The sequence below is a fragment of the Hibiscus syriacus genome, unplaced genomic scaffold, assembly GCF_006381635.1.
Source record: "Hibiscus syriacus cultivar Baekdansim isolate YM2019G1 unplaced genomic scaffold, ASM638163v2 tig00110221_pilon, whole genome shotgun sequence".
NCBI lineage: Eukaryota > Viridiplantae > Streptophyta > Magnoliopsida > Malvales > Malvaceae > Hibiscus > Hibiscus syriacus.
Genome location: NW_024062635.1, coordinates 2,932,849 through 3,077,027, shown reverse-complemented (window position 1 = coordinate 3,077,027; position 144,179 = coordinate 2,932,849). Strand labels below are relative to the sequence as shown.

Sequence of the window (144,179 nt, the reverse complement as noted above, 5' to 3'; positions counted from 1 at the left end):
AAAGCTTTGTCTGAAAATCCTTGTCCTCTGTTTCCTTTGACTTGCTATCAAATTCATTTGGAGAAGATCCAAAAGGAGATTTGCTGCTGTTTTCAAACATATTGTTCATTCCCTCCGTCTTATCATTCCTAGAAGAAGCTTCATATGCACCTTGCTTCTTTGTTTTTCCAGAAGCTGGCTTTTCTGGTTTATATCGAATGTCTTCTGTGGAGAGCATAGGAGCACAGCCTTCTGGTGTAGTTTCATCCTGAACAGCTTCTATCACCTGTTTCACATCAGTACATATGGTCTTTTCCAAGGGTTTTTCTTTCTTTACTAACATCAGTGAGTTGACATTCTTGTTCTTTAAAGAGGCAAGCCATTTCATGCGCCCCTCCTTACTGAGTGGTGGAACATTGTCTCCACAAAATGGAGGGAAGTCTCTCACAACAGTGGCTCCTCCCTGTGAATAATGCTTTCTTCCTAAAGTCTTCCTCAGACTGCTTTGATCAGGATAGGATTTCACACCACCTTTTGGAAAAATCTCCTTTTTTGAATTAGCAACATTCCCCTGAGGCAAATCCTTCTGCAAACCAGAAATTTCTTTTACTGAGTTTTCTGACACAAAAACTACCTTCCTCATTACTGCTTGCTCACCTCGAGCAGCCAGCCACCCACACCCTGGTGGAAAATCACGAATTGCATAAGCTCTACCATGCTTATACTTGGTAGAAGGGGCAGAGTGACCACTTTCAGTTCGCCTACTTTCCAAGAATCCCACAGGCTGACTACTACTTTCAACCATTGACGTTTATTATGCAGCAGGGTATTGGAAACAACCACCTCAACTCAGATCATAAAATGCACAAAAAAAACCCTAGATAAAACAACATAAATAACGTTATACTGCAATGAAGTCAAAGATCAAACAAAAACATAATCTAATTTCGTAACCATGAACATCGTAAAACTTAAAAAAACGTAAATAAAACTCATGGACGAGAGACCATTAGTTTCCAAAATCAACAGAAAGGTTAGTATCAACAATCAAATATCCAAACCACTAAAGAACCTAAAGCAATGCCCCGATACTAAAGATCATGCCAACTGAAACGTAGGAGAAAAAAGAAGAAAAAAACAAGCAGTAATTTCATGAAAAGGAAAACTCAAACTCCGTATTCAACCAAATAGTGTAATGATGCGTTCATAAATCTATATTCTTCCAAGTTCTTCAGCAACTGATTACAATAACAAAATATTTCTATATTTAAAGCTTTCCAGTAAACCAAACGGGACAAATAAACTCATATTCAACATGCATCAAAACTGGAAAAATAAATGAAAATCGGGGGGGGGGGGGATCTACTATAGAATGCAAAAAAAAAAACTTCACAACATTAACATTTAAAAAACACTAAAGGATTCTTAAATCTGGATCGAAATGATAGAAACCTAAAAAAGAGAGGAAAGAAAGAGAAGTTTACTCAGAAATCTTTGAGGAAGACGAAAGAGAAAAAATGGAACGGACGGGTACTGGGGAGAATAAGCGTGCAGTAGAATGAAATCAACGGTGAAGTTGAAAACTGAAAATGGAAGTTACTTTTTTTTTTAGCAAGTAGTGGAGAAGTGAAGGGACACATCGGAGATGTGTGCTTTCATTTACCCTTTTGCATATGAGTGAGCCAGAAGAAGAAAAGCTCCCGTATGCATAATGACTGGATTAGCTCCCGCCTCTATCCTTGTTTAAGACAATTAATGCTGCCTTTTATTATTATTTCTTTTCCAAAATGCTGGCATTAATACTGATTTGTTTAATTTTTATAATACGAAAATGAGGCCAAAATTAATATATCAGACTTTTACAAGCGTGTCATACTTATATTTATACAATAAATTTGTATACCAATTTTTGTCCGAATTTAAAAAATATTATTAATTATTATTATTAATTATTATCTACCACTATCCACTATTATAACATTAAAATAATTAAATCTACCCATTATCTACCATTACTCATTATAATAATCTACTTTAACCTACCACTACCCATTATTATAACATTAAAATAATCCAACCTACTCCACTATACTCATGATATCTCATCATTATCCACACAAAAAAACCCATAAAATCACATGCAGTAATCGGTGAGGAGAGAAAAACAAAACAAAAAAAAAAACATTCGAACGAAATAAATCAATGGTTCTCGAAAAATATTTTCTTCGGCGATAAGAATTTCCAATCGAGGATCCGAACGGTGAAAACTTGCGTAAGGCCAACACGAACAACATACTAAAAAATCAGGATGATCGGACGGTGGATGGTGACGAATTAAAGTAAAGATAGTCGAATGAATTTTTCCTGTTTTACATCGATCAGAGCATACCCAGGCGATTTGGACCTCTGATCTGGGCTCCTCTCATCCAGGCGAAGCTGCTAGTGTATTTAGTTCATCGACAGTGACGACGATGACTGACCGACAATGACCACAGAAAGCACATAGCCTAGAGGTGATTGTCTGTGGAGTGAAATGAAAAGTTGGCTTTTGGTTCTTAAATTGTCTGTTTAAAATAGAATAAGCTGACGTCACATAAGATTTTGGGTAAACTTTCCCCTTCAGTCCTTCACAGCCTCGCTTGGCTTAATGGCTTCAATTTTTTGCCCTTTTATAAATATACTAGTATATATTTTGCTCTCACTCAAACCAACAAAGTTGCAGCAGAAGGCTTTCTGCAGTAGAATGGACTTCTTTCGCCGGAGATCAACGCTTCCTTCTGGATTTATTTCATTCATTTTCTTATTTATGTTTTTATTTATTGGTTAAACAAGCAGCAGCTTCCTTATCATAATTCAAGAATCTGAATAGAATTATCCTCGTGGACACAATCAGACCTTAGCTACGAGGTTAAGTTCATAGAGTGAGTAACATATTCCAATTTCATATCCGGAGTCTGGTCATAATTTCTCAAATAAGTAACTCTCACGTTACTCGTGAGGCGTTTTATCGAATTTGGACGAACATTGATGGGATTTCCTTTTTGCACAAGTCGAGCTCTAATGGATAAAAAACTTAGGTATACTTATTGCATATAGAGGATTACATATTGGAGTTTAGGCTCAGAGAAGTACGATTATAATCTAGGGGCATGTATTGACCACACATCTTATGACAGTCGACCGACCAGTCTACCTAGAAGGACTTGACTCAACCTAAGGCTTTGATACCATTAAATGTAACACTCTTAGACCGATACGGGTAGCCCGATCTGATCCAAGGTGTCACATTGGGGTCACCGGAGCGACCCACAATAACAATCTAGGAAAATTTAAAAAAATTATAACATGTAAAATCATAAAACAATTTATAAATCAAATAAAAGTTAATAAAAACCATTCATATATTACAAACATAATTAAAATCATACAAGTTCCAGACTCAATATAAAAAATCAAATGTGATCTACATGTCCCTAATTACACATTATATTGTACTCTACAAGTAAACCGAAGGAACTCCCATTCTGATGTCGATAGATGCACTGGATCGATTCTTTTAACTTAAAATGGTGAGTAAAAGAGTGAGCTTTGGGAAGCTCAACAATACATAACTACTAGATGATGCTAAAGGACATGCAGATAAGTGGCAAGCATAAAATTTCATTATTAATTCAGGCATCTACAGGTTTTCGTGATGAGTTAAGGTTCCACTGATATTTCTTCAAGTAAAAGACAGGAAGTTTACCGTTCAGAGGAAACGTTCAGAGGACCAGGTTCAAGAGATTGAAAACATACATCTAGTGCGTTCCTTGAAAACCATAATAAAACGTAATCATAGTTTAAAAATAGTAGTAGTTTATTTCAACAAAATAGTTAAAAATCACTATAGTACCCTCCCCCGAACACTCCATATGAAATACCTAAGAACATGCATCCATAAAGACTTACCCTATATCCCTAGGATCTAGGAATCTCATATGGGATATCAGAACATAAAGGAATTACCTTCTAGTTGAACCTCAAAGTCTACAGACACCTACATAGACAATACCCCACTATAAATCAGTTTAACAATAACAAGTAATATCAGAGATCAGAAGCCAGATATATCATATATTAGAAAATAGAAATCGAGTTTTTTATTTAAAACACAAAGTTACCCTTCAACCTTACACCAAATGTAGTACCCCAATACATGTATCTATAAGGACTTACCATAGACCTTAAGATATAGGAGTCCACTATGGAAGATCATAAAAGAAAAGAATTACTAGCTAGCTAAACCTCAGAGTCTCCAGACACCTACCCATATAATACCCAATAAAACAGATCAGATAGCAGACAGTAATATCAGAAATCAGGAGCCAATTGTACCTTGTGTCAGAAACCAGATATCAGAAATCGTACTTTATATAAATCAGAGAAAACATTCTTGTCCATAGGGAACACACTAGAGGATCTATGTATTTTTTGAAGGCACTTCGAAGTTGACTTTTACCTTTTTGATACTTAAATGATTGATATTTTAACCATGGGTACTCAGATTTTGAAATTGAAATTAAACACAAATCCTGACTTAAATTAAGTTGGGTTTTCTAAATTAAACTTATGATTACTTTACTTTAATAATTACATTAGAAATTTAATATATTTAAGTCTTTAATAAAATTAATTGAAACTTTATGATTTGGTCCTTAAAAATAATGTTTTTACAATTCCTATCAATTAAGAACTCTGGTTGAAAGTAAAATTTGACACGATATAAATTGAATTTTGGTGACATTAATTTTGTGTTTTAACATGATTTATGAAAGCATTTTAAGAAAAGTTGAAATACCCATGTGCTCGTATTTATTTGATTGGCTTAGTTAGAAAGCATAATTTAGGCTGATTGTCCACTATGATGTATGTTTTAAATTATGAGTGCTTCAGCTGATTTGTGCATGATGAATAAATGTATATATGAAATGAGCTTTTGCATGTTTCTACTTTGACCACTCCAGTGACTAATGTAACATCTGATATCTACTATGTATGTTTTAAATTGAATGCTTCAGCTGATGTGTACATGATGAATAAATGTATAAATGCTTCATTCCAGTAGCCAAGCAATCGTTCCTTCTTTTTCCCCCAAAAAACTGCAGATTTCAGAATGAACATACTTCAACCATCACATATGTGTCAAAACTCACATGTATCATGCTTCATAACATCAATTTAACATTTCAACATGCTCTGATCATCAAAATTCTGATTATACTATTTTAGTTGCATTTTAGTAACTCCTATAGTCATGTCTTACATTTTAGGCTTCTTACCTATTCTAACAAGTTAAACATACCAAATTCATGCTATATGACATGTCCAAATCAAACGAAACACCAAACATCAAAATTTGGCCAATCAAGGTCTAGAACAAGCTTGACTCTTCCTATAGGAAAAAAATCACTCACCATTCATCAATTGTAAAGCACACTCATTATGATTCATCATTGCAGAGCTACAAGTTAGTTAATCCACAGTCTTATCAACCGTTAATAGCCACAGAAAACATATCCAAACCAGGACACAAGTTTTATGGCGAAGTTTCAGGTTCAGAGTTACAGCAGGGCAAGGAAAGTTAGCAGAAAATAAGAGCACTGAGAAAGCACTAATATTTTAAAACTCCTTTTAACATCAAAGAAGAAGATGCTGAAAGAAAAGACATTCCTAATCTCCACTTGCACAGCCTTTGCATCCACAATGAACGCATTCAATAACCTTTTCTTCCCTCAAGTGCTTCGGAACACGGCAAACACAAGTTGTTGCAAAGTTGTGATCCCTTGGTTGAATGCAACGTAAGCAACACAAACGTTCATATCCTGGCTGCAATAAATAAGACTCAAAAAACAATTAAAAAAACTGCTACAACAAAAAGAAATTTAAAACTCAAAAAGACCAAGCACATGAGAGAAGGAAGAAAATACAACTGTCTGATATGTGAATGTATGTAATGTACATATATATGTCCATCTATATCTAAGCACACATTCAACACATTAAATGATCTCTGAGATGTTTCAAATAGAAAAACCAACCTCTGATGTGAAATAATTGATCAAATAGTCAAACACAAGAAGTCTATAAAACATTAGATGGATCTGCTTAACAGTATTAGAAAATTGCCATAGTATTTGATTATGAAACCCAAAACCAATTTGTCTAATTATCTATGACCCCATCGGTTCCAGAAAAACAATGAAATGCTATATTCCTAGAACATATGTTAATATTTGTTGGTTTGCTCAACAATACAAATACATTCACATACAATATACATGCAATTCCCATATAACAAGTAGACGAGCAGGGACAAAGCGACAAACCTTCTTCCATTTTGCAATAAGATTGCGGTCAGCATATCCTTGGTCCAAACAGAACTCGTACAATTCCTTAGATATTTCCTTCCGGCGGTGGTAAAGGTCGAAAATATAGCGGCTCTTTTGATGGGCAATTTTGAAAATGGGCCACAATGTCTCACATTTTCTCTTGCCATCGTGAGGATCATTCTCAGCTATCCAATCAGTTAACAAATTAGTTCATAACAATGATAAAATAAGAGTTTCAATAATCAAAGTAGAACACATAGATGATGCAGAAAAAATCTACCTTCTCTCATCTTTGCTTGTAGCTCACGAAGCGTCGGCTCAATCAATTCCCATCCTTCTGGATATTTTACACGGTTTGTCTTCACCTTCGGCATTGTTCTACCTATGAACACCACAAAAGCTTAATTAATTTTCAGAGCGACAGGATATTACTGACAATTTCGAAATTCCTACGGTTTTACACAAGGAATTAAAGTTCACACCGGAATCGGGTAAAATCCTAGTTTAGTTTTCCTACAAGAATTCTATTGAATGGGTAAACAAAAAGGAGAGAGTCAGAGGACTACTCACTTACGGATCTTGGTATGCGAGGAAGATGGAATGGGCAATCGTGTATTGAGATTTCAATCGAACCCTAAATAGATTGTTGATGGGCGGTATTTTTGCTTCGATTTTGCAGGGGATTAGGATTGACAAAACTGCGAGCCCGACGCGAAATAAAGAGGGGGGATCCGGAGAAGTTCCACGCGCGCAGCAATTGCACGTAAATAGAAACGGTGTGGCCTGGGCCTGAAGATAATATATTATAATACGATAACAATAGGTTCAATGGCCCAACAATATAAGAAGTTAGAGAGTGTTTGTTTGGCTCTCAATGAAATTATTCAGCGCTGAATGTTGAATCATTCAGCGCTGAATGTTGAACTATTCAACATTCAGCGCGTTTGTTTCGCACTTCTGAAATGATTCAGTGCTGACTGATTCAGCAAAACAGTGATGAATGATTCAGCACAGAATTACATTCTGAATTCTTCAGAGTCATTATCAAACAACATATCACATTCAGAGCTAATTCATATAGAGTCTCTGAATCATTCAGCGCTTAATCATTCTGAAGTAAACAAACAACCCCTTAGTGTTGTGTGGCATTTTCATGCATAAACTTTTTAATCACATTAATTATTTGTAGTTATAAATCCAACTTACATAATAATCAATCTATTAAAAAATTTCTAATTTTATTCTAACACTAATGAAAGATATAGTTATGGACGGGCTGAATGTGTGATACTCTGTATCATAAGGAATTTATCTCGCACCACAGTTCGATATGTAAGCCTTTGATTTTATTATGGATCTCATTATTTAGAGCCTTTTATTCAGAGCTTGCATGCATGTCCTCAACCATTCGGCGAACCTCTTGTCATACAGTCTGCTCAAGAATCTTTCTTAAGGAAGCTTTCCTTGCTTGCGCTTGAACAATCAAAGCGAGAGAGAAGGATAACCAACATTAGGATCTTGGGGCAAGAAGTTCCACAGACTCATCATTTTTAGTTTGGGAGGAGAGTCGTTGGCCGGTGTTAAATAATTTGCCTCCGTAAGAGGTAGAATGGAGACAAGAGAGGATGAAATGATTTCATCTAGGTTTTCATTATTTCTCACCGTCTTGGTCGAATTTTTTTTATAGTGATCTTTTGAACTGGTACTGAGTGTAAGCTCATTATGAGGACATGAGTGATGGCAGGTTAGATAGATATGATCAGTTGTTGCAGGCGTTTTCTCGAGCTGCAATTTGTAGTTTCGGATCCTACGTTCTTCATATCAGGAGAGAAACCTTACATAGAACAAAGCTTTTCTCCCAAATTCCCTTAATTTTTCCATTCCCTATTTCACCTTTAGCCTGTACTGTTCTTCTAAACTCAAACATGAAATTTATAAAAGAAATTCATTCACATAATTGATTATCTATTTCTAGCAATACCAACTAATAGACAATAAACAAATCACAAATGAAAGAATTTGCAACTTTTCGCATTGCGTTGGGCATTATTATTTGCAACTTTTCGCATTGCGTTGGGCCGTATTCGTTGCCATTAAAGAAAAGCTCCTAAACATTAAAATATTCAAGGGATTTAAATATCAATTGTTGAAACTCGTTCAGGAAAGCATAATATTAATTACCAATAAAAGGTAATACAAAATGAATAAAATTCTTAGCTTGCTTTGAAATCTATGTATTTTCAAATGCAAGTTACCCACTTAATAGTTATAATAGAAAATACCTCGGATCAATCTGAATGACAATATTAGTAGGTGTCGCGGGCGTCTTTTGGGTGGGTCTGGAATTGGGCGGGTCTAGAATTGGGCTTCGACTTAAAAAAATGTGTTAAAGTCGCCACTGATCATTTTAAAAACATTTAGGTGGATCGGACACCATCTTACCTGATTTGTGTTTTACTAGAAATGTGTCGGGCTCGTGAGTCGGTTACAGTCAATGAATGATTAGCACCCTTGTACTGCCCTTTCGGTACCAATTAATTTGTCGATTGTCTTAATTGCTAAAATTTAAAAAATTGAAATTAAAATTTAGAAACCCGACTTAAATTGCTTACCTTTGATTGGTTGGAATTCCTCTAAAAAGTAAAAAATGTTAGATAAAAAAATAATAAAAAATACTAAATAAATCAAAGGGAAAAAATAAAATAAAAACATAAAAATTAAAAATAAATCAAAGAAAAAAAATATTAAATAAATTAAAGGGGAAAATAAATTAAAAATTAAAAAAGTTAAATTTTAAAAGAAATAAAATAAAAACAATATGAAGTAAAAAAATCATAATAATTTAAAAAAAAATAAAAAAAATAAAAATTGAATGGATCAAATTGAAACAAATTGAAATTAATGGATTAAATTGGTACTAAAAATGAGATGCAAGAGAAAAATAAAGAGTTAGAGGGGTTAAATTGCAAAAAAAATTAATTATAAATAGGGACCGAATTGAATAAATTGAATATTCAGAGGCCAAATTGAACACAGTGACCAAAATGAATTACACTACAAAGATGGAGGGACTGCGAAAAAAATTTGACTACTGGTTAATTGCACACAAGTCCCTCATCTACAAATAGCCTAAAACCCCAAAAAAATCATTTTTACCCATTCTTCAAAAAAAAATTTCAAGCCTCCAAAAAATCCTCTCAACTATCCCCGGCCAAGTGGCCGGCCACCGCCCGATGGCCACTCGCAGCTCCGGCCGCCGAAAAAATCAAAACCCCCAAAATACTCTCCTTAACACCTTTAAACCAAAATCGAACCCCCAAATCCCCTAAAAACCTTCAAATGTCGTAGATCTACCCTTAAAGTTTCGATCTTTACCTCTTTCGACGATGGTTTTCAAAACCCGACGACCGTTCCTCCCTCTGAGCCACAACCTACGCTTCTCCTTCCCCTTTTTTTTCGAGTGGTTGCATTTGTTATTGTTGGTTTTCTCTGTTTTTTGTGTGTTGTTGCTTGGTTTTTCTTTGGTGTTTGGCTTTTTGTTGTATTCCACTTGTTCGGTCGAATTTTGTTGTGGTTTTATTGGTTGTGGTTTTGGCTCCGTTGATTATGTGTTTGGTTGCCCAATGATTGTTGTTTGTGGTTCTTCGATATGTGATTACGTGGTTCGATTGGTGATCATTTTGTCGTGGTTTGGTAAGGGTATTTATACCCCTCCATTGGTGGCCATTTCTGATGATATCAGGATCATTCCCGGTTATCTTGTTATGGGTTGACCAAAAACCCCGGGATGGTGTAGTCTCGAGTTCTTCGGCCGGACATTTCGGTCGGTTTCCATTGTGGGCGGTGGCGCTGAGACTAAAGTAGTGAAACCCTAAATTTTAGGCTCATCGGGTCGGGTTTAGTGACCTGCTGGGTCAGGCAGGTCTGAACCTTGATTTGGGTAGCCCATACTCTTGTTGGACCTGGAGTTGGACCTGAAAAGGAAAAAATAAATAAATAAATAAATAATAAATAAATAATTAAAAAAACAAATATATATTATATAATTTCTAAAATGTTTTCAAAACTTCAAAAACATTTTCAAAACTATATATTATATATATTTAAAAAAATGTTTTCAAAAACTATATATTATATATATTTTAAAAATGTTTTCAAAAACTATATATTGTATATATTTTCAAAATGTTTTTTAAAAACTACATATTATATAAGTTTTCAAAATGTCTTAAAAACTATATATTATATATAAATATATATATATATATATATTCAAAAATCGATTTTTAAAAAACCAAAAGAAAAAAAAGAAAAAAGAAAACTTTCAAAAACTATATGATAATATTATATATAAAAATCTCCGGACGAAAATGAGTGTCTACAATAGGTTAACATTCAGTTCAGACGATTATCATTTTTAGCAATAAAGGACGAGTTTGAAATATATAAACATTCAGATGACCATTTTGTAAGTTTTAATAATTGTGAGACTCAACAAAATAGAACTCTATAGCCAGAAGATCATTTTACAACTTTTAATAATTAGGGACTCAATAAAGTAATACTCTATGTTCAATGGACCATTTGTGTAATTTTCCCTTTTCACTTCTAAATCCATTTAATCATTACTGAAGAGTCAATTCTATTTCAATCATTAAATAAAAATAAAAATTAATATAACATTTTCATCATATACTATACTTTTTATATATTAAAATTATTAAAATTGAGTAATATATTAATTTTTTTTTAAAGATATATACTTATATTCAATATCAATATTAAGATAGGTAAAATATGACTCGACTTGAAATAAATCAAATTTTTTTATTTTAGATAATATATATATATATATATATAAAAGAGAAACAGAAAACTGCTACAAAACCTATACAAAATAATAATTTTATTCTTAACACTCTATGCTATGTTGTGAGTCCAGTTTCAGTCTATCTATACCCTTGCAGCCCTTGCCAAGTAATTTCACGGAACAATCTCCTTAATACACTTGAGGATCTGCGGGGCCCCCATTTTTAAAGACATTATTAAAACATCTTATGTTCCTTTCTTCTTAAATAAATTAGACAAAAATATTTCACACAATTTAAAGAAGAGAAAATAATCTCAGTGACCAAAAATGCCTTATAATATACGATTTTAACCAACTTTTTTTGGATTTGCCAAAATGACCAACTAAATCGCAATGCGATCGATAATTCGCAACGCGGTCTCCGGTATCGCAAATCAGTTTCCAGATTCGCAACGCGATTCTGACTATCGCATTGTGATTTCCCAAATTCGCGTTGCGATTTTCCTAATTCGCAACGCGATTACGTAAATCGCAACGCGATTACGTAAATCGCAACGCGATTACGTAACGTAAATCGCAACGCGATTACGTAAATCGCAACGCGGATACGTATTCGCGTTGCGATTTAGTAAATCGCAACGAGATTCTGACTATCGCAATACTGAATTTCAAATTCGCAACTCGATTTCTGAATTCGCAACAGGTTTTAATTTCGCAAAACAAATGTTTTGGGTATATAACTACGCAGCAGCAGCAACTCATAACCTAAATCCCTAAATCGCAACTCATTCCATCTCCATCTATCACTCTCTCCGACGACATCCGTTCCTATATCCAACGACATCCTTCCCCATCCGGCAACAGGTTTTAGTTTCGCAGCTCATTTGTTTAGTATTAATTTACAATAATGAAATCATCTAATGTTGATCATGTTTGGATAGATTTGTGTTTTGGAGGGTCATGGGAGAATGTTCATGGTGTTTTACAATATATGCCTTTACCCATGAATCTTCAACTAAAACTATCATTAGAAAAGTTAACTTATGAAACTCTAATGTTACGTGTTGCAAATAAATTGAATTTAGAGCCCCTAAGTGGATTTAGGCTATCTTATCAGAGAAATGTTAAAGTTTATTTGTTAACCGACAATGAAGATGTTGAACGATTCATTGCTTACATTAGTGTTTCAAGTGATGATGTTACATTGTATGTTGTTAAACCTAGAAGTAGTGAAGTTGGGTCAGTAGCGGGTATTAATCAACTAAGTTTTTCAACCCCAGTTTATGATGCTCAAAATTTAATGGTTCCACCACAATTTCATCACTAAGCAAATATTGTTTCACCACATTTCCAATACCAAACACAATCTCAAAACCCACAACCTTTCCCTAATCCAAATCTCAATAAACTTTCAGCACCAAATTTCGGATTTCGTATTGACCAGTTAGACGATGATGAGCCAACAGAAAAAATTGTGAGTACTAGTCAGTATTCGAAATTTGATCTTGGTCAATACCCGGACTTTGATCTTGGTCAATACTCAGATTTTGATGATTTTTCAGAAGAAGAAACAGACCCTGCGTGTAATGATTTTGATATTGGTCAATACCCGAATTTTGATGATGAAACAGCCGTTGCCGAGGAAGATGTTGTTGATGATAATGAGGAGGAAGTTACGACTGTAAATGAACATGTTGAACATCCATTCTGTAATTCATATAACACTAAAGAAGAAAAAGAAGAAGAAGAAATCCCCAAAGAAAAGTCCCCGAAGAAAATACAACGGGAGTATAACTGGAATATGCCAGAATTACTTCAGATACCGGAAGAAGAGTTGGTAAAGATAGCAGTTGATTGTTACACAAAAATTATTCGTATCAAGAAAGATGATTGTTTTGATACAAAGGAAGACTTGAAGATAGCTTTGTATATGAAATGTGTGGAAGATGGCTATCAACTAAAAGTTAACAAATCAAGCAAAGATCGTTTCGAAACAAGGTGTATGATTGACAAAAACTGTATGTGGCGTATGATTACAAAGAGGATAAAAGATTGCGAAATGTTTCAAGTTAGAACTTTTATTGATAAACATACATGTTCAAGAACCCAAGTTTTTCCTCACCATAGACAGGCAAACAAAAAGGTGTTGGGTGGTTTTCTGGCTGAGTTAATGTTTTTGAATGGTAGGGTATATCGGGGATGTGAAATTATAACTGACATGAATGCTCGGTTCAAGATTAGTATCTCATATTCTCAAGCTTGGAGAGCCAAATGTTATGCCTTGGAATTGTTGAGGGGATCGCCATAAGCATCGTTTGCCCAACTGCCGGCTTATTGCACAATTTAAAGCTGAAAAATCCTGAGTCAGTAACTCATATCAAAACAGATAGAGATGGACGCTTTGAGTTGTTGTTTATCACCATTGGTGCTGCAGTTAGTAAATTAATATAATTTTGTTGACTCATTTTTGTTAGTTACATGCATTTCACATTTAAATGATTATATTTCTTGTGTATATGATTTTGTAGATTTGTTCATTTATTAATTGCATGCGCCCAGTTATTATAGTTGACGGAGCACATTTAAAAGGTCGATACCTTGGAGTAAACTTATTAGCTGTAGCCATGGATGCTAACAATGGGATACTGCCAATAGCTTACGAGGTTGGCAAATCTGAAACCTCTGATTCATGGACATGGTTTATGGGGCATCTTAGGGATTGCATAGGTCCTATTAGCAATCTGACAATCATATCCGATAGGGCAAACTCAGTTGACAACGCTGTTATAAGGTGTTTCCCAGATGCTTTTCATGGACTTTGTGGTGTTCATTTGTATAAAAATCTAAAATCAAGGTCTGCTGGTATAAAAAATCACAAATGGACATACTGGAAGGCTGTAAAAGCTTATCGGGAAGTGGATTTTAATAAGCATATAAAATGTTTAAGACGTGTTTTGCCTCAGTGTGCTCAAACACTAGAAGATGTCGGGTTTGAAAGATGGTCAAGAGTACATCAACTTGGAGTAAGATATAGTTTCATGACGTCTAATAGTGCAGAATCAATCAACGCTCTAAGTCGTGAAATTACCCATTACTATGTTAATGGAGTTTTTTCAAGCCTTTATTCAACAGTGGTACTACAAGAAAAGAAACCATGCAGGTATTATTTCTTTAAATTCGTAACTTATCATATATTTTACTAAGTATTATTTATTTAAATTTACAGGAACATTGGAACATCGTGTTACACCATGGACAGAAAAAAAGATAACGAAACGTGTTGTGAAGTCAACGTCATGGATAGTTGAACCATGTTCAAACACTTTGTTTGAAGTACTGGATAATAACTTAAATGGGCTTGTCGATCTAAATGCAAAGACGAGTAGTTGTATGAAATGGCAAACATCTGGTTATCCGTGTGGCTATGTTATAAAAGTTTCTCTTCATCTAAACCAAGATGATTCAAGCGCATACGCTATGGATTGCTACACTACAGAAGTATATCGACAGACTTATGGCGAGATTGTCTACCCTATTCCACATCCTTCTGAGTGGGACATACCAGATGACTTACAAATAATTTTGCCACCAACTATGGACAGAAGGCTACCTGGCCGACCAAAAAGTCACGATCGTATACCGTCTAAGGGTGAAGAGAAGAAGATATCGACATGTAGTCGGTGCAAGGAAAGTGGTCATACAAGGTTGACATGTGGATCACCAGTGCCATCACAATCATCTTTTCTTCTACCAAAATATGGATCCTCATCAAAATCCAAAGCTCATATGGTGTCAAGCAAAAGGCAATCAAAATCACAATCATCTTTAAAATCCCAATCACAACCGGCTTCACCTTTTGGGACTGTTAACTTAGGTGATTTTTAAATGCAAACGTTGTATTATGTGGATTTTATGTGTGAACTTTTAACATTTTCAGTTAGGCATGTATTAGTAACTTGAGTTTTAAAATTGCTATGATTTGTTCAGTTGTTATCACTTATTAGGCATTCATTTGACTATCGCAACACGGAAATGACGTTCACAATCATCTTAATGTCTATCGCAACGCGGAAATTACTATCGCAACGAGAGAATCGCAATGCGAAATGAAAATCGCAATGCGGAAATGACTATCGCAATGCGAAATGAAAATCGCAACGAGAGAATCGCAATGCGAAATGAAAATCGCAACGAGCAAATCGCAAAGCGAAATGAAAATCGCAACGCGAATTTAGTTTCACGTTGCGATTTTAGTTTCGCGTTGCGATTTTGTCGTTGCAATTTTCATTTCGCATTGCGATTCTCTCGTTGCGATTTTCATTTCGCATTGCGATAGTCATTTTTGCCTTCAATATAATGCAGATTGAAATCAACAAAATCAACCATTACATTTCAATCAATTAAACAAGCACAAATAAGAATTATGTTCACATCAATTAAATAAATCAACTTTTACAAATCAATTAAACAATCAAAAAATAAGCAATAATTCTTATTTCCTCATCTACTATTGAATCAACTTTTGCAGCCATACATCATTTTCACGCAGCTCACTTCTGAGATTAACCTACAGAAACCAAACATTTGCTCAAACAACACTTTCTACACATCTAAAACCTACAAACAGCAAATTATTGAATTCTAGGTACTTAACCAAACATTTTCAAACCAAAAGCCTATAAACTTACCAATTGTTTATGGACATTTTTATAACGCGGATGCAGGTAGGCAGCGTCTCGTATATATCGATCTAGCCATATAATGCCGAAACCACAAGCCTACTGCAGCTCTATCTCTATCGGTGGGAGGTAGATACTTTATACTTCCTGTGATCAAACGCTCCAACGCCAAACATACGAGAGGACCTCAATCCCATCTGGCTCCTTCTGTTTGTTGTGGTGCGGTCTCGTCTCTGCTAATTGTAATATTGAGCTTCTTTGGCTTCTTGTTTCCAGAACGAGTCCAATAATTTATCGCATCCAAGAATTTAGCCAAATGAGAGCTCCATCCCTTAATAATATCTCTTAAATCAGACAATGATATGTAATTTATCATGCTGTTATATACTATTGCCTTAAGGGATGGGAGCTGAAGCCCGACGAGAAGCCAATGTTTACGTTCCAAAATAGGGATAAACACCTACAATCATAAGTAATAATTCATTCATTTGCGCACTTATTTATGAATACCTTTAAACTCAATCTAAAATAAATACTAACCTTATCGACCTCCCACCATGCAGGATAAAGTTTAGCTTGTCCATTGCCCAACGCAAATGATTCATCTCGTTGATTCTTCAAGTGAACAGCGTTAAAAGACGTCGGCATAATTGTATATTGTGTATTTCTTTTATTTTTCTTAAGTTTCCTAATTATTAGAAGACGTGACACCCACGCATCGATATGCAGTTTTACAAAAAAAGACATATATTAGTGACTTACATAAATTTTTTTAAAAAATAATCAAATTGAAATATAAGAAAAATATAAGACTTACCCCTCCATCGAAATAACCATTGTCTTCGACCCCTAATAATACGCCCCACCAAGACCGATCAAGCAACAAATAGATATCATCGTTGAGCTTGCATATGTCAGTGAAACACCCTTGGCACCGCTCATGTAGATAAAAAATCAACTACGATCTTAGCCCAAAGGGTGTTATCCAGAATTGTGTCCGATAGTTGTCTCCTCTCCACTTCAGATACCAGAATGGTACTGGCTGGTAACTCATACGAGAGCCAACTCTCATCCATCATGTCCGACACGTCAGAGGGTTTCTCAAGAATCTTACATATGACGCCATGTGAATCGGGCTCTTGAATGGTGGGAGGGACCTCTTCAACGATGACAGTGGCCTCTTGAACGGTGGGAGGGGACTCTCGAGGAATGATAGAGGCCTCTTCAACGATAGGAGTGGACTCTTGAGGGATGACAGGCGAGTTGGGCTTCTTCTTGCGGTGTCTTCGCACTATTGGGGTATACAGAGACTTAATAGCACGTGCACGCCGTCTGATGTGTGAACTCCGTCATGCAAGAAAAACCCGACGTAAAGCATCCACCTTATCGGGCCGCTAAATAATTAAATACAAAAATCAGTAAATAAAAAGACATGATATTTAAACAGTGAAAACAAAGACAAATATGTTTCAAACTTGCATTGTATTCACCCAAGTCATTATTCTATCATAGTTCACAAAATGCATCAGATAATAAAGACAAATATGTTTCAAACTTGCAACACTGTCAAGTTAGTATTTGTCGTTGCGATTCTCTCGTTGCGATTCATTTCGCGTTGCGATAGTCATTTTTCACGTTGAGATTTTAAGTTTCGTGTTGCGAAAGTAAACTATTTCTTCTTCTGCAAATTGAAACTTGAATGGATTGCTTTACTTCAACCAAAAGACAAAACAAAGACAATTACTAACTTCAGAGTATTAAAGAATACACAGTTTAGCAGAATTGGCAGCAATCGAACAAATTTACTTTCAACCAAAAGACAAAACAAAGACAAATACTAACTTCACAGTGTTAAAGAATACACAGTTTAGCAGAATTGGCAGCAACTGAACAAATTTACTTTCAACCAAAAGACAAAACAAAGACAAATACTAACTTCACAGTGTTAAAGAATAAACAGTGTAGCAGAATTGGAAGCAACCGAATAAATTTACTTCAACCAAAAGACAAAACAAAAGACAAATACTAACTTCACAGTGTTAAAGAATACACAGTTTAGTAGAATTGGCAGCAACCGAACAAATTTACTTTCAACCAAAAGACAAAACAAAGACAAATACTAACTTCACAGTGTTAAAGAATATACAGTTTAGCAGAATTGGCAGCAACCGAATAAATTTACTTCAACCAAAAGACAAAACAAAATACAAATACTAACTTCACAGTGTTAAAGAATAAACAGTTTAGCAGTATTGGCAGCAACCGAATAAATTTACTAAGCAATCTAAGTGAAATGGTTAATCTAAGTGAAATTACGAGTAAATTTATCATCAAGTTAAATATAAAAAATCTTAAACTTACCTCGTTGTGTAGAGTATGAACCTCATTCTGCAATGATACTACCATCTCACGTAGAGCGGAAACCTCACCACGTAAAGTAGACACCTCCACACGCCATGCACCATCGTTATCGCGTAGAGTACCGATCTCCTCACGCAAGGCATTGACCTCATTACGTAACTCCCTTGACTCATCCTGTGGAGGTGGAGGTGGAGAACAGGGAGATAGAAGTCGTGGCATCTTTGCCGGTCGCCTATCATGATGTGATGGTAGAGAAGAGGCTCGATGATATGACGGGATAAGTGATGGCTCTCGTTGTAGAGGTGTATAGTCGGGTCGATCAGGTGATGGCTCTTGAAGTGGAGGAAGTGGAGGCTGCTCATCATTCGTGCCATCAAAAAAATGCTGACTAGCTTGCCACCAATCAGTGGCAAGCTCAGCTTCCGTGGGTGTCAGTCTCTGTAATGGAGTTTTGGCCTCCTAAAAATATAAAAACTCAAACAAAGTTAAACGTCTACTATTAATAACTTGTTTATATATGATAGTATTTGAGTTAACTTACATTATTTATTGTCGCATATGGTATTAAGTCTTCCCAATCCAACAGACGTTTCCTCTTCCAGGAAATAGCCCTAGGAATATCATTTGAAGTTTTTAATGCATATGTCCGCATGCTGGGGAAAGCCTCGAATATCCAAATCTACAAACAATATAATAACAAACATTAGTAATTGTTAAATAATTAATTATAATTTTGAAAACATTATATAGAAATTCTTACCTTAAAGGCCCAAACAAAGCCTGGCAAAGTGTATTTCGATCCATCGCCATGCAAACTTTTGCGGTCATCAAAGGCAGACGACAACTTAGTCCAGGTAGCTTTCCATATATACGAACCCCACGGAAACAGATTCCATGCATTTAGGTCCTCTACCAATAATATTAGCTCCTGAGGAATAGGTTGTTTGGCCTCTCTGCCTAAAAAGCCGGCATACAAAAGTACTAGAAGACATACTCGGACAACATCGACGTCATTCATCCGAGTAAAACCATCTTTCTTATTAAACAATTTCTTCAGGTCTTCGACGTGTAAGTTCGGCTTCTCTATTGACTCATCAGGAAAAACCCGGGATAACCATGATGGGCGGGTGATATGACGAGTGTACCGGCCTACATCATCGTGTCCGAATCGTAGACCAGTGATTAAGCAGAACTCCTTCCGCCCAAAACAAGTATACGCCGGTGGAAAATGAAACCATATCTCTTCCTCACCACGTTGTATACTGTCGGGTAGATCGCTAATCATGGTCTGAAGCCACAAATGGGTCAAATTAGCATCTCCACTCAGATGCTGTACTCTCAGCCATGGCCTGAAGCAGGTTTCCTCAAACAATTTTCTTTGTGCAGGTGAAAGCTTCGAAGCAATTGTAGTGGCTAGGCTAACTTTATTCCTTAATGTCAATGAAGCCGAAAAAATTTTCTACAAAAACAATAAACATACCAAGTTAGATATACCAAAAACTACACTGTGAAGATATACCAAAAACAATAAACATAAAGAGTAGTAGTTTATTCTTGAAACTAAAATTTGCAACACTGTTTTGTCTTTTGGTTGAAATGAAAATCGCAACGAGAGAATGAAAATCGCAACGCGGAAATGACTATCGCAACGCGAAATGAAAATCGCAACGAGAGAATCGCAACGCGAAATTAAAATCGCAACGCGAAATAAAAATCGGAATACGATTTTGGTTTCGCGTTGCGATTATCTCGTTGCGATTTTCATTTCGCGTTGCGATTCTCTCGTTGCGATTTTCATTTCTCTTGTTGCGATAGTCATTTTCGTGTTGCGATTTTCATTTTCATGTTGCGATTTTAAGTTTAGAAACTATTCTTCTTCTGCAAATTGAAACTTTAATGGATTGTATTACTTCAACCAAAAGACAAAACAAAGACAAATACTAACTTCACAGGGTTAAAGACTAAACAGTTTAGCAGTATTGGCAGCAATCAAATGAATTTAATAAGAAATCTAAGTGAAATGGTTAATCTATTATTGAAATTACCAGTAAACTTATCATCAATTTCAATATGAAAAATCTAAAATAATGTAAAATTTTCAAAATAAAAATAATTAAAAAAACTAACCCTCGGAGGTTGATTTTCCATTTCTGAATGATTGTGAGGGATTTCTGACCGTGAATGGTTGTGAGGGATTTCGCCGGAGATGGGGACGGAAATCTTCGGAGATGGGGACGGATTTTTCCGTAGAGAGTGAGAGATGGAGATGGGACTGAGTTGTGATTTTAGGTTTTAGGTTATGAGTTGCGATTACGGGATATACTGTGGACGGTTCAGTGTTCCGATAATTAATGTTCGTGTTTGGAATTTGAAAATAAAATACGCGTAGCGATTCTAATGGCGCTTTAAAAATCGCGTTGCGATTTACGGATACGCGTTGCGATTTTACGTATTGTCGTTGCGATTTACGTATTCTCATTGCAATTTACAGATACGCGTTGCGATTTACGTATTCTCGTTGCGATTTACGGATACGCGTTGCGATTTTACGTATTGTCGTTGCGATTTACGGATACGCGTTGCGATTTTACAGATACTCTTTGCCATAGTCAGAATCGCGTTGCGATTTATATGTTCGCGTTGCGATTCTGGAAAATCGCAATGCGAATTTGTACTATCGCATTGTGATTCTTCATAATCGCGTTGCGATTCTGGGAACTGATTTGCGATTCTGGAGATCGCGTTGCAATTTTTATTTCGCATTGCGATTTTGTTGGTCATTTTGGCAAATCCAAAAAAAGTTGGTTAAAATCGTATATTATAAGGCATTTTTGGTCACTGAGGCGATTTTCTCTTTAAAGAATATCTAAATGTACCATTGTCCCTTAAACTATACTATTTGTACCGAGTTGCTCACTAAAGTATTTTTCAGGAAGTTTTGCTCTCTGAAGTTTCAATCATTACCTCATTGATCCCAAACCGTTAACTCCGTTAAAAATACATGAGTAAATTACATATTTAGTCACTCAATTATTCATGCGATTCTATTTTGGTCACAAAACTATTTTTCTTTTCAAAATCATCACTAAATTTAGGTTTTTGTTCCGTTTTGATCACTCAATTCTATTCGATTTATTTTTAAGTTTATAATATATAAGAATTCATTTATATCACAAATATTTTTACTCAAAACATAATTTTAATTTATAATAATAAATAATATTATAACTTAAGTAACAAATAACATACTAAATTGTTCAAACTTGAAATTTTAATAAAAAAATATCAAATGTTTAAGTATTCGTTCACATCCTCAGACTCATTTTAATCAAATCATTGTAAGCTTCTCTTTCGTTTTTCTTTTTGAGGCTAAAATTAGAAAGTGAAATTTATCAATTTTTTTTGTTGGAATCGCTAGGATTCACTTAAATATGTCAAATCACAACTTGGTATATTCCAGGACATGGCATTTGATAAAGTTCAGGAACTGATTCTCAGTTTCAACGTTTCACATTTTGTTGCAGAGAGAATTACCATTGCAGCTTCAAATCCACTGAAAACGGTCGGTGCTGCTGCTGGCTTAGGACTTATGGTAATTAAAAAGCATTGTTCTATGGTATTTTTTTTAATATTTTGGCCAGTTTATGCATTCATAGGTTGTACATGCAAGAGAGAAATCAAATATACCCACCCATATCCTCTTTTTGTATATGATGAAAATGATGCTTCCATGTAAGTTTAAGTGCACCAGCAGAAGGTAGTACAATTTTGAAATTCGTAGTGAAACTTGGAATAATTTGTCGTAATAAGGTTGGAGATGTTCTCCTAACTTATTATGTTCCATTCCATATTGCTTGATATTTCTGCTTTCACAAACTTCTATTTCATTTTAATGATCTTTCGACGTTGATATTTCTTTTATTAAAATTTGAAGTTTGAACAATTTAATATGTTCTTCATTATTTATGTCATAATATTGTTTATTATTATAAATTAAAATTATGTTTTGAGTAAAAAAATGTGATATAAAGAAATTCTTATATATTATAAATTTAAAAATAAATCGAATTGAATTGAATGATCAAAACGGAACAAAAACTTAATTTCAGTGATGATTTTGAAAAGAAAAATAGTTTGGAGACCAAAATAGAACCACATGAATAATTGAGTGACTAAATATGTAATTTACCCATGTGTTTTTTAACGGAGTTAACGGTTTGGGACAAATGAGGTAACGATTTTAAACTTCAGGAGATAAAACATCCTGAAAAATACTTTAGAGGACAACTTGGTACAAATGGTATAATTTAGGGGGCAATGGTGCATTTAATGCAACACTCATAGCCCATATACATTTTGAAATATGAGCTAAAGTAATTACATCAACTTGACAAACATTCACTAAACATAAATACTTAAAAAATTTGTTTCATTTTAAACGTTCCTATTTAAATTTATAAAATTGTTTTCTTAATCAATAAAGTCATAAACTAGAACATGATTTTTTTCTCAATCCCAAATTTTAAAATGTAATCAAAATATTTTAGGGTTTCACTTGATGAGACACCCTTTTATTTTAAGACTATTGAAAATAACCTCTTATTCTTTAAGACAATCACTTCCCTTAATCTCAAAATAAACGGATATTCTCTTAGTCAAATTATTTTGATTCGGGTCAAGTAATGCTTATGAGGTTTCATATATTTTTCATGCAACTTAATTAAAATATAACCTAAACCGATATGCACCCAAATTATATTTTTACATACATAGCATGCATAAAAATAACATAATTAATATATATATAATATTATTTAATATAGTATATTTCACTTAGTAAGCAAAAGATTAATAATATATCATATATGTATAAATTTAAAATTCATAAATAGTAACATGAGAAAAATTCTATGTTTTCATATATATATATATATATATATATATATATATATATATATATATTAATAACTTAGAATAAAAAATAATTATATTACCTCTATAAAGTATAAAGCACACACACATATATATGGTATATATAAAAAATAATAGTTAAGAATAATAAAATAAATATATTTATACAAAATAAATATTTCATATATATATATATATATATAATAAAAACAATGAAAAGTATAGGGATTAAAACACATTTGAACCATTTGAAATGAGCATCAAATCATAACATGACAAAGGAGTAAGGACTAAGCATGCTAATAAACCATATCATTCATAACAGTATCTAAAATAAGCAAGAATTAAAATGAACAATCCAAAAATAACATATCCAATGTACAAACAAGCATAAATTCGAAATAACTAAGCTTAAGGATTAAAATACAACACGTGCAACACTTAGGGAACAAAATCAGAAACTTAAAAGATTTAATTAGGGACTAAAACACAATTTTACAAACCCATAGGCCCCCTCGAATGATTTACCCATGAGAGAATGTCTGAAAACCCTAAGACCTTAAAACGATGCCGATTTGGAATCCCCTTATATACCCTATTAAGACAATTTTTGAACCCTAGCCTTCATTTCTTTCCCTAAGTCGTTTCCCCCTTCTCCCAAAACTTTCTCTATTTTTCATTTTCCTCCTCTCAACCGAGAGAGAATGAGGTTTTTCCTCCGGCCACCTTCTCTGGTGGCCCCGATAAGGACCAGTTTGGCCCCCTAATCACCTATATTCAAACCCCTAAACTACCTAACATCGAACCCAACTCAAAACTTCCCTCAAATAAACTCGAACCCGAAAGAAAACAGAAAGGTTTAGAAACCTTACAACTCCGACGAAACAAGGAAGATCGATTTCGGTGGTGAGATTTTCCCCTTTTCGTTTCTTTTTTCTCCATTCTTCCTTTTTTTTGTTCTTGAAAAAATGAACCCATTTTCCCTTTTTTCTTTGATCTTTCCCCCAAGACCCAAATGGTTTCTCCCTGTCTCGTTTGTTCCTTTTATTTTTCTTTTCTCCTCATCTTTGCGTGTTTGGTGGGTCTAGAACCATAGGGAAATGATTTCTCTCCTTATTGATTTGTTACATGCTTTTATTTTCTCTTTTTTCATATTTAGTGAAGTTTAGCAGAGGGATGATGACTCAGTTAGTGGAGATCCTGGATTTTCTGGGATCGATTGCTTGCTTACTATTCTCTTCTCTTATTTTCTAATTTTTTTGGGTTTGCTTATGATTGAACAGGGACGACTTAATCGGTGCGATTGAAGGCTTGGCTTTCCGGCAGTGGGGTTTCAGCTGGTAGTGGACAAAGTGAGTGGCGGTGATACTTTGAGTCTAGGCAATTGAGCTAGCGATAATAGAATAAGGGTTAGGGTTTGGAAACCCTAATTTCCTTGGGTTAATTGGGCCTTCATTGGTTGGGCTCGAGTCTATTATAATTAGGGTTTAGGTCTCGATTAGGCCTTCTAATTTGTATTTGGGCCCACTTTGGGTTTGTTGTAAAGGCCTGTAAAAGAAATAAAAATAAAAATAAAAAAACAAATAATAATAATAATAATTGATAATAATAATATTAATGGAATGTCCGGGCAAAAAAGGGTTCAACAATACGATAAATTCCACTAAATTTCAATATCCTCTGGTGTAATGACGGGCGAAGGATTCGATCGATAATTTTGAAGCATCGATACATGGAACACATTATGAATCTTATCCATTTCCGGAGATAATTCTAACTGGTATGCTACCAGACCAACTCTTTTTATAATCTCGTATGAACCGATGAATCTCAGACTCAACTTTCCTTTGCGCCGAATCTTATAACCTTTTTCCAGGGTGATACTTTAAGAAATACCTTATCACCCTCTTGAAATTCGATCTCATTTCTTTTCAAATCAGCATAAGATTTCTATCTGTCAGTAGATATCTTGAGATTATCTTCAAATATTCCCACTTTGTCTTCCACTTCTTTGATCAAATCCGGGCCAATTATATCTCGATCTTTTAGTTCAAAAATTTCAATATAGAGCTTCGAAATGAGCTATCTTGATACTCGACTGACAACTGTTATTATAAGCGAACTCTTCCAAAGAAAAATACTTTTCCCATTATCCTTTGAAATTAATAACACACGCCCTTAGCATGTATTCAAGTATCTGATTGGTTTGCTTAGATTAACCAACTATCTAAGGATGAGAAGTTGTGTTGAAGTTTATTCAAGTTCCCAAGGCTTCATGCAGAGACTTCCAAAATCTCGAAGTAAACCAGGGGTCTCTGTCAAAAGCTATCGAGATATGTACTCCATGAATTCGTACTATCTCTCTAATATATTATTCATCATACTTGTCCATCGAGTAATCTTCTTGAACTAGAATAAAGTGTTATGCCTTAGTTAATCTATCCACAATCGGCCAGATCGAGTCTTTCTTACTAGGTTTCAAAGGTAAACTTGTCACAAAATCCAAAGTAACTCGTTCCCATTTCCACTATGGAATGGAAATAGGTTGAAGCAACCCATATTGAACCTGATGTTCTGCTGACATGTCAAACATTTAGATACAAACTCAATTATAGCCCTTTTCATATCTGCCCACCAATATTGACTTTTCAAATCTTGATACATTGTATTTCCTCCTGGATGCATAGTCAAATGACTATAATGGGCTTCAAAAAGAATATATTTCTTCAATTCTTCATCATCGGGTATTCTCCATCAGACTTGATTTCAAAGTCTTTCTTTTCACTTTTCTTCACATGTTCGATCCTTTCTATACACTTTTTATCTTGGCCTTAAAAATCTTTAATTCAATCTAACAATGCAGATCTTAACCTCAATTCTACAATAAGTGCACCGTCATTCTTCATTTATAATCGAGCATCCAAAGCTTGTAAAGCAGAAAATGTCTTTCGGCTAAGTGCGTTAGCTACCACATTAGCCTTTCTAGGGTGATAATAAATAATCACAGCATAATCTTTTAAAAGCTCAATCCATCTTCTTTGACTTAGATTCAATTCTTTCTGAGTAAGCAAATACTTCAAACTTTTATGATCTGTATAAATATAACATCGCTTACCATATAAATAGTGGCACCAAATTTTTAAAGCAAACACCACAACTGCTAGCTCTAAATCATGAGTCAGATAATTCTGTTCGTGTGTCTTTAACTGTCTTGAAGCATAAGCTACCACTTTACCTTATTGTATCAAAACACGTCCCAAACCATTATGAGACTTATCACTGTAAATCACATAATCTTTGTCTGATTATGGCTATATCAAAAATGGAACTTCTGTCAAAATCTTCTTATGCATATCAAAGCTTTCTTAACATTTTTCAATCCAAACAAATGACACATCTTTCCTGATTAGTTTGCTAAGTGGAGAGGCAATCGTCGAGAAATTCTTCATGAATCTCCGATAATAGACAGCTAATCCCAAGTAACTTCAAACTTCAAAAACATTATTCAGGATTTTCCATCCCATAATTGCTTGTACTTTCTTGGGATCTACTCTGATTCCCTCTGCTGAAATCACGTGGCCAAGAAAAGGAACTTTCAATAGCCTTAATTCATATTTTGATAACTTGACATAAATTTTTTTATCCCGCAACGTCTGAAGTACAGTGCGAAGATGCTCGTCTTGCTCCTTTTAGGTCTTAGAATACACCGAATTATCATCAATAAACACGATCATGAACTGATCCAAATATGGCTAAAATAGTCGATTCATCAAATCCAGAAATGTTGCTGGAGAATTGGTCAATTCAAATGGCATAACCATAAACTCATAGTGATCATATCGGGTTCTAAAAGTCATATTTGGATTATCTTCTTCTTTAATCTTCAATTGATGATACCCTGATCGAAGATCAATCTTTAAAAACACTGAAGCACCCTTAAGTTGATCAAATAGATCATCAATCCTCAGAAGGGGGTACTTGTTCTTTATTGTCACTTTATTCCTGACGATAGTCTATACATAACCGCATCGATCCATCTTTCTTTTTAACAAAGAGCATCAATGCACCCCACGGAGACACACTCGATCTAATAAAACTTCGATCAAGTAGCTCATATAGTTATGTCTTTAACTCTCTGAGCTCGGTCAGAGCCATTCTATAAGGAGCCATTGAAATAGACGTTATACCCAGAAAAATATCAATCTTAAACTCCACCTCTCGATCAGGAGATAATCTGGGTAACTCATCAGGAAATAAATCTGGAAATTCTCGATCTGTCAGAATATCCTCCAATCGAACTTTAGATGTTCGGGTGTCAATCACATTTGCCAGAAAAGCTATGTAACCTTTTTCCATCAACTTCGTTGCCTTCACTATTGATATCACATTGGGCAAAGATCTTGTTTTTTCTCCGATCACTATTATTTTGGAGCCTTCAACATCTTTTCTAAAAAATCACTTCATGCGACAATCCACCCAACCATAATGCCAAGATAACCAATCTATGGCCAACATAATCTTAAACTCATCAAACGAAAACTCTATAAGATTCGCTGGAAATATAACCCCTTGAATATTTACTGGACAATTTCTATTGATCCGCTTAGCTCTGGCACTATGGCCCAGTGGATTTGTAGCTATCATATCACTATCAATGGGTTCTAACGGAATATTTTTATTTTTGATTAATTTCAAACTAACATAGGAATGCGTAGAACCTGGATTAACTAAGACAAATATAGGCTTATCATAAAGATATAAAGCACCTTCTATAATATTTGGGTCATTACGATCCTCATTAGTCTTGATATTATAAATCCTAGTTGGGGTATGCGTATCGGACTGAGAGACTGTCTCAAAATATCCCCTCATATACTTCTGTCTCGACCACCTCTCTGAGACACAGCCACTGATATCTCTTTCTGAACAGATCTCTCTCCTGCAAATGGGCAGTCTCTAATGAAATTACCAGTGTCTCCACATCGGAAACAAGCTCCTAAACCTGCTCTACATGTGCCAAGGTGATATTTTCCACTCTGTTGACATAATGGGAATTGTCCCTGTGACTAAGCTGATCTACCAGCTCTCGTAGCTGCTATTTGTGTCTTTCGGCCTTTTTCCTTTACTTCAGATCCTTTGCAACCAGAAGCACCATATTCCGACTTACTCTGGTACTAATATCCTAAACCTCGACCCCTTTTAGATTGAGATGAGGACGATCCTCCCGATCTCTTGTAGTGATGCCTCTGATCAATCATAAATTTCTCATCTTGAACCATTTCTAAATCCTTTGTTTTATTCATCACTTCCTGAAAACTGGTCAGATTTGTTGTCAGCAGAAGTTCCTTTAATCCGAGGTGAAGGCCTCGAATAAACTTCTGGCATACATCTTTCTCGGTGGGGACCAACAGTACATAATTCCGACATAACATGGCTCGGTTTGGGCCGAGAATCGACTAAAGCTACAACTATGATACCAATAAATGTAACACCCATATCTCATATACGTCTCAAAATACAAGCTAAATATGTCACATCAACTTGACAAACATTTACTAAACATAAATGCTTCAAAAATTTTGTTTCGTTTTAAATGTTCATATTTAAATTTATAAAATTGTATTCTTAATCAATAAAGTCATAAACTAATATTTAAACATCGAAAACAAATATATTTTTAGACACATTTAAAATATAATAATATAAATAGTGGTTCATTCATAAATAGGGATATAACTAGTCTAATCAAAATAAAATGGTCCTAGTTATTATTACATACAATTTAGAATAAAATTGATAAAGCAAACTAATAACATAAATATACATGCTACTAATAGTCAAAAGTAACATCAAAGATGTCTTACTGATATTGATAATGTAGACGTTCTCCAAAAAGATGCTCGAGAGACTCCTCACTGCACGTCCGTATCTCTATCAGAACCAACTCATGAAAATCATCACACGCTAAGTATAACTTAGCGAGGTAGTAATAAAATAAGGTGAGATAAAACATGAAAATATCATATATATATATGTCGTAACCGTCTTTCGGTTGGGCCCCGAAATTGGGCTTCGACTTGAAAAATGTGATTGGAGTCGCCACTGATTATTTATTTAAAAAAATAAATAGGTTAATCGGATACCTTATATCTTACCTGATCTGCGTCTTACCAAAGACATATCGGATTCGGGAGTCGGTTACGGTCAAGGAAGGATTAGCACCCTTGAACCGCCCTTTCGGTACTACGTAATTTCCAGTTGTTTTTAATTAAGAAAATCGAAAGTTAAAATTTAAAGGTAACATATGATCCAAAATTACTTACCTCCGATCAATTTGAAAGAGTACCCTTAAAAAGTCGAGAAACGCGTTAAAGGAAAAAGGAAATAAGAGTAAATGAAATAAAGAAAATAGAAGGAAAAAAATAAAAAAAAATGATGAAAAACTAAAAGAGGAATAAAAAACATATAATTATTAAGTGCAAAATAATAATAATGATAATAAGTAGTAAAATAAAAAACGCAATCACACCAAAAAAGTAAAAAAAGAAAGTCAAGGTTTGGTGAAGTATAACTGTCGGGAAGGAAAAAGACGATAAGGGGTGGGACCGTAGTTAATAAATGAGTGTGATGTATCCCTATAATATATTAAGAATGATTAAACAAAAAACATTATGATATAAAATATATATATATAATAAATATTATAACGAAAAAAAAAATAATTTAATAAAGTAAAATAATAATAATGTAATATATATAATACATGAAAACAAAAAAATAAAGAAGTATAAATATAAAAATATAATTAAATGTATATATGCATATGTTTAAAAAAAGTAAAAATAAAAATAAAATACAATAAAAAATATATATAATGATAATAATAGTAGCAAAAGAGAAAAATATATTTATATACGTTAATAGTAAAATAATAATAAATATAATAGTTATAAATGTATATATATATAATAACTTTAAAAAACATTAAAATAATATTAGAATAAGAATAATTAATATATATATATATATATACTTAATAATACGATTTATCAAAAAGAAATAAATAAAAATATGAAAATAATACATAAAGGACCGTTCATCGGCAGCAAACCTTTCCTTCGTTTTAAATATCCTAGTATTTTTCCAAAACGGCCTCGGGGTTGTGTAGATCTAAAAGAAAAAGTTTCAAACGACAACCCCTTTTCCTCGGCCAAAACTGTTTTTTTTTTCAAGCACAAAGAAGAATAAAGAAGAATAACAACACATGCAAGTGAAGAAAAGAATGCGAAAGGTAAAAGCTTTCACCTTTTATTGCTCCTGAATTGTTTACAATAGCTTCAAAATAATCTATTTGCTCGTATTTTTTCTGGTAATTTCGTATGCCAATCGTGTCTTACAATAGTGAGCTACAATGGCTATTTATAGTGCTTGTGGATCCTATCTTTAGGAGTTTAAAACATAGCAAAATTCTATCCTATTTTAGGAGTTGAATCCTAGCAGAATTCTATCCTATTTTTGAGAGTTTGAATTATAGTAGGACGAAAAAGGTGTGTTGACAGCTGCCCCTCTTTGCCCATAGTCGTGTAACGGGGATAGGGCAAAGATTGAAAGACACACTTTTTGTTCGGTGGAGTTGAAAATTTACTCTGATGTTTTAATAACTTCCTGTCGAATTGAGTTACGGATGACTCCTCCGTCCTGAAGTCGAGTTCATCTGGAAGCTTCTGAGCACTATATCCTTCGTCGTGAAGTTGGAATCGAACTCAAAGCTTTTGGCAAGTGGCCTTTGAATCGTCTTCTGGATCAAGATACTTCGTCGTGAAGGTGAAACTTGACCTGAAGACTTCAGTGTTGATGCGTTACAGATGACTCATTCGTCGTGAAGTTGGGTCAATCTGTTTGTGAAATTGGAATCGTACAGGGCCCCTTCGTCATGAAGTTGAGCCTGAGAATTAGATATCCTTCGCCATGAAGTTGAAATCCAAATATTGTTCCGAGTCCAATATCCTCCGCTGTGAAGTTGAAATTGGTTCTGGAACCGGGAAATTGTTTGTTGACAGTCAGCCGCCCCTTCGCTGTGAAGTTGAGCTTGTGCTATCTCGAGTCTAATATCCTTCGCTGTGAAGTTGAAATTGACTCTGAACGAAATCTTGTTGACAATCAGCCGTCCCTTTGTTGTGAAGTTGAACTTGTGTTGTCTCGAGTTCAATATCCTTCGTTGCGAAGTTGAAATTGGCTCTGAAATTTGAAAAATGTTTGTTGACAACCAGCCGTCCCTTCGTTGTGAAGTTGAACTTGTGTTGTCTCGAGTGGAACGATATCCTCCGTCGTGGAGTTGAAATCGCGGATGAAACTGAAAAGTTGTTCGTTGACAACCAGCCGTCCCTTCGTTGTGAAGGTTAACTTGTGTTGTCTCAGGTAGCACGATATCCTCCGTCGTGGAGTTGAAATCGGCTATGGAATTGGGAAATTATTTGTTGACAACCAGCCGTCCCTTCGCTGTGAAGTTGAACTTGTGTTGTCTCGAGTCCAATATCCTTCGCTGTGAAGTTGAGATTGGCTCCGAAATTGCTTGTCGACAGTCAGCCGCCCCTTCGCTGTGAAGTTGAGCTTGTGCTGTCTTGGGTCCAATATCCTTCGCTGTGAAGTTGAAATTAGCCCTGAAACTGGGAAATTATTGTTGACAACCAGCCGTCCCGTCGTTGTGAAGTTGAACTTGTGTTGTCTCGAGTCCAATATCCTTCGCTGTGAAGTCAAAATTGACTCTAGCTAAAACCTGAAAAAGTTATGCATATATGTGATGAGATGGATGCAATGCTCTTAGGTATGCCTAAAATGCATATGCAACATATGTTATTTTGGGGCTCAGGAGAGAAATCACGATCTCTGGTTGTTTTCCTGGAATCTTGGTTCTGGAATCTTCAAGTTCTGATCCATGGTCTCAAATTCTTCAAATGTTCAAATCTGATGTGCACAATCTATTTTTTGATTTGAGAAATGCTATTCCAAGTATGTGCCTGAGCTGAGTGTAACGGTTCAGATGATGCTTCAAGAGAAATTGTCTCAAAAGAGACAGAACTCGTTTCAAGGGAAACGATCTCAAAGATATTTGTTGTTTCAAGAGAAACGGTCTTAAGGGAGACAAAATTTTGTTTTAAGAAAAACTGTCTCAAGAGAGACAAAACTTAGTTCCAAAAGAAATTGTCTCACGGGGAGATGAAATTATTTCCAAGGAAAACATATTCAAAGATGATGCTTCAAGAGAAAACTGTCTCAAGGGAGACAAAATTTTGTTTCAAGAGAAACTGTCTCAAAAGAGACGAAATTCATTTCAAGGGAAATGTTTTCAATGTTTATGTTTCAAGAGAAACTATCTCAAGAGAGACGAAATTCATTTCAAGGGAAATGTTTTCAATGTTTATGTTTCAAGAGAAACTGTCTCAAGGGAGACAAAATTTTGTTTCGAGGGAAACTATCTCAAGAGAGACAAAATTCATTTCAAGGGAAATGTTTTCAATGTTTATGTTTCAAGAGAAACTGTCTCAAGGGAGACAAAATTTTGTTTCAAGGGAAACTATCTCAAGAGAGACAAAATTCATTTCAAGGGAAATGTTTCCAATGTTTATGTTTCAAGAGAAACTGTCTCAATGGAGACAGAATTTTGTTTCAAGGGAAACTATCTCAAGAGAGACAAAACTCATTTCAAGGGAAATGTTTTCAATGTTTATGTTTCAAGAGAAACTGTCTCAAGGGAGAAAAAATTTTGTTTAAAGGGAAACTGTCTCAAGAGAGACAAAGTTTGTTTCAAGGGAAACTGTCTCAAGAGAGATAATGGTGAGCACGATTCCCTTCGTCGTGAAGTTGAAATCGTGGGTGGCCCCTTCGTCGTGAAGTTGAGCTAGGAATTGGATATCCTTCGTCGTGAAGTTGAAATCCAACTTGAAAATGCGAACTGGATCGGTTCTGAATTATCTCTCGAACTCGTCTGAAGTTGATTCTAAGATCTGTCTATCTTTCAATATGTCAAATTGGTTGAAGTGTAGCTTCTTGCTGCTGAGTTAAGCAACCAACATCAATCTTTAAAGGTGCTTTTGAATCGAGTATCCTTCATCTTGAAGTCGAAACTTGACTCTAAAAGCTACAAAAATTATGTATGTGGCAAAAAAATGATGCTCTAAAATGTATGCATAAGATGCATATAACATGAATTGGTTATATTTTATATCTGATAATTCGCATTAGGATGTTGAATCCCCAAAGATGCCCAAAAAAATGCCCCAATATTTCATGTTGAATCTTCAAAGATGCCCCAAATGTTCCTCATTTCTTGCTTCAGCATTGATTCTGAGCATGAGTTTTGTGTCTAAGAGTCACATGCCATTTACCAAGATTCACTCTAGAGAGACTGTCTTGTTTAAAAAAAATGTTTTTCTTTATCTTTTAATATCAATTAAAAGAGTTTCAAAAAATGTTTAATCCCAAGTTTTAAAAATATTGCCTCTTTCACGGTTTTACAATTGAGACGAATCATAAAACTAGAGTTCATTGGATATCAAAGAATTAATTACAATGTTAATCCTTCAATAAATTATAGCTATTTGACAAGTGTCAAGATCAAAGCTATATTTGAGAGATGGTCAAGTAAGGAAAGGATAAAAAGTCTCAGGTCATTGTGTTTGGTCAAAGGTTTGGCATTTGATGCTCAAAGGTTTGGTATTTTATGCTCAAAGGATTGATGGGGTAGCTTGCATGCTTCTCTACTGGAAGTGTTCTCTGACTCCCAACCTTCGTTGTCACACTCGGATTGTGCGATGCCTTATCAAGGAATTTGTGTGATCGCCTCAGTTGCACAATTTTTATATTTGATCCGCCTTTTCAGGTTTTCAACTTGAATCCTCCTTTGGTTTCAAGAAGTTATTCAGGATTTACGTCTTGAACCCCCCTTTGTTATTTTTCTCTACCATACATTAATTACATTGTTTTTCTGCAAACAAAGATTAATCCTGATGGGCGGGATGAAATCTGAAGATAGTCTCTTCTGTTTAGAAATCCATGTATGATTAGAAGGGACTTTTAAGGCACGTAATGTAGGCCAGGGTTCGTGGTTATGAAAGAAAAGGATAAATAGGCCCAAACAAGTGTTTCAGGGTATTAAACCAATGATCAATTCATTCTGATGCCATCAATCTTGTCTTGCTCAAAATGTCTATTTCTCTTGATGCTCTATGATCTTTGAGTGAAGGGATTCAGTGATTCGGGAATGATTATGCTTGATCAATCTCATTGAAGCTTGATGCACCATTTGTCTTTAGGGAATTTTGCATGTGCTTTTTGTCCCCTTTTTTATTTTTGTCCTTTCTTTTTTGTTCTTGTTTTTTCCTTTTTTGCTTCTTTTCTTTTTTCATTTTGCCCTTTTTGTTCTGATTGAATCATCGCACTTGGCATTTGGTTCACCTTTCGGTATCTCATCTGAATCAATGTCTTCACTCATGTGAGCAGATTTTCTCCACCTTGCCCCCCAGTGTGAAGGGTGATCCTTGGTTAGGGTTGAATCAGAAGAAAAAAATACTATAAGCTCAAAAGGGGACGCAAGGGATATATATTTTCTCCTGTTGTGAAGGGATAAAGAAAGAAAGCCGTTCATCATTTCATACATGTAAGTCTTCACAGAAGAGGTATCCCCAGGGGGATAGATTTTCAGGATTAATTCTATTCACATGAAAACAGTGCAATTAATGCATGATAGAATTATTTCGAATGAATTGTTTTTTCTGCTCCTTGCTCCCATCATGTCTCAATGTTCAGGCTCCCGGTGAGATGCCCCAAATTGTATCTTGGAAGAATGCTCATGTTCAAATGAACAACTCAATGCCTTGGGTTTTAATGGTAAAAAAGGTTAATTTTGAGTCTAAAAAGACAGTTGTGTGATCTTATTGACTCAAAGAAAGGTATGGGTGTATCAAAAAGATAAAGGTAATGTTCAAGAATTTTAAATGGAGGTAATGTCAAAATTTGGGTTTTTGGAAATGACCACGAGTTGTTTTGGGCAAAGAATCAAGGTATTTTATTCTGGGGTTTGAGACATGGTAAGAAAGGTCTAATCTTTCCATATGTCAAAAAACTATAATTATTGAAGAATTAAAAGAATCATTAATTCATTTAATATTCGAAGAACTAAAGATTAAAATTTGTTCAATTGCTCCACCTTAGAAAGTAGCATAAATTCAATCATTTAAAAGATTAAGCAAACATGAAAGGTCAAAGACGTATTCAAACAAAACAATCCTCTAAGTGCAAATGGTATATTCCATGCCCCCTTCTTCGGCAAGCGCCTTACAGTTTTCAGAGGAATATTTGGGGCTTCTTATGTGGTAACAGCTAACAGCTTCAACATCGTAGCTCTTAGGATATAGGGATTCTTTTCTTAGATCATCCTGGCAGGCTTTGTCCTACAATCAGCTGATCAGGCTCCCACTGTATTGTTTTCAATTTTTTCTTTTGATGTTACAATCTTGCTTTCACTTGGTGTCATGTGGTTAAAACCACTTTATCGAATCCTCCATGAAGAAATTTCATGTTTATGAAAAAAAAATGAAATGTAGATGCACAACGCAAAATGAAAAAAAAATGCATGAAATGTTCGAGACATTGATCCAGAAAAATGTCAATTATTATAAATAATCCTTATTTTGACAAAATTTTTTATCTTGTAAGAGACATAAAAACAATCAAAGGTACATTCGAACTAAATCCTCTAGACCCCAAATAACTTCCAGCAGGTTGACAAGTCTTCTGTTTTCATCTGTCACTGGTTGTATACCTTGTCGAACCACTCCAGCTTCCCTTATCAGGCCATGTAGATGGCGAGCTGCCTTCTGTACTTGATCCAGGAAGTCTCGGATGACTGCGTCTCTGGCCTTCACCCTTTGTTGTGCTTGCTCCCAACAGAAACGCCACTACAAACCCCCGTCGAAGGGCATTATCTGAAGCTCGCTCGCTTGCTTTTTGAATCCATCTACAATAGCTTCTAACTCAGCTATTGTTTTACCATCTCTCTCATGTTATTTCTCCAGATCAGCCATTTGGATTCTCAGGCGTAGGTTTTGATGCTGACTGTCTGCTAAGCGCCTCTGGGCAGTCTTCATATGTTCCTTCCAAGTTCTCTCATCAGGCCCCTCGAATTTTCTTTTCAGGCTATGAGCTTCATCTTTCCAGTACTCAGAGGACACTTTCAACTTGGAGTTATCCTTGACAGCATCTTGATACCCCTTTCTCAAATCTTCGAGCTCAAAACGGTCTCTTTTCTGCTCTCTTTCCAGTTTATCTGCTCAATCTTTCTGAGAGTCGGCATCTAGCTTCCACTGATAGCGCTCGGCTTCAAGTTCTCTGACCTTCTGCTTTAACTCATTTTTCACAGCTTCAAACTCCGTCTTAGCTATCTCAAGTTCAGAAGGGACATGCCTGAGATGCTCCTTCATGGTCCGTGTGTCCTCACAGTCTGGCACCGGGATGTTATCATTCTTTCTCAATCTTCGTCATTCCACATAATCCAGAGTGAGCATATCTCTAGCAGCCACAACATCTATCCAGGATACTTTCTTCCATGACTCGGCTATCTCTTTGATCTTCTTCTTATAACTGTCACCGTGATACACAAACTCTGATGTAGGTAATCCGTATGTTGCTGGGACAAACTGACGTGCCCCATACTGTCTAAGTGTCAACAACGGAGCATAACCAACTGCACCCCAAAGTCCAAGTAAGGTCATAGTGTCAAAATCCCCAAATCAGAAAAGAACGTCACTGAGGAACAACCAGGGGGCTCTCCAAGTAATATCCCAGTCCTGAAGATGTGTGAAGACCTTCATCCATTTTTCCTTCGAAGCGTCTTCAAGCCATTTCATGGTGATGAACTCTCTCAAAGGTGAATACGTAGTGCTAAATTGGCGGTAGGCAACCCCATTAGTTTTCCAGAAGTGGCTGTGAATCCAGACTTAAAGGAGCTGAACACATCCAATGAATCTACATCCGCCAGCTCTTCGACAATGGTTGAGAGGCCGAAAGGTCTCGGCTAAGATGGTTTGTGCTGGGTTGACTCGTTTCGGAAGTTGCTCAATCAATTCTACTACTGCTGCGTCAATGCATCCCAAAACCTTCGGAAAGATGATCAAGCCATACAGACCTAGTGCAAAAAGGTCTATAGTCTTCCATTCATCAAGGTGGTCCTTCATTAGCTGCCTTATGTGGATCCACTCAATTCCTTGCTCGTTACCTTTGTGCCGGAGTCGATCAGTCACCCACTTTTCATCAACCCCTGCAATCTTGGCCAGTCCGTTCTTGAAAGGCTGACTCTTGATATGTTTAATATATGCCCTCTCTAGTTTGATGCTTTCGCAGTGCAGTAGAGTAGTATACTCTTCGATAGTAGGCACCATGTCTTCCTGGTTAAAGGTGAAACAACTATATCCCGGGTTCCAGAATTGAATTAATGCTCGGAGTAAGGGCTCATCAGTCTTGACATGGAGCAAGAGGGCGATATCACCATATCGTTGGCTGAACTTCTGCTTTCTGTCATTCTTCCAACTGTCCCAAATGTTTCGCAGCTCTTGGACATTATTCTGTTTCAGGCTGACAGCGGCGTAACTAACCAGTTCTGACACATAGTTCCCCTGAAGACTGTCTCCCTTCTCTTTCTGAGCCTTCTCGGACTATAGTCGTGCCTCAGCGTTTTCAATCTCTTGTATTACAACACCTTTGTGCATTAATTCGAATTATTTTGTGTATGACAAATGCTTTTTAGGGATCAATAGCCTCTTGTAATGATGCAAATACTAGAAAACAGTCACAAAGGCAAAAACATTAGTAAAAAATAAAAACAAATGAAAAAAATGATCGAAGAAAAAAACACAAAAACATGGTTAAAGTAAAAAAACAATCCTAGGTTTTGGAACGTGGTTTCAGGGTAGGCTATATTTCTCCATGGCCTCTCGGTTTAGGTTTTAAAAAACGGTACCCGAGTTCTCCTTGTCGGTGCCCCCTTGGGCTTGCCAGACCCTTAGTCCTAAACCCATCACAGGCTTGTGTGGACTAAGTTAAACTCGAGGGGACACATTCCCTTATGCCCACACGGTGAATAAATTCACACGAAGACATAAGGTATATGAATCCCGAAGGCTACTTGCTAGGCCCGCACGGTGAATAAATTCACACGAAGGCGTCGCTTTCACCCCCACTTAAAACAGGAATTGGAGCTCGGGTATAGAGCCTTAGATGAAAAAAAAAACTTTGAAGTCTGAAATCATGAGAAAACGATTAGTCCAACTATTTACTCGAAAATATAATCAAAAGTAAGTAAAAAAGATCGAAATATTACCTTAAAATTTAAACTTACCCTTTTCGTTAAAAAGACAACTGGAAATTACCTTAGCCTGACTCACTTACCTGTCCCCAGCGGAGTCGCCAAGCTGTCGTAACCGTCTTTCGGTTGGGCCCCGGAATTGGGCTTCGACTTGAAAAATGTGATTGGAGTCGCCACCGATTATTTATTTAAAAAAATAAATAGGTTAATTGGATACCTTATATCTTACCTGATCTGCGTCTTACCAAAGATATGTCGGATTCGGGAGTCGGTTACGGTCAAGAAAGGATTAGCACCCTTGAACCGCCCTTTCGGTACTACGTAATTTTCAGTTGTTTTTAATTAAGAAAATCGAAAGTTAAAATTTAAAGGTAACATATGATCCAAAATTACTTACCTCCGATCAATTTGAAAGAGTACCCTTAAAAAGTCGAGAAACGCGTTAAAGGAAAAAGGAAATAAGAGTAAATGAAATAAAGAAAATAGAAGGAAAAAAAATAAAAAAATGATGAAAAACTAAAAGAGAAATAAAAAACATATAATTATTAAGTGCAAAATAATAATAATGATAATAAGTAGTAAAATAAAAAACGAAATCACACCAAAAAAGTAAAAAAAATAAAGTCAAGGTTTGGTGAAGTATAACTGTCGGGAAAGAAAAAGACGATAAGGGGTGAGACCGTAGTTAATAAATGAGTGTGATGTATCCCTATAATATAGTAAGAATGAATAAACAAAAAACATTATGATATAATATATATATATATAATAAATATTATAACGAAAAAAATAATTTAATAAAGTAAAATAATAATAATGTAATATAATATAAATACATGAAAACAAAAAAAATAAAGAAGTATAAAATATAAAAATATAATTAAATGTATATATATGCATATGTTTAAAAAAGTAAAAATAAAAATAAAATACAATAAAAAATATACATATAATGATAATAATAGTAGCAAAAGAGAAAAATATATTTATATACGTTAATAGTAAAATAATAATAAATATAATAGTTATAAATGTATATATATATAATAACTTTAAAAAACATTAAAATAATATTAGAATAAGAATAATTAATATATATATATATACTTAATAATACGATTTATCAAAAAGAAATAAATAAAAATATGAAAATAATACATAAAGGACCGTTCATCGGCGGCAAACCTTTCCTTCGTTTTAAATATCCTAGTATTTTTCCAAAACGGCCTCGGGGTTGTGTAGATCTAAAAGAAAAAGTTTCGAACGACAACCCCTTTTCCTCAGCCAAAACTGTTTTTTTTTTCAAGCACAAAGACGAATAACAACACATGCAAGTGAAGAAAAGAATGCAAAAGGTAAAAGCTTTCACCTTTTATTGCTCCTGAATTGTTTACAATAGCTTCAAAACAATCTATTTGCTCGTATTTTTTCTGGTAATTTCGTATGCCAATCGTGTCTTACAATAGTGAGCTACAATGGCTATTTATAGTGCTTGTGGATCCTATCTTTAGGAGTTTAAAACATAGAAAAATTCTATCCTATTTTAGGAGTTGAATCCTAGCAGAATTCTATCCTATTTTTGAGAGTTTGAATCCTAGTAGGACGAAAAAGGTGCGTTGACAATATATATATAACATAACATATTCCATGCCAACTTAACATGTTGTACCTTATATTTCATTTTCATAGCCCAAAGTATATTTAAGAGAATATAAGGTATGTGAGTAAAACATAAGGTGCACACTAGGCATATCACGGTGCCAATCATAACATATCATAAGATGCACTCAAGTGCATATCGTAACATATGCACCAACGGTGCTAATCATAATGTACACGAATGTACCATAACTTGACTTGAAAGTACTCAACTTAATGGCATGCCAAATGTACCTATGACTCTGAACGCAACATACCATGAGCTTTTAATTCATAATATAATCATTTATTAATCAATGTTTGAAAATTATAAACATTTAATATTAATTCTTATAAAACTCGTACTTGGACAATTTATATCCTAAATCATCCATAAAACATTTATATAAACATTCTGGAAATAATCCATAATTAAAGTATAAAACATGTTTGAAAAATAATATGAGGTTGACTTATCGCTAGTCATCCCCGATCAAAAATAATTAAATAAATAAAATTGCATTTACCTTTGCCTCACTACCAAACCTTTTATGCGATACTCCTAATCACGACCTTTATCATTTCCTTTCGTATCATTCATATCACTAGATTTTTTGTAGTCTGACAACGTAACATATTAATATAACATATTCAAACTTCATGTTAGTATCGAACTAACATAATCTAAACTTAAAATATAAAATCTAGAAAAATAAAATCGATACTTAATTCATATAAAACTAAATCATATTTCCATCATAGTTTCAAACTTCTCAACATACTCTTAAAATTCCATAAATATTTATTTCCAACATTAACTCCTCGACTTTTATCAATTGCATAATCAGACCACTAATTGTGAATTCTTTCTAGAATTCATCTTAACGTTTCTATTAAATTCATAATAGCCCTTCATCATTATGATCATTTCATATTAATTACATAAAATTTCCAGCATCTCAATAAAATATTCAAATCAACACTTAAACATTCAAAAGCTTGCATTTTTATCCGAAACTTTCATAGACTTTTCAATTTCAACCACCCACTTTGGTAAACTTGCAATTCAATCCTAACTTAATGTTTAACCTAAAAAATCAGCATACTAATAACACTTCCAGCATTGCAATAATTTATCCAAATGATACTTCTACATTTAATAAACTTGTAATCAAGTCCCTATAATCTTGAGACTTTTCGAATTCCACCCTCAACTTTACCAAACTTGCAATTTGATTCCAATCAACTTTCTAACTTAAAATTCCAGCATTTTAAATGCTAAAAATTAACATTGAACACCCTAAACTTCACATTCTTGCAATAATATCCTACAATTCTCAAAACTTGTAATATCATTTCTAGACCATAGGAAATTTTTCAATAATTTTCCCTCAATTTCCTCCCTATGGTAGAACCTACACAGTACTTTAGGAGAAGATTTTCATTCAATTTTAAGCACAAATTCAACCTCCTAACACCAAATTCACGTTATTCCAATCATCATAACATCAAATTGAATCAAAATCAACCAATTTCATTAAACCCTAAATATGGTTGAACCTTATATATGCATGTACAAATAATTTTAATCATCATACATGCTTTAGAATTAATCTCCAACATAAAAACATAATAATCTTTCATAAATTCTTCAAACTCCATAAACCCTACATAAACCCTAACTTTCAATCTCAACATATAAGCATCTTCACCATGAAATATTTATACCAAATGATAGAGAATTTCATGTAGATTAATTCTCTATCTAATAACTTAATCCAAAAATAAAGTGTGTAGCTTCAAAATTCATAAATAAATCTCTTACCTTGTAGCAATGAAAGTTTTGGCCAAGCTTGGTGATGAGATGAAAAATATGTTTATTTCTTGATTATTCTAGTATTGATCAACTAATACACTTGGCTTAATAATATAAAATTCAATTAATGAGAAATCCCAAAAATACCATTATTGAAACTTGATAATTACAAATTTCTATTGCCTTATCTTCCATTAAATAGTAGCTTCATATTTACAAGCATTCGCCTTAACCTCATAGGTTATCTTAGCATGCTGAGATCCAACTCTTTTGAAGTCTTAGTCAAAATGATGCCAACACTTGTCCATTAAATGTCCGAGTTTGCCATATAATTGACACTAATGCCTGAGATGCCCTTTTAAAGCGACCTACTAACTGACCCTTAGTGCGACATTCGTTGTATTGATGACCATCAACATGCCTATTATTGTAATTATTATTTCTATCACGATCATGTTGAACCATGTTGATGCTAACTGGTGCTCTCGTGGGATCCCATATACGAGACTCAACATCAATAAGCATCGAGGTCACTATATCAAATGCGTAATATTCATGACTCACCGTGATTGCAACAAGAAACGGTTCAAGCTCCATTGTAGACCATTGAAAAGAGTAACAATATGTTCCATATTAGAAATTGGACTCCTACTGGTGGCAAGCAAGTCACAGTTCTCTCTTTGATTTACATTATCAATCTTCTATCACACTCTTTTTCCTTTACTGGTGAATCATCAACTAACGATTATCTTTGCACTAATTGCAGCTCTTCGTCCTAACCAAAAAGATGAACAACCAACAACGATGTAAACCATTTGTTCTCATCATCAATAAGCATCATGATATTTTTCTATCACTTTAACAAAATAAAACAAATATGCATTTTGAAACATTAAAATACTTGAAAGCATATGCCAGGTGTAAACCAGGGTGTGAGTTTCAGTCTTTTAAAGTTGTTACTTAGAATGTTGCATAGAAGAGCCATACCTAGAAGGTTTAGAATTCTAATTCTACTGGTTTGTCACAAAATAACAAACATGGTAATATTTTTAGTTTTCATCATAAACGTGATTTACAGATTTGTCATGTTTGTAGGTAGTCCCACCACCAACTAGTACTTCAAGAATTAAAAGCTAAGAATTTCTTAATGGTAAGTTTGTTCTTCATTATCTGGTTGAAAAAATTGATAATTATATACATTAATGAGCTGATTCAGATGAAAAAAATGGTGTTTCCACTTCTAAATCTTAAATGGAGCGCAAGAGTTTCCTTCAATTACAAGGCAGACTAACTCAAAACATGTCGAATATATGACGATGAGGCCATTGCTTACGATCGAGTAGCAACCAATTTGCAGAAAACTGACACTACCCTCAACTTACACCCCCCAAAAAAAATTAACACACATTAGGAGAAATCATTCCAGAGGTGATACTCAGACTATGAGATTCTGAACATGATCAATGACAAAACATACTCATCAAATTCCAGAGCTGGTACAATTTTCCTTGCACATCAAGCAAGGAAAATCGTACCAAACGGCTTAATAAACGCAAATTGGCTCTCATATAAGATGTTATTGTTAATCAGTATAATAATATGAGACAAAATTGGACCTGAGAAAATAAGATAAAAGAAGTTAAACGTCTTAAACACAAGATAAATATATATATAAATAAAAAATACTCTTTTATTTTGATCTATCGAATGATCGAAAATAGTTGAAGCATGTCGCTACATAATTTCCTTAACACAAATTTTCGGCCACTCCTTTGGTGCTCGATTTCGTTGGTCGTCTGTATCTCAGGATACAACAATTAGATGACCAGCTATGGTAGCACAACTACAGAGATCACAAACTATCCTTGTCTTCATCTATCACCAGAAAAATAGAAGAAAATAAAAGGATTTTCTTTCAAGTTCTTGAATTCTAAGATATCAAAACTAGTTATGAATTGTTTTGAACACATGTGTTTAATCTAGCAGGTTAGCACAATATTTATAAGGGATTTCAAAGAAAGATTTACTCTAATTAGATATCTTTTAATATTCAAATTTAAACAGATAATAATATCTTTTAATTTGAAATATTCAAAAGATATAAACACCTTTTATTATTCAAACTTAAATATTTAAAATATTTAAAAGGATATAATTATCTTTTAATATTCAAAGTTAAATACATAATAAATACCTTTTAATTTGACATATTCAAAGAATTATTATCCTACTAGTATTCAAATTAAAAACATCTTTCAATTTGTAATTGTCAAAAGAAATATGAATTTAATTTAAGTATTAAATCGATCAATAAAATTCACTCTTTTCCAACAATCCCCACATGAATTAAATTGATGATTTTATCAAAAATATTTTGACACGATGTGGTGATAAACTCTATGATCAATAGTTGCATGGGATAGGTATGTGTCCTCCTTTAAACCTTTTCTTGTGACAATATATTTACTTTACTAGCTAAACAGTAGATGCGATGTCCTTGAATTATTTTATTGTTTGTGTAAACGATGATATACTTTACACAACTACCTCTCTGACAAGAATTCCAGTTCTCATGGGTATTTCCTTAAAGCCATGAACATCACATGGTTCTGCAAGATTTTGAAAAAACTATGCCCAATAGTCTCCTTGAAGCGACCCCACTTCACTCTCCCATAGGTAATTTATGTTGCTCGACTCACCGAAGCACATAATGGTCATTAAAAGCTTTGTTTAGCTTATAAAACTTTGATCACTGTTTACATCATAGGAATGAACTTGAGATAAGAAACCCCTACAGTGATCGTACACGGTTATGCAATTAGGTTGTCCCTTTGAACCTAGATCTTAAGATATCCAGTCATCAAGGTAGAGTTTTCCTTCACATAATGCCTTTAAATTTCATGGGCTTTAGTCCTATTCCTTTCGATGTTTTCTCAACTTGATCTCGATTTAATCCTTTGGTTAGTTGATCCGTAATGTTTTCCTTTGATATTACAAAATCAACAACGATTACTCCAATTGAGATTAGTTGTCTATGATATTATGTCGCCAATGCATATGTCTCAACTTATCATTATACTTGAAATGCTATTCTAGTCACAATATATACATATTGTGGGCACACATTTCAGTCATTCAAGATATCCTCTAAGAAATTCCAAAGTCATTTAACTTATTCTCCATACTTAGCTAGAGCTACAAACTCAGATTCCATTAAGAATCTGGTTATAACTGTTTTATTAAGGATTTCCATAACACGGTTTCTCCTCCCAATGTGAAACATATTCACTCGTGTCGTTGATATCTCGAATATCAAATTTCAACTAGCACTGGTATGTCCTTCTAAGATTGTAAAATAGTCAAACAAAATACAATCCATCATTTAAGACATATTTTCATTTGCATTGGTAATATGACCATTACCTTCTCAAGACATCACACATTTTCAAGTATTTGTTAGAAGATTTTTGAGGTGTCCATAACTAATATGATGTCTCATTTTTTTTCTTTTTCTGGGGACTTTATTTAAAAGGTAATTAGTTGAAAAAACTGCTCTTCTCCCTCACATGTTCTGTGACAACCCATAACTTCCTAGCATGGCGTTCACTTATTTCCTTTAAGGTTAAATTCTTCCGTTTTGCTACTCCATTTATTTTAGGAGAATATGATGGTGTTACTCTGTCAATAATATCATGTTGTAAATAATATTCATCAAATGGTTCAACGTATTCACCACCACTATTACTTTTTACCATCTTAATCTTTTATTAAGTTGGTTTTCGACTTCCTGCTTATAGAGTATAAATCTATATATAGTTTTATCTTTGCTCTTAAGCAAATACACATAGCGGTAATTAGTGCTATCATAAATGGAGGTAATAAAATATTTATTCCCCTTGTATATGTCATTATTACAAATTTTAAAAACTTTAACAACAGTGAATGCAATAACAATATTTACCCCATCCTCTCTAATAATAGGAGGATCATTTGATATTTAGCTAAATTTAACATGGCCAAATAGAACAACATATTATGTTGTAACATCTTAAAATTACATCCATAGAATTTTACAAGTTTCCCATTGTGGCTCATGACAATCGAAATTCAAGATTTCGTTTAACAATCGAAATTATAATTAATAATAATTCCAACAATAAACCGAAAATAAATTCTGGTTTATTCTATTAACAAAATTTAGTTAGAAACTAAATCAGTAACAAAGTCATTACTTTCAAACGATTTATATTTTAAATAGTAGTCAAATAATTCTATTAAGTGACATAATTAAAATCACAATTGATTTCAAGTACAAAATCAAAAATTTCAATAAACAAAAAAAATTCTTATTTATTTTCAATTTTGTTATCAAACAGAATCAAAATTCTGAAATAAAATTAGTAACCAATGTTACTTTCACGACAATTTCTGTTAAGCAGATTTGTTCACTTTGAGATTTTAGCAAACCCGTTAAAACGACAAGATAAATCCCAAAATAAATTTATTTGCTATCTCGATTTCATCACATTTTCCAAATCATATCGGATTAAAGAAAGAGTTCTGAATCATCTCAGATTAAAAGGAAATATTAAAATATCACCTACTTGATCGCTAATCAAAATTATTAACTTCACCTTTGTTAATAAAAACTTAAACCATCAATATTCAAGGTGTGCCCCTACAAAGTGTGCAACTACAAACATCTTGCAAAGATTTTAGAATATAATTATTTGAATTCCTACACAAAAGTTAGTGAAATCATGTCTCACATTAAAAATTAAACTCAAAATTATTTCACAAAGAATTTGAAATTCATAAATTCAAAATTAAAAAAAACTTATCATTGGCGTAAATCCCTTGTACATAACAAGGACTAAACTCAAAAAAATTCTATATCATCTCGGAAAATAAGAAAAATATGTCTTAAGATTGTCAAACAATATAACAATCCGAGACGAAATCGAACTTCAGAAAATAAGATGAAAAAGTTAAACTTCTTAAAGACGTGATAAATATATATATAATACTCATTTATTTTGATCTATTGATTGATCGGAAACAATTAAGGCCTGTCGCCACACAGTTTCCTTAAGACAGATTTTCCCCCTTGTATGTTTCATTATTACAAATTTTAAAAACTTTAAAAACAGTAAATGCAGTAACAATATTTGCCTCATCCTCTCTAATAACAGGAGGATCATTTGATATTTAGCTAAATTTAACATGGTCAAGTAGAACAACATATTATGTTGTCACATCTTAAAATTACATCCATAGAATTTTACAAGTTTTTTATTGTGGCTCATGACCATTGACAATCATGATTTCGTTTAACAAATGAAATTAGAATTAATAATAATTCCAACAATAAACCAAAAATAAATTCTGGTTTATTCTACTAACAAAATTTAATTAGAAACTAAATCGGTAACAAAGTCGTTACTTTCAAATGATTTCTATTATAAATAGTAGTCAAATAATTCTATTAAGCGACAGAATTAAAATCTTAATTGATTTAAAAAATGAAATAAAAAATTTCAATAAACAAAAAAATTAATTCTTATTTATTTTCAATTTTGTTATCGAACAGAATCAAAATTCTGAAATAAAATCACCAACCAATATTAGTTTCCCGATAATTTCTGTTAAACGGATTTATCCACTTTGAGATTTTAGCAAACCCGTTAAAACGACATGATAAATCCCAAAACAAATTTATTTGCTATCTCGATTTCATCACATTTTCCAAATAGTATCGGATAAAAGAAAGGTTGAAGAAAGAGTTCTGAATCATCTCAGAATAAAAGGAATATTAAAATATTACCTACTTGATCAGTAACCAATTTTACTTTCATGACAATTTCTGTTAAACAGATTTATCCACTTTGAGATTTTAGCAAATCCGTTAAAACAATAGGATAAATCCGAAATCAAATTTATTTGCTATCTCGATTTCATCACATTTTTCAAATCGTATCGGATTATGAAAAGGTTGAAGAAAGAGTTCTTAATCATCTCAGATTAAAAAGAAATATTAAGATATCACCTATCGCTAATCATAATTATTAACTTTATCGTTGTTAATAAAAACTTAAACCAACAATATTCAAGGTGTGCCCCCACAAGGATCTTGCAAAGATTTTAGAATCTAATTTTTGAATTCCTACACAAAAGTTAGTGAAATCATGTCTCACATTAAAAATTAAACTCAAAATTATTCCACAAAGAATTTGAAATTCATAAATTCAAAAATGAAAAAACTTATCGTTGGCGTAAATTCCTCTTGATTTTCGCCCAATATTTTTTTGTCAAATTTTTGGAGCTTCCCTTTTCAAACAAGGAAAAATATGTCCTAAGATTGTCAAACAATATAACAATCCGACATGAAATCGAACATGAGAAAATAAGACAAAAAAGTTAAACTTCTTAAAGACGTGATATATATATATATATATATATATATATATATATAATACTCATTTATTTTGATCTATTGATTGAGCGAAAACAATTGAGGCATGTCGCCACATAATTTTCTTAAAACGGATTTTCGACTACTCCTTTAGTGTTTGAGTTCGTTGGTCATCTATCTCTCAAGATACAAGAACTATATGATCAACTAGTGGAAGAGAAAAATATTTTTCTTTCAAGTTCTTGAATTCTAAAAATATCAAACCTTGTTTCGAACACATGTGTTTAACCTAACAGGTTAGCATGATATTTATGAGGCACAATCTAAACCAAGTCATTCATTGACTAGCAAGTGGGTTGATATATATAAACCATTCCCATACTTGTTATCCCACTAATGTGGGATAAGAGTTTTCTCATTTTCTTTACACAACACAATTCAAATATACCCTACTTTGAGCATTAATTTCTCATTCATCATTCAACTGTTTTGAGCATATAAGATACAATTGTAAAGATCTCATGGATTAGAATATGAATCAATAAATTTATTATTCAAATCTCCATCTTTAACCTTAAAAAATATGCCTCAAAATTTCTATTTTATCACAATTTTTCCAACACAAATGAGGGTGTTTTATATGATAGGTATACATCGAAATGTCCCAGAAAACTACATTGTTGTCAAAGGAGGAGAACAAGGACTCGGCTCATATGTTGATGGCATTGAAGGATTGGATCAAAATAATGGGTTCAAGCTTTTTGGAGTCAAAATAGGTTAAAAATACCACAAAAACATGTACTTTATGTTCTTGTTTCTTTTTCTTGGACTATTAATGATAATGGGCCCATCACCATCAGGAGCCCATGAAACAAAGTTTACGCCTTTATTGTCTGCTTCATCAGATTTGGAAGTAAAAGAACAGAAAACTTGAAACTTTAATCGACTCCGGTGAGCAGTTTTCTCTCAATCTCCAATCTGAAACCCTATTCATCGGGAATAGTGCTGAGTCGTATTTGTCTGGGTAGTAATTCAATTTGTGAATTTATTTGGTTGATGAGAGTAAACACTCTATTTTATGATGGAGTTCATCAAATAACCAAGTAGGAGTAGAATCAAAATGAAAATGGAAAAGCACCATTAAGAGAGTGCACAAATAAGTTGAGAATTTTCTGTTCCCCCTTTATATCTTTCCCGAAACCTAATGAATAAATACAATAGTTTCTAATGATAACTTTAAAATGAAAGATTCTTTGTATGATCTAATTGATTTTTTTTTCTTATTTGTTTTGACTGTAGGATGCTAGCAGTAAAGTCTATTTCTGTAGAAAACAGAGTAAGTCTCTGTTATTTTATTCATATTTTCATTCAGTAGAACATATTACATATTTATATACAAATAATGCCTCTAAACTAGTAAACTCTAATTTAGGAAAGATATTAATCCTAGGAGATATAATCCCTTGAAATAAGGGATTGAAAAACAGAGAATAATTATAGAATCTCTTAACTTACTCATTTCTATAATTCCTACAACCTTACACTTACATAACCTACATTCCCCCTCAAACTGGTGTATATATGTTGTATATACCCAGTTTGAATGACAGCTCATCAAAAGTCACTCGTGGAAGGGCTTTGGTGAAGATATCTGTAAACTGTTTCTTTGTCGGAATGTACTGCAGTTTTGCAACTCCATTGTTGACCTTCTCGTAAATAAAATGCTTGTCCATCTCAATGTGTTTCGTTCTATCATGCTGCACTGGGTTTTTTGCTATACTCATAGCTGATTGACTGTCACTAAAAATCTCAAAATTCTTCTTGTCATTTAAGTCCAGTTTTGTGAGTAGTCTTTTAATCCACATTCCTTCACATATTCCGAGAGCCATTGCTCTAAACTACGACTCAACACTATTTCAACAACGGCTTGTTTCTTACTTCTCCAAGTCACCAAATTACCCCAAACGTATATACAATAGCCACTAACTGGCATTCTATCAGTTAATTCACCTCCCCAGCTTGCATCCGTATAAACCTTCACTGTTTTGTCTTGATATTTTTTCTAAATATAAGTCCAGCTCCTAGGGTAAACTTCAAGAACCTTAGAATTCTGTTAACAGCTTCCAAATGTTCTTCTCGAGGATCACTCATATGTTGGATGACAATGCTCACTAAGTATGCAATATCAGGCCTGGTCAGTGAAAGGTAGATCATCTTCCCAACTAACCTTTGGTAGGTTTCCTTGTTTACTGGATTTCCAGTCCTTTCCTTGCAAAATTTGAAGCCTGGCTCCATTGGAGTTTCAACTGGTTTGCAGTCGAGCATCCCAGTTTATGCAAGAAGATCCAAAACATACTTACGCTGGTTTATGACTATCCCTTCCTCGGACCTTGCAACTTTCATACCCAGGAAATACCTCATACTCCATAAATCCTTGGTTTCAAACTCCATTGCAAGATTCATCTTTAGCTTTTCTATTTCTTCTATATCACTGCCAGTTATAATCATATCATCTACATAGACAATTAGGAGGGTTATCTTACCACTCAGTGTAATTTTTCTGAATAATGTGTGATCCGCTTGACTTTGTTTTAAACCATTATGTGTCATAGCCATAGCAAATCGATCAAACCAAGCCCTGGGAGACTGTTTTAAGCCATATAAAGATTTATTGAGCTTGCACACAGTTTTATTAGTAACCTTTCCTTCTAATCCGGGGGGACCTTCATGTATACCTCTTCTTCAAGGTTCCCATTCAGAAAAGCATTCTTTATGTCCAGCCGATGCAATTTCCAGTCCATGTTAACATCTACTGATAACAATATTTTGATGGTATTCAATTTTGCAACCGGTGCAAAAGTCTCCTGGTAGTCGATGCCATAGGACTGAGAAAAACCTTTAGCAACCAGCCTTACCTTGTATCTTTCCACACTCCCTTCTGAATGATATTTGAATGTGAATATCCACCTGCATCCAACAACTCTCTTCCCTTCTGGCAAATCTGTCAAACTCCATGTCTTATTCTTTTGCAACACTTTTATCTCCTCTTCCACAACCTTTTTCCACTCATGAGATTGAAATGCTTTTGTCACATTTCTTGGGATTTTCACACTGTTAATGCTGGCAGTGAATGCCCTGAAATTAGACTGTAATTTCCCATATGCAACATACTTATTTATGGGATGAGCAGTGTATTTTCTTACCCCCTTCCTAATAGCAATAGGAAAGTCATCAAGATCAACAATAGTAGCCTCTTGGTAACCATCATTACCTTCTGTTTCAGCTGCAATAGGATCCGAATCTGGTTCTTGGCAAATGCTAGGCTGACTGATTTCTTCAACAACATTTTTCCTTCTTCTTGAGCAAAGACTGAGTTGTTTCGGTTGGGGAGTAATGGTTTCAATATCATTGTTAGGTGCATTTTTGGTAGTGGTGGAAGGTGTTTTGCACGGACTAGAGTGCTGAGATATGGAGGAAGGTAATTCATCAGAGTTATTTAGGTTATTCCCATCACCCTCACTAGGAACTGGGACAGTGCTATCCGGCTTTGGAGAGACAATAATAAGTAAAGCAAGGATAGGCTATAAAGAAAAATTGGTTTGAACAGGCTGAAATTTCTTGTAACTCTCCCCCTGAATTTTTGTTCCTGAAAATTAAGGTTGGTTTTCAAAAAATGTAACATCAAAGGAGACATAGGTCTTTTTTGTGGAAGGTGAGTAACACTTGTAACCCTTATGACTTGAGGAATAGCCCAAGAACACACACTTTATGGACCTAGGATATAATATCCCTCTGTTGTGGATATGAACAAAGGTTGTACACCCAAACACCTGAGGAGAAAGACTTGAGTTTAAATGTTTAAAATGGGGAAAAAGCTGAAACAGAACCTTAGTAGGAATTTTGAAATCTAAAGTCTTACTTGGCGTTCTATTAATGAGGTAAGTGGATGTAAGAAGAGCTTCCCCCAAAGATACTTAGGAGCATTAGCAGCAAACATAAGAGACCTAGTAACCTCTAGAAGATGTCTATTTTTCCTTTCTGCTACCCCGTTTTGTTGAGGTGTGTTGACATAAGAAGTAAGGTGAACAATGCCTTTTTACTTAAAAAAAATACTCAAGGGTTTTATTCAAATACTCACTCCTATTGTCACTCCTTAGAATTTTGATTTTTGTGTCAAATTGGGTTTCAACTTTTTGATAAAAACTTTTAAAGAGAGACTCAACCTCAGACTTTTCTCTCATTAAGAATACTCATGTTTTCCTAGAGTAATCATCTATAAAAGACACAAACTACTTATACCCAGAAATACTTTTGACATGAAAAGGGCCCCAAATGTCACTATGGATGATGGAAAAAGGTGTTGTTGGTTCAAATTTGACTGCAATATATGGTTTTCTGGTGTGTTTGGCTATTTGAAAATTTTCACAGGAAAACAAAGATGGATCTTTATTTATAAATAAGTTCGGTAACATTTTGGAAAGATAGAAAAAATTAGGATGACCTAATCTAGAGTGCCATAACATAATTTTATTGGTATTGAGATCAGAAGATAAAATTGGTTTCCTAAGAGCACTGGATAAGGCATGGTTATGGATAAGGCTGGACTGTGTGGGCTGCCAATCGACAGGTTTTCCGTGCAGCTTCCAACATTGATCTATCATATGGACTGGTTTCTTACAATGTTCACACCAGAGGCGATTTTTCCTCTGCTGCTTTGAAAATATGAAATCTGAAATCTGAAAATCAGATTGAGAGGGGCTGGTCTGGGAAGTGATTACGGATGCTGAGGGATCCGAATTAGCCATGAAAAAAAATAGAGTTGAACATGAATTGATTTAAAGAGAAGCGAAAATCGGATTGATCGCTCTAACATGATACCATGTAGAAAACATATCAAGTCTCTGTCATTTTATTCATATTTTCATTCAGTAGAACATATTACATATTTATATACAAATAATGCCTCTAAACTAGGAAACTCTAAGTTATGAAAGATACTAATCCTAGGAGATGTAATCCCTTGAAATAAGGGATTGAAAAACAGAGAATAATTACAGAATCTCTTAACTTAAGGGATTGACAGCTCATTTCTAAAATTCCTACAACCTTACACTTACATAACCTACAATTTCATGAAACTGTGGGAAATGCATGTGGAACAATTGGTCTTCTTCACGGTGTTGGAAACATCACTTCTGAAATCAAGCTTCGTAAATTTGGTCTAATATTCATCATTTATTGACAAGGAATGCTTATTTTGACATTCATCGCGAGACATGTCGAATGTTACTATGTTTTGTAACTTTATATGCGGCACGGTGTCAATTCAATTATTACATTTCAGCTTGCTTGTTGTCAAACATATATGCTGTTTCCATGAGTGAGCATTTTATTGGTTCTTTCTGTTTTCCTGACATTAATGAGAAACGGAATTTCATGGTGATGTTCTCTAACCAACTTATATCCATGCAGGATTAGGACCAGGCTCCCTTTTAGCATTGGACTAAAAGGGTATTAGGTAGCTATTAGCCTATTTTGTGAATAACATCCAGTAACAATTTCTTTCCTTGTTTTTTTCAGAAGAGGGATCATATTTAGATAGATTTTTTTAAATCTACTGCAAGCATGTATCCGTTGGAGGTTTAACTTCTTCTTGCCTCTCTCTGTGTCACATGTACATGCGTGAGCATTTTTTTCCTTTTGCGATTTGTCATTGCTGACTTCATATTGTTGTATGCTTTAAAGCGTGCAGCATTTCTTGAGAAAGAAGATGAAATGGAAGTTGTTCATGCTGTAGCAGCCACAGCTGGAGAAACAGAGGTAAATCCGTTTTCAAGCATTTCTTTTCTACATGATGTCATGATTCCGTTAACATGAAACTGGAAAATCGTGAAGTTAGGGTAGGATACAAATCTGTATAGCACGTCTGGTATCTATACAAATCTTTGCAATACGTACTATGAGGGCTAATAATTCCATTTTATATTTGGTCGAATCCCATTTCTTTTGTTCTCTTAACAATTTTCCTTGTCAGGCATCAGACAATGTGAACACTCATTTTATCTGCTTCACATGTGTCGACGGTACTTACTCGGTTACTCCTGTTCTCTGTCATTTCAGAATATAACTAAATAAAAACGCCTCTCAATCTCTTGAATTATTAGTGATGCTTTTGGAACGTCTTAAATATATTTATATTCAGTGCTTTGATTGTCATTAATGTAGGGGAACTTTATGAGCTTGATGGAAGAAAGTCGGGACCAATTTCGCATGGGGCTTCCTCACCAAGTAGCTTATTGCAGGTTTGTGCTAGCCACCTGAAACATTCTTTGTGTGTTTGATTTTCCTTCTAATGTACGTTTTTGCTTTTAAGACGTGGAAATTCTTTTAACATTTCATTTTAGTTTTTGACTGTCATGCCCTCATTAAATTAAAAGTGGAAGAAGTGTCATCTCTTTCTTTTTCAACTTCGAATTTGAGGAGTTCCAACTGGTTGAACAAGTTTTAGTTTGAACCATCAACTTCAGCTTTCACAATCCATCTCAAACTCCTCCGGTCTGTTTTGTGTTAATTTTTGCTAAGCAAAACGTTTTGCATAAAGATGAGTGTTACTGTTTCACCCTTGTGATTAAATATTGCTGCGTTTCTAAGTTTAGTGTGAATGCCTGGTTTCAGCATTCTGAATACATGTTATCGTTAATTTCCGGAAATAAGCATACGCATTATGTTCTGATAATATAATGATCACGACTAATAGCCATTACATGCTTGTAAAACAGGATGCGGCGAAAGTCATAAAGAGCATGATCCAGAAAAATCCAGAGTCACTCAACTTCAACGTCATTGCCCTTCATAAGAAAGAGGGAATGGCAAGTACATCTTAATTATTGGCTATCAATTTCCTTCAAACAACTACAGATTAGAATTCAAATGGCCAGTCACTGCAAACATACTCGAAGCATATCATATGATCTTTCTCTATGTATGCCTTTCATCTTTGCATGATTACAACTTATATGTGCATAGCACCACATTGTTGAGTAATAAATTAGGTGCTGCTTCTGTTTTAATGGAAAACCATAGTGGTCGGTTCCGACTGCTACGTATTGTATCGGCTTTAAGCTATTCTCTTGGTTCAGGTGAGGGGTTGTATAATTCAGCCATCAAGTTAATGTAGAAAAGTCTAAAATATTATTTTTCATACCAACAAAAAGAATATTTAGATGAAGAATGCAGTAGGTGAGGAAGAGCACAAATCTTCTTGCTATTACATGCATGGTTTTGAATTGAAAAACAAAACACTAAAAATTTTATTATTTTATTTTGTACACAGCATTTTCTTACGTAATTTTTACTTGCTTGTGTGATACGCGATTGTCTTCTTTCAAACTATCATGTTTTTCTTATATTTTTAAAATTATCATATCATCTTTGACACGTACTCTAAATTTTTAAATATGAATATTATTCAAGTGTCAAATCTATACACTGATAAAGTTATTGGATAGTCCTTTAAAAACAATTACATTTGAAATTAGTATAATTGTATTCTATCCCTCCAAAATGATTATTTTGTGAACTAGTCAATTACAATGTTCAAATTCCTTTAAACAATCAATTTTAGCTCCTAGTTTTTTTCTGACTTGGTCCCAATTTAAGATTACTTGTTTTTATACTACAACAAAAATAATTACTACTTACGCTATCAACATTTTAGCTAGATCTTTTTAAAGTTTAAATCATTCCGCTATAGTGACAATCATGATCGATATAGTTCATTAGAGTCACTAATAACTAATTTAATAACCAGCATGATCGTGCATGAACCAACTTATCTCAGTAGTTAAAGGAATCGCACCAACAACTACAATAAGGTGATTGAGCATGTTATTTTAGCCAAAACATTAATCCTCGCAATTTGAAATTAGCTTAACCACTGGCTGCCGTTTAATGAACTTGGTGATGAGGATCTATTAAAACTAAATTAAATAAATTTGTTCGCCGTTTAAGACACTTGTTTAGACCTGAAAGTTTTGCTTTATCTACTTGCTAAGGTTTAGGTTTGTACAAAAGATATTAATTTATTGAATAAGTTGGTATCAACTATTTTATCTTTCTAATAATATTGATTTTAGTTATTTTTTTCTTTTGTATAAAAATTAAAAATGATAAATGTTTAAAATAATATAAATATTTTAAAATGATAAATTGTTAAAAAATTATAAAAATATATTACATTATTAAAAAGTTATAAAACTTATAAAAAAAACTATCAAATTCAGGAAAAAATATATATTTTTTTTAAAAAACATAAGATTTATAAAATATTTTTTACTTTTTTCGTCAATTAGTTCAATTTCATAAGAAAAATGTTAGAAGCCCAAAGGTTAAAGAGATTGAAAAGAATTAAGTACGCATAGAGCAAACTAGAATGAAAACATTTCTTAGATATATAAATTTAATAATTAAATATTATTATACTGATAGAGATGTCTTCAGAGATATGTTCTAGAAATAGTATCATCATCCATGAATTTAATTGGAGTATCGTACTTTCTAAATAGCTACAATCCCTTATTAAACCTTTAATAATCTCATGTGGTATGTCAAAATAAAATTCAATATATGATGAATAGATTTGTTTAATTTATTGAATTATAAGTAATTATAATTACCTTATGCGTGACATTATTAGTCAAGACTATCGTAATATATCTCAGCTACGGTTAAGAAAAATGAACTTTCTCTCGAACTCTTTTATTTTTTTACATAGAATAATCCCTTCTATCACGATATTTTTCGAATAGAATTCTTCTTTCTCTATCTTATGCCCAATATATACTTCATTCAGATTAAAACACATGTAATAAAAATTAACTAGCAAATTAACAGTGCTTTGTCGTTGACTGTTATTTTCTTACTTTTTTTATTTAATGTTTATTTTTTATTTTCTTTGAAAACCAAAGTTAACGCCGATAATTATTTTTTTTAAAAATTAATAATATTTTTATTAACTTTGGATTCAATTTATTCAATTTATCTTTTTTTTATTAAATTTTATTCTTTAGAAATTTGATTATTTGTGATAATTGAGATCGATTAATTTTATATCTTCTTCTTTTATGCTGATTTTTCAGATTTTAATTTTTTTGATTTATTTTATTAAAATTAACTTTAGTTTTTTTAGGTTTTATGTGGCAAAATTTCAAAAACAAATCATAAATATTTTTGAAATAATTAAATTTCAATGAAATAAAAAATTAATAATTCTTATATGCCATGTTAAGTTTTTTTATTATTTTAAATATAAATACTTTTTATAATATCAGAATTTTTTTTAGAAAAATGGTTTTAGTTATAACTTTTTGACAATATGTGAATAAATTTAACGTTTTCATAAATATTTTAAAAGTTAATTAATAATTCTTATATAATATATTTAAATTATTTTTTTTAATGGGAATAAGTTCATCTCATCGGTCTTTGACAGTTTTATCCCTTTTGAATTAGGTGAAAAATCTTAGTCGGCGAGAAAATAACTGTTGATCGGTGTTTTCTTGTGGGGGAGATGAAGACATAAAGAGGGGATATAAGAGTGAAGAAGAAGACAATCAAGCGATCTTCTCTCAATTGTAGCTAAGGGGTATTTATAATGACTCTAGATGATTGAGCAAGACATAAAGTCAATATGGTTACTAGTCAATCAACAGAATAAATAGATCTAGTCATCAAATTTTGAATTTCACTTTGATAAATAACTTGGGTCAGTTAGAAGTATTGTATATGCATTGTATTCATATGCTAAGATGGTATGAGTTCCTTGGAGGCTTCGGTAAATGGAGGAATCTTTCCGGGAGATTTTATCTAGCGAATGACGAGGAACGGAAGCGACCTCGAGAGGTATAACAATTTTTAAAAACCAAATATTTTTTTATGGTTTATAGTTTAGAAGTAAATGTCATAGTGTTTGGATAATTTATGATTCAATAATTATTTAAACCTCGGTGTTTGGATGATTTATGATTCACATTTTTAAAAATAGCGATGACTCAAATTGAATTTAAATTTATTTTTATTTATTTTATAATTAATTTTATTTTGATAAAATAAAAATATTTATATTTAAAATAATAAAAATAACATAATAGGTTCATATCTTCTTACATTATAAATTAAATAAATTTTAATTTTTTACGTATTATATGATTTATTGATAATATATAAAATTATATATTACCATTGCATCAAACATAAGAATAAAATTAGTTTATGTTTGTGTTTCGGCTTATGCGAATTCTAAGTTGATTATGGATTTTACGGAGGAGGAGGTTTGGCTTGCTGTTAAATCTATGATTCCGTTACGAGCCTGGGGGGAGGATGGGCTTGGGGCGTTGTTATACCGGCGCTTCTGGCATGTGATTGGTTCGGAGATAGCTGAGTACTGCATTGGCCTTATTAAGGGGATATACGATGTGGAGGAAATTAATCATACGCACATTGTTCTCATTCCCAAAGTGAGAGAGCCAAAGGGATTGTGCCAATTTAGACCTATTAGTCTTTGTAATGTTCTTTTTAAAATAGTGTCTAAAATGTTGGAGCATAAAATACAAAACCACTTGAATTATTGTATTGACGAAGCACAGAGTGCTTTTCTTCCAGGGCGTTTGATTACTGATAATGTCATTGTTGCTTATGAATTATTACATTCCTTTCAAAAGAAGCGTATAGGCCGTTTGTGGTTCTTTGCGCTAAAGTTGGATATGAGCAAAGCATATGACATAGTCAAGTGGTGCTGGAAAAAATGGGATTCTCTCAGGTCTGGATTGATTTCCTTAAACATTGAGTATGCTCGAAGACTTATTCAATGATCATCAATGGTGTTGCGGGTGAAGACTTTGTACCTCAAAGAGGACTCCGTCTGGGAGATCCTCTGAGTCCTTATCTTTTCCTCATTTGCATTGAAGGCTTGTCAACTCTATTTAGAAGAACGATTGATGTGGGCGATCCGCAGGGAGTTCGTATCAACAGATCTGCACCTAGAGTTTTATATTTTTTTTTTGCGGATGATTGTATAATCTTTGGGGAAGCGAATGCTCGGGTGGCTATTAAAATTAAGAAGATTCTTGGGTGGTATGGTGAAAGCTCGGGCAAGGAGATTAACTTTTAAAATTTGGGAATTTGTTTCAGCACAATAACCGTAGAGATGTGTGCTGCATTTTGGAGGTGGATAATGCAACATGTCCAGAGAAATACTTAAGGTTGCCATCCATTGTGGGGTGGAATAAGACTGGAGCCTTTTAGAAATGGGACTAAGGTGGAAGGTGGGAACAAGTTCGTCAATCTCGATCTGGAATGACTTCTGGCTGCCTAGTCTTTTTCCTCATCGGGTGACTTCTCCTCGTGTTCATTCTGTAACGGTTGTGGCCGACTTGATTGATGGTGAGTCAAAGACTTGGAATCAGGGCTTAGTGGAAGAAGTCTTTATTTGCAGAGGAAGCGAATATGATACTTGACATCCCAATTTCAAAGTTTGATCAGGCAGATTGTCTTGTTTGGATTGGTGAAAAGACGGGTTTGTACAGTGTTCGAAGTGGTTATCGAATGTTACTTCCTCGGAATCAAATCTCGGAGTTTGAAAAAGCCGTGTTTAACTACATTTGGGCTTGTGCTGTTCAAAGTAAGATCAAGATTCAAATATGGAGGTTTGTTCAAAACTTTATCCCAACAAAACATAATTTATACAGTAGACGTCTGCTTCACGATTCAATGTGCCAAAGATGTGATAATTTGGAGTCAGGTGTGCATATTATTCGTGACTGTGTGTTAGCTCGTGCAATCTGGACCGTGTTTCATTATCATTGGCCGGTTCATTTGATGAATGCTGATATTATGGATTGTTTGCAATGGTTGTTTAATAATCATATAGCTACTGGACATGGTGAAATAATGTGCTTCATTTGGGCATTGTGGTTTCCGCAAATAAAGCATAGCATGAAGGGAAGGTATTCCGAACGGATGAATTAATAACCATGGTTAAAACCCAATGCTAGCATCACTCAGCAGCAAATACTGACCTGTGTAGACCTCTGAGACCCCATTCTATTTGCTGGAAACCTCCCCCGAGACCTTGCATGAAGGTGAATTTCGACACTCGATATTCACAAAGGCGGAAAAGTGCTTGGTTAGGTGTGGTGATCCGAAATGATGAGGACTTAATAATGGGTGCATGTCGAAAATTTGTGAGATAAGCGCCCTGACATGGGACATCGACAGTTCGGTGATTGAGAGGTTGTGTTCATCGGACATCGACAGTTCGGAGATAAACGGCCTGACATGGGAGATCAAACGACAAGCGGTGAATCTTAATTCTTTCTCTTTCCGTTTCATTCGAAGGGAAGGAAACAAAGTAGCTCACCTACTTGCTGCTGCGACGGAGTTTGATTTGAAAAACCGATTCTGGGTTGAAGAAGCACCGGAGAGGTGGAGTTGCAAGCGGCCGAAGACAGAAGAAACGCTGATCCACCATAGCTATTCCTTTTTGGGTGGGTCTTGTGGAGTAGCTCAACGTTTTTTTTAGCAGGGAGGGAAGTCGAGTAGCCAGCTAGCTTTTTCTTCTTTGTTATTTGTTTATTAGTAGTGTTTAGCTTTTGTGTTTCCAAGTCGGTCCGTTACAAATGGCTTGGGTGGGTTTTTAATAAAGCTGGCTATTTTCGATCAAAAAATGGTGATTTTACCAAAATATCACTCGTATACGTAATAATAACATGTCATACATTCTTTTTACTAATTTTATCGATCTAACACTCTTTCTAACAAGGCACGGATCATCATCCATGCCTTTACGGGGATTTGTCTGAGCTTGTGCCACATCATGAAAGGTATGGATGGTCATCCGCGTCTTATCCGAGCTGGTGCAACGTCAAGACAGGTGTGGATGGTCATCCGCGTCTTATCCGAGCTGGTGCCACGTCAAGACAGGTGCGGATCGCCATCCACGCCTTTCTCGGGCATTTGACACGCATACATAAAGCGCAGATCACAATCAACGCCTTTCCTTTAATATCCCAACCGTTTACCTCCCACATTTATGAGAAATCCATCTACCCCTCTTCCTTCAAACACAATCTCCAAACTACTCTCAAATCTCAAATTCTCTCATTATTCTGAGTATCAATTTTTTTATTAAGAAGGTAAAATATTTTTATTGTATTATAATAAATCAATAATTAATTATTTTATTAAATTTTATTATATTAACTTTTTATTAATTTTTGCAGTTATAAAATGGAAGGTGGTTTGCTACGTTTAGTTGGACATCATATCTCGAGCCATTTTACTGAAATGGTAACAATTTTAAATTCTATTGTAATTTTAATTATTGTTAATATTTTATTTATTTAATTTGTTTAGTATTAGTTTATATTTTAATTTTTATAATATTTATTAAATTATGAGAGAGATCGTATATTAGATCCATTAATTCGTAACCTTAAGCTAGAGATACCTACTCGTGTATGGCCGTATTTAGTCAAGGCTGGATTCGGTTACGTAGCAAAATATGAAGGGCATTTAACCTTGAATCCAACCTTATTTCTGCATTGGTTGAGCGGTGGAGACCAGAGACATACATTTCATATTCCGTGTGGAGAGTGCACAATTACGCTGGAGGATGTTTTTATGCATTTGGGGCTTCTGGTAGATGGGGATGTGATTTCTAGGGTGGCGCATGGTGACTGACATTCATTGTATGAGAAGTATCTTGGAGGTGTCCCGCCTAATTTCAACAGTGTTCGAATTCCATTAAATTGGTTTGATACAACTTTCAAGCATTTGAATGGCGACGCCTCCGAGGAGCAGGTTAAAATGTATGCATAGGCTTGCATACTACAACTCATAGAAGGGCTCCGATGCCCAACAAATCACACAACCAAGTTTATTGTATGTGGTTGCGTCACCTCCCAGATTTTTATCATGTTGGCATTTTCAGTTGAGAAATGTTCGAGCTACTAACTTTAGAAAAAATGCTATAGGCGGATGTCTCCTTCTGCTCTAGTCTTGGGCGTGGTATCGCATGCCCTTTTTATATCCGATAGTGAAAAACTCGTTGGTATTCCCGCTATTATTGAGGTAATTTCAATACTGATTTTGTATATTAATAATTTTGTTTAGTATATAATAAAAATTATTTCATTAAATAGGTGGTAAAGTGAAAGAAAAGATCATCGGGATTTACCTGATGAATTGGAAGAATTAGTCTAATCATTGATCAGAAGGCTGACACAGATGTATGTATTTAAATAACAAATGTACTTTTAATTATTGTTATATAATTAGAATATTATTTTGATAAGAATTATATACATTTGTTTTAGTTTCAATGGGCTCCTTATTATACTAAAGAGATCAGGATTTGCATCTCACATCACTTAAGAGGCCCATTAGATGTCTGGATGGCGGTGGTCCCTCTGATATGTTATGCTATTTTCGAGTGGTATCCCACTGATTGTGTGCTCCGCCAATTTGGTTTTGTACAATCTACTTCAGAAGCACCTAAGAATCTCGACAATTTGTATCTTATCGATAGACGTGAAAAAAAGAAGTCGACTGGCTGCTGAAGCACATTGAGTGGGTAATGATATTATAGACACCCGTTTTGACCGGGATTTTTTATCGTTTTGATTTTTATTATTATAATTATTAAATATTAGATATTAATTTTATTTTATTATTTTATAGGTCATTACGAAGACCTAATTTGAGGTTTAAGGCCAAGCCATGTTACAAGACCCAAGTACAAATAAAGCCCAAATTGATCCAAGATCAAGTCTGGAACCCAAATTGAAGTCATTAACCCAATTTTGATGTTAGGGTTAGTCTACCATAACTCTCTAATGTTGGTACAGCCGACGCTAGCTCTGTCTCCTCACTCAGCAGTCGACTCTATCTCACGTTAGAATCTCCACGTCAATACTAGCTAACAGTAAGGTCCCACCAGTAACCAACTCACCCAATTGACCCATCTAGAAGCCTCCCTCATGCTTCCAGCTGGCCATGCATAACCAAAGGATTTCCATGATTCGTTGAAGTTTTTCACTGGCTCTTGGGGAAAATCACACGAGGGACATGCACAGAAGAAAAAAGAAAGGAAAAACAGTGAAAAAAAAAGTAATTTGGAGATTCTTTTTGGTAACAGAAATGAGGATATAAAAAAAATAGAGAGATGTAATGGGGAGAGAGTTTTCTCCTATATTGGAGAAGGAAAGTGAAAACAAAGGGGATCTCTCCCATTTTTATTTTCAACAGAAGCAATGTAAAGGGTCTTTCCCTTTTTTTTTGGAGAGCATTCAAAGTTAGCAATGTAACAAGTGCCTTCCCCACCATTGTCGAAGCAATTCAAAGAAGTTTTTTTTTATTTCTTTCGAGCAACACTATTACATTTCAATTTATATTTTTTACTTCATTAAAAAATAGCACCAAGCAAGCATTTTTATAACCAGAACAGAAAACCCAACAAACAAACAAGCATTCGAAACAATGAAAAAGAAAAGAACGAGGAAGTTACCCATTCGATCGAACCTATTTTCTAGTGAGGGGAGCCTCTGATGACGAATCCCATCGGTGAGAATGTGCATCGTATCCCCGGGTACGTCATAGATTGACTTCGACTTGATCCAACGGTGGACGATGGAGATCGGAGCGTTGGAAGCTGAGAGGTTCTCGATTTTTTTCATGGTGTTGGAGATCGTTTCTTACGAAAATAAGCATGAATCTACACTCCCGGTGTGAAGTCGAGTCGAATAGTGTGATTTGGGTTTCAACAATCACCAAGACGGCGGCCGGTGCGGCGGTTGACGGCGGCTGGTAAGATTCTTATCGTCGGAATCTGGAAACTAAAGGAAGACCATTTGTTTTTTTTAAAAGATAGGTTTAAAATGGTTGAAATAAAAAATAAGGTATCTTATATAGTGAAATATATAGGGATTATTTGCTTTTATGCCCTCCCTAAAATGCTGTGTTTTTACAAAAATGATCCCTAGTTTTGTTCTTGTTTGTTTTATTTTGAATTGTTGTCCTAATTGCATGATTTTTCATTTTATTATTTTGTTCTTTAATTTCCTTATAATTTTAGGTATAATTCTTCTTTGATCTTTCTATAATTACTTTGATTTTACAAATTGGTCACAAATTTTTTTTATTTGTGATTTGGACATACTGATTTTTAAAAAAAAATTTGGCCCACGTTTGGTGACTTTTAGGATTCATTGATTCTACCATTAGCTTCTGTGCATGTTATGGTTTAGTCCCATGCACTAGTCAATTAATTTTTTTTGTTTGTTTTTACATTTGATATGTTATTCTGAAGCTTTTCATTTTAATCCTATGTGTGTCTGGGATTTATTCTATTTCCAGTGCTTTTAATTCTGCCAAGTTGCATTTTTAACCTCTAGCTTGTATATTTCATTTATTTGTTGTTTTACATCCGCCATTTTATTTTTAGTAGATATGTTTTTAGTCCTTAATGACATTACTGTAATTACATAGGTATTCATTTGTATGGATATTTTATGAATATTAAATTTTCTTAAGAGTAAAATTATTTGATGTATGCATGAATGAAAATACGAGTGTATGATAATCACATATTCGAACCATTGTAGCACGTGTGCATGCATGTACATTTATTTTAAACATGTTTTAATTTCCATTTTAATTTACTTATTTATGTTTATGATAATTTAAGTGTCTTTATTTAATCACTCTATAATTTAGCTTTAATAATCTAATATTTGTTGTTCTAAGCACTTTAGGGTGTGCATTTTCTTGGCCAAATTCAAATGTTGTTAATATGTTCGTAAAACTACATATATGATTGCAATTGTTTGTAAATATGTCATTGTTGTATGTTAAGTATGATATCTTCATGATCATAACTCGACTTACAATTATATAATTGGATTAATGGTAACACCTTTTTAATTTAAAATTATTTTGAGTGGCTTGTCTTAATTTATTAGAGAGTCACTTTTGACGATTTTAAATTGAGAGTGTATCCCAACAGTGAAACCTAAATAATGATTCCTCACTTAAAATTTGGGAACAAAAGAAAAATAAATATTTGATTATTTAAATTTTTCGAGAAAAAATTGTTAGAACTTATATAAGGTCTGATCTCGATGTTTTTAAATGATCGAATAATCTTCTTCTTTCTAAAAATGCTTGTAATTTTAATTTAATATGTTTGGATGCATTTGAATATTATAATGGAATTATAATATTTCTTTATTTCTATTGGAGTAAGAATTGATTACCTCAAGTTATGAGGGATTTATTTTTTCTCGATAGGAAATAATTTAATATTATTATATTTCATTGTAAAATTCATATATTGTTGTTTGATGGGATCATGAACTTAATTAATCTCGAACTTGTAAATTTCATTGCAGAGACATTAATTAATTGACTAGATTCCAATTTAGGGCGTTGTGGGGGTGCTAATCCTTCCCCACGCGTAACCGACTCTCGAACTCAATTTTCTGGTGCGCAGACTATAAATTTGTCATTTTAATTAAAATTAATTTTTTTATTTAAAATGAAAAAAAGTTTTTGGGTGTCCAATCACACCCTAATCAAATATTGATGGCGACTCCTCAAAATATACATTTTTATTTTTAAAAGGAATCCCAAATTTTTTCGAAATGAGAGATTTTTAAAATCATATTTTTTAATTAAAAATTAATCAAGAGAGAGATAAATTAAAAAATGGTGTGGTTTTTAAAATCTCACTTAAGAAAAAAAATCATTTCGACAGCTTGGCGACACCGCTGGAGACTTTTTTAGGGAGTCGGGTCGATAGTCCATTAATTAAGTGTCTTTGCAAATGAAAATTACAAGTTCGTTCTAATTTGGTTTTTGATCCCTTGTTTGGTTTTAAATAAATTTTTGTTTACATTGTGATTTGTAATTTGATTAACCACTAAATAGTTATATTGACCTGTTTGCTAATATTTTCAGATTAATTGTGTGTTTTAAAAGAAATTGGGGATTTGATTTTGTGTTTGTCTAATTGTGTGTGTTTTTTTTCTTTTCCTCACACATTGCACAGATGCATTATCTTGACATGAGCTAAAACCCCACTCCGTCCAAATTAAGTATGAGTGAGAAACTACTCCCTCATGTGGTTTTCACCTCCACATGGGATAGTGGATCGCTCCTGGAGCTCATGCCTTATAGTCCTCGTGATGGTATTCACCTCCGTATAGAGATAAGGAGGTGTGTTCCCTCGAAATGAACTTGATCCCCTGCGATGGGCCATGATTAAGGGTTCGGTAGCTCTAGGGGGCACCGGCAAGTACAATTCAAGAACCTATTAGTCTAGAGCCGAACCCAACATATAGTGAACCTAGAACTCGAACCTAGGTAGAGCCTAACCCGAACCTTAAGAGTCCCGTGAGGAGGGTACACAAGGAAAAGCTTTTTGAGTCATTTAATTTCACTTTTCGAGTAAATGTATGCGAACTAGAGATCATGCAGTTAGGTTTATTTTTCTCGAATAAGCATGCGAACTAGATAGCATGAGGTTAGGTTTTTATGTTTAAACAAAGCATGGGGGTAGATATCATGTTTGGGTATGATCCGTTAAAGCATGATTAGGTAGCCAACATGTGGGGGTAGGATTCATTAACAAATTATTTTCCTTGATTAATTGCTTAATGTTTACTAACTGATTTTCTTTTGTATTTTCTTTATTTCATTTTGCATTGCACTATCCATTTCATGGTGTTGATTCGGGATCGATGTCCATATAGAAGGCTAGTAATATGGAAATAAAGGTTCAAAAAGAGTTTGAAGATAATGCATATGTTCTGAAATGGTCTGAACAATCTCAGCTGACCAATGGAGATAGTTTGATGCCAGGATACATGTCAGATTTGTTTGGTTACACTAATATCATTGTACGTCAGAACGATCTAAGCGAGCTGAAAGAAATTTAGGGAAGATGGGAAAAAGTCGATAAGCAGTTGTTTTATCAGTTATATGGCGATATTTCTTTTGTCCTGGATATTCCAATTGACCGAAATATGTTTAGAGCCCTCTCACAATTCTAGAATCCCACTTATAGCTGATTTTCTTTTGGAAGAGTGGATTTAAAGCCTACCATAGAGGAGTATCGAGCTTTGATCCGTTGTCCGAGGTCCCAAATCGACATAATATATACCAAATTGCTAACCACTCCGTTATTCAAGAAGAAATTGCTCCTGATGGATGGAATGAGTGAAGAATGAGTTGTTAGAAACATCAAGAAGAAAGGAGACAGTGAGTGCATCTCTTGGACTGCTCTAAAAGAAGTAATTGATCGTCATCCTGACAAGAGGAATAGGTTTTATTTATTTGCTTTAGGGATTTATAGGCTTGTCATTTTTTTTAAGGTGTTAGGGTATGTAGATGTATCTTTCGTAGACTTGTTTGAGATATTAGACAAACATGTGGATCCTGTTCCATCCATTCTAGCTGAGATATTTTGTTCTTTGAGTTCTTGTAGACGCGAAGGAGAATGACGCTTTATAGGGTGTGCACCCCTGCTGCTAGTATGGATTCTTAGTCACTTTAAGCATGTTGAAAGAACACCATGACTAGTGTTTCTAGATGGGTTTTCACCTTTGAAAGATTTCATTTCCAAAGAATGGCCTGGGGGTTTCACTAAAGAAAAATTGATGGTTATCTTCAAGGATATCAGGGATGGTGACATATTGTGGCAAGCTTCATGGAATATTTCTTTAGATATACTATACAGACGTGGAGAGTAAGATAAGGTTTTTTTGCCAAATATTTGGGGTTCTGTAAGGTATGCACCTCTGTTAGTTTCTAGACAGTATGGATCAATGCAATTTATTCCAACAATATGGGATCTGTCAGGTTTAGAGTTTGCATTCAAAGGATAATAATACAAGAGTAAAGTCAAAGGGGTTGCTGATGCATGGAAAAAAACTCGTCGTGTGAATCTGTTTATCTTTAATCTTGAGTTATCTCAGGGGTACGAACAATGGAGAAGCAATCGAGTAAATAATAACGTCCCGATGGTTAATCTTAAAAATATTCAGCCTATGAAAGAACACCTGAGAGTGGTGTCATCCCCGTTAGATCTAGCTGAACGTGACTTCAAGCCAGAAAGAAAGCAATTGAGAGGGACCTTGCAAAAGTTAGAGGATGAAGTATATCAAAAAGAGCTGGAGATTAACATTCAAAAGGGTCAAACTGATCAAATTGAAAAAGTGAAGAAGCAACTTCGACTGGACTTTGACGATCTTCAACTATTCTACCAGCGAATGGTGAAGGCCTAGATAGCTTCCAGTTCAAGTAAATTACCTACTGAATGGAGACAAGAAGTGGAAAATCTAAAGAGAGAAGCTGGAGAGAGTAAAGAAGAGCTCAAGCAAAGTAGACATCAAGTCAAGATTTTATTGAAATAAAAGAGTTTTTTAGAGCAACGATTACGAGAGAATCAAACTCAAAATGAGAAGTTGAAAGGGAAGATTTCGAGTTTAGAAGTTGCATTACGATGATACCAAAGCCGGGAAGGTAGCTCGAGCCGTGGAGATGTTGAAAGTCTAAAGAAGCGAGTGAATGAGCTTGAGGTTATGGTTCAAGATTTTTAGAGGTGGAAAATTGAGTTTATGATAGTTCCTTACGATGGGGTTATACAATGGCATCATCATTGGAAGCAGGCTCAGTCGAGAGCTAAACAAAGAGATGACCTCATCGCTAGTTACTTAGAGCATGTTCAAGGAATAGCTCAATATTTGGTCAACTTGTCTCATGAAGCTGCTGTTGTAAGTGAAGGACTGGAGTGAGACTGAAGAAGCCCAGAGGATTATGGAACTGCTGGCACATATGCAACAAATAGGAGAAATGGTATAGATCTATCTGTGATATGTTTCAACCTAGTAGTTGAACTTCGTTTCTAATATAAAAAGTTGTTCTAAGGAGTCGTTCACAGGATCAACACCCTGCATTTTGCATACGTATTTTTACTTTTCGCAGTGCATTTTAATTTCTGCACCGCGTTTGTATTCATTCATAGTCATATATTTCATATTCATTAATATCAATATTAACAAAAAGACTGTGTGACAGAAGTTCTGAAAGAAAATTGAAGTTACCTAGAGCGTGTCTATAGAAATATCGAAAGCGATGAATGAGATATTAGTGTATGTTAATAAGATTGAGAGAACTCAGGAACAACTCGTAAAAACCCAACAATAAATGATTGCTGAAGCAAGGAAGTTCCTAGATGGATCCCGAGAATATATGTCCAAGTTGATTGTGCAACCAATGTGATAACAGTATATGATCAAGAACCTGTTGGGGAGTATGGTAATCCAAGTTAATTCCAAGGATTGGATACGACTCCCAAAAATGTGACAGAGACCATGCTGGGAAAAGTGAAATCTGATGAGGTGAATGAATATCACACCCATATCCCCCACATCCGTAAAAGAAAAGAAGCAGCTAGTCACTCGAACTGACCAAAGAAAGTCCCACGATCGAAAAATACTATGAAAGTGTTCCAAACTTCTATCTCGGATATGTACCCCCATTTGATTAAAGGACAATACCTCACACTGAGGTCAATGAAAGTACAACCAAATCATTCTGCCCACAGCTATGATCAAGTTAGTGTCTATGATTTCCACTTGAGGGCATTGAGACATTCTACGGGGAATTGTAGGTTGTTATTAAAGGAGATAGAGACGCTTGTTGAAAATGGGACGTTGATACAAGAATTGGTGAAACAGTGGATGACAGACACGTGTGGGGCATCAAAGCACAATATGTAATATTCGTTGGATTCAAGTGTCGCTGCATTAGATGAATAATGGGGAATCATAATTAGGAATAAATCATTTTATTATATTATAAAGTTTTATTCCATTTGCAGTATCATGTTTGAATTTGTTTTTTGTTTTTTCTAAGTTTTTTTTGTAAGGATATTTAAATGAACTTATGTTACTTTAAAGAGGGTGGGCATTGAATCAAATTTGCAACTTGAAATTCTTTGTATATGAACTAAATTAAAAACTTTGTAAATGATCGGAGTTATAGATCTTTGACAAGGTGACATGATGAAAAACTGGTAAAACAAGGACCCTTGACCTTACCCCAGAAGATACACTCAAACACCATACCCTTCTATTGCAGAGACCGATATAGCCTTCTCATCTCATAAGGGAATGAACAAGAGGTTTGGTATTCAGGTATGCATAGGAGAGGACAACATGGGGCATCTCTTGTGTATGACATTATAAAATTGACTGGACTATACTACTGTTGAGGACGTTTAATGATGACCATGATCTTCACAGATGAAATAGTCGAGTAGGTGAATCTAGTTTAGGTCAGTTGCTTGGAAATTGAACTCTAAAGATGAGATTTTTTTTACTTTCAACAACAACTAGACTATAACAGGTTCTTCTTGACAAGATTAAGAAATTGAATCTGTATACCCAGAATGTAATTACATATGTATACAATAAAGCTTGAGTTGTCCCTCTAGAGCAATTGGTTAAACGCTCCGGCTTTATGAATAAGATTCAGTTAGCATAATAAAGGTGATTATAATATATATATATATATATACAATAAAGCTTAAGCTGTCCCTTTAGAGTAATTGGTTATGCCCCGACTTTATGGATAAGATTCAGCTAGCCTGATAAAGGAAAATTATAATAAAGTTGAATTCAGCTAGCCAAACAATGAAAAATTAAATCAAATTTATATGAATAAGGAGTTTCGGTAAATATGGATTAAGGGAGTTAAGGAACACCTTTTATAGTCAATATCACACGAGCACTAAGGAATTTCATTTTTAGATCGATATTTCTGCGCTGCCTTTGTTAGAGGAGTCTACAAAGCTTGAACAAATGGAAGATTTCAGAGAACCAAAATATAAGTGTTCTAGAAAGTCTAGTAATTGATTATGCTAGTTGTGTCATTTTGTCGGCATACGATTAAAATACCAAGCTAATAAATAAGGGCATGTCGCAATGTTCATAATGACAGAGAAGGAAATAACATTTTGGTGGCCGAAACCTTAGAAAATAGAAAGCCAACTTAAAGCCAACCCATCAATTTTGATACTTGTCAAAGAGCTATAACTCTGAAAACATTAAAGAGATATTGACTCTTTTGATATTCTTTAAACTCATGTTTATGATTTGATTTGATTGTGAGCCTGAATTAAGGGGCAATACTTTACAAAATTCTTTCATTCTTTGATTCTTAAAATAAAAGAAAGGAGAAAAACATTTTCAAACAGGACAATCTCAAATGTGAAAAGTCATTGGGGCAGGTGAAGCCCTTTCTACCTCTATTGGGGGAGAGAATAAACGATGCCAAAGTAATGAAGCATTATAATTCTTGAAAGCAAATAGTCCAAGAGATCATAAGGGCTGAAGGATAGAACTTGTAACACTACCTTGGGACGTTGTTAGTAACCCTTCGAAAAGTATATGATCGCCTTTATCTGAAAGGGGCACATACCCCATCTCGTATAAAAATACAAGACATTTTATTAGAAGAATTAATCACTACTTAAATGTATGTAATGTCTGTGGCATCAAGAAGACAAACCCTCAAGCTATTCGATAACAATGTTGTTTGATGACACCAGATTGAGACCATTCAAGATTAAGATATTTTGGCACGAAGGGAGCCATGAGTACACACTTTGGGGCATGAACAGAAACCCAAACAATATTGAGATGACAAGATTCAGACCAAGAAGACATTGAGAATGAATCTCACAACTTGGAGTGTCAGGGGAAAACCTTGAATTACAGCATAGCTTACCTTGTAAAGAAAACCAATTGAGCATCAATTAACTGTAGAGTCCTGGAAAAACAACTCTGACAGCGCAACAGAATTAAAGACAGAAAGGGGTATCAGGGTCATATTTTCGACCATAACAAGAATTTGAGAGGGAAATCACTTCCTCCGAGATGAAGATAGAAAGAAAAAACCACAAGATGATCAAGTAGATTTTCAAAAGAATGCAAGTTTGAAAATATGAGCTGGTATATTAATATATGAGTAAACCCTAAATAAAAGTGATCAAATGAAAAAAGACCGAGTTCCCCACTTTGGAGTCAAAGAAAATTGAATCATTATTTATGCATTCATGAGCACATCATTTGCATAAAAAAAGATGCATTACATTACATTCGTATTTTACACATAAATAGATGTTTGTTACAAATCTTCCAATGAAAAGAGAATATTCATGATGTCAAAATTCCAGCAAATTGAAAGCTAGAATTCGAACCACAAATATCATGAATCATGTTTAGAGAGGCAGTACATGAAGAACAGGGAGCTAATCCATAGAGGAAGCATTACTTTGAAGTGGGGCATGTTACCCAAACCATTAAGTGATTTTCAAAAAAAATGAGAAAGTGATTTTCAAATTTTCTCATTTAATGTTTTCAGAAAATGAAATTTTTGAAAAGTAAGAAAGTGATTTCCAAAGTTTCTTACTTAGTAAGCCTTTCGAGCATGATGATTAAATCCTCAGGGTCATCTGTCAGGGTTCCGAGCAAGATAATAAGTCCTTCGGGCCATCTATAAGACCTTAGGGCAGGATGGTTTCAAGTGACTTTCAAAAAATAAGAAAGTGATTTTCAAAGTTTCTCATTTAATGTTTTTAGAAAATGAAATTTTTGAAAAGTAAGAAAATAATTTCCAAAGTTTTTTACCTAGTAAATTATTTCCAAAATCGATAAGTCCTTTGGGCCATCAGTAAGCCTTCCAATCATGATGATTAAATCCTCAGGGTAATATGCTAGGCTTTCAAGCAAGATGATATGTCCTTCGGGCACTCAGTAAGCCTTCTGAGCATGATGATTAAATCCTTCGAGTCATCTGTCAGGCTTCGATCATGATGATTAAATCCTTCGGGTCATCTGTCAGGCTTTCGAGCAAGATGATATTTCTTTCGGGCCATTTATAAGCCTTCACGAAAGAGTAGTAAAGCAAATCTTCTATAAGCCTTCATGAAAGAGCAATGAAGCAAATCAATCTTAAGCCTTCATAAAATAGTGAAGCAAATCAATCTTAAGCCTTCACGGAAGAGTAGTGAAGCAAATCAATCTTAAGCCTTTACGGAAGAGTAGTGAAGCAAATCAATCTTACCCAGTAAATTATTTCCAATATCGATTAGTCTTTCGGGCCATCAGTAAGTCTTTCGAGCATGATGATTAAATCCTTCGGGTAATCTGTCAGGCTTCCAAGCAAGATGATAAGTCCTTCGGGCCATCTATTAGCCTTCACGGAAGAGTAGTGAAGCAAATCAATCTCGAGTCTGATCTTCCCTGAATTAATAGTAGAGCAGAAATGTTTTCCAAAGTTGACATGTTTTCCAAAGTTGATATGTCTACCCAAAGAAGAGGCACAGATCGAGTCTCATGTCCCTGAATGAATAGTGTAGTATAGATGTCTTCCAAAGTTGATATGTCTACCCGAAAAATAGGCACATATCGAGTCTTATCTCCTTGAAAGAATAGTGGAGCAGATAGGTCTTCCAAAGTTGATTTGTCTACCCAAAAAAGAGGCACATATCGAGTCTTGTCTCCTTGAATGAATACTAGAGCAAACACGTCTTCCAAAGTTGATATGTCTACCTAAAAAAGAGGCACGGATCGAGTCTTATCTCCCTGAATGAATAGTGGAGCATACACATTTCCAAAAGTTAATCTGTCTACCCGAAAAAGAGGCACAAATCGAGTCTGATTTCCCCTGAATGAATAGTGGAGCAGACACGTCTTCCAAAATTGATCTGTGTACCCAAAAAGAAGGCACATATCAAATCTAACTTATACTGAAGTTAAAATGAAACGGATTTCCCATGGAAAAAATGGCTTCCTTGGGATGAAAACTGGTGTCTTTAGTCTTTGTCCTACTTTTGTAGTACAACAGTAAACAAAGAGGGCAGTTGTAGACACCCGTTTTGTCCAGGAGTTTTTATCGTTTTTATTTTTATTATTATAATTATTAAATATTAATTTAATTTTATTATTTTATAGGTCATTATAAAGACCTAATTTAGGGTTTAAACCCAAGCCATGTTACAAGACCCAAGTACAAATAAAGCCTAAATTGATCCAAGATCAAGTCTGCTACCCAAATTGAAGTCGTTGACCCAATTTTGATGTTAAGGTTAGTCCACCATAACTCTCTAAAGTTGATACAACCACCACTAGCTCTGCCTCCTCACTCAATAGTCGACCCTATCTCATGATAGAATCTCCACATTGATACCAACTAACAACAAGGTCCCACCAGTAACCAACTTACTCATATGGCCCATCCAGAAGCCTCCCCTCATGCTTCCAGTTGGCCATGCATAACCGAAGGATTTCCATGATTCGTTGGGGTTTTTCACCAGCTCTTGGGGAAAATCACACGAGGGACATGCATAGAAGAAGAAAAAAGAAAAAACAGTGAAAAAAAAGTAATTTAGAGATTTCTTTTGGTAACAGAAATGAGGATATAAAAAAAGACAGAGAGATGTAATGGGGAGAGGTTTTTCCCCTATATTGGAGAATGAGAGTGAAAACAAATGGGATCTCTCCTATTTTTATTTTCAACATAAGCAATGTAAATGGTCTTTCCCCATTTTTTTTGGAGAGCATTCAAAGCTAGCAATGTAACAAGGGTCTTCCCCACCATTGTCGAAACAGTACAAAGAAGTTTTTTTTTATTTCTTTCGAGCAACATTAATACATTTCAATTTATATTTTTTACTTCATTAAAAAATAACACCAAACAAGCATTTTTATAACCAGAACAAAGAACCCAACAAACAAACAAGCATTCGAAACAAAGAAAAAAGGAAAGAGAGAGGAAGTTACCCATTCGGCCGAACCTATTTGCTGGTGAGGGGAGCCTCCGATGACGAATCCCAACGGTGAGAAGATACATCGTATCCCTGGGTACGTCATAGATCGACTTCGGCTTGATCCAACCGTGGAAGATGGAGATCGAAGCGTTAGAATCTGAGAGGTTCTCGACTTTTTCACAGTGTTGGAGACCGTTTCTTACGAAAATAAGCACGGATCTACACTCCCGGTGTGAAGTCGAGTTGAATGGTGTGATTTTGGTCTTAACAGTCACTAAGATAGCGGCTGGTGCGGCGGTTGACGGCGGCTGGTAAGATTCTTATTGTCGGAATCTGAAAACTAAAGGGAGAGCAATTGTTTTTTTAGAAGATATGTTTAAAATGGTTGAAATAAAAAATAAGGTATCTTATATAGTGAAATATATAGGGATTATTTGCTTTTATGCCCTCCCTAAAATGCTGTGTTTTTACAAAAATGACCCCTAGTTTTGTTCTTGTTTGTTTTATTTTGAATTGTTGTCCTAATTGCATGATTTTTCATTTTATTATTTTGTTCTTTAATTTCCTTATAAATTTAGGTATAATTCTTCTTTGATCTTTCTATAATTACTTTGATTTTACAGATTGGCCACATATATTTTTATTTGTGATTTGGACACACTGATTTTTTTTTTTTTTGGCCCACGTTTGGTGACTTTTAGGATTCATTGATTCTACCATTATCTTCTGTGCGTGTTATGTTTTAGTCCTAGGCATTAGTCAATTAAATTTTTGGTTTGTTTTTACATTTGACATGTTATTATGAAGCTTTTCATTTTAATCTTATGTGTGTCCGGGATTTATTCTATTTCCGGTGCTTGTAATTTTTCCGAGTTGCATTTTTAACCTCTAGCTTGAATATTTCATTTATTTGTTGTTTTACATCCGCCATTTTATTTTTAATAGATATGTTTTTAGTCCTTAATGACATTACTGTAATTACATAGGTATTCATTTGCAAGGATATTTTATGAATATTAAATTTTCTTAAAGAGTAAAATTATTTGATGTATGCATGAATGAAAATACGAGTGTATGATAATCACATATTCGAACCATTGTAGCACGTGTGCATGCATGTACATTTATTTTAAACATGTTTTAATCTCCATTTTAATTTAGTTATTTATGTTTATGATAATTTAAGTGTCTTTATTTAATCACTCTATAATTTAGCTTTAATAATCTAATATTTGTTGTTCTAAGCACTTTAGGGTGTGCATTTTCTTGGCCAAATTCAAATGTTGTTAATATGTTCGTAAAACCACATATATGATTGCAATTGTTTGTAAATATGTCATTGTTGTATGTTAAGTATGATATCTTCATGATCACCACTCAACTTACAATTACATAATTGGATTAAGGGTAATACCCTTTTAATTTAAAATTGTTTTGAATGGCTTGTCTTAACTTATTAGAGAACCGCTTTTGACGATTTTAAATTGAGATTGTATCCCAGCAGTGAAACCTAAAAATGATTCATCACTTAAAATTTGGGAACAAAAGAGAAAGAAATATTCGGTTATTTAAATTTTTTGAGAAAAGATTGTTAGAACTTATCTAAGGTATGATTTTGATGTTTTTAAATGATCGAATATTTTTCTTCTTTCTAAAAAGGCATGATAATTTTAATTTAATATTTTTGGATGCAATTGAATATTATAATGGAATTATAACATTTATTTATTTTTATTGGAGTAAGAATTGATTACCTCAAGTTATGAGGGGTTTATTTATTCTCGATAGGAAATAATTTTATATTATTATATTTCATTGTAAAATTCATATATTGTTGTTTGATGGGATCATGAACTTAATTAAACTCAAACTTGAAAATTTTATTGCAAAGAAATTAATTAATCGACTAGATACTGATTTATGGCGCTGTGGGAGTGCTAATCCTTCCCACGCGTAACTGACTCTCGAACTCAATTTTCTGGTGTGCAGACTATAAATTTGTCGTTTTAATTAAAAGTAATTTTTTATTTAAAATGACAACACGTTTTTGGGTGCCCAATCACACCCTAATCAAACATTGGTGGCAACTCCTCGAACCATACGTTTTTATTTTTAAAAGGAATCCCAAATTTTTTGAAACGAGAGATTTTTTAAAATTATTTTTTTAATTAAAAAATAATCAAGAGAGAGATAAATTAAAAAATGGTGTGGTTTTTAAAATCTCACATAAGAAAAAAATCATTTCGACAAATATAAGAGGATCGACGTGGGCTCATTCCCCGTACAAAACTCATTTATGTGGATCATTACTCGGTTGTGGGTGATTATTATGAGTGGTTCAAGATGAATGAGAAATTGTTCCTACTTTCTGAGGAAGCAAAAGGCGGGAGTATTCATTGACGTCGAAAAAGACGTCCACCGTCACAACATCATCGTCCCCCAACTCGTGGATGGAGAGCAGGCGTTTCCGGCTCGTCCTCATCTGCAGCACCGGATCCATCAAAACAACCGTCTATACCGATGTACATTCCGTAGCCATTTCATATGGCACTACAACTGTATCAAATGACACCGCAACCATTTCATATATCATTGTAACCAGGTCAGACATCACTGCTTCCATACCAAATGCCACCGCCGCCGTAGAGTTATATGACCTCTCATGGTGGATATTATAGTTTCATGCTTGCAGATCCAACTTGGGGTTTATATGTTGGTTATTTGACGGGTGAAGCTTCACCATATGCACAGACACCTCTTGTACAGTTTTTGCACTTATCGATGTCGGTCTTTTCACAGTTTTCTGTGAGATGTAGGATAGTCAGTCATACACCTCTAGGGTCTTTGTTCTATGGAGGTGATACTTCGTCATTCGTCTCTCATCAACAAAATGTATTTGCTCCTGATGATGATGATGAAGATGATAATAATAAGAGTGAGGAGTCAGAACAAGTTATACGAAGAATCCTCCTCGACATAGACAGTCACCGCCCTGCGGAACACATTCAAGACGTCGACATCGATAGAGTTGTTTACTTCATTTTTTTTTGTATACCATCAATTATAAATTTTTTATTTAATTATGGATTTCTTATATATTTTGTTTCTTAATTTTTTATTACTTAATTGTTCAAATTGTTTTTATTATTTAGTTCTTTTTAATTTTTTTGTTGTATCGTTTTCTTGTTTTTAGTTTGTTCAAATTGTTTTTTTATTTAATTTCTTTAGTTGCCAATTAATCGGTGATGCTCAAATGACATTAACTGAAAGTAAATGAAAATTAAATAACATAAACTTAGATTTCATAAACAACAATTACATCAAGCACAACATCAACAGCTACTTGATGACAAAAGAGATGGATATTTTTTCCTATTGTGTCCTAGGTTTCTACAATGTCCATATCTTTTGTTTTCTCTGGACGTCTCCCGAATATCCATATCACAACGAATTTGAGTGGATTTTGGACGACCTGGCTCCCTCAATAAGGACAGATCTGGTACAATCAGAAGCTAATTCTGAACCTCATCAGGGTCTTTCTCATTACCTATGGGGGAGCTTAAATTCATATATCTTAAACACTTCTTAAAGTTATATATGTGATCTAAAAACGTTAATAGTCTTGACGGGTATACGAGCAAGCTGCTATGACATTAGAGCATAGATACTTCAAAGCTTGAACAAACCCACAGTTGCACTATTTGTCTCATAGATTAACTCTGAACGAGTTAGCTTGAATCCCTTGAAGAGGTCACAACATCTCTGTGACACGAAATAATTCATGGGTTCTAGAGAAGCTTGTTACAGACATTCCATTTTATGCAAAAATTCTTTTTTGTAGATCTGTAACTAATCTTGGGTGATAGACATGACCATTTTGCATCCAAGTTTGAGCTTGTCCCCCGAGCTTAGCAAAAAGTGCTCCCAAATGAAAATATTTCGTTTTAACCAAAGTCGTTGCTGGTAAATGGTGTGCCCCCTTTAAGGTTGAATTGATGTCTCAGCCACCAAGTTGGTCGTTATATGTTCATATCGATATCCACCATCATATGCATTTGTCCAAATTTCATTTTTTATGAGGCTGATGTAATCGTATCCTTCCTCGTTCTTTCTTTGCAACTCTTGAAGCATGAACTCAAATGTTTCATATTCGTAACTTGAGCATTAAATGTAAAACTTACTAACTTTGTTTCCATAAAAAATGAAAAATGATTGAGAAATAAAAATAGCATTTTGGCATACCTATATGCACAAGTAATTGGTGCTCATCATTCTTTTTGAACCTTCCATAATAGTTAGCAGCAATGTGACGGATACAATACCGATGTTGGACATAGGGTATTTGCCACATTGGACCCAAAGAATCCATTACTGCTTTGATCCCAGCTCTGTGATCTGAAATGACAGATTTTTTCCCTCGTGATAACATGTAAGCCTAAGTTTCTGAGGAAAAAAGCCTAAGAATATGTATCTTCTCCTTCAACAATGGAAAAAGTAACTAGAAAAATGTTGCGATTATTATCTTGGACAACTTTCAATAGTAAAACTTGCTTGTATTTTCCATACAAGAATATCCCGTCAATTTGGACCACGGGCTTGTAGTATTTCACATCATTAATGTACTGTTGGTAAGTCCAAAAAAGCTGGTAGAATTGGCATCGACCGTGAAGCACTCGATCATTGTTGTATGCATGGCAAGTTTCGAAGTCGATAATTGTCCCAGGATTCAATCTGTGCACTACTATAAACCAACTTGGAAGTTCGTTGTAAGATGTCTCCCATTCTCTATAAAGTTTTTAATGGCATTCTAATTTGCCATCCATGCTTTATTGTATGAGACGGTATACCCATACTGCGATTGTATAGCTAAAATCAGCACCGCAATAGTTATATGGGAGTTTGCTTTTACCATGGGAATGATGGCTTGGCAGATAATGTCGGAGTCCAAGTTGGGATGATCCTGGTTGATCCCTCCAACACAGCATGTGTGAGGACCATTGTATATTGTTACTTCTCATATATTATTTTTCCTCTTTCTCTTCGATACGTGAACCATCCAATTGCATCCGTTATCACGTTGAACAAAGTGGAAGGCATACTTTTCGGTAGTAGAAGTTAGAACGGTCGACTCTAGACTAAACATAATTATGAATGTTGTATTTCTTAATTGCCATCATCGCTTCTTCTTTGCATAGAAACTTCATTCCTTTATATAACTCACCGTCATTAAATAATGAGTTATATATGTAGTCACCAACATTAAGCATATCCGTAAAATTTGGCCCGTACATTGCACCATAATCAGCTTCATTCATGTGTGTTGGAAGTATGGTGTGTATTGTATATATAGGAACTTCATCTACATCATCATTATCGGAGTTCATGTTGAACTGTGGTTATTCTAGCTGAATGAATAATTCAGTCTCAGAACTATCTGTACCTAGCTCACGAAGAAGTTCTTCTGGTGGAAATAAGGGTTCCTCTACGATGTCGACATTTAGGTCGAACAAGCTGGTTGTTGCATGCATTCCCCTTGAACTTGAAGGCATTTCGACATTGAGGTCGAAGAAGCTCCCAGTTGAATGCCTCCCCCTGTAGCTTGAAGGCATCGTGTCAAATGGGTATTGTATATATTGCTACATCGAGGGCATCTCTATATTCAAGTCAAAGAAATTGGCAAATGAATATCTTCCTCTTGAACTGGACGCGATGTTTCCATACATATTGTTTGTGGAGCCACCTCAGTACATATCGTAAGAAGTTGCTGATGAATGTCTCCCCATTGAACTTGATGGGATAGCACCATTATGTGGATTTCCCATTAACGAGTTAAAATCATTACATATTACTTGAGTTGGGCTATCAACTTGATCAGCTTGTTGGGCCAGCCCATAGTAGGAGCATAATGACATACCAAGAATCGCACGCACTTCAACAAATTTCGCATACATCTGTGTATCGACATCTAAATAATGATTTTGTGAATCAACCATCATAGAAACAACGTCATCGTTAGATAGTTCGAACATTGTATAAGTTAACGGAAATATTACGGTTGGAAATATGTACTGAAGTGAGGACAGTCTTCTAGTACTTCCAATATGAACCTTCCTTGAAATTTTCGTTATAAGCTCATCAAAAGTTATGTTTCTATTGAAGGATATTCTGACAGAATGATTTGATGTGAAGACGACGCCAGTTTCATCTTCCCAAAGTTCTCTGTCATAGTAAACAATAGCTGAAATACGCGTCATTCTAAGAATTTGAAAGATTGAGAGTCTTATATCTGCAAAAATAATAGTTAAAATACGCATAATTAAATAAATAGTATATGAATTAAAATATAAACTAATCAAAAAAAATTAAAAATTTTCACAACAATTTAAATAATATAATTTTATGTTGTTACCATATCGGCAAAAATGTCTTGAGGTATGATCACACTTTCCAATTTTACAACCTTAAAAATAATACAAAATAATTAGTACAATAAAAAATTTTCAAATAATTATATATAAAATAAATATAATAAAATAAAATAATTTTTCCTTACAATAAAAGTAGGAGTTGATGAAGCAAAAATAGAAGGAATTGATGTGGTGATGTTTGCATAAAGGGGATGTTATTGATAGGGGAGGGGAGGGTTTAAAGGCCGAGCTGCTCGGGTGGTACCAATAATAGAATGCACGAATGATGATTTGTGCCTTACGAACAGGTGTCAGAAACCCCAGAAAGGCGCGGATGGAGATCTACGCTTATCTTGACGTGGCGTCAGCTTGGATAAGGCGATCCACGCCTTTCATGACGTGACGCCAACTAGGACAGTCCGCGTCTTGTCAGAAAGGATGTTAAATCGATAAAATTAAAAGAAATGGTGCCTAATAGGTAATTATTACTTGTTAGGGTAATATTTTGGTAAAATCGCCCAAAAAATTAGTTTATTTTTTTAGATTTTAATTTATTGAATTTAATTTTAATAAAAAATTTAATCTAACATGAATTATCATAAAAAATTAAAAAATCAAATTTAATAAAAAATTAAAAGAGATAAATTAAATAAAATGAATATAAAGTTAATAAAAATATTATTAAATTTCTTTTAAAAAGAATTAGTGGCGTTAACTTTGATTTACAAAGAAAATATAAAAAAAAAAGTCAAACGAAAAGTTAACGACAAAACTCTATTAGTTTGTTAATTAATTTTTTATTACAAGTGTTTTAATCTGAATGGCGGGGCATTGGACAGGGGTATAGGAATTCTATTCATATTACTCACTTTCTATCTCTGACGAAAAGTTTTTGTTTAACAGTGATCCTTGCGTCAATCGTAACTCTCCATCCAAACAGAAAAAATAAACCATCAGCTATCGATCGACCCACGCAGTCTACTTATTTTAATCAATAAATATAATTTATAATTTTTTATAATTATAATAAGATTCTATCAAGAAAACAATTATAATAAGACAATTAAAAGAAGTTGGAGTTTCAATGGGACAAGAGTAATGATTAAGTTTAGGAATAAAATACATTTTCGGCATGACTGAAGCGGACCACATAAATGTAATTTGTCATTTTGCGGGCACACGTTGCTTCCTTGTATCTTCATCCATTGAAAAGTCATCCATTTCAACTTGCCATCCTCCTATAAATGCACCTTCACTCCCCCGCTTCCACCCCAACCAAAATACCTCTTCTATATTTTTTTTTCATCTCCAGTTTTTGGTTATGGAAACTAGCAGTGCACTTCAATACATCGAACAATATTTACTGGATGAATCTTCTCCGGTGGGATTGGGGAGTTTTTCAACTGAAAACCAATTGAGAAATGAATCGAAATCTGAGGTCTCCACCTCTCAATCTCAGTCTTTCTACTCTCAAACTTCCAGCTCTGGTTCCTGTATTACGGGATCCGGTTTTAGCTCCCTTGACGATGATGATTTCTTTAACTTCTCTCCCGAATTCCCAGGTTTCCAATTTGAATCGAAACCTCGATTTGTCGATCTCACGACGCCTAAGCCATTCTCTTCCAACGCCAATGCCTTTAACTTCGATGCAATATCTCAAGTTTCTGCTGTAAAACCTCCAGCTTCTTCGAAATCGGGTTCCAATTCTCAGAACCGAAAACCGTCCCTGAAAATCTCGTTACCGCATAAAGTGGAGTGGATTGATTTCGGTAAACCGGATTTAACTAAGGCGGAGCCGGAGAATTCAAATTCCGAAGAGAAAAGTAGGCATTACAGAGGAGTCCGAAAAAGGCCGTGGGGGAAGTTCGCAGCTGAGATCCGAGATCCTACCCGGAAGGGTGCACGGGTCTGGTTGGGAACCTTTGACACCGCCGTAGAAGCCGCTAAGGCTTACGACCGAGCAGCTTTCAAGCTACGCGGCTCCAAAGCGATAATTAACTTCCCTCTCGAAGCCGGGAGGTTGGACGTAACCGCCGTGAGAAAACGGATCAGAGACGACGACGGCGCCGGGGAAGAAAGTCAAGTCAAGAGCGTGAAGAGGGAAAACGATGACGACGCGAGAGATAACTTCGATGAGCCTTTGACACCGTCAAATTGGACGTCAGTTTTGGATTTGGACAATGAGACGAAGGGAATTTTTAACATGCCACTGTTATCGCCGTTGTCTACACATCCGGCGTTGGGCTTTCACCAACTTATGGTCATCTAAATAGTGACATGAGAATGTACATAAATGATCTTTATCATCAATACTTGTTTGAGTGGTTCATCTTAACTGCAATTTCCAAGCCTTATTAACCATTTTAGTAAGATAACATACCCAACAATAAATACCTCTCATTTTTCTAGTTCCGTTGGTAAATTTTATTTCACCACAAAATAAATCTCAAAACCACTCTAATTATGCACACAAGGATTAGCTATAATTGTATACATAAATCTCAAAAGTAACTCTAATTTACATACAAGGGTAATTACAATTATAAACAAATGACTCCACCAATTAGTAAATATAAAATAGTGGCGTATTGATAATGATGTCTGTTGATTTGTAAAAATTAAAGTAAATTCAAAATTTTCTTATATATATATATATATATATATATAATTGAATGTATTCGACATATACTATTGAAAGTATTATATATTTAAAGGAGGTTTGATATATTACTTTTAGGCTTAATAAAAAATTAAGCGAATATCGTTTTTCTTAAATAGGTGTGTAGTTTTTTTTCGATTCATCTAATTATATTAATGTTACAAACATTTCCATTTTAGGTGCCTGGATTGTATCGGCCGTTAAATTCTATCGTTAAAAGATATATCGCTTTCAAATAATTTTAAAAATTTTATTTAAAATTTTAAAAAAACTTAAAATTATATTTTAAAAATCCAAAATTTTTGAAAATCTTAAAAAAACCTCAAACTTTGAAAACCCTAAATCTAATCCCTATATCCACGTCGCTACCGCCCTTTACCATTGTCGCTGTCATCGACTGAACCTACCCTCGATCGCGTCTCCATCCGATGACCACCCACACGACAAACAACCATCAATGGCACGCTTTAAATCGATCGACAACGCAAATTTTGGAGAAATAATCGTGATATTTACGCGATCCGATGGCGCGAGCAACGACAAGGATGATGTCAGCCGAAAAGGGAGACGACGTCGGTAGCATCGATGGTGTCAACGGCATCGATCGTGATTGGGATTTGCGGTTAGGGACAAGGATTTGGGGTTGATTTTAGATTTTTTTAGGGATTTAAGCATTTTTCTAATTTTAGAAAAATTAGAGTTTTTTTTATAAATATATTAATATTTTAAGATTTTTAATCTAAATAAAATTTTTAAAACTTTCTAAAGGTGACATGCTTCATTTAATGACAAAATTTAACGGTGGTTAAGGCATGAACACGTAAAGTGATAACGTTTGTAACGTTAGACATCTAGATGAATCGGAAAAAAATAACACTTATTTTCCAATTAAGCCTTATTTTTATGTTGTTTTCTTTGAGGTTAGGAGAAAGGGACGTGCGCAGTGCAAGGAATGAAGCAGCAAAGGAGAGATTGAGACGTTTCAACTTTTAATTTGAAGATCCAACATCTGCAAGTGTATCGCTATTATTGACTCTAGGTTATGTATATTGCCCATCTCAACTTCAACTATTTTGAATTATTGTTTTTATATTAATATTCACTATATAGCAATTGAAATGAAAGAGCTAAGCCTGTGACTTGCTGGATCAACTCAAATGCTAGACTTCAAACAAGAGTTTCTATTTTGGGGCGAAATTTTGTGATGGGGAGGGTGAAAATTTGAAGTTTGAATAATGTTTTTTATAATTATTGTAGGGGTCACTTCTGTTACATTTTCTTATGATTTTGTCCGCTCAGCTTTCAATTGTTATGATTTGATCATTTATATTATTGATTAACGACAATTTGATCATTAAAACATTAACTTTTATAATATTAATGACGGGATACGTTAATAAAATGAATTAATTTCTCATTTGATCTCTATGATATTTTAACTGGTATAAAGAAATTCAGATTCCAGTGTCCAGTCTAAGATGTACATGCATCCGCGAGTGTGTGTTGGGAGCTGGAACTTGTTTGGGCTTGCATGTTGAGAGGTAAGCCCTTGATGTCTCTCGTGTTGAAGTTGGCCTGGTATGATTTCATCCGGCTAATATGGAGGGAGCCATAGTGAACATTGTACCATGGATTTGTGGTCCGGATTAAAGAGGTAGTTAAGCTTAGGTTGGCAAGCATAACAGTAAATAGGATGGGGGAATGATTGGAGGAGGATTTTTTTATTTTTGAGGTTATTGTTGTATATTTGTTGGTTTTCAGTTTTAGTGCAACACAAATTATTATTAATCAAGAAAAATATTGGAGATTAATTTTATCATTATACTTTTAAATAACGGTTATAACTATCGTCATTAATTTTCAGGGACGCCAGTCAGACAGGGCCCTTGGCCTCCAAAAATAGTAAATTATGTATTTAATCCTTTTAAAAGTATATTTTTAATATCTAAAATAATAATAACTTTATAATTTAATTCCAAAAACATTATAAAATCTTAAATCAATAAAATTATATCCGGACCCCTCGAAATTTTTAATTCAACTTTGACTTCGTAATTTTTTTCTTGCTTTGTCTTGGTTAACTTGAGTGTATCTTAGTCCTTATATAATGCTCCTTACAGTGTATTTAAATTCTTGATTCACATATTCTATTTGCATTCCCCTAGGAAGAAAAGCTCCTGGTCCATCTATATTTTAATTAAAAAATATTTTATAATTTGAAAGAGCAAAACTTGCATGTGCTTTATTTCGAAACAGAAAAAAGAAATGCAATGTAATTGGACTAATAAGCGGCTTTGAATTAAAGAAAATGAAGTCAACAGAAGATTATTCTTTTGTTGGTCAAAGATGATGACGCTATACAATGTAACTAGTATATATTACAAGGATGGATTTTTCAAATTTTAAACGAGAAAGTAATTATAAAATTTTAAGGGTTAAAATAAATTATTAATAAAAATTATAAAAAAATTTAAAATATGATATTTTAAATTTTTAAAGAATAATTGGTTCCGTTTCCCTTTTAATTCATTCTTAAATGTACGATATATTATAATAAAAAGATTTAGAAAAATAAATTTTAAGATATTATAATTTATATTTGGATACTTTTTTTTAAAAAAATTATTTTTTTTAAAATATTGTAAATATTAAATGCAATACATAATAATATTATCATAAAATTTAATAATATTATTATTTAACTATTACAATAATTATTCAACATTCTCATTAAAATATTGTTATAAAGTAAGATTTTTTTTAAATGGCCTTTTTTATTGTTGACTTAAGTAATTAAATAAAACAATCAATAATAATTATGATGTAAGATTTGTACCTAAAAAAATTATAAAGTAAGATTTAATGTTTAGTATTTAGAGTTAGGATTAGAATTTACTTTTTTTTTATTAAGTTAAGGTGATTACAAAGGAGTATATGTTCTAAATACTCTCAACTATTTGACAATGAACGCTCAATCACCCTAGTGCAGTCGTTGGTGCTCGAACTCGTGACCTCTAGGAACAACAACGATTCCTTTAACCAATAAAATGAATTGATTCGTGCAAGATTAGAATTCACTTATACTTTATAGTTTATGGTTTTTATAATTGGGATTAGAGCTTTAGGATTTTAAGACTCGGAACTCATAGTTTAAATTTGAATAAGTTTTAGAATTCAATATTTAAAGTTTGATATATTATATGTTATTGGTTTCTTATTTAGAGTTAAAAAGATAATTGCACAAATCAAAGTGTCATCTGTGGTAAATGAACTGTTATTATTCTTTGAGGATCAAGGTTCGAGTACCATAGATGCTAGGAATGTGAACGATCAATGTCGAAAGGTTAAGAGTTATCTTTAAATAAATATTATTACATACTTACCCTAGATATTAAAAAAATAATTATGATTTTTTTATTGAAATAAGGGTATTAACCGTAATTGGCAGGGAGTCATAGAAGTTGTTCAAAAGCGTAATCAATTGACACTAAAATTATGATTAATTTAATGTTGATACAAATGTATTATATTATTCATAACCCTCAACAAAAAGTAAAACATCAAAAATTAAAGCAAGTGCTTTAATTTAAATCTCAATAAGTCAATTAATTACAACAACAAAAGGAGGCTAAAATTATTTGAATGTAGGTGTCGAAATCCTCACGGGGTTTGTCATTTCATTACAACTAATTTGACTGTTTATGTTATTTTATTTTTTTGGCATTTGAATTCTGATTGCGTCTGTCAGATGTTATCTCCTCTTCTACTAAGTCTGCTGCGGATTTATTGGGGCCCTCATGTTTTGGACTTTATTTTATCTTTAGCGCTGAGTAATTGGCTGATAGTGGCTGCAGAAGGTGATGACGAGTATATGTATATTATATAGTAGTAAATTATATGAATGACCACTTAATTATAAGGTTGGTGTTAATATAATTATTATTTTTAATATATAATTATTTATCTATTTAATTGGTTCTAATATAACTCACATGTCGTTAACATTTAACGGAGTTCTTATGTGACAGTTAACAGAATTGATATAAATACATATTTGATTTTCAGTAATTGTACATACAATTAATTCGATCCTACTTTTAATATTTTTTAATAAATTAATCATTTAATCAAGAGGTAGCACGTATTAACATATGATCAACTCCTGATTGGAGGTTTCTTTTATAAATTTTAATTTGTTTAATTAAATTTATTTTTTTAATTAAATAGTGACAAATGTTACCTCCTGTTTAAATAGAAAAAAATTAGAGATAACTTGCATTTGAGGGTTTAAAACTAGGTCACTTGGTTGATTAAGTATTGTAATAAATTATATTTATTTTATAGTATTGTTAATGATAAAAATAAAAAATAAAATCATTTAAATGAGGATTCGAACCTAAACCATTTATAAAACATGAGAGCACTTAAATCAATTAAACAAATATAAAGTTTTTATAATTAAATAGATTATATATATATTAAAAGCCATATTTAATACAACGTTTAAAATTTAAAGAAAATTTATTATTTTTATATTTTAATATTAAATTACTTGTTCATATTAAATTTATTAATTTTATATTTCTCATTTAAATTCAATATTTTTTTCATATTTATATTTCTAAAAATAAATTACTTGTTCATATTAAATTTATTATTTTTATATTTCTAATTTAAATTCAATATTTTTTTCATATTTATATTTCTAAAAATAAATATAAAAAGATGTATAAATAATAGTGAACTTAGTTTACAAATAAAAAAAAATAATAAATTTAAATTTAAATTTTAAACCTTGCATTAAATACGGTTTATAATACATATAATTTATTTAATTATAAAAAAATTATATTTGCTTGACTATTTAGGTGCTCTTATATTTTATAATTGGTCTAGGTTTGAATCCTCACTTGAATGATTTTATTTCTCTATTTTTCTATCATTAATAATATTATAAGATAAATATAGTTTGTTGCAATGCAAGTTATCTTTGATTTATATATCAGAAGGTGACATGTGTCACTATTTGATTGGATAAAAAATAAATATAATTAAATAAATTAAATGTTAATTGCTACGTAAGCACTTCTGTTAAATGCTAACGACGGGCAGTTATATTGGAATCAATCAAATAGTTAAATAGTCATATTGACTCCATTTTGAAAATGATGGTCATAATTGGGTGATCATTCATATAGTTTACCCATATATTAATAAAAATATAAAAAAATTAAAGATTAAAGAGAAATCGAAAAAAAATAGGTAAAAGGGTAACTTTTTCCCCTGTAGTAGATCCAATTTATCACTTTCGTCCCTATCATATTTTCGCATCAATTTAGCCTTCGAAGTTGTTCAATTACATCATTCTATAACTCTACCCAACTTAAAACCCTAAATTACAACCCTTAAACCCTAAACCATAACCATATTACCTCTACACTAACTTAGGGTTTTAAGTTAGGGAAAGGGTATAGAATGATACAATTAAATAATTTTGAGGTTAAATTGATGCGAAAATACGATATAGGTGAAAGTGATAAATTAAGTTTATTACAGAGACAAAAGTGACCATTAAGCCAAAAAAATAAAATATAGAAAACTAATCTTACTATTATATTTTAAATAATAGATAATTTCTTTAATCAAAAAAATAATACTAATAGATAATTTCTTTTAAACGTCATAATCCATACATGTCATGTCATATTTGTATAGCACTTCATTTATAAAATTGAAAACGTAAATAGTATAGCATTGAGGACTTCAATATAATACATGCATCAAACTAGAAAATTAACATTAAAAATAAATACTTTAACTTATTTTTATATTAAATAAATATATTTTTTGTGTACACAATATTTAAACATAAAATGATGATATATCGATAAAAATTAAATGGAATCAAAACTTCATGCATACAATTATGCAAAATCAAATTTCTTAAATAACAGTTTTAATATTTATCAATGCGGTATGTTATGTTATTTTTATATATAATATATTTATTTCAAATAAATATCAAATTATAATATATAACAACTATAGCATAAAAATTCAAAAAATTAAATTAACTCACTTATACGAACTAATTATTTCCGTATACTAACAGAATCATGAATCGACAGTGTGTTGAGCTGGTGAAGCAAATTTGTAGTGGGGCAAGGCAAGGGAAACCCAAAGCCCAACCCATCAGCTCTCTTGAGTTGCTGCATAAAGCTCCCTGGACCCTGAGGCCTTGAGCACTCAACTTTCACAATCATTTTAGACTCACACCACTGCCATTTCCAAAACCAAGTGTACGTAAAACTACACCCGAAGATGCTTTGATAGAAGAACCTCGTCTCTAGTAAGAAAGTACAGAATAAGTTCAAAATTTCTGGGGAACTTTTTCTTCAAGATGCATGTTATTATTTAAAACACCGAAAGAATCTTGTGTATTCCTTTGAAATAACCATGAGTTACTTCCTTTGCTTTTCTTTTACAAGTGAAATGATCATATGGAATGCTCTTTAGTTTGCAGGTAACTATACTCGATTCTCAGTGTTGGAAGCTGCAATGGACACGGACAAAACAACCGATGCTCTTGAAGCCATTAACAAGGTGATTGTTGATCTAGTAAATATTTTTTTTTCTTTTTCCCCTCTGGTTTTAATAACATCATACGATGCTAAAATCTTATCCGGTATAAACTTTTCATTTGATTATTGTTCATTCACGAAAACATCACAGTTGAAGAGGTTTTTGAGATTCTAAAATGCACAAAACAAGGTTTAACCTCCGATGAAATCCAGAAGAGGCTTGAACTTTTTGGTCACAAAAAACTTGAAGAGAAAAAAAAGTAACTTAAATCTTCATTTTTTTGTTGCAAATCAATCCCTAATTATGTGTTGAAGTTTGATTCGAATTCAAAGAGACACGAATTAATTAAATTAATTAGGGAAAGTAAGAAATTTAGTTTGATAAGAAGTAGAAACTTTATTTTTTTTTCTTTTATGTAGAAAATATACTTTAAGTAGATTTCTACTTTATATGTATCATTTGTAATCAAGTATTTATGCCTATAAATTGATAAAAAGGGTAAGAGTTAGATATCAATTTTTTTCTTTCTCCAAAATCCTCTTGTATTTTTTTTCTTTATATTAGTGAAATTCTTCCCTCCACCCATGGTTTTTCCCTTTTTGGGTTTTCCACGTAAATCTTGGTATTATTTTGTTTTTCAACTGTGAATATTTATTTGTCGATAATTGTTTCGATATTATAATAAATTGGTATCAGAGCGTCGGGTTTAAGAAAATTATGATAACAATGAAGTATGATATTCCACTATTAGATCGAAGCAACATGTTCTCGCTATGACAAGTGAAGAATTGAGATGTTCTTACACAATTAGATCTAGACGACAGAATAGAAGGATTTGATGAGAAACCAGTAACACAATGGACGAATGAAGAAAAGCGTAAGGATCATAAAGTCCTTTATCATATTCATTTACACTTATCAAATCAAATTTGCAAAATGTGTTGAAGGACCAGACAACTGCTTCGTTATGGATGAAGTTAGAGCAACTATGCATGTAAAAATGGTTGACCAGCAATTTGCACCTAAAGCAACGTCTTTATTTGCTCAAGTTGGTGGAAAGTTCGTCTCTTAAAGAGAACCTGACCACATTCAAAGAAACTATCTCTGATCTAGAGACTATAGAAGTAAAGTATGATCAAGAAGATTTAGGACTGATTCTGTTATGTTCACTGCCCCTTTCCTACTCATCTTTCAGAGATACAATCTTATACAGTCGCGAAACACTCACTCTTGAAGATGTGTACAATGACATGAACTCATTCGACAAGATGAATCATCTTGAATCTGGTTTCAAGTCCTAGGAAGAGGGTCTTGTGGTTCATGGATTGACTAACTCAGACTGTGAAAGAAAATGCGAGCATTATTCTAGTAGTAAAGGAAGGGGAAGATCAAAATCTTCCAACCAAAGTTGGATCATCCACACTGTTAGAGGAAGATGTAACTAAGCTGTGGCATATGCGCCTGGGGCATATGAGCAAACTTGGCATGTTAGAGTTTAGTAAAAGAGGGCTCTTTGATGGTTAAGAAATTTGCGCACTAGAATTTTGCAAACACTGCCTGTTTGGAAAACAAAGGAGAGTCCACTTTACCAAAGAGATTGACAATATGAAAGATACCCTAGACTACGTTCATGATGATCTATGAGGTTTGTCTAGAGTATCCTCTAATGAAGGTGCAAACTACATGTTGAAAATCATTAATGACTATTCTATGAAGGTTTGACCGTTCTTCCTGAAGTAGAAGAGTGATGTAATAACCACATTTAAGAATTGAAAGATAATGATTGAGAAACAAACTAGAAGACAAGTTAAACGTCTTCACACTAAAAATGACTTAGACTTCTATTTAGAAGAATTTGATGAGTTATGCAAGAAAGAAGGGATTGTGAGACACTTGATTTTCTGTTATACACCACAACAAAATGAAGTTATTGATCGAATGAGTAGAATGATAATAAAGAGGGTTCATTGTATGCTCTCCAATGTTGATCTATCGAATTCATTCTGGGTTGAAGCGTCGCTAGCATGTTTTCTGATTAACATGTATCAATTCATGGCCATTGACAAAAGCTCTCCACAAGAGGTATGGTTTGGTAATCCCACACATTATTCTAATTTGAAGATATTTGATTGTCCTACGTATGTTCATTTAAGCAATGATAAATTAGAGCCTAGATCCACAAAGTGCATCTTTATAGTATATAAATTAGAAGTACAAGGATATAAATTAGGGTGTCCTAAAACTAGAAAGATAATTATTAATAGAGATATGATATTTGATGAATTTGTTATGCTGCGAGGATTACACCTCAATCAAACTACCAAGAATTCCCAAGAATCAAATATCGCATAAAGAAGATAAAGATTCAGTTTAAAATAAGGTTCACATCTGATACACTCTTAGAGAATAGAACTCCGTCGTAATAGTCTGATCTTTTGCTATTTGTTGCACAAAATTGACCTAGAAGAGAAATCAAACGACCACAAAGGTACGCATAGGATGATCTAGTCGCATACACTCTGAGTATTGTAGAAGACATTTATGAGAACCAAGAGCAATCATCCTATTTAGAGGCAGTTAACTAAGAAGACTAATACAAGTGGATGATCGCAATACATGAGGAAATAGAGCCACTTCACAAGAATGTCACTTGAAATTTAGTGAAACTTCCCAACGGATAACAAGCCATTCAGTGTAAGTGGGTGTACAAAAAGAAGGAAATAATTTTGGGAGTGGAAAAGCCTAGTTACAAGGTAAGACTGGTTATAAAAGGGTTTAACCAAATCCTATGAATTAATTTTAAAGATGTTTTTTCTTCGGTGGTAAAACATAGTTCTATTAGTGCTTTGCTTAGAATAGTTGTTATGCGAGACCTTGAGCTTGATCATCTAGATGTGAAAATGGCGTTCTTTTATGGCGAACTTGAAGAAGATATTTACGTGAAGCATTTTAAGGGTTTTAATGTCTTAGGATAGTATGACCATGTATGTTCACTGAAGAAATCTCTTTATGGACTTAAGTAGACACCCGAACAATGGTATAAGAGGTTTGATTCTTTTATGGTTTCTCTTGAGTTTAAGCGATGTAACTTTGATAGTTGTATTTACTTCAAGAAGGATCTGATGATTCACCTATATAACTGTTTCTTTATGTTGATGATATGTTAATAGCAGTAAATAATAAATAAGATATTAGACAATTGAATACTCAACTTAATAAGTAGTTTGAGATGAAAGATCTAGGTCATGCAAAGAAGATACTCGGAATGGAAATTAGAAGAGACAGACAAGCAAGTAAATTATACCTAAGTCTAAATGGGTACATTGAAAAATTTCTAATCATGTTTAATATGCATAGTGTGAAGCATGAGAGCACTTCGTTGGCAACTCACTTCAGACTTTCATCGTATTGATTATCAAAATCAGATTCGGAGGTAAAATACATGTCACGTGTCCATATTCTAGTGAAGTAGGATCTCTAATGTATGTTATAGTTTGTACGCGTCCAAACTTAGCATATGCAGTTAGTTCAGTGAGTAGATATATGACGGATCCTGGAAAGAACATTGGAAAGATGTCCAATGGATTTTCAGGTATCTTCTCGATACTAGTGATGTTTGCTTGTAGTTTAGACAAACTAGAGATGGAGTCGTAGGGTATGTAGATTCTGATTTTGCTGGAGATCTTGATAATAAGAGATCAATTACGGGGTACGTCTTTGCGGTTTAAGGTTATGTCATTGGTTGGAAAACTACTCTAAAAAGAAAGGTTGCTTTGTCAACTACTAAAGCGGAGTACATGGCGATCGCTGAAGCTTGTAAGAAAGCAATCTGGTTGAAAGAACTTATTGGTGAACTTAGTGAAGACCTTTAGATCAATACAGTGTTTTGTGATCATTAAAGTACTATATTCTTCGCGAAAGATAAAATGTTTCATAAGCGGACGAAACATATTGATATTTGCTATCAATTTGTGCGTGATGTAATTGATCGAGGTGACATTGTTGTGAGAAAAGTCAACACTTATGACAATCCTACAGACATTATGACGAAACCACTCCCTACAACCAAGTTTGAGCATTGCTTGGACTTGGTCGGTCTCCATTACTGAAGATTACCCTTTTAAGGGGCGTTGTGGAAGAGGTGGAGAATGTGTTCATTGAAGTGAAAAATTGTTTTTATTGAGTTTGAGTGTCTCATCAAATTTGAGTGTTTTGTATCAAAATCTTTGCACTTTCAGAATTCGAGTAAAGGTGGAGATTTGTTAGATCTTGGCTCGAATTCAAAGTGGCAAAAATTAATTAAATTAACTGGGGTAAATAAAAAACCTAGTTTGTTTATAAGTAGGAACTTTATTTTTTCTACTTTAAGTAGATTTATACTTTATAAGTTTCCTTTGTAATCAAGTATCTATCCCTATAAATAGATACTAAAGGTAAGGGTTAGATATCAATTTTTTTATTTCTCTAAAATCCTCTTGTATTTTCTTCCTTCATATTAGTGAAATTCTTCCCATTTACCCGTGGTTTTTCCCTTTTGATTTTTCCTCGTAAATCTTGGAATTTTTTGTTTTTCGACTGTGAGTATTTGTTTGCCAATAATCGTTTTGATTTTATAATATTATGCAATCAAACTGAGTTTTATTCTACAATTTTCAAGAAATAAAATATTGAAATTATGGGGATTTTCATGGAACCTTCTATCATGGGTAATGGAAGCAGCGACTCTTATGGCCATCGGACTTGAACATGGAGTAAGTGGAGATACATACATGAAATGAGTGAAAATGCAATCACACCTTTGAAATCTAAAGCCTTGTTTGGTTGCAGAGAAAGGGTTCTAATTACCCTAATTTGCTTCGTATTCTAGCACTGCTTGTTATCTACTCAACAATTAGTTTCATATAGGAAAACAATTATGGGAATGCTACTGCAGCACTTATGGCTCAACTGGCTCCGAAAGCTAAGGTTTTACGCGATAGGGAATGGCAAGGACGGTGCTTTGATATTGGTTGCATCAAACTCGGTGGCATTATTACTACTGATGCTGGGTTATTCCAAGGAGATCCTTTGAAAATCGATCAAGTTTCACACTTTGATAAAACTCCAAAAGTAGTAACACACCACATCCATGTCAAAACCGAAGCAACCAATTTAGGATATTGATTCTTTGCATTACCAAAATGGTTTGAGTTAGTGATGACTCAACATTAAACTGCAAGGAAATTCTATAGTATAGGTCATTGTAGGAGTGATTTTAGTAATTTTAGGACTCTTAACATATGGTCCAAGTAATGTGTATTTCTTTTTTTTATCTTTGTCTACAGTCAGCTCTTACGGGAGAGCCACTCCCGATGACGAAACACAAAAACCCCAATGAGGGAAGTGCTTTGCTGTGAAAAAACAGACACATTGACACTTAACAAGCTTCTAGTGGATAAAAGTTTGATAGAGTTCTTAAGGAATTCTCTTTGAGATCTATCGATTTTTCCATCTACAATGTTGAAATTTAGAACAAATTATTTTCATCATAAATTTTGCTCAACGATGTTGATAAAGACATGATTGTTTTGATGGAGGCAAGAGCTTCCAGATTGGAGATTCAAGATGCTATAGATGTTGCAATGTTGGTTGATCATAAAGAGGTAAAATAGCTTAGTTAATGAACAGTACTCCCTGCTTCAATTCTTTCTTTGATATAATTGGTATGAAGTTTTATGATCGAAAGGCACGAGTCGAAATCATGGAGGTTCCCTCCCTTCCCTTCAATCTAATCGAACAAGAGAATCGTCCTTACATACATTAATGAAGCTGATAAGATGCAGAGTCAGCAAAGGTGCAGCAGAGCAGGTTTACATCATGCTAATAATAATACAATTTTCTACAAGTTCCTGCTGATACTAAAGTTTTTCTATTTCTCGGAGTTGCTCGACAGGTATTAAAGCTTTTCATTATCACTCTTGATATCCTTGAATATCAACAGTCATGCATTGTGTTAGAGTATAAGATTGATTAATAGTTGGCTATGGTTTTGGGTTATATAAACTCATTAGTTGTAACTAGGCTAACAGAGTATATTACATTTTACTTCAATTCAAAAACATACGTTTTAATATTGCTCCATTCTTTATATCCATTTTAGTCAATTACTAAACCTAGTGTTGCTATCTTACCTCTTCTACCCCATTACTTAGGGAACAAGAGATAATCATATAGTCAATTATTAAACCCTATATTCATCACCACCTGTACATTTCCGGCCACCATGGCTGCTTTCTCATATGGTATCATTCACTAAAGATCCTGAAGCCACTTTTCTTCTGTTCTGCTCTGATTTTTTTTCTTCCGCTGCTATTATCTGCACCATCTACACCCATTATCTCCTTCATTCGCTTTTGCCGTTGTTTTTTTCAATCATCGATTAGTCGTTGATTTCATCACCTCTGATTATTTTCGCTTTCTCGGTCGACGTTCTTCTTTTTCTTTTGTCGCCAGCTTCGTTTGATCATCGATTAACGATTAAGGTCTTTTCTCTCATGCCGTTGTTCCCACAATGGTTCAATTTCTTCTTTGTCGATTTTCTTTCGCTCCAATATGATTCTTTGCCATGAATTTCATTTGTTGTTTTCTTCTACCGATGTTTCTCCTCTCTTCATATGTTGTTGTTGTCCCGACATGCCTGAAGGTCACCGCTACTGCATATGAATGGTTTATTCAATTTACCAATTTAATACACCTCTCTTGTATGCCTGCTTTTAATTCTTGTCAATAGCTTGATGCTTCTCACTGCTGCTAGTTTTACCAATGAGATGTGGTATAATGATTATGGTTAACTGATTCGTATCAATCTAAATGCATAGAAACTGGTCGATGAAATGTCTGAATGGGTAACTCTTAAGTTTGCTACTTAGTTTTTTCCCTCTCTGTGTTCTCGTGTTTATGTTTTCTTGCTTTGATTTCAATTTCGTTCGGTGTGGCCATCTCCTCTTAATTGTGGTTCAATCAAGCTTGAACTTGTTGGGGGCTATCAAATGAACGTAGCTACTGGATGGGGATCGAACTGGTTTTGTGTTTCTCTTTAGTGCTTTGGTTGATGATAGTTTTGCTGGTGGTTATCAATGGAATTTACTACGGGTATCAATTTATTTAGCTGTTGTTTTAGTTTATATTTGATTGCTTTGGTTCACTACTGCTCGTGTTATTCGTTCATATTTATGTTTGACATCAAGTAAGGCTATTGCTTTGTTGGATTGTATCAATGTTGATTTCTTAATATAGCTGGTGTTCATTTTTTATTGTTGATGCTGGAAACAAAATTGTGTTGGTGCTTCACTCAAGAGAAAATATTTTGCAAGGCTTAGTACATTATCTGTTTTCTTCCACAAATTAACACGACTTGATGCTAATCAGTCAAGTATTCATTCTGAAGGGAAAAAACTACAGAAAAAGTAAAGTGTCTAACGGCTTAACCCTTCATTAACTAGATAAATATGATGACTTCTAGAATAAAATAAGCTTCAGATTACACCTGAAAGCTTATAGCTTTGACCGCCTTGCTTCCGCCAAAAAGAAAGTCCGCAAGTGTTGAAGAAAAAAGATAGTGGGAAAGGAAAAATGTTACGGAAGAAATATGAATGAATGAAAATGAAGAACAATGTTTTGTTACCAGCAATAGTTTCAGCTTATTACTCAATTAACTAATAATGTCAGCCCACCAAAGAGGTAGAAACAAAAAGAAAAATAACTATTAACAAAATTTTTAATCATATAAATTGATTAATTAAACCTTTTTAATTAGATCATCTCAAGTTATTTATTCAAGTAATTGTGAGAGAATAATTTTTAGTTTTGATCCTTCAAATTTGTTTTTTTTAATTTCGAATGAATAATTTAAACCATTATCTTTTTTATAGTTAAGTTCAATTAGATCAAATTATGGTTTATCAATCAGATCATATTTTAGGTTTAAATCATAATTATCAGATCTGCTAGGAACTGTGTTGCCCTATTAAATATTTTGAATGATGTTGAATATTTTGATTTTTAAGTACTTACTGTCATAACCATTTTTTTTTGTAAAACAATTAAATATTATTTTAAAAACGATTACGACTTTATTTTGAAAAAATGGGTGATTTTGAATTGATTTGAATAAAATTGAAAAGAGTCGCCATCGACCTTTAGATTAGGCAGGTCGAATACCTAAAAACGTCTTTCAAGAATAATTTTAAGAAAAATCATTTTTAAAGACAAAAGGGGTCTACGTTTACCAGAAAATCGATTTGATGGGTTCGGGAGTCGGTTACGTGTGGGGAAGGATTAGCACCCCCACAGCGCCCAAAATTGGTACTGTATCGCTTACATATAGTCGTGTTGATGGAAATTATAAATCGAATATAAAGTTAAATTACGATTCATTTATTGAAATTTAATCAATTTGCTTCGAGTTAATTATTTAAAGAAAATCCTTTAACTCGATAAGAAATCTTGAAATTTGCAATCCTCCGTCGGGAGAGCTATTTCAACTATTTCTCTTTTGTAAAAGAAAATTCTACCATTGATTATGTAAAAAATTGCGAATCAAATATAACTAAAAACGATGTTTACATACGAGTAAATTGATTAACTAAAAACGTGAATTGAATACAAATTAAAAAATTTGAAATTTACATTCACATAAAATAAAATAAATTGTCACTTAAAATAACACACATTGCATCGTTTGAACAAATTAATTAGCGAAATATACTCGACTTATTTCAAGTTTCTATGTCGTTAAAATGCCGTACCGGATCACACCACTTCGATCAAGTGGTACTTTCCACGCCCATTCTACGCATACGTGTTCTTGAAAATATAATCGAATATTTCATACATAGATAAAAATATAATGAAAATAAATGTAATTGGAAATACAAAACAAAATATTCACATTACTAAAAACATTATTTATAATACAAATAACCGAATAACAAGTACAATAAAATCATACATAAATGAATAAAATAAAATATTCACAAATGTCGGGGATAAATTTGAACATTAACAAAAATACCTAACATATAAAATCAATGACTAAAATGAAACTTTTACAAACATTGGGACCAAAGTCAAGTATCCACAAAAATGACATAATATACATTAGTAGGACTAAAATATAAACAAGGAAACATAGATGCCCAAAACAAAAGAAAATAAAATAGACATTAAACCAAATATATTAAAAAACAGAAAATGACTAAAATAAAGGCAATTAGAACTTGAAGCCAAAAATTAAAAGATGCAAAGTTATATTCAGTGATAAAAATAAAATAATTACACAATATGAGATCAGATTTAAACATCCACGAAAGTAGTATAATACAAAAGAGTAAGGACTAAAATGAAATAAACATAAACATAAAAGATCACAAAGTAATTAAACCAAACATCAAACAATGACTAAAATAGAATATATACGAATATGGTGACCAGATTCAAATAACAGTAAAGATAATAAAATGCATGGGATCAGTGATTAAATTGCAATATTTGAAAATATTAAATCCAGAATCAAATATAGACAAATATGATATAAAACATGAACAATGACTAATATATAACATTTGCAAATTTTATGACCAAATCCGAATATCAAAGGAAAATGCACAATAAACTGAGACAATGACTAAAATAGAATATATACAAATATGGTGACCAAATTATAATACCAGCAAACACAATACAAAAATTAATGACCGAAATGAAATTATTAAAACTAAAAGGCTCGAAATCGAAATACAATAAATCTCATTTAATGATTAAATAATGCGGTTACAAAGGATAAGGGACCAAAGTGAGGTTTACCCCTCTTAATATGAGAAACACGGGTAAGATGTTACAAAGATGCGAGGACCAAATAGGCTATTTACCCTTTCAGGCTGAAACACGCATACCCTGAACCCCTAAAACGGCGTCGTTTTGGTTCAATTATATATTTATTTTTTTAAGGCTAAAACGGGCTAAACTTCTCATTTTCTCAGCTAGAGAAACAGAGGGAGAGAGGGATTTTAAAACTCTCTCAACTCCCTCATCGGGGAGAAGAAAAGTCTCCGCCGCCGGCGATGCCTCACGGCGGTGCGCGGCGGCCCACGGTGGCCGGAACGGGCCAAAGACCCTCAAAATCATCCTCTCATCTCCCTCTACCTAGATCCCTAATTAGTTTAGTCTAAAAGCAACCCCAACTCCTCAAATCTAAAGTTTACCTTTCAAAACAAAAGGAACCAGTGACCTTTGGGATGCTCCTCCGAACAAGGTATGATTCTCTTCTTCTCTCTTTGCTTGTGGTTCTTTTCGGTTGCTTGGTTTGACTGAGATATGTGCTTTCGTTTTTTTTTTCGATTTTATTTCTCTTCTCCTTCCTTTCTCTTCTTTTTTTTTGTTTCGAATCTCTCTTTTTTTTCTATCTTTTTTTTTTTTTCTTTTTTTTTCTGAACCCAAAATGGTCTCTCGTTCTTCTCTCTGTTTTTTTTTTTAACCGAATGACCCCCCTCTCTGTTCTCTTTGCTTCCTTCCTTTTATCTTGCTTTTTCATGTTGATTTTTTTCCGTTTGGTGAGATGATGATGTCTAGAATAGCCCATGTCCTTCTCTGATTTTGTAAGATATAAATCCCGAATATTTAGGGATTTATTGGTATTTTAATTTGGGGTTTGGTTTTTGGTTGATTTGGTCACTGATGGGGTTGCTGTTTGATTGATTTTTCACTGTGGATGACGATGGTGGCGCGGGAACGGCGGCTGGACCATCGGAGTGGGCCGGAACAGTGACGGCGGCGCGGCTGGAAGTCCAACAGAAGCGGCGGCGGCGGCTGAATGATGATAGGTTTAGGGTTTAAAACCCTAATTACTTGGGCTCGTGTTTGGGCCTTGGTTGGGCCTTGTTGTATTGGGCTTTGGCCTGCAAAAAAAATATGTAATAATAAATAATAATAAAATAATAAGATAACGATAATAATAATAATAAAATAACGATAAAAAAACCCGGACAAAAACGGGTGTCTACAGCTGCCCCTCTTTGCACATTCTTGTGTTAACAAGAATAGGGCAAAGACGACAAGAAAACACGTTTTTGTCTGGTTCTCCTCTTTTTGGTTGGAAAAAAAAAATGGATAGTTTTGTTGGTGGGGACGACACTGTTCATACGTGATGAAGAGTTCTGGCCATCTAAAGGTGATAACACGATTCCTACGTGATGAGGACGGCTGGTTATCTAGGGTGACACGGCTCATACGTGATGAAGAGATCTGGTCGGAGAAAGACACGGCTCATACGTGATGAAGAGTTCTGGCCATCTAAAGGTGATAATACGGTTCCTACATGATGAGGACGGCTGGTTATCTAAGGGTGACACGGCTCCTACGTGATGAGGAGATCTGGTCAGCTGATGACACGGCTCATACGTGATGAAGAGTTCTGGCCATCTAAAGGTGATAACACGGTTCCTACGTGATGAGGACGGCTGGTTATCTATGGTTGACACGGCTCCTACGTGATGAAGAGCTCTGGTCTGGGGATGACACGGTTCCTACATGATGAGGACGGCTGGCCATCTTTAGGGTTTATGGTTTCAAGAGAAACCAAATCAAAGATTTGTTTCAAAAGAAACAAACCCAAAGATGATATTTTTAAAAGCAACTGTCTCAAAAGAGACCAAATTCGTTTTAAGGGAAACGACTCAAAGATCGACGTTTCATGGGAAATTGTCTCAAATGAGACAAAATTCATTTCAAGGGAAACGATCTCAAAGATGTTTGTTTTGTTTCAAGGGAAACAAATTCAAAGATGGTAAATTTTGTTTCCAAAGAAACAAACTCAAAGATTTTTCTCAAAGAAACCGTCTCGAGAGATACAAACTTTTGTTTCCAAAGAAAGAGATTCAATGATTTTTCAAAAGAAATTGTTTTAAGGGATAAAACATTGTTTCCAGAGAAACAAACTCAAAGATGATCTTGTTTTAAGAGAAAATGTTTCAAGAGAAAATGTTTCAAGTGAAACGACTCAAAAATGGTTTTATTTCAATTGAAACAAACTCAAAGATTTTGTATTTCTAGAGATACTGCCTCAAGAGAGTCAACATTTGTTTTAATAAAAACAATCTCCAAGGTGGGTAGTTTTAAAAGAAATTGTCTAAACGATCTCAAATGTGGGTATTTTCAAAAGAAGTTGTCTCGAGAGACAAAATTTTGTTTCAAAGGAAACAAACTCAAAGATTTTTTCAAAAGAAATTGTCTTTAAGATATAAAATTTTGTTTCAAAAGAAATAGACTCAAAGATGGATTACATCTTAAGTGAGACCAAATTTGTTTCAAATGAAACAATCTCAAAAGTTAGTTTTTCATTAGAAACTGTCTCAAGAGAGACAACATATGTTTTTAAAGAAATAGACTCAAAGATGATTTTGTTAAGAGAAACAAACTCAAAGATTTTCAAAATGAACATATTCAAAGATTTACTTCAAGAGAAACTGTCTCAAGAGAGATAACACTTTGTTTTAAAATAAATAGACTCAAAGATTTTTTCAAAAGAAACAACTCAAAGATATTTATTCAAAAGGAACAAACTCCAAGATTTTTATTCAAAAGGAACAAACTCAAAGATTTTTCAAGAGAAATTGTCTCGGGAGACAAAAATCGTTTTAAAAGATCCAAATATTGTCGATTTTGTTTATATGGAAATAATCTCAAGGGTGTTTTCAACAGTGTTTATTTTGTTTCAAATGAAACAATTTCAGGATTTGTTAACAGGGAAAACTGTCTCGTGCGAGACAAATCAGCTTTGAAAATCTCAAGTGATATTAATTTTGCTTTAAGTACAACAACCTTGAAATTTGTATTATGAGAGAAAATGATGTCTCAAGCGAGACGAAATTTGCTTTAAGACATAGTCTCAAATGAGACAAAATTTGTTTTTAGAGCAATTGTCTTAAGCGAGACAAAGTTTGTTTTTGAGAAAACGATCTCGAGTGAGATCAACTTTGTTTAATGTGAAACAAATTCGAAATTTGGATCTCAAAGGGAAAAGGTCTCAAGCGAGACGAAATTTGTTTTGAAAGAAACAACAATCTAAGGTGAGATTAATTTTGTTTTTAGTGAATCAAATTCAAAATTTGTATCTCAAAGGAAAAATGTCTCAAGCGAGACGCAATTTGTTTTAAAATTCTCAAAATTTGTGGAAAAATATCTCAAGCGAGACACAATTTGTTTTAAAGAGAAAGTTGTCTCAAGCGAGACAAAATAAAATTTGTTTTTAAGAAAACTATCTCAAGTGAGACGACACTTTATTTTTTTAAAGAAAATAATCTCAATAGCTCAAAGTTTATCTATTGATTCCTGCATGTTGAGGAAACATCTTCAGAAGATCTGATTGTTGACTTCAGGAAGCCAAATATGTGGATTGCATTGTTCTTTCAGGTTGAAAACACCTGGTTATTTCCGAGCTCTAATTTCCTGAAAAGATCAGAATGATGCAATTTTGACTAACTATTTTGGAAGTTATGATAGATGTCAAGATGAAATTTATTTGATCTTCTTTTATTGAATTTGTCCTCAAGTGAGGAGAAAAATGTCTTTAATACACATGATGATAAATGTTTGATGCAAATTTTATGTATCATGGATGTATGTATGTATGTATGTATGTATGTATGTGTATGTATGTATATACTTTTCTCGATCTAGAAGGAGAATGATCGCGAGAGCAGTCTATCATTGATTCAACTTGTCCGTATTTCCACCATGGTGTACTCTTGCAAACCTTGACCTGAGACCATTTGTTTGTCCCATCAAATTTTGTCCAAAAATTAACTTTCTCTTGCCCCAGCTTCGATTCTGAGCTTCGGTGAGATATTTGTTGAATTCTAAGATATGCCTCCAGAGATTATCTTGTTTGAAAATTTTTTCTTCTTCTTTTATTTTCAAAAGTATGAAAATATCAATTAAAATAATTTTGAAAAATGTTTAATCAAAAGTTTTAAAAATATTACCCCTTTTTAAGGTTTCACAATTGACAAATCATAGAACAAGAGTTCATTGGATATCAAAGAATTAATTACAATTGTAATCCTTCAATAAATTATAGCTATTTGACAAGTGTCAAGATCAATGTTATCTTTGAGAGATGGTTAAGTAAGGAAGGATAAAAAGTCTCAAGTGGTTAATTTTGGTCAAAAGTATGATATTCTCATTTATTTGATGTACACTGATCTGATGGAGTAGCTTCTGTACTCAGTTATTGGAAGTGTTCTCTGACTCCCAACTCTCATGTTCTCATTCATGTTGTGTGATGCCTCATCAAGGGATTTGAGCAATCGTCTCCTATGTAATAATCTTCATATTCGAGCCGCCCTTTCAGGTTTTCAACTCGAATCCTCCTTTGGTTTCAAGACGTTACTCAGAATTTTACGTCTTTAACCCCCCTTTGTTATTTTTCTCTATCACGCATTAAAGATTTTAGAAAATCTTTAGAAGTAAAATATTAATCCTGATAGGCGGGATAAAATATGAGGATAGTCTCTTCCGCTTAGAAATCCATGTATGATTAGAAGGGACTTGTAAGGCACGTAATGTAGGCCATGGTTCAGGGTTATGAAAGAAAGGGATAAAAGGCCCAAACATGTGTTTTAAGGGTATTTGAACCAAGGATCAATTAACTCTGATGCCTTCAATCTTGTTTTGCTCCATTTGAATATGCTCGTATGAGTCCTTTGTCTTCTCTTGATGTCTTATGATCTTCGAGTCAAATGATTCTAGAGTTATTGTGTTTGATTAATCTCACGGTTTGAAGCTCAATGCGTCATTTAAGTCAGGAGACTCTTTGTCTGTGTTCTTTGTCCTCTTTTGTTCTTTGCTTTTTCTTTGATTTTTGCTTTGATTTTCTCTTTGCTCTTTGTTTTTTCTTTGCTCTTTTCTCTTTGATTTTTCTTTGTTTTTGATTGGATCTTCGCACTTGATGTTTGGTTCACCTTTCAGTATCTCATCTGGATCAATGTATTTACTCATGCGCAGATTTCCTCCAACTTGCCCTCCAGCGTGGAGGGTGATCCTTGGTTAGGGTTGAATCAGAAGAAAATATCATTCAGGCTCAAATGGGGACACAAGGGATATATTTTCTCCTTTTGTGAAGGGATAAAGAAAGAAAGCCGTTCATCATCTCATACACAGAAGTCCTTGCAGAAGAGGTATCCCCAGGGGATAGATTTTCAGGATTAATTTTTATTTAAATGAAAACAGTAATTAATGCATGATAGAATTATTTTGAATGAATTCTATTTTTTCTCTTCGCTTCTTGCTCTCAACATGTCTCAATTGCTCATGCTCGTCTTCAGACAATTGATGCGAGATGCCCCACACTGTGTCTTCTTTGTAGGAAGGTTTATGTTCAATTGAACATCTTGTACTCAATGTCTGTAGGTTTTATTGGTAGAAAATGTTGGTTTTACGTCTAAGAAGACGATGGTGGCTTTATTGGCTCAAAGAAAGGTATGGGTATGACTTTTGTGTCTCAAAAAATAAATACAGTGTTTCAAGGTGGAAAGAATATTTCAAGGGCTCAAAGAGATAGAATGTCAAAAAGTGGTTATTTGGTAGTGACCAGGAATTATTTCGGGTAAAAATTGAGAGATTTTATTTTGGGTTTAGACAGAATAAAACAGGTCTAATCTTGCCATATGTCAAAAATTTACAATTCTTGAATAATTAAAAGAATATGTAATTCATTCGATACTCAAAGAACTAAAGATTAAAATTTGTTTAATTATTTAACCTTAGAAGGTAACATCATTTTAGTCATCCAAGATTAAAAATATTTAAGCAAATATTGAAGAAAGAACAAAAACGAGTTCAAACAAAACAATCTCTATGGATGCAAGTGGTTGATGCAAATGGCTTCTCTGGCTTAGTATTAGGATACCCCTGAATAAAACATATTATGGATTTTGTGCTTTAGTGTCTTGCAGTTGTCAGTGGTATGCCCCGAGCTCCCAACATGATAGCTGTATATGGCGTTAATATCATGGCCTTCAGGATATGGGGTCTCTCTTGGTTTGGATTGAACTGGAGTCACAAGGTTCCTCTCAACTAGCATTGGGAGCAATTCCTCATACGTCATTGGGATTGGATTGATGCGACGGAATGTCTTATGAGGTTTGGTCCCCAGATTAGCTAGATAAGATCCTTCAATGTTAATCTCATCTCTTTCCTATTTGTCGGAAAGACTAGTGCCTCCTATCTGGCCATTCTTGACTGCTCTTTCGATCATTTCTCCACACATGACAATGTCAGAGAAACTCTTAGTGGCAACCCCTATCATGTAGTCGATATATGGAGACTTCAATGTATCGAGGAATAGAGTAATGAACTCTTTTTTAGTCATTGGTGGATGCACTTGAGATGCAATATCCCTCCATCGTTGTGCGTACTGTCGAAAGCTCTCATAATTCTTCATCCCCATATTCTGAAGCATTGTTCGATCGGGGGCCATATCAATCATGTGCTTGTATTGGCCCCAAAAAAAGCACTAGCCAAATCCCTCCAGGAACGGACTTGAGAACGACTCAGTTGGTGGTACCACCTTGAAGCGGGCCCAATCAAACTGTCTTGAAAGCAGTGGATCAACATCTGATCATTGTTAGTGTATCCAATCATCTTTCGAATAAACATCGTGAGGTGGGCATTGGGGCAACTAGTTCCCCTGTACTTTTCAAACTCGGGCATCTTGAATTTGGGCGGGAGCACCAAGTCGGGAACTAGTACTATTTCTGTTGCATCCATCCCGTTGTGAGAGGTTTGTCCTCTCATTCCCTGAAATGTCTCTCTGCACCACTGTTTCAAATTCTCTGGGATCTCGTTCTTGGCTCTTCTCGTCGCTTGGTGACTAGGAATCCTTTTCTTGGTTGAGCTCAGCCATCTTTGCTACCATTTGGTCAACTAGGTCTTTTTGGTTTTGCAAGATACGATCCACGGCGGTCTTTTGCATCCTCCTACTCAACTTGCATCTTTTGCAAACTCTCGTTCAACTCTTTCTTTAATTCCTCATATTTTTGCATCCATTCTCAGTACTGTGTGAATGCAATTGCACAGTTAGAAGTGCTTCCTCAAAGTTTCCAGCAGGGTATGATTAATGCATGTAAACATGCTTAAATGAATGTTATGCAAAATGCAACGATGCAAATGCAAATGCAGAAATGTGGATCCCAACAATGAATATTTTAGAACAATTTTCACCAGAAATAAAAGTTTTCACATTACAAGACAGCCCACTTTACAGACTTGACTTCTCTTAGATGTTGAATCTGAAATGGGTCGCTGCTTCATCTGGGATCTTCATCCTTGAAAATGATGCTCCTCAAGCGTTTTGTAAACAGACTCTTTTAACGCCCCGGCGATGCTGAAGTCAATGCCGCTCCTTGATAAATAGCGATGAAATGATCGTAGATAAAAAATCGACTGCTGGATCACTCATCGGATCATTGGCTCATCATTTTATTCTCGAACGTTGCACGATCATTTTGAGCAAGTCTCCTTCTCGTACTCTGTGCATTTCTTTTTAGCCTTCGGTGCATGTCTGTGTACGCGACTGCTTGGTTGAAAACTTTTATCTCTTCTTGTGAAAATTTTCTCTCGAATATCCCCTTGCTGATCAACATTTTCGCATTATGTTATGATGATGCAATGTAAAGAAGAATGAAAAAAAACAAAAACAACAGAAAATAAATAAGTTAGTGCACACAAAGAAAATAAAAGAAATTAGTTAGTACAGGTAAGACAATCGATATAGATAAAAGTGTTATTAAAAGATGAATATAACACCTACCCATCATGATATCTACCCGAGCATGCTTTCAATAGATAACAATCCTACCCGGACATGCTATCTACCCAAAATTGATTTAATTTCAAGAAAATAATCCTAACCGCATGATATCTAGTTCGCATGCTTTTATTCTAAAAGAATAAATATATTCTACAAACTTTAAACAAAAGGTAAGGGTTTAGAAACATTCCTCCTTTGTGTACACCTATTTTAGGTACCTACTGACGGACAGAGGTTCGATACAACTATACCTAGGGTGATCGTTCGACGGTTCACTATATGCTTGGTTTCGGATCTAACGAAAAAAAGACTCGAATTGTCCCTGATGTCGGTGCCCCCTTGGGCTGCCAGACCCTCGATCCTCACCCATTACAGGTTTCAAACGGAACGAGTTCAATTCGAGGGGATTCACTGTCTTATACCCGTACGAGGAATAAATCCCTACGAAGGTATAAAGTATGTATCCCATGGGTTATTTGCTAAAACTCATACGAAGAATAAATTCTTACGAGAGTAAAGCACTCACCCCAACTAATTTGGATCGAAGCTCGTGTCTAGAGCTTATGTTATGCCAATGCGAGTGATGTGTGTGAGGAGGAACATACCTACCTTTGACCCAAAATGAAAAGAAAAAAAACTCGACAAAAACTTGGACAGAGCTGAAAGCAAAAAGATAAAATGTTAGTATGATAATTAAAAATGATGCAATTAAAAACTTCAATAAATGGATCATAAATTAACTAAAGACTCGAACTCATAATTTCGACCATAACGACAATGTGTAAGCGACATACAGCTTGACTCTCTAAAAAAAGTCCCCAGCGGAGTCGCCAAGCTGTCATAACCATTTTTTTTTGTAAAACAATTAAATATTATTTTAAAAACGATTACGACTTTATTTTGAAAAAATGGGTGATTTTGAATTGATTTGAATAAAATTGAAAAGAGTCGCCATCGACCTTTAGATTAGGCAGGTCGAATACCTAAAAACGTCTTTCAAGAATAATTTTAAGAAAAATCATTTTTAAAGACAAAAGGGGTCTACGTTTACCAGAAAATCGATTTGATGGGTTCGGGAGTCGGTTACGTGTGGGGAAGGATTAGCACCCCCACAGCGCCCAAAATTGGTACTGTATCGCTTACATATAGTCGTGTTGATGGAAATTATAAATCGAATATAAAGTTAAATTACGATTCATTTATTGAAATTTAATCAATTTGCTTCGAGTTAATTATTTAAAGAAAATCCTTTAACTCGATAAGAAATCTTGAAATTTGCAATCCTCCGTCGGGAGAGCTATTTCAACTATTTCTCTTTTGTAAAAGAAAATTCTACCATTGATTATGTAAAAAATTGCGAATCAAATATAACTAAAAACGATGTTTACATACGAGTAAATTGATTAACTAAAAACGTGAATTGAATACAAATTAAAAAATTTGAAATTTACATTCACATAAAATAAAATAAATTGTCACTTAAAATAACACACATTGCATCGTTTGAACAAATTAATTAGCGAAATATACTCGACTTATTTCAAGTTTCTATGTCGTTAAAATGCCATACCGGATCACACCACTTCGATCAAGTGGTACTTTCCACGCCCATTCTACGCATACGTGTTCTTGAAAATATAATCGAATATTTCATACATAGATAAAAATATAATGAAAATAAATGTAATTGGAAATACAAAACAAAATATTCACATTACTAAAAACATTATTTATAATACAAATAACCGAATAACAAGTACAATAAAATCATACATAAATGAATAAAATAAAATATTCACAAATGTCGGGGATAAATTTGAACATTAACAAAAATACCTAACATATAAAATCAATGACTAAAATGAAACTTTTACAAACATTGGGACCAAAGTCAAGTATCCACAAAAATGACATAATATACATTAGTAGGACTAAAATATAAACAAGGAAACATAGATGCCCAAAACAAAAGAAAATAAAATAGACATTAAACCAAATATATTAAAAAACAGAAAATGACTAAAATAAAGGCAATTAGAACTTGAAGCCAAAAATTAAAAGATGCAAAGTTATATTCAGTGATAAAAATAAAATAATTACACAATATGAGATCAGATTTAAACATCCACGAAAGTAGTATAATACAAAAGAGTAAGGACTAAAATGAAATAAACATAAACATAAAAGATCACAAAGTAATTAAACCAAACATCAAACAATGACTAAAATAGAATATATACGAATATGGTGACCAGATTCAAATAACAGTAAAGATAATAAAATGCATGGGATCAGTGATTAAATTGCAATATTTGAAAATATTAAATCCAGAATCAAATATAGACAAATATGATATAAAACATGAACAATGACTAATATATAACATTTGCAAATTTTATGACCAAATCCGAATATCAAAGGAAAATGCACAATAAACTGAGACAATGACTAAAATAGAATATATACAAATATGGTGACCAAATTATAATACCAGCAAACACAATACAAAAATTAATGACCGAAATGAAATTATTAAAAACTAAAAGGCTCGAAATCGAAATACAATAAATCTCATTTAATGACTAAATAATGCGGTTACAAAGGATAAGGGACCAAAAGTGAGGTTTACCCCTCTTAATATGAGAAACACGGGTAAGATGTTACAAAGATGCGAGGACCAAATAGGCTATTTACCCTTTCAGGCTGAAACACGCATACCCTGAACCCCTAAAACGGCGTCGTTTTGGTTCAATTATATATTTATTTTTTAAGGCTAAAACGGGCTAAACTTCTCATTTTCTCAGCTAGAGAAACAGAGGGAGGAGAGAGGGATTTTAAAACTCTCTCAACTCCCTCATCGGGGAGAAGAAAAGTCTCCGCCGCCGGCGATGCCTCACGGCGGTGCGCGGCGGCCCACGGTGGCCGGAACGGGCCAAAGACCCTCAAAATCATCCTCTCATCTCCCTCTACCTAGATCCCTAATTAGTTTAGTCTAAAAGCAACCCCAACTCCTCAAATCTAAAGTTTACCTTTCAAAACAAAAGGAACCAGTGACCTTTGGGATGCTCCTCCGAACAAGGTATGATTCTCTTCTTCTCTCTTTGCTTGTGGTTCTTTTCGGTTGCTTGGTTTGACTGAGATATGTGCTTTCGTTTTTTTTTTTCGATTTTATTTCTCTTCTCCTTCCTTTCTCTTCTTTTTTTTTTGTTTCGAATCTCTCTTTTTTTTTCTATCTTCTTTTTTTTTTTTGTTTTCTTTTTTTTTTCTGAACCCAAAATGGTCTCTCGTTCTTCTCTCTGTTTTTTTTTTTTAACCGAATGACCCCCCTCTCTGTTCTCTTTGCTTCCTTCCTTTTATCTTGCTTTTTCATGTTGATTTTTTTCCGTTTGGTGAGATGATGATGTCTAGAATAGCCCATGTCCTTCTCTGATTTTGTAAGATATAAATCCCGAATATTTAGGGATTTATTGGTATTTTAATTTGGGGTTTGGTTTTTGGTTGATTTGGTCACTGATGGGGTTGCTGTTTGATTGATTTTTCACTGTGGATGACGATGGTGGCGCGGGAACGGCGGCTGGACCATCGGAGTGGGCCGGAACAGTGACGGCGGCGCGGCTGGAAGTCCAACAGAAGCGGCGGCGGCGGCTGAATGATGATAGGTTTAGGGTTTAAAACCCTAATTACTTGGGCTCGTGTTTGGGCCTTGGTTGGGCCTTGTTGTATTGGGCTTTGGCCTGCAAAAAAAATATGTAATAATAAATAATAATAAAATAATAAGATAACGATAATAATAATAATAATAATAAAATAACGATAAAAAAACCCGGACAAAAACGGGTGTCTACACTTACAATATCATTATAATGTATTTTTTTAAAATAAAATATGTTATATGATTGATTTATAGATTCTTTTACTATAAAAATGTTTCTCGCCTACAAACATGGACGGAGTCAAGATTTTAGTTCAAGGGGACAAAGTATACTTAATAATAGAAAATAGGAGACAAAATCAAAATAAATCAAAATTTAAAGACATAAATAAGTAATTTTCCCAATATTATTTAATGATAAAAAAAATTGGGGCAGTGCCCCAAGCTCCTATGTACCTCCCTCCCTGCCTACAAAAGACGCATACCTTCACCCTGCGCCTTTTAAAACTAAGTTTCTCACACATTGTGCTAATGGAAGAGAATGCATTTATTTTCTACAGGAAGTTATTGCTGGTACTAAATATAGTCTTAGAGGACCATGGGAATTTGTAGGTCTTCTGCCACTTTTTGATCCACCCAACCATGACAGTGCCGAGACCATTCGAAGAGCCCTGGATTTCGGTGTCAGTGTTAAGATGATAACAGGTGACCAACTCGCAATCAGTAAGGAGACTGGAAAAAGGCTCAGAATTGAAACAAACATGTATCCTTCATCATCTCTGCTTTGTTGCCATAAGAACGAAGAAATCAGAGCCTTTTCAATTGATGATCTTAGGGAGAATGCTGATGGATTTGCTGGAGTTTTTCCAGGTAAACATATTTGCTATTATATATGAGCCTAACAGTTATTCTTTATACTAATGTATTTGATTCCATATTTAACGTAGAGCATAAGTATGAGATTGTGAAGAAATTACAAGCTAAGAAGCACATAGTCGGAATGACCAGAGACGACGTCAACGATGCCCTACATTGAAGATAGCAGACATAGGGATTGCGGTTGCAGATTCGACCGATGCCGCTCAAAGTACTGGTTCGGATATATATATATATATATTTTTTTTTTTTGACAAAACCTGGCCTGAGTGTGAATGTGTGATCATGTGTTGTTTTAACAAGCCATACAATCTTTTTCAAAGAATGAAGAACTGCACAGAAAAGAAAAAAAGAGAATTTCATTTTATAAGAAAAGTGAAATATATAGCCAAAAAAAAGTAACTGAAATTAACATAATATAATATCATGTATCTCAGATTCTATTCTCCCTTGTTCTTCCAGATATATGCAGTATCTATCACAATACGTATAGTGGTGAGTTTTTTTTTATATATCCTTTTGGCCATTTCGCATTTTGATCTGGAAAATAAAAACACCAATGTTTTATGTTTTAATGGTTTTCTTGTATTAGGGGTTCATGCTGCTCACTACAATCTGGAGGTTGAATTTCCCTCTTTTCATGGTCCTAATCATTTACATTCTTAGTGATGGTAAGTGAATAATCTTGTTGTTCGATCCGTCTTTCTTCTTTCTAGATTTATCGATCTATGATTTCATTTGTTCCAGGTACCATTATAACAATATCGAAAGACAGTGTCAAGCCATCACCAGTTCCAGACTCTTGGAAGCTCGAAGAAATCTTTGCCACTAGCATTGTCTTAGGTAGTTAACTGGCAGTAATGACTGCCATATTTTTCTAGGCAGCTAAAGAAACCGATTTCTTCCCGGTAGATGCAAATTATTCATATGATCTCTAGCTATCATAATATTTCTTTTTCATCTAGTGAGTCACATGTTTGGAACTCTCTCCCATTGAACTGCATGACAAATTTGGCGTAAGAAGCTTGTGCAGAAAGAGCTTTGATCTTTCAGAGGAGCGAAAGATTGCGATTGAACGACTTGTTATCATATGCAGTGTACCACCAAGTTAGCACCATCAGCCAGACTGTCATATTCGTGACTCATTCGCAATTAAGGATAGTCATACACCGAACAATCTGGTCTTCTTCTCGTCACCACTTTCATCGTCGCTCAACTCCTAAGAAAAGCTCGAAACCCCGGATTGTTGTATATTATAAAGTACCATAAGCCAATAAAGCTTTCATCTATGATTGTAGGTAGCAACTGTTATTTGAGCTCAAGCAACATGGAGTGTTGCTGGAATCAGAGCTATTGGATGGGGATGGTGCGGTGTTGTTTGGATTTACGACATCTTAAACTACATATTGCTCGATCCGATCAAAATCGGAGTTCGATATGCACTCAGTGGAAGAGCCTGGGATCCTGTGCTTAACCAAAGAGTAAATATAAAACACTTTGCTCACATCATGGGTTTCCATTGAAGCTAACACATGATCTAAACATGGAGTTCGACTTTTTATTCTCAGATTGCATTCATTACACAAAAGGACTTGCGCAAAGAGGCACGTGAGGCTAAATGGGCTGCTGATCAGAGAACACTTCATGGCCTGCAGTCTACCTCGGATGCTAATATTTCCGATAAGCACACTTTTAGGGATATCAATATCATGGCAGAACGCGTGCCAAGATTGCAAGGTATTTGAGGTATCATATATTCGTGTATTTGTGCTCGAGTTTGAGTAACATGGCAAAGGATTATATGGGTTGAGCCCGTTTTCGTCCGAGTTTTATTTTTTATTATTACATATTAATATTATTTTATTATTATTAATCAATTTTAATCTTTTTCGTTTATTTGCAAGTCAAAACCAGATTACAAGTCGAGTTCACACAACAGCCCCAAACTACATCACCTGAAGCCCAACTTACATCACACCCTAACCGGCCCAGATTACAAAAAAGCCCAACAACCCAATCAAACCTAACCCTAGCCCATCATACCCTACCATCGTCGCTGCGTAGCCTGCCGCTGTCGTCACTTCCAGTCGGTTACCTCACTGAACCATATATGTTCCAAAATAGTAAAAATCATATCAAATCTACACAAAACCCAACAAATATCTATCACCATAAATCAAAGGGATTTTCAACAAATAAAAAGGACAAGAAGAGCATTCGAGGAGAATAAACGGAGTGAGAGAGAACCGTATATAAGAGCAAAAAAAAAAGAGAACAAGAGGCAGAGAGAGATTTGAAAAAAAAGGGAGAGGAACCAGATTCTAATAAAAAACGAGAGGGAGAACACAAAAATATTCGAAAAAAGGAAAAGAAAAAAATGAGGAAATACCTTACCTTGTTCGACGCTCGTCGGAAGCCAAATGGTCAGCGGAGTTCAAAAATTCTGAAAGGTATAATCCTAGATATAAGTGTTTGGGTTGAATTTTAGGCAAAGGTGGTCTCGGATTTAGGTTAGGAAAGTAAAAAAGAACGTTTTTGGGTGTGTTGGTTTTCTCCAGCCACCGTGAGTAGACGTGGAACGCCATCGGTGATCGGCGGTCATCTTCTCCGATGAGTAGTAGTTGAGAGAGATTACGAACTCTCTCTCCTTTCTTTCTTTCTTTAGGGGCAAAAAAGGAAAAATGGCAGGTTTTAGGAATTTTAGCATTGGTTTTGGGCTTATATACCCCGTGCAAAACGCTTCCGCTTAAGGGGAGGGGGAAGTGTGACCCGCTTCTTAGAGGTAATCTATGCGAGAGATCCTTGTTCTTATGTAATGTTTCATTTTAGTCCTTAAATACAAGTTTCAATTTGTTATGCTTTGAGCTTTAAATAATGTTTTGTTCATGCTTTACTCACACCATGTCTATTTGTAGATTTCGGTTAAATATTTTATCATGGCTAGCATTTCATATTTATTTCGTTTTAGCCACTAATGTGTTTTGTTTGTACGTCGGGTCAAATTTCTGATTCAGTTTGCAAAGTTTTGATTTATTACATTGTCGTCCTTTGAGTATTATATATAAGAAAATGTTTATTTATGCTTTAAATCCTCTAAATATTGTATGAAGCTTGGTCAATGACTTTTTTCTTTCTTGTTGTTTCAGTTTAGTCCTTGTATTATTATGTATGTATTGTATATTTTAATATATACAAATATATGATATTATATGTGGACAATATGTTTTTGTTTAAAGATGTCATTTTTATTTTATTATACATGCATGATATTTTATAAATATCTTTTTATAGTTTGGATTACTATAAAATATTAGATTGTTCGAATAATTTATGGAATACCTCCAAAAATCTAGAGTACTCTTTTTTAGAGTTATTCTAATAAAGTTGATATTATATTATTTTTTTAAAATTTATTTATATCCTATTTTTTTAAAAAAAAATATGAGATATGTTTCATTTATAAATAAATATTTTTATTTTTTTATAGTGAATTTATTTTAATAAAGATAAATATTCACGATGTTTCTTTATATATTTTAGTTTATTTATTTATTTGTCATATTATATAAATATTTCATTCATTCTTTTATATGTCATTTATTATCGTTGTATTTACAAATCATGTACTTGTTTTCTCATTTTCTAAAATAATTAAAGGCAATGTTGTCTCGCATCGTCAATTAATAGAATTGCATGCAATATGACTGGATTTCAATTTTCGTTAATCCACGAAGTAGGATGATACTCTTTTAAAATAAAATCAAGTGAATTAAATCATTTTTATCGAGTTAAAATTTATAAAAATAGATTCACTCATTCTTTAAAAATCATAGAAATAAGAGGATCGTTATTTAAATTTTAAATTCAAGTTTACAAAATTCAATCATCTTAGACAACATATAATTGAAGGTACCAATTTTGGGCGATGTGGTGATGTTTATCATTCCCCACACATAACCAACTCATGAATCCTTAAAAACGAATTTCTGGTAATACGTAGACTAATTTTCATCTTTTAAATAATTAAATTTTCTTTAAAAATGTGTTTTTAGGTATTCAACTTACTTAATCCAAAGGTCGATGACGACTCTAATTCAAATTAAATAAATGTAACCAAAAATTTCAATTTTCCTAATATAAAGTCATAATTATTTTTGAAATTAATTTTCATTAAAAATGGTTATGATAGCTTAGCAACTCCGTTGGAGTCTATTTTGAGAGTCAATCTTGTTCGATTATACGTTTTCTGAGTGGTTGTAATTTTAATATTTTGGACTTTTACTTGAATTATGACCTTTTTAATTTCAATTTTCATAATCATGCATCATTTTTACTCTTGTAAATAGTTGTAATGATATTTTGATTTCATTGTTTTCAGACTTGTTAACGTTTTCAAAAATGGGTCTTTATTTTTCTTTTTATCGAAAGGTTTGCGAGTTCCTCCTCACACACAACACGTGCATTTGCATGTCACAAGCTTTATACCCGATCTCTGCCCCTATTAAGTGGGAGTGAATCGCTGGTGCTACTCGTGAGCAACCCTCCACATAGGCTAGTGAATCACTCCCAGAGTACATGCCCTTAGGATCTTCGTGAGCAACCCTCTGTGCTAGACATAAGGAATATGCTCCCTCGAATTGAGCTCGATCTGTTTAAGTCTATAATGGATGAGGATTAAGGGTTTGGTAACCCAAGGAGGGACCGACATCAAAGACAATTCAAGTACCCTTACACCATATAGCCAAAACTATGGATATAGTGAACCCTAAACTAGTCACCCTAAGTAAATCCATGTTGAACATCTGTTTTTTAGTAGGTACCGAAATAAGTGTACCTCAAGGAGGAACTACTCCGAACCTTCACCTTTTGCTTTAAACTTGTAGGTTGAATTTATTTCTGAAAAAAAAATATGAACTAGATACCATGCGAATAGAATTAATTTTCTTGAAATTAAATCATGTCGGGTAGAAAGAATGTCAGGATAGGATTATTATTTGATAAAAGTATGCTATGGTAGATACCATGATGATGGTATGTGTTATATTCATCTCTGAATAGAACTTTTATCTTTATTGATTATTTTTGTCTGTACTAATTCATTTTTTCTCATTTTTTTGTTATTTTCACTTTTTTGCATTACATCATCATCATAACATAATATGAAGGCGTTGATTCGTAGATGACTCTTTGATTGTAAAATTTTCATAAATAGAGAAAAAGTTTATCAATCAAGTAGTCTCATACACAAACATACATCGCTAATTAATGAAAGCTCAAAGAGGACGATAAGGAAGCTTGCTCGAAGAACATGTATCAAAGTTGATCGATAAAATGACATCCAAGATTGAAAAGATTATCACTTCGAGCAACAATGCGGTTACAAAAAATTACCTGCAACTATTCCACATTTAATCAACAAGAAGTAAGGCACAACTCCAACGCCGTGGGGGTATCATCCGATATGGGCCATATTTTGAATGAAGTTTCTACACAAGCCAAATTGATCATAGAGCACTTGAGGGGGCATATATTTCAAGGACAAAGCTCCAAGACGAAGTATCTACCTAATCCATACTCAACATCTAAGCAAAAACATGTATGTAAAATGGAATATCTTGTAAAAATGAAGACTTTTGTCTCTAAGGAAACTTATTATATTATATTCATATTTTAGATCAATACCTTTTTGCATTGCATTCGTATTTTCATCTCTGTATTTTGCATTGCATTGCATTTATTTAAGCATTTTTGCATGCATTATTTATAAAAACATGGGTTTAATTTGAGGAGGATTCCATGGCAGTGGTCATGATCAAGCAACAAGATACTAAGAATTGGATACGAAATTTGAGCAACTGAAGAAATAATTGCAAGAGAATTTACTAAGAATGAAAATAAACTGGGAAGCTAAAGTGGAACAATAAAAAAATACTAGTATGGATCGCATCATGCAAAATCAAGTCAGCATGGTCTATTAGATTGTTGAAAATTTCATGGGCTCAACAAGGCAAAAGGAAAGGCGAAGATTTCCCGTTAATGTGGAAATCACTGAGTGTATGACAACACATGCTACTTCTCATTTAGTCATCTCACCCAAGAAGTTTCAAATTCACCAAGCAAGTTTTTCTGCCCCTAGTACTTGAAGCGACCTCGCTGATTTCAACAGACGTGATTCTAATAAATTGAAAAGAGCTTAGAATGAGATATTCGAGAACTTAAAAGAATGGTGCAAGGAATATTTCAAAGGATTGAAATGACAGACCTCTCAAGAGGAAATGGATGCAAGTGAATTAGCCTTGGTTTCTGACCTGGTGCACCCGCATAAATTCAAAATACTTATTTTGAAAAATAAGATGAAACTAGATGTCCTTCAACCTATCTTATGATTATTCGAAGGATGACCGAATACACTAGTAATGATCAAATGTTAATCCATTATTTTCTAAATGGTACAATCAGCTAAACCGAACTCAAATTCACTCATAGAAGGATCTGGCCCATTCATTTTCAGGTTAATACAAGCACATGACAAATATGGATGGAAATAGGGCACAACGGGAGTTTCCAACATTATGCATAGAGATGGAGAGACGTTGCATCCCAGGTGCATCCCCTAATGACTGAACGGGAGTTCATCACCATGTTCATTGGCACGTTGAAATATCCCTATATTAACTACATGCTAAGAGTTGTAACAAGGAAATTCTCTGATATTGTCATGTATGGGAAGATGATTGAAAAGGCTATCAAGAATGACAAATTAAGAGATACTGATAGTACTGACACCTAGGAATAAGCTGAAATTAGTATGATGAGATCCTATTTAGCTAGCCACAGGGTCAAGCCTCAAAGAATGATCTTGGAAAAGAGTCTATTTGATCTAATTCCAATGACCTATGAGGAATTAGTTCCAACATTGGTTGAGAGAAACCTGGTGACTCTTGTCTAATCCAAGCCAAAAGAACCCCCATATCCTGAAGGTTACGATGTTAACGCCATATGTAGCTATCACATAGAAAGCTCAGGGCACACTGCTGAGAACTGTAGGGTATTGAAGCGTAAGGTCAAAAATTGATCGACTCAGGGGTATGGACTTTCGATGAATAGTGGGGTATCCTGATGCGAATTGAGAATGAGTCGTGAAGCTTTATTGCACTTGCACTTGCATTACATCTTGTTTGAGCTTGTTTTCTTCAATTCTTTCAATATTTAAATGTTTGTAAGTTACTTGACATTTGAACATATTAAATAAAATGTCACCCTTTAAGGTTATGAGAAATGAACAAATTTCAATTTTGTAGTTCTTTAAATATCATTTAAATTAAAAGCTCTCTTGAGAATCAAGGTTATGTCCTCTGGGCAAATAGCAAGATGAACCTTCGTAAAACAAGGATCTTTGACCTACTCCAGAAGCTATACCCAAACATCATACTCTTCTCTTGCAAAGACCAAACTAGTCTTCTCCTCCCATAAAAAGACAATTAAAGGGCTTAACATTCAGGTATGTACAAGAGATGACAAAATGGGGTATCTTACATATGCAGTTGCAAAAATAATTTGGCCATACTTTTGTTGGGACGTTCAATGATGACCATAGTCTTCTCAAATGGAATGGTGGAATATATGAACTTAGTTTATGTCAGTTGTTTGAGAAGCAAACTTTAAAGATGAGTTTTTTTACCTTCAATGACACATAGACTATAACAGATTCTTCTCAACAAACTTAAGAAATCTTGAAACCAAATACTCAAAATATTAATAAAGCAGTGATAGGTGAGTGTAATACAACGGGGCCACTCTGCTAGAAGCATTAAGCTGATAACTTGAAGGTAATTTCAAGAAGCTATTAAGGTAAGTTTGAGCTTCATGAAGTGGTTATATTCAAATCGTAACATTAATTGTGACGTGATGAATTCCCTGAGATAAAAGATTAATGAAATAGTGATATGTGAGTGTAATAAAATAGGGTTACTCCGTTAAAAGCATTAAGCTGATAACTTGAAGATAATCTCAAACAATTATTGAGGTATGTATGAGCTTTATGAAGTGGTTATATTTAAACGGTGACATTAATTATAACGTGATAAATTCCCTGAGGTAAGGGAAAGAAACAAAAGGTAAAAAAATAAAAGAAAAGAAAAATGAATGATGAAAAAAGAGTTTAGGAAATTCAATAAAGGTGGTAATTCTTAATGTTTATATTAATGAGTATATGTGGACGATGGACTAAGAGAGTTGAGGAAGACCTGTCATAGTTAACTTCACACGAGCACTCATGAATTTTATCTTTAGACTGATATCTCAGTACTACTCTACTAAAGGAGTATGAAGCTGGAACAAATGAATTTTTTTAGATAATTGATATGGAAGTGTTCTAAAGGTCTAGCAACTGAGTATGCTAGTTGCACCATTTTGTTTGCATCCGATTAAAATGTCAAGCCAAGAATGAGGGGTATATCGCAATGTTCACATGAACAGATAGCAACTCGATGGCATAAACCATAGAAAATTTAGGAACCCAACCAAAAATCAACCTGCCAAATCTGGACACTTGTCAAAGAGCCATAACTTTGAATGATTAAAAGTGTAGTTAATTCTTTTGATATCTAATAAACTCTTGTTTTATGATTTGTCTCAATTATAAAGTAAGGGGTAACATTTTTCAAAATTCTTCATCAAATTTTTTTCAAAATTCTTTTATTAATTCATAAAACATTTTTAAAACTTCTTTATTGATCTTTTTCAAATTTTGGAAATAAAAGAGGAAGAAAAACATTTTTCAAACAAGAAAATCTCTCTGTAGTAGATCTTGGAAATTGACAAGTGTTTCTCAGACCTGAAAGCTTAGAATAAAAAATAGGGCAAGAAAAATGACAATTTTAGGGAAAAATTTGTTGGGGCAAGAAGAAATCGACATGAGTCAAGAATTGCAAGGTTAAATGCTAGGTTAACAAAAAATGAAGACAACTGAATGGAGAAAATAATGATGAATGCTCTTGCAACCGTTACCACTATATCAAGAAAACATGCATTCATACATGTTACATGAATTTTCATATTTGTATCATACGTTTATCATTTCATACAAACATGCTAAATTTTGATTTTTACCTTATGAGGATTCCTGTAAAATCTATTTTGAGAAACCATTTTGTCTTTCTAAGGTTGTTTCCTTAAAAACTCACTTTAGTCATTCTTAGGATCATTTCTCTAAAAATTCATTTTAGTCCTTCTTAAGATCGTTTCTCTAGAAATTCGTTAGAGTCATTCTTAGGATCGTTTCTCTAGAAATTCGTTAGAGTCCTTTTTAGGATCGTTTCTCTAGAAATTCGTTTTAGTCATTTTCAGGATTGTTTCCCTAAAAAACTCAACTTAACTTTCACGTGAAGAGAAGTCAATCTTGCAGTGATGTCATTCTTGACTTTCTCGCGTAGAGAAGTCAATCTTTTAGTGATGTCATTCTTGACTTTCTCGCAGAGATGAGTTAACTTTTCGGTTATGTCATTGTCAACTTGACTTTTTCACGGAGAGGAATCAACTTTTTAGTTATGTCATTCTCAACTTGACTTTCTCGCGGAGAGTAGTAAAATTTTCAGTTATTTCATTCTCAACTTAACTTTTTTGAAAAGATGAGTCAACTTTTCGGTTGTGTCATTCTCAACTTTACTTTCTCGTAGAGAGGAATCAACTTTTCTGTGATGTCCTTATTTAATAAACAAATCACCCGAAATCAGTCATATCTCTTCAATGTGGATTAACAGTGTCATCTTCAACACCAAATTATCTCCACATTGACCCGACTTCCTTAACGATAAGGAACAACGTCATCTTCAGCAAACAAGTTACCTAAAATCGACTATATCTCTTTAACATGAGTATCAATTTTGTCACTAATATCAAGTTACCTCTAGATATCCAGATATCCTCAACTTGAAGGAGCCATGTCTTTACTAGATTTCAGCAAGCAACAGCTAGATCTCTTCAACGTGGATGAGCAATGTCATTTTCAACATCAAATTATCTCCAATTAATCAAATTTTCTCAACAAGAAGGAATAATATTATCTTTAGATGTAGTCATCCAATTACGAGTTAGCATCCTTCAGAAGAAGAAGTAAGATCGTCCTACGACTCAGCGTCTTTCAGACGAAAGAGTGAGATCGTCACCAGATTTAGCATCTTTCAGCAAAAGAAGTGGATTATCTACCAAATACAACTTAGCATTCTTTAAAAGAATGAGTAAGATCTTCCTCGACTCAATGTCTTCCAGAGGAAAGAGTGAGATCATCACCAGATTCAATATCCTTCAGTAAAAGGAGTGGATCACCTACAAATTATGAATTAGCGTACTTCAGATTAAGGAGTAAGATCATTTCACGACTCAACGTCTTTTAGAGGATAGAGTGTGATCGTCACTAGATTCAACTTCCTTTAGCAAAAGGAGTGGGTCGCCTACCAATTACGACTCAGCGTCCTTCAGAGGAATGAGTAAGATCGTCCCACGACTCAACGTCTTTCAGAGGAAAGAGTGAGATTGACACCAGATTCAGTGTTCTTCATAAGAATGAGAGCAATATGGTCTTCAAGTCTAACTTCTACAAGCGAAGAAGCAATCATTCAAATGGGCTAGTCATCCTCATCATGAAGGAACAACGCCATCAACAAATGAAGATTGTATCATTTGAGAATGTTTCTTTATAGAATTTTGAAAACATTTCCCTCTAAATAAGAAGTTTTTTTTCAGTCTCTCATGAGACAACCCTAATTTTGAAATAAAAGATAACACCCAACGAAAACTTGTTATCCTTTCATCTTTTCCCTATTCTTGTTGACATAAGAATGGGCAAAGAGGGGCAACTGTTGACACTTGTTTTCATCCAATTTTTATTTTTTAATATTACATATGAATATTATTTATTTTATTATTATTAATTAATTTTAATCATTTTATTTTATTTGCAGGCTAAAACCATATTACAAATCGGGTTCACACAATAATTCCAAAGCCCAAAATACACCAGGCCCCAACCGACCCAATTTACAACAAATCCCAACAACCCAATCAAACCTAACCCTAGCCCCCATCAAACCCTTACCATCGTCGCTGTCTAGCTTGCTGCTACCATCACTGCCAGTCGATCACCTCACTGAACCATATTTGTCCCAAAACAGTAAAAATCAAATCAAATCTACACAAAACCCAACAAATATCCATCACCATAAATCAAAGGTATTTTCAACAAATAAAAAGGAAAAGAAGAGAATTCAAGGAGAAAAAACGGATGGGGAGAGAACTGAATATGAGCAAATTAAAGAAGAGCAAAAAAATAGATCAAGAGGAAGAGAGAGATTAAATAATAATAATAATAAAAATAAAAAGAGGAGAAACTAGATTCGAATAAAAAAAGAAAGAGAATATAAATATATTCTAAAAAAGGAAAGGAAAAATGACGGAATACCATACCTTGTTCAACGCTCGTTGAAAGCCAAAGGGTCGTCGGAGTTCAAAACTTCCAAAAGGTATAATCCTAGATCTAAGTGTTTGGGTAAAGATTTGGGCAAGGGTGGTCTCGGATGAGAACGTAAAAAGGAATATTTTCGGGGGGTGTTGGTTTTCTCCAACCATTGTGAGTGGCCGTTGAACACCATCGGTGACACGTGGTCATATCATTCGGTGAGTAGAAGTTGAGAGCGATTATGATCTCTCTCTCTCATTTCTTTAGGAGCAAAAAGAAAAATGGCAGGTTTTAGGAATTTTAGCCTTGGTTTTGGGCTTATGTACCCCGTGCAAAATGCTGTCGTTTAGGGAGAGGGAGTATGACCTGCTTCTTTGTGGGTAATTTGTGCAAGAGGTCCTTGTTCTTCTGTAATGTTTAAATACAATTTTTCGTTTGTTATGCTTTGAGCTTTAAATAAATTTTTGTTTATGATTTAGTCACTGCCTGTCTATTTGTAGATTTCAGTTAAATGTTTTATCATGGCTAGTATTTCATATTTATTTCGTTTTAGTCACTAATGTGTTTTGTTTGTATGGTGGGTCAAATATCTAATTCAGTTTGCAAAGTTTTGATTTATTACATTGTCTTCCTTTGAGTATTATATATAAGAAAATGTTTATTTATGCTTTAAATCCTCTAAATAATGTATATTAGCTTGGTCAATGACTTTTTTCTCTCTTTTTTTATTTCAGTTTAGTCCTTGTATTATTATATATGTAAGTATTTTACATTTTAATATATAAAAATATATGATATTATATGTAGACTATATGTTTTAATATTATACATGTATAATAATTTATAAATATTTTTTTATATTTTGGATAGCTATAAAATATTAGATTGTTTGACTAATCAATGGAAGGCCTCCAAAAATATGGAGTGCTCTTTTCGAGGGTTATTCGAATAAAGTTGATATTATATTATTTTTCAAATTTTATTTATATCTTATTTTTTTTAAATATGAGATATGTTTCATTTTTAAATAAAGATATTTTTATTTTTTTATAGTGAATTTACTTTAATAAAGATAAATATTTATGGTGTTTCTTTATTTATTTATTTTTCATATTATGTGAATATTTCATTCATTCTTTATATGCCATTTATTATTGTTGCATTTACAAATCATGTACTTGTTTTCTCATTTTCTAAAACAATTGAAGTCAATGTTGTATCGCATCGTCTGTTAACGGAATTGCGTCCAATATGACTATATTTCAATTTTCGTTAATCCACGTAGTAGGAGGACACATTTTTAAAATAAAATCGAGTGAATTAAAGTTTAACATTTTAAAAATATATTCACTCATTCTTTAAAAATCATAGAAATAAGAGGATTGTAATTTAAATTTTGAATTCAAGTTTATAAAATTCAATAATCTTAGACAACATAATTATTTTTTAAATTAATTTTCGTTGAAAAATAGCTATGACAATGTGATTTATGAAACTAATTGTTGGTCTGTTATGTGATGTGCAAATTGAGGGAAATTCGTACACTTTTTACAATTATATTTTAATATTAATGATACTCTTTAATGTATTTAATTTAATTTATAAAAATAAATAAATTATAAATAAAAAATTATTAAAATCAAATATGAATCATACAAATATTATCATACTAAAATTATGGATGACAACAAACCATAATTTCAATAATAGCATATAAATAATTTTGCGTTAAAAGACATAAATTCTCAAATTTTAATATATAAATTAATTTTATCCAATGAATCTATCAAGTGATTTTAGTGATTAAAGAGAGTGTTATTCTTATTAAAAATTATGTGATCAAACAACTACGTTTATTGATGTGTTGCGTTATTTTTTTTTCCAGATGATATGCACTTTATATTCCCAAACCAAAGCAAAAAACTATACAGCCAGGTCATCCTGGTAAACCAAAGAAACATCATATACAATCCAACAAAACCACGAGAGGAGTAACCTCTCTCTCTCTCTCTCTCTCCCTTGTGGTATCAAAGATCCTGTTTTTTTATTGTTGTTTTTCTAAGACGGTCTGGAGCAGCATTTTGAGGCTCTGTCGCCTGCAGCGTGGAGTGTTGGGTTGGGATCGTGAGCTAAGTTGGGCTTATCAATCCTTGAAGGGTAAATTTTTGCTTTTTGTTCCGTTGAAATTGTCTTGGAACTGTTGCATTGCTTGTATTCGGAAGGAGCGTAACCAGAGGCATTTTCGAGGGGTTGCAATTTCTGTGACTGATCTCGTGGAGCTGCTTAAACAGCTTGTTACCCTAAAGTTGTGTGGGATGAAGTTTAAGTCGGGAGGGCTTGTTAATGGTGTTATACTATCTAAAAAGATTAATTTTGTCAAATTTTAATAAATTTTGAATATTCGTCTTTTCTCTTACAGCTCAGTTCAGTGATCATAAAAATCATCCATTGCGATCAATTTATTATTATGATGAAAATATCCGTTCTTTTTTGTAGAAAGAATAGACTTAATATAAAAATATTTAAATTATAAAATTTTAATTAGGTGTTTAATTTTTTTCGTTCAATATAAGTGTCTAATGTCACGAACGTTATCATTTTAAATACTTTGGACGCAACGATCGTTAAATGACATGTATCGCATTTAGAAAATTTTGTTTAAAGTAAAAATATTAAATTTAATAAAATCCTCAAAAAATTTAAAATCTTTAAAAAATCCAAAAGTTTGAAAATTTTAATTTCAATCCTTATACCCATGTCAATCGTCGAGGTTTGATGTTGTTGCCGTCAAACCTTCACCCTACGATGAACTTGACGACCCATAATCCAGAACTCGACGTTAAAAAAACTTTGAAAAACCGTGACCCGACAAACCCGATGACAAGAGCGACGATGATCGACGAGGAAAATGATAAGGAAGACGACAAGTAAGTGGCCGACAAAGGAGATGATTAGAGTTGGGGGTTTTAGGAATGATTTTAATTTTTTTAGAGATTAGATTTTTTTTAATTTTAAAGAAAATAATTTTTTAAAGATAATAAAATTTTAAAATAAAATTTTTAAAATTTATAAACGTGATGCGTGTTATTTAATAATTTTTTTAACGTTGATTACTGCTTATATACTTTAAAATGACAAGTTTGTAAAGTTACCCATCTAAATTGATTGAAAACGGTTTAAACATCTAAATGATAAATGATAAATGATAAAAAAATATAATTTGAGTAACTTTTTTATATTAAGCCAAAAGAACAATACAGTTTAGACTTTACCTTCACTCGATGATTAAACAGACAAAATTTTGACTAAAATCTCTGAAAACCTAAAGTCCAACCGAAAGAGACCAAAAGGCACAGAAAAAGTGAAAGACCGACGATTCTAATTTCAAAATTGTTTTTACAATTTATACCAACAAATTGATCTTCAACTTCACTTAATCTGTGCATTCAATTTCAAGACAAACAAGAGAGTTGCTAGACTTGAGTTGCCCCCCCCCCCCCCCGGGAGGGCCCCTCCAAAAGTTGTTACCATTAAGCTATCTGGCCTCGTCTTCTTCTAAGGTAAATTCAATAGCTTCAACCTCCTTTTAATTTCTTAAGATTTCTTTTATGCTTAGTTTTATTTTTTGGCTATTTGATTTACTTTCGTGTGTTGCTGTCTTTCAATGTTTATTTGGAAAGATCCCAGCACTCAAAAGCCGTTATTATTGGTTTGTCTTGCTTTGTAACCTAATTTGGGTATTGGGAATTTCTTCTTTCTGGATTTATCTGCTTCATTCAAGTTTTTTTATGCTGAATAGTGGAGACTTAATTGTGTACTAAACGATCTTTGATTCCTTATGGGTACAATCCATCGTATACTAGTTTTTTTTTGTTTAATGCAGAGAATGAGGAGCTTGTGAAATAGATTGAAGAATCAAAGTTAGATTTTTAAGGGCATAATGTGGTTGTTTCCATTGAATTCGAGTTTGAGAAAGGGGCGGAGTAGCCGGGGAAGCAATGGCGTTTTGGTGTATCTCAATGTATATGATCTCACACCTATAAATAACTATCTTTACTGGTTCGGGCTTGGGGTTTTCCACTCGGGTATTGAAGGTAGAATTTATCCTTCATGTTTATTTGTTCATTCTTTGCGAGCATTTGGTCATTCTTTGTGAGCATTTAGTCAATTGGCATTTCTTGTTTCCGACACGAGTTTTAGTTGTTTGATACATGAATATTCACCTACAAGCATTGTAGGATATGATGGGGTTCCCTGAAAAATGATAATGTAGTAAAATAGGATCTAATGGTTCTTTAATGTCTTTAAACAAATCATGCAAGTTATTCGACTATATAGTAACTTAGCATTATATAGTCACCGGTTGCTGTTATCTACGATTAAATAACGTTCATACATGGTTAGTCTTTGTTTTCTTTTCCCTGCTGTTTTTTTTTTGGTGCCATTAATGTTTCATGTCTTATTTGCTAATCAGTATATGGTTTGGAGTATGGCTTTGGAGCACATGAGTACCCTACAAGTGGAGTGTTTGAAGTGGAACCAAGAAGTTGTCCTGGTTTCATATTCAGACGATCAGTACTATTGGGCAGTACTAACATGTCTTGTTCAGAATTTCAGTTATTTATGGAACAGCTTTCGCAAAAATACCATGGGGACACGTATCATTTGATTGCTAAGAATTGCAACCATTTCACTGATGATGTGTGCCTGCAACTCACTGGAAAGCGTATTCCTGGGTGGGTAAACAGGTTGGCTCGACTAGGTGAGAAAACTGCCTGTTTTCTTGTTCTTGTCATCCGAGAAGATGCGATTATTTTACAAGATGGCTTCCGGTTGTGGTAGATTGCATATTCATACAGCATAGTTATAAAGCATCCGTTGTTAGATAATTGCCTTAACTATAACTCCTAATTGTCCAGCTTGGAAGTTGGATCATTCGCATCATTATTTGAAGCTCTAAGACTTCTAGGATATGTAAACATTGAGTGTGTGGTCCACCACACCATGTTAATTGATCTGATCAATGAGATTTTTGAAGTTTCAGGTTCATTTTGTAACTGTCTGCTTCCGGAAAACATTCAGGTTACTGCAGTTCGACATCTTCCTGATCATCCTGCATATTCTGGTAAACTTCTTCTGGCCACCATGTCTCCAAGTTTATTGTTTTCTTTTAGAACTTTTACCAAATTTATGCTTATTAATCCTTACTGTTGTAATAAATGAACTTATTTCTGGCATCCAAATGGTTCATAAACTTGTTCTGACAATGCATTAGCAAATAGTTTCTGATCCTGAAAACAATGGAGATGTTCTGCTAACTTGAGCTGTAACAATTATGTGCAATATTGTTATATTTGGAATGGGATAAGTCATCTGTCGGTATATGCATGCTTATGTTTGAATTTTTGTTTTTGGTCGGGATTTCCTTTTTAGTATATAACTTTTTAACAAGATAATTTTTCTGATGCAGATGAAGAGATATTAGATTCTGCTGCAACATCTATAACATCAGAGAGCGAGGAAGACAATTCAAATCATCATCTGCTGACTATACCAGATACCGATGTTGCATTTATCAGAGAAAAGACAGTGAGGCTTACCAGAGAACTATGATTTCCTCCGGACTATTTGTTTCTTTCGTGTGGGTCATTATCTGTTCTATCATATGTTCCCAAATGCAAGAAAGACTGTCAGATTCAGATATCTTCAAGGTACAGTGATGAAGCTATGCACTTCATTTTTATTCTAAAAATGTCAGCCAGGCACAAATATCTCCTTTGCTGTCTAGATTTGTTACCATATAACCCTTAAAACATGGGTGATCAAATTATGTGCCATTAGATTAGATGTCTTTCCTTCGTCTTTTTTTCAGAAAAATATTGTGTTCTGGCTTTTTTCCCATCCAATATATGATTTCTATATGCTTCGAGGTTAATCGAAGATGAAAGTTAGAGTTTCTTTGTTGTTGTCGTGAATGCATGAACCTGCATTGCTTTGCATTGCAGAAATCTTCATACTGTAACGGTTGTTTCAACCCGGGCAATGGCCTCCGCTACATTTGTAAATACAAATGTAATTTCCAAATGCATGTGGATTATGCCCTCAAGCCTCCCATAGTCTGAAGATGCTGAGGATGACCTAGCCGTTCTACATATCACTCATCAGCATCCGTTGAAACCTGTCTATATAAACTTGGTAGATAGAGTTTACTGTTACCATATGTGAAAACCTCTGCTTTGGTTCAGTTTATGGTCGCCGATTCTGCAACTTTTTTCCTTCATAACAGCACGGCGACCATTCCACGAAAGGTCAATCGTTTCTTCCACCCATTCCCACTTATATCGTTCACATGCATGCATGCGTCACCGGTTGCAATCATATCATTTCAGAATAGATGCAAAATGCGCGTTGCTTCCAACCGTGACATCTCCAGGTGCCTATCTGATTCAACATTTCACCCATAAGCATCCGTTGAAGCTTGTTGATAGTCACAATGAAGATGTTACAAGTAGTGCTGTGACATGTGTAGGGAACTTCGATCTGATTCTGTTTATATCTGTGCAACTTTTACTGCCATAAATAATGCATAATTGAAGATCCACGGCAGATCAACCACTCATTTTATCAATGGCAACAACCGCTCACCATCGTTGTCGTATCTGCGACGAAGAATGCCTAGGCTTCTCTTTCTATTGAGAAAAGTGTAAAATCTACTTGGATGGAAAATGTGCCTTCCTACAGCAAACTCCAAAAATGCCAAGGAAATGCAGCATTTCACCCATCAACATCCGTTAAAGTTACTTCAAGAAGTGGCCAAGGATTCCATTCTTAGTCAGGTTCGATGCAAAGCACCTGAGGAAAACTGGCTCACCACAACTCCGGAACCCATTGAGTTAGCCCTCAGGCACGGGAGATTTGACATTTCTTGCACACCAAACACCCTCTCAAGCTCTCATTACCTGCTGTGCATGGTCCAAGAAGTACTCCCACGCACTTCGTCTAGTCTACTGATGTTCGAACTGCAACTTTAACCTCCATACCAAGTGCGTTAGCCGCATACCCTTCATCAAATATCACGCTCACCGTCACCTTTTCACTCTCTTCAACAACGCCAGCAACATTGTCTGTCACATTTGTTACAAAAAATCGGCTCTCTTGTGCAACTTCAACATGCATCTTCAATGCCATCCTTCTACACCCAAATCTGCGGATCATGAAAACCATATCCAGCATCCTTTGACTCTTACCAAACTGCCTTTCTATTCGAATTGAGCTCATCTGAAGATTCTCACAATTTGAATGATGAATTTTACTAAGACGTTTTCGAAGTAAAAAGATATAAACGAGTTTGGGTTTATTACTTTGACGAATGCAAGTTCATTGCCGAGGTTCCATGGGTTATGGATAATGTTCAACTCTGCAAAGTTATCGGCTAATCCAGCTCATCTTCGACTCAAACATTTTGAGCATGATACAGTTTTGATACCAAAGGAAACCTAGTGGTGCATTCAAGCCGGTCATTCGGCCTCCAGATGTACGGCATTTTTCCATGCAAAAGTTCATTTTTCTAGTTAGGATTGAAACTGAATTATATGTTGTGGATGTATGAATTTGAATTACGACCTGATACTTATTTAGCCTACCAACAAATTATGGCAAGCATGGACTGAGGAGGCCAGGAGGGGCTCCATAAAATTTAAAATTATTATATATTTTAATTTTTTTCTATGTATTTTCTATTGAAAATCTATTTTCGGTCCTGGAATTTTACAAGTTCAAGTTTGCCCCTCCTAGAATTTTAAAAAGTTACAGTTCATCTATTTACATAAAATTCTGCGTCCATCCCTGATGACACAGGAATAATGTTTTACAATCTGTTCACCCAATTTCTAGTTTAACCGGGAGCGTATCATGCTTCACATAATTACACGTCGATATCTATGCAAACAAAGCTTTACAAGGAGGACCGGATTGGTTTAAAAACCTTGGCTGATGCAGGAAAGGTTCACTACATTTACGTCTCAGGAGGTCACCTCGGAATCTCTGACGACGAGCATTCGGAGTAGTTATGTCAAAGTTCACGGATCTCATCGCAAGGTCATGGTAAGCCGTGATAGACAGCAAGCGGTGGTTTTGTTGCAGGAAAAAACGTCATCCAAACTCTTACTTGCAGAAGATTAAGCCATATCCTTATTTTTTTTATTCACATAGTATTGTTTGAATTGAATTATGAATTCATTAAAGATCAGGTACACGAACATTGAAACTAAAACTGAATAGCATTACTGGGGTACCTTATGTCATTTGATGAAAATTATGTTATATATTGGTGCCTTCAACAGCGTTTATTTCGTCATGCTTGGGTTAATTTAACGAAAAGTAAAAATTCTAAGATTAAAAAAGAAAGAATAAAATTTTAAGGATTATAATAATTAAAGTGATAAACTTGGAAGGCCAAAATGGTTGTTTCAAGCTTTGATCGGTAGTGAGTTTGAATGTATTGGTTGTGAAGGAATCAGATTCATTGTCCAAAGTGTTTAACTTTCCGACACAAATTCGAGAAAAGCAGGATACCTTATCAAGCTTGTTCAGTTAATCAGGATTTATCATTATCTTCTATCTTTAATTAAACCTTGCATGGGATTGGGCACCACTTTCACACTCTCTTCACATGGGCTGCTCCTGCTCCTAGGAAACGTATTTCCAAGTATGCTGATGAAGAAATGACTAGATTCGGACTTTTCTTTTAATTTAAAATATATTCAGACGAATTCCTTATGTGAACTTAGTGATAAAAAGGGATTGTTGTTTTATACAAAAGTCTCAAGTTCGAGAAAGTATGTTTGTAGAGTGTGTGTGCTCTCAATGATCAAGAAAGATTTCAAACATATACCGTGAACTAAATTCATATATATATATATCTACTGAATTCTGTCAAAAAACAGTTTTTTCAATTTAGTAGTATAGGAAGTAATTTGAGTAGGTCCTCGTAATAATAGTGAGATCTGATAGGTAATTTCACCAAAGAGGAAGTTAGCGTACGCAGTCCAGAGAAGAATCCTGGCTAACTAGACGCAACCTATTTGCCCCTAATCCCCCACTCAGATTCTCTCTTCTTTTCTCCGGTACGAGCAATTTCCACCACAGATATATATATATCAAAGCCAAGCTGAAGAAGTTATTTTCATTTTATGGATCAGCTTTTTTGCCTTAATGCTGATATAATAAAGTAAAAAAGAAAAGGAATGGATATGTTTATCAAATATTGCATATTGCATTTCCACCTAGATGACTCAACATGCATACTTCTTTTAGCTTCTTGCATCCAAAATGTTAGAAACAAAAGCATATATCATGTAGTGAAGATCTTGGATTGTTTTTTCTAATACCGGTAGACCAGTAAACAGGATAGAAACATAATTTTATATTAAAAGATGAATTTATAGTATTTGAGGAGAAGAAAAATTTATAAAATTTTAAAAGATGAAATTCAATTAACAATGAGATAAATAAAAAAATATCTAAAATATATTAAAATTTAAAAAATTTAGGTCAGGAGAGTACGGCCCTCTCACCATTGCAAGGGATGACATGTGAGTCAACTTGATTTCCCCTACCTAAAAAGCAAGGACCCCAAGAATATCTGAGTCATCAAAAAGGCTAAAAGTAAGCACCAACGTTGGCCAAAGCTTACCTTCAAATATGCTCTCACTTCTCCCACAAACAAACCAAAACAACCTTGCTTTCGCTTTGTCTCTGTTTTTTTTCCTCTTCTTCAATGGCAGATGTAAACTCCAACACAAAACACCAGCTACCAGTAAAAGAACAAAACCAAGCAAACCCATGTAAGTATTATACACCTTTCCTTTACAAAGCTCTCCTAGTCTTAATTTTCTCGGTTGTAATCCAAGTTTTTCCCTCACAAGCACCTGAGTTCATCAACCAAACCCTCCTCAATAGAAACTGGGAGCTTCTTCACCTTCTATTCGTTGGCATAGCAGTCTCTTACGTCCTGTTTAGCCGACGAACGGATGAAACAGAGAAGGAAAATTATAACAATCAATCCAAGTTTGAAAACGTACAGTCTTTGATATCTAGAACCCTTCAGGTTTCATCTGTTTTCGATGAAGAAGCTGAAAACTTATCTGGGTCTGATGATATCAAGGTCCAGACCTGGGGTAGCCTTTACAAAAGGAACGAACCTCATGTTATTGTAGCTAAAGAACACTGTGTTGTTGATGAAAATACAAGTTCTAGTCCTGGAAACCCTGAAAAACCTTTTCTTTTGCCTGTTAGGAGCTTGAAATCGCGTGCTTTGAACGAGACCAGTAGGGAAAATCGTCCAAATTCTTGCCCTCTTAGTAGGTCTAATTCTAAGTTGAGTTCCAAAAGGTACGAATGGAGTGAGAATAATAATGTTGTTCTTCCTTCTCCAATTCCATGGCGTTCAAGATCCGGAAGAATGGAAATGAAAGAAGATGGTTCATTTAGGTCCCAAAGTATGCGTTTGTCTCGGTCCAATTCCATGTCTGCTTCACCAAAGTTGCCCCATTCGCCGCCTCTATTTTCGCCGAAGTCGTCCCTATCTCCTCCGCCACCACTGATGACTCAAAAACCAACATCACTGAAACCAGTTTCTTCCTCGACTCGTAATGAGGTTTCCTTTGAAAAGGTGATGGTCGAAACTACTACTGATGATGATTCAGAGAGTGAGGACGATGGAGCTGGCATCGTTTCAAGCATCGACAGGAGCCCAAACAAGGAGGAAGCAAATCCAAGCAGTGGGAATGATGGGGGTTCCGATGTGGACAAGAAGGCAGAGGAGTTCATAGCCAAAGTAAGAGAGCAAATCAGGCTGCAGAGGATCGATTCTATTAAGCGATCCAGTGGCCAGTTTAACAGAAACTCTACTTGAACAAAAATCCAGCTTTACAGTTTTTACACTTTTCTTTCTTTTTAAAAAAGATTCTTCTGCTTCTATCATTACTTGGTTTAATAGCATTCATGAATCTAAGGTAATGGGTATACAAATATAGTGTTGGTTATTTACTTTTAACCTAAGTTGATGTCTATATATTTGAAGGGTCGTTCAATTCAATTATAGGTGAGTTGATCAGATCTTAGCTATATATATGTAAACACAAACATGTTTCATAACCATTTTTTTACCAATTAAAAATAATGACGACTTTATTTTAAAATTTTTGGGATTTTAGATAAATTTAAATAAGAGCCGCCATCGATATTTAGGTTATGTAAGTTGAATACCTACGCATATATTTTAAATTAATCTTAAGGAAAATTATTATAAAGACAAAAATTGATCTATGTATATCAAAGATTCATTTTTTAAGGATTTAGAAGTTGGTTACGCATGGGGAATGATAAACACCTCACAACGCCCAGAATTGGTACCTACAATTATACGTTGTCTAAAATTGTGGAATTTTACATATTCAAATCTAAATTTTAAATTACGATCCTTTTATTGTAATGATTTTTACAAATGAGTGAATCTCCTTTATAAAATATTTGACTTGATAAACATAATTTAATTCACTCAATTTTATTTAAAAAGTATGTCCCCTTACTATGTGAATTAAAGAAAATTGAAATCCAGTTATGTTGGACAAAATTTCTTTAACACACGACGCAAAACAATATTGCATTAAATTGTTTTAGAAAACGAGAAATCAAATGCATGATTCATGAATGCAACAATAATAAATATTATATGCCTAATGGATGAAATATTGAACATAACAAATGATAAAAAAACGCAATCAATATTTATATTTATGAAAATTTAAAATTCAATTGCTTGAATACATCATATAGTATAAAAAAGGTAAAGTATAGTAATGATCACTGAACTTTTCTAAAGCTTTCATTTAGGTCCCTCCAACTTTTAAAACTTGCAATACAATCCTCCAACATTTAGTCCGTTTGAAATATGGTCCCCGACGTTACACTACTATTACACTGTCGTTAGTATGTTTGCAATATGGTCACTGAACTTTTCAGGCGCTTGCATTTAGGTCCCCCAACTTTTAAAACTTGTAACTCATTCCTCAATTTCATTCTAAACCCCAAATTCCTTTTCGATATCAAATTTTCTTTTTCGCTTCTCTCTTCTCATTTCCAGCGTAACTTTTCAGTTTGGGATGCACGGGAAATTCTAATCTAACTTTGAATTATGTGGAGGTGTTGACTTGAATAAAGGTCCACTGAGAGAAGACCCGACCAAAGGACCATCAACGATTCAAGGTGTAATGTTAGATACAGGTAATCTCAGGTGAAGCATAGATGTTTGAAGAAATGCTTGTAAGAAAAAAATGGGGTTAGAAATGTAGAGTTGAGAAATACTACTAAGATGAACTAAGTATCATTGTTGAAAGTCACCAACAAAGGTGGAATTATTTTGTATAAATGACATATAATAATTTCTTATTTAATCCTTGTGGTTAAAGATTTTCCAACAGATGATCAAATATAATAAAATCCCAAACAACGCATTCACCTCTCAGTCTCTTTCGCTCACATGCACTCTCATTTGGTTTTTGTTCTTCAATTTTCTGCCATGTAAAATTATAAACACAAGCAGTGTTGTCTTTCATCTTTTTATTTGCAAAGAAAAAATAGAGGAAGAATTGCTGGAACGCAACACCGATTGCATTTATTTTTTAGTCTCTCCCCTCACTTGCAAGAAGATATTTATTTTCTCTTTTGGGCTATCCGGAAGTAAGGTTTTCCTCTTTCTCACTTTCCCATTTTCAGCTCGCATTGTTTGTTTTTTTGTTGAAATTTTATGATTCTGGAACTGCATGTCAATGATCTGGATATCCAGTGTTAGTTTTGAACCAAAACCATCTAATTTTCTTTCTTTCTTCTTAATCAAAACTTTTAGTACTCCTTATGAAAGATATTCAGTCTATCATAATAGAAGTGAAAGAGGGTCCTAGGCTAAATTTTTTTTTTATCTTCTTGTTTGGTTTTTCTTTAAATCAGGGAATTGGTTGTGAGTATTGACATAGTGAAATCGCCAGGCTCAATCTGAGAGACTGATGGTACTAGTTTACTGGGAATTGTATTGATCCGACCTGTGGTTTTCGGCGTCCTATGAGCTCGTATTCTTTTTGATAAGTTCATGTTGATTATGAGACTGATATATCGTGAACGAATTGGATTTTTTTACATGTTTTGAATTTTTACAGTGGAATTGTATTGAATTATAGCTTTAGAAGACAATTCTGCATGCACGCAACTCGAAAGGCATCATGACAGGGTAATATATTTAGAGAAGCTACTTGACCCTGTCATGATGCCTTTTGAGTTGCGAAAAAGACTGAGAGGTGAATGCACTGTTTTGGATTTCATTATATTTGATCATATGTTGGAAAATCTTTAACCACAAGGATTAAACGAATAAATTATTATATGCCATTTATACAAAATAATTCCAGCTTTGTTGGTGACTTTCAACAATGATACTTAGTTCATCTTAGTAGTATTTGTCAACTCTGCATTTCTAACTCCAGTTTTTTCTCACAAGCATTTCATCGAACATCTATGCTTCTCCTGAGATGATCTATATCTAATATTACACCTTGAATCCTTGATGGTCCCGATAATCCCTTGGTCGGGTATTCTCTCAATAGACCCTTATTCAAGTCAACACCTCCACATAATTCAAAGTAAGATTAAAATTTCCCATTCATTCCCGACTGAAAAGTTATGCTATAAATGAGAAGAGAGAAGCAAAAAAGGAAATTTGAGATTGAAAAGGAATTTAGGGTTTAGAATGAAATTGAGGAATGTGTTGCAAGTTTTAAAAGTCGGGGGACTTAAATGCAAGCGCAAGTTCAGTTACCATATTGCAAACGTACTAACGACAGTGTAACATCATGGATCATATTGCAAACAGACTAAATATTGAAGGATTATATTACAAGTTTTAAAAGTTGGGGGACCTAAATGAAACCTTTAGAAAAGTTCAATGACCATTACTATACTTTACCCTAAAAAATAATATTAAAATAATTTTATTCAAATAACCCACGGAAGGGCACCCCAAGTTTTTGAATGTCTTCCATAGGTTTGTCGAATAAATAATAAAGAGTCTCGTAAAATTTTATAATAGTAAGAACAACATTTTTTATTAAATATATGTATATAATATATTATATAAAAGCGTCCCCTATAAAAATAAATACATACATAAATCTTCTCAAAAAAATATATGCACAAATATAAATTATATATTTAATACTGCATATTTAACATATATTAAAAATGCTACTGGAAATCTAACATATATATATATATATATATATATATATATATATATATATATATATATATATATATATATTTATATATATATATGGGGACTAACATAAAATAATAAAGGAAACAGGGATTGAAATACACATATATTAAAAGCATAGGAACTAGAATGAAACACATAAAAAAGGGGACACATACTAAATATATTAATCAGTAGCTTAAATAAGGAATAAATCATAAAGTAGCCGAAATATCAAGCATTAAACATGCAAATAAACCAAGTGAACCTAAACAGTGATCGAAATGAACAATTTATAAGTTAGCAGTAGAAATCAAAAACTTTAATAAAAATAATAAAGAACAAACTGGGACTAAAGTAATATGAAGGGAAAATATGAGACTCAAAGTAAAACAAAAACGAAATTCGTTTCATGGCCAAATAATAAAATTACAAGTAGTGTAAGGGCTTGTTGGGCTATTAGCTCATTCACCCAAAACAAGCAAATCTTCTCCCTTAACGGCATTGATTCCATGCGCATACCGCATACATAATAAAAATAAGGGTAAAGTGTAAAACCCCTAACTCATATTCGACCCGAATACAAGTACGAGATGTCACATTGACTTTTCAAACTTTGATTCTTAAAGAAAAATCCCGGGAATTTAAAACTTTCATTAAAACAAAATACTTTAATGTACATAAAAAAAGACCACTTAATACAAAATTTATCAGAGCACTCGTAATTAACCACTTATTACATACCAACACTTTATACACAACAAAATACATACTTTGTCAATTACTTCTGATATTATTTCTTAGTAATGTTGCTGTCCGTGCCACTGCTATTCTGAATCTTCTTATTTCTTGGTACCTACGTGTAAATCACTTACACGCTAAGTCATAGACTTAGTGAGGCAATAAATGAATATGCAACAATATCTTCATGAATATGCATTCTTACCATTTCCTTCATGACATTTCAATATGCATGTATCTATTACACAATAACATATATAATCATATCATGCATGTACAAGACTTACCTTCTTGTACCACTTTCACTTTACTTTGTATTTCAATTGCCCATGTATATTATTGAGAATAGAGGTATGTGAGTACATAGAGGTTGTGCACTAATGCTGTCACCACAGCTCGTATCAATTCCCTCATGGGGCACCGAACCTTAGTTCAGTATTCGTCCCGAAGGACTGTCATATATGTCCCGTAGGACCACTACATCCCGAAGGACTACGTCCTGAAGGACTATTAGACCCTCGACTCTTGGCATGCCGATTACACCTATAGCTCTCATATCGTATACTATGGGCATTATTCTTATATTTCATATGTTCATGTACTCATGTCATTTCTCTTGTGATCATGTAGTTCATGTCATTTCTCTTGTGATCATGTAGCTCATGTCATTTCTCTTGTGATCATGTAGCTCATGTCATGTTCTCATATCACATATCATATCACATGTGTATTTGAATCTATTCATATAAATACATCATTTATCCAATCACATGAACATATATATATGCCTTATGCATGTATTACAATAATTATCATGTATGCATGTTCACAACTATTGTACTATGAAAATCAATATAAGAATTATACTTATCACAAGTCTTATTCCATTATACTATACATATAGTATGCACTCACCTTAGCTTTGCTTTAATTCGATTCTAATCTTTTGATCGTTCCGGAATAAGCTTACTTTTATTATCTACATAATCACACATGGATCTATATCAGTATTATAGCTAATATACTCTAATGGTTCACTCTTTAGATTAAGATAAATGCCAATTTCCTCTTTTAATGAAGGTATGCATCGATGCACTACTTGTACATCGGTGCATAAAATGCATTCGATGTTTTTATTATTAATGGGATGCATCGATGCATACCTTATGCATCGATGCACTAATTGCATTCGATCTTTTTATTTTAAAAGAGTGCATCGATGTACTACCAGTGCATCGATACACCTTCAAACACTTTCTGGGTTTTAACCTTGATGCATCGATGCACTATGAATATGCATCGATGCACTCTGCCCAGAATCCTCTTTTTGAACCCGAAAATTAATTCATTTTGGATTAAATCCTTTATGTTTAATCCTCTTTTTCATTCTTAAATATAGTACACATCCTTAAACCAATTTATACTCATTTATTTCATCTTAAACCTCCAATTCTATCCTTCATATGAAATTCAAGAATTACATCAATAATTCAACATGTTTGAATTCCACTTTTAACACTTCGTATATCTTAACTAGATTGATGACAAGTCAAATTTTACTTTCAATTCTAGTTATAAACTCTATTCCAAGATTTCATTTAAGAACTTCCAATCTTAAATCTCTCCTAACTCCATCATCCTTTGATGTTAAGATAACTTAAGTTTTCTTCAAGCTTAGTTATCATCTAATAATCAAAACCCAATATTAAATTTAACAAGAAACTCAATAATCAGAAATCTTACGTTTGTTTTGGTTCACACGCACAAGGAAGAAAGAAGAAGAAGCGAACTCTGGAAGCCTTGGGTGTTTTCTCCTCTTCCACCCACGTGTATCCTTATATCTATACTTATCCTTTCTTTAATTATTTTTCCTTGCAATTACTCTATTGTCCTTCCATTCCTTCTTCCTTTCAATTCCATCTTACACAATAATTTACATATAAATCTTTATACTATTCATTCATTTTATTTTAACTACCAAATTCTGAGACTTTACAATTTAGTCACTAACCCGGTATTGAGGATGTTACAACTCTCCCCCTTAAGAAAATTTGTCCTCGAATTTTCATTATGCAAAGAGGTAGGGGTACTTAATCCTCATGTCCTCTTCACGTTCCCATGTTGCATCCTCTACTTTGTGATTCCTCCACAAGACTTTAACCAATGGAATAGTCTTGTTCCTTAGTTGCTTGACTTCGTGAGCTAATATTTGAACAGGTTCTTCCTCATAAGTTAAATCTGATCGAACTTCAATTTCTTCAGGAGTCACAATGTGGGATGGATCAGATTGATATTTCCTAAGCATTGAGACATGAAAGACATTGTGTATCTTTTCCATTTCAGGTGGCAAAATTAGCTGATATGTTACTGGTCCTACTCTCTTAGTAATCTCGTAAGGTCCAATGAATCGAGGACTCAACTTTCCTTTCCGTCCAAATCTCAACACTTTCTTCCACGAAGACACTTTCAAGAACACTTTATCTCCGACTTGAAATTCAATCTCTTTCCTTTTTAAATCAGCATACGATTTCTGTCTATCAGATGCAGCTTTCAGATTATTCTGAATTACTTGAACTTTTTCTTTCGTATTCTGAATCAACTCAGGACCAATAACTTTCGATCCTTAAGTTCATACCAGTTCAAGGGCGTACGACATCTTCTTCCATATAGAGCTTCATAGGGAGCCATTTTTATGCTTGACTGATAACTATTGTTGTATGCAAATTAAGCAAGTGGTAAATACTTTTCCCACGATCCTTTGAATTCAATGACACAAGCTCTTAGCATATCCTCCAGAATTTGAATAGTTCACTCGGATTGACCATCGGTTTGAGGATGAAACGCTGTACTGAAATTCAACCGAGTTCCCAGTGCTCCATGTAATGACTTCCAAAACCGTGATGTGAATCTAGGATCTCGATCAGAAACTATAGAAATAGGTACACCATGCAAACGTATAATCTCTCTAATATACAGTTTCACATACTTATCCATGGACAAATCAGTTCGTACCGAAATAAAATGGGCTGACTTAGTCAATCTATCTACGATCACCCAGATTGAATCCTTTTTGTTCGGAGTTAAAGGCAACCCCGTGACAAAATCCATCGTTATGCTTTCCCATTTCCATTGAGGAATTGAAATTGGTTGTAACAATCCTGACGAAACCTGATGCTCAGCTTTGACTTGTTGACAAGTCAAACACTTTGATACAAATTTCGTAATGTCTTTCTTCATTCCCGACCACCAATATCGACTCTTGAGATCCATATACATTTTATTCCCTCCCGGATGCATTGTCAATGGATTACAATGAGCTTCCGTTAACAAATCATTCTTTAATTCATCATCATCCAGAATTACCAATCTTTCTCGATAACACAAATTCTCATCAGGCTTAATCTCATAATCCGTACCCTCTCCATTTCTTATCTGTTGGATCTTCTTTAAACACTTTTCATCTTTAGCTTGCAATTATTTAATTCGATCTAGCCATGCTGGCTTGATAGTCAATTATGCACAAACTGCACCATCTTCTCTTAACGATAATCTAGCATCAAGAGTTCGTAACGCTGCAAACGTCTTTCTACTCAAGGCATCAGCTACCACATTTGCCTTTCCGGGATGGAAATCAATCACAACATCATAATCCTTGAGAAGTTCCACCCATCTTCTTTGTCTTAAATTCAACTCTTTCTGTGTCATCAAGTATTTTAAGCTCTTGTGATCCGTATACAAGTAGCATTTTTCACCATACAAGTAGTGACACCAGATCTTTAAAGCAAACACTACTGCCGCCATCTCTAGGTCATGTGTTGGATAATTCTTCTCGTGCGGTTTTAGTTGTCTCGAAGCATAGGCCACCACTTTGCCTTCTTGCATTAATACGCATCCCAAACCACTATGAGACGCATCACTATACACTATAAAGTTCTTGCCAGACTCAGGTTGAACTAACACTGGAGCTTTTGTAAGAATCTTCTTTAACTTTTAAAAACTCTCTTGACATTCTTGAGTCCAAACAAATTTTACTTCCTTTTTCAATAGTTTAGTTAGGGGTAATGTTATGATCGAAAAGTTTTTAACAAACCTTCGATAATAACCATCTAACCCCAGAAAACTTCTAACTTTTGATACATTCTTTGGAACTTCCCACTCCAGAATAGCTTTAATCTTTTGGGGATCCACTCGAACTCTTTCTGCAAAAATTACATGTCCAAGGAATGTCACTTCATTCAACCAAAATTCACACTTAGAAAATTTAGCATAAAGCTTATTGTCTCGTAAAATCTGTAAAACAATCTGTAAGTGTGAACTATGCTCTTCTTCTGACTTTGAATATATTAAAATATCATCAATAAACACCACAGCAAACTGATCCAAATAAGGTTGGAATATCCTGTTCATTAGATCCATAAAAGCAGCTGGTGCATTC

General features: G+C 33.9%; 6 protein-coding genes and 1 pseudogene across 10 annotated transcripts in view; 5 read left to right on the top strand and 2 right to left on the bottom strand.

Moving 5' to 3' along the window:
• The window catches only part of LOC120114300 (histone-lysine N-methyltransferase, H3 lysine-9 specific SUVH6-like), a 4,452-nt gene extending 2,765 nt beyond the window's left edge, over positions 1-1,687 (bottom strand). For all 3 annotated transcript variants that reach the window (XR_005515377.1, XR_005515378.1, XM_039135260.1), the window contains exons 1-2: positions 1,464-1,687; positions 1-856 (exon numbers count right to left, since the gene is read on the bottom strand). The exon at positions 1-856 is cut by the window's left edge. Coding sequence is in view for 1 of the 3 variants with exons in the window: in XM_039135260.1 (XP_038991191.1) it covers positions 1-784 (784 nt within the window). In the remaining 2 variants the exon portion in view is untranslated. The remainder of the gene's footprint in view (positions 857-1,463) is intronic.
• A 3,845-nt stretch (positions 1,688-5,532) lies between these two features.
• LOC120114243 (protein BUD31 homolog 2) lies at positions 5,533-7,072 on the bottom strand. 2 transcript variants are annotated; one of them, XM_039135206.1, is made up of 4 exons: positions 6,918-7,072; positions 6,628-6,729; positions 6,345-6,532; positions 5,533-5,844 (listed from the first exon to the last, which is right to left on the bottom strand). In XM_039135206.1, the coding sequence occupies exons 2-4, from the start codon at positions 6,719-6,721 to the stop codon at positions 5,689-5,691; spliced, it is 438 nt and encodes a 145-aa protein (XP_038991137.1). In that variant the 5' UTR covers positions 6,722-6,729; positions 6,918-7,072; the 3' UTR covers positions 5,533-5,688. The 2 variants fall into 2 exon arrangements, with proteins under 2 accessions (XP_038991137.1, XP_038991138.1); XM_039135207.1 differs by having other exon boundaries at positions 6,922-7,072.
• A 46,870-nt stretch (positions 7,073-53,942) lies between these two features.
• Positions 53,943-55,216, top strand: LOC120114227 (ubiquitin carboxyl-terminal hydrolase 3-like). Its single transcript, XM_039135195.1, has 5 exons — positions 53,943-53,972; positions 54,078-54,152; positions 54,367-54,415; positions 54,558-54,634; positions 55,112-55,216. Exons 1-5 carry the CDS (start codon positions 53,958-53,960, stop codon positions 55,214-55,216), a joined length of 321 nt encoding a protein of 106 aa, XP_038991126.1. The 5' UTR covers positions 53,943-53,957.
• A 27,700-nt stretch (positions 55,217-82,916) lies between these two features.
• LOC120114299 (ethylene-responsive transcription factor 5-like) lies at positions 82,917-83,964 on the top strand. Its single transcript, XM_039135259.1, has one exon. The coding sequence runs from the start codon at positions 82,951-82,953 to the stop codon at positions 83,896-83,898; it is 948 nt and encodes a 315-aa protein (XP_038991190.1). The 5' UTR covers positions 82,917-82,950; the 3' UTR covers positions 83,899-83,964.
• Positions 83,965-84,812: 848 nt separating this feature from the next.
• On the top strand, positions 84,813-115,027 carry LOC120114226 (annotated as a pseudogene).
• A 12,983-nt stretch (positions 115,028-128,010) lies between these two features.
• Positions 128,011-130,627, top strand: LOC120114298 (deSI-like protein At4g17486). 2 transcript variants are annotated; one of them, XM_039135257.1, is made up of 5 exons: positions 128,011-128,258; positions 128,582-128,792; positions 129,173-129,460; positions 129,737-129,823; positions 130,169-130,627. In XM_039135257.1, exons 2-5 carry the CDS (start codon positions 128,639-128,641, stop codon positions 130,309-130,311), a joined length of 672 nt encoding a protein of 223 aa, XP_038991188.1. In that variant the 5' UTR covers positions 128,011-128,258; positions 128,582-128,638; the 3' UTR covers positions 130,312-130,627. The 2 variants fall into 2 exon arrangements, with proteins under 2 accessions (XP_038991188.1, XP_038991189.1); XM_039135258.1 differs by having other exon boundaries at positions 128,151-128,258; positions 129,743-129,823.
• Positions 130,628-134,476: 3,849 nt separating this feature from the next.
• LOC120114225 lies at positions 134,477-135,613 on the top strand. The gene has a single exon (XM_039135193.1). It carries the CDS (start codon positions 134,477-134,479, stop codon positions 135,611-135,613), a length of 1,137 nt encoding a protein of 378 aa, XP_038991124.1.
• The last annotated feature ends 8,566 nt before the right edge of the window (positions 135,614-144,179 follow it).

Excerpts from the sequence above, each read along its gene's own strand:
- LOC120114243 (XM_039135206.1), bottom strand. The coding sequence starts at position 6,721 with ATGCCGAAGGTGAAGACAAACCGTGTAAAATATCCAGAAGGATGGGAA. Across the intron at positions 6,533-6,627 it reads ACAAGCAAAGATGAGAGAAG|CTGAGAATGATCCTCACGAT; the intron begins GTAGATTTTTTC and ends CTGATTGGATAG. Across the intron at positions 5,845-6,344 it reads TTATTGCAAAATGGAAGAAG|CCAGGATATGAACGTTTGTG; the intron begins GTTTGTCGCTTT and ends TATTTATTGCAG.
- LOC120114227 (XM_039135195.1), top strand. Across the intron at positions 54,153-54,366 it reads CCACAGCTGGAGAAACAGAG|GCATCAGACAATGTGAACAC; the intron begins GTAAATCCGTTT and ends TTTCCTTGTCAG. Across the intron at positions 54,635-55,111 it reads CACCAAGTAGCTTATTGCAG|GATGCGGCGAAAGTCATAAA; the intron begins GTTTGTGCTAGC and ends CTTGTAAAACAG.
- LOC120114299 (XM_039135259.1), top strand. The coding sequence starts at position 82,951 with ATGGAAACTAGCAGTGCACTTCAATACATCGAACAATATTTACTGGAT.
- LOC120114298 (XM_039135257.1), top strand. The coding sequence starts at position 128,639 with ATGTGGTTGTTTCCATTGAATTCGAGTTTGAGAAAGGGGCGGAGTAGC. Across the intron at positions 129,461-129,736 it reads AAACAGGTTGGCTCGACTAG|TTTCAGGTTCATTTTGTAAC; the intron begins GTGAGAAAACTG and ends AGATTTTTGAAG. Across the intron at positions 129,824-130,168 it reads TGATCATCCTGCATATTCTG|ATGAAGAGATATTAGATTCT; the intron begins GTAAACTTCTTC and ends TTTCTGATGCAG.
- LOC120114225 (XM_039135193.1), top strand. The coding sequence starts at position 134,477 with ATGGCAGATGTAAACTCCAACACAAAACACCAGCTACCAGTAAAAGAA.